A 144,179-nucleotide genomic window follows, 5' to 3' on the forward strand; every position below is an offset into this window, starting at 1 on the left:
AGAAGATTAAGAGTATTAATTTCCAATGTACTGCGTGTCTACTCTATGACACTAAGTCTGTCGTAGAGTATTCACATTCTCCTGCTCAGTTTTGCTTCTACAACTGATTTTCTTCAAAATGCCACCAAATAAGCACTGAAAAGTAACTCCAGTAGAATATTTTGATGTGCAGTAATCAGCCGTGACTGTGCAACATCATTGATAAAGTTACCGTACACTGAGGCTTGTCTTGCTCAACACTGAGGCTCTTTGAATGAGCAAACGCCAGCTACATGAAATTCACTGACCATGGGGTAAACAGGATGAAAAAAATTCAATTTGTCAGGGCCTGCCCTTTTCAGTGCACACAATGCACAGCTTAGGCCAGCGAGTGTGAAGGATGAGTGGAACAAGGATCAGAAGATATTTTGTAACTACTTCCACTTGTACTATAGCGTACTATAGTGTAGAAGAGCAACATTTTTCAGTTTAAATTGCCAGTATGGCTTAACCAGATAAACAATAGTAACATGTGAAAAAGAGCAATGCCTCTTTCATATCTCTTTCAAACAGCTGATTCTGTCTGAAGGGAACAAAAATAACCTGTTTTTTATTTGTTAGTTTTTTTCTGAGCAAAAATCAAAGTGATAAAACACAAATTCTACTCAACTTTCCCAGATGCACAGCAAGATACTTCAAGAGGTTGAAGGGTCAGGTACATGTTCTAAAAGTGTTGCAAAAACTAGTAAGTTATTATAGTTTGTCCCGCTGATTTGGACAGTGCAACAACATGGTCAACAGCTGTATCAGCAGCTATGGCTGTGATACGTAAAAAGACATGTGCTAGTCCTCAGTATGACATACATGAGGATATTATTATATCTGATGTCCAACCATCTTGAATAAATATCAACAAATCTGCTCAGAAATTAAAGAAAATTGCAAGAAGGAACTGCTAGTGAAATACTTTTAACATTTAAATGATGCCAAATTGCTAAAATGTAAATAAATGCAAGCAAAAAACAAACAAACAAAAATAAGAGTTCAAGATGTAGCCCACACACAACTCACTGACTCTATGGCAACATTTCCAACTGCTTAAGTATCATGGGAACTGTAGTTCCAAATTTACAGCATGATTAACCCCCAAATAATAAACTAATAAAACTTTCTTATTTCTTTCTTTCTTTATTTCATTTATTATTGTTATTATTTTTTCTTTATTATTTTTATCATTTCACTACTAACACTTTATTATCCTTGGGCACTGTTGTATGATCACTGTCTCTGCTGCTGTATTCAATGTATTCGTGGTTCTTGTTTATGTATGTATGTATGTTTAATGTATAATTTATGTATGCACTGACGCACCTCATGCCCAAGACAAATTTCCCCGATGGGACATTAACGTATGTCTTATCTTATCTTATCTTACAATAAAATATAATAGTAGGAATGACAAAGCCCATTAGTATTAACTTGACATTACTAAAGCAATGTCTCATCAGCATGGTTCTTATATCCATGGAACACTAACACTATCCTGCTTTAATGTAATGATCAAGAAACCAAAATCTGGATATATTCAATTAAATTCCTTTCCTGGATTCATCAGACTTATAATTGGTTCTTTGAAGCTATCTCTGTGCCTCACTGTTTCTCACACATACACATACGCACAAAACACAGCAAAAAGACTAAACATTTAAGTCTGCCATACTTGTGCATTCTTTGTGAATTTTTAATCAGAGGGTTGCTCAGTCACAGAGTGCATTTGTGTGGCACAATTTCCCTTTCATCCAAAACGCCACATGAAAAACACCATGACAAGAGAACTAATGAGGTAAACATTTAACGAACAGGGTCACAGAAATGCCTTCATGCACTGTTGAATATGCATAAATCCTGTGAATTAGTGACACAGTTTTCAAGTGAAATGCATTTTTCCCCTTTCCCGTTTTTCTTTCTGCGCCTGTTAATCTGCAGTGGCACTTCCCATCACAGACACCTTCCTCTTTACCAGTTACTGTGAAGATTCAGATCAGATGTGAGCTCCACTTCTTTATGCATGTTTGATGAGTCTTTTTATGCTACTTCTGGGATACAAGCATGAATGTGGGAGATCTTGTCTGGAAAAAAGGTACAAAAGATGGGAGGTGTCCAAGTTTGTAATGAGGCTAGCAAGGCTCTCCTGGCTCACGAGCAAACTAGGGCATCTGTAATGAGCGTGCAGAGAGAGACAGGGGGGTGGGGGCAGAAAAAAGGGAGAGAATCATGCTGCAAACCTGAATTGAGCCACAAGCTGTAACATCAGCTGCCCAGTGGACATTAGGAGGAAGGAAATGTCAGGCGTAGCTCCCACTCATCAAGAGATACTGAATGAATCTGAATGAATAGGTACCACTCTCTGCAATCCTAAGCAGAGTGGTTTCCCAGAAAATCAGCTAGCTTTATTTTTAACAGGGCATAAAGATTTTTTAATGGATTGTGCAAGGCACAGTGCTTCTCAGTGGAACAAAGCACAGATGCTCTCATAAACTGGTGAAAAGAAACATTGGTCAAAATATTAGTAGATATCCTATTTAGGAAATCAGTGATTTGTTAAACACAGTTTTGCACTGGCATGCACAGTATACATACAGTAGGTCATGATAATCAACGGTTATAGTTATTGCTAAATGTGTAAATATTTTAAAAAAAAAAAAAAAAAATCAGCTTATTGAAGATATATCAGTATCATTGTTTATGTTAGCCGATAAATGACAAGCAGTTGAATTACAGAAATTGCATATTTTATTGGTTGTGTAAAGAAAATCAGTATCAATATATTATTATCAGATGTTTTTATCTCAAATTTCAATATCGACATCAGTCTAAAAAACTCTGTATTTGGTCGGGTTGTAATAATAATAATAATAGAAATAGTAATAGTAATAGTAATAGTAATAGTAATAATAATAATGATAATGGTAATCATAATAATAATGATAATACTAATAATAACTATTATTATTGTTATTATTATTATTATTATTATTATTATTATTATTATTATTATTATTATTAGTAGTAGTAGTAGTAGTAGTAGTAGTAGTAGTAGTAGTAGTATCATACTACATGGGTGATGTTCATTAATTGCAGACATTATCTGATAACTGCAGTCATTTGCAACTGAATGTCACTGTGCTGCCAAAGTGAAATTATCTTGTGAATCCAATGAAATATTTTCTAAAATATATGTGAGCCTAGTTAGCAATTACCTGAAATATAGAGTGAATATTAATTTTATTAATGAACATGATCCATCAAAGGTTCAAAAATACGTTTGTTTTCAGAGTTTGGGATATACTGTATGTCTATTTGTCACATCCCAGTGTTCTAGTCACACCGTGTGCAACACATACAGAACCATGTGAGAATTTAAGCAGTTCCATAATCATCATTAATCACTCTCTTCATAGGCCCATAGGTATTGTAAACATAAAATAGATGCTGCTCCAGCAGTTAACTTGCCTCTGAGCAGTTTTATCAGTCACCTGCCAAGGCCATCACATAAAATAAATCACTTTACAATGTAAAAGCAGAGAGGGGCAGGCAGAGGTTAGCTAACTTATAGCTCAAGTTGATGTTATGCTCAGAGACTTAGATAGTATGTTTTATTGAGCCTGCAGTGTCATGGGAGGATGCTTTATATGAAAATGAAAATGCTTAGCATACCGAGTGTACTGCAGAGTTGGTCTTTGCCCCTTTGAGGTTGAGTCTCAAAGGTTGCAAAATCCATGTTTTACATTCATGGAAGGAGTTTGATGCAGGAAATAAATAATCAACCTTGTAATATTTATATTTGTGCACCTAATAGTGTTAGAATTATAATGGCCTATGATGGCATGGCCAAATATCCTTTTTTAATCACCTTTTGTTATTCAATATAATTCTTGATGTATGAGTTCATATCTTTAAATTTGACCATTTAAAATGTCATCCTAGTTTGTTTTTTAAAATTTTGATTTCATACTGACTGTTTCACCTCAGGAAAACTCAGGTCCTTCATCCCAGGCTGCTGCGAAAGCCTGTCAGCCCCCTAGACCCTGGGCTGAGTGCATTATCACTGCCCCTGGCCTAGGATGAGGAGAGGTATTGATCTTATCCTCAGACGAAAGCCTTGCGTGCACCTCTGCAGGGCTTAGAGTTGGCTGAGGCAGGATGTACAGTAATGAGAGCGATAGAAGACAGAATTGGGTACCAGCTTATTCCTAACAAGGATGGAGACCTTTACACTAAAGAAAAGAAAGAAGCTAGCTGGGTCCCTCACTTCAAGAGTTTAGATCTTCACCACCCCATGCACTGTACTCTTGATGGCCATGATTGGAATTTAGGACTCCTGTGGGACGTTATCTCAGCACACATTTCCTGAAAAGTAAATTAGGTTTACTCCCAGTTTGAAGTCAGAGAAGGAAGGGAGGTGGTCAATTAATTGCATTTCCCAGAGAAAGTGGTTAAGAGAGGATAGGATACTTCTGACTGGGAAGAAAGATCCTGAGTCGCTTGAGTGCTACGGTTGGTGGCCTTTGTGGGAACAGAAGTTGTTTTTATGACAAAGAGAGGACTTTGTGTGTGCAAGCCTTTGAAGAGATGAATATGTCGGGTGAAGTCTTTAACCTCACATTGACCAACACCACCGTACTGATTATGTTTGTTGATTCTTTGCTTCTTTGAGTGCTGTAGGTTTTTGTTTGTGTTACCCAGAGCTTACATCATATTGTACAGTGGAGGAAGCTGCAATGGGAGTTGAAAGAGAAGTTTGATTCATGCCCAAAAACAGATTAATTTTTTAAAAGTTGTTTTTAAAAAATCTGTTTTACTTACTTGTCATCTCAGTCTGTGCCAGTCAAAATGAAACACCAGAAAAAATTGTATGAAGTCCATTTTTCCATTCCAGCAAAAGAGCTAATTCAAGGAAAATTGAAAGCATGCCACAGCTGATTTATGGGGCAGTATATTCTCCCACAGATCACGTTATACACAACTGGACAATGTTACACAGTTAATATGACAGCTACTCCCATTTTGGACTCTCTGAATATCCGTTCTCTCAAAGGTCAGCACTGCAGAGATGGTTTGCAACTGATAAGTTGCTGAAATTCACAGTTCACCAAAATTGATCTCAGCACTAAAGCTCCATGCAGATGGACTTAACTGACTTCAATCTGATATTTTGCTATGATACTATAAATGCTGGTCGGGTCAGGCCCTTAGACTTTTTTTAAAGTCAGGAAAAACACTGGTAGACCATCTTTAAATAGTAATATCAGCCCATTCAACCTCACTGCCACTATCAGAAGAAATCTGTTAAACTCAGTTAGGGGGAACGTTAAAAGGATTGCCCTCAGCAGTTGACTGGCTATCTGAGCATATAAGATTCCTCTCATCTTCAAATGTCCCTGCAATGAAGACCTAGATCTCTTCTCTCTGGACATGGTCCTCCCAAAAGCTTTCAGAGACGGAGGCATGCTCTCCGTTATCAATAACCTCTTCATCTGTTTGAAGTGCTTTTCAAATCTCTCTTTACTGTGTCTCTTCTCACTTTCACATTTTAATTCCAGTCTACATTCCATTATTTTTTTTTTCTTTTCTCTTTAGTGCACATCTTTATAGAGGTGATTGGGAACAGTAGGCTGTGTACGTGTTTGGCTTACTAGGACCGTCTGTCTTTTTACTCTTCCATGGATGTTTAGCATTTTTAGCCCTCAATAAACATCTCTCTCTCTTCTTCCCCACCCCTGAGGCCAAAGCAAGCTTATTCCCTGTAGCTATTACATCCAATTAGGAGGAGTGAGAGTTTCACCCCTCCTCTCTTTCTACACTAACAATGTGGAATACAGTGGAACGAGTCAGGGTTTTCTCTTTTATTCTTTGATGTGAACAAATTACACTTCAGATACACACTTGGCAAGGAAACAAAGATCCAGTTTACGCTTTCAAGTCCTGATTCTTTGTCATTTGGTGGACAACGAGATACACAATGGAAAAAGACATCACTTGCTGTGGATTGATGTCTTGTTTTATTTCAGCAATTCTCTCTTTAGTTAAGAAAATACTTTTTTTAAGATTGGATTTGAATATTGACAGTATAAATATACATGTGTAAGGGCATTTTAATAACACTATAATCATCATAATGCTAAGCTGTGTCTCAGAAACACGTGGTTTTCCAGCTTTTCTGGTCAGCTGTTCTGATAGTCTTAAAGTCAGTTGTGCTGATTTACAGTGCTGTGGTTCACTTTGCTTCGTCTTCTCTCTGCAGAACATATGTATGAGCCAAATCGCTGCTCTCTTCAGAGGTCCTTTAGTTGAATTTAAAGCAGGGTTGCATATGCAAAGAGCATTTAAGATGACCTTTAAACACCTCTTTCTTTTGGTGAATACATGGATTACAAAATACCTGAAGTTAAACGCTCCTGTTTTATCTACAAAACAACTTCAGGTGCTTTTGAGAAATGCATAAAAGCTACCTGACCCATATCAGCCAGTGTTGATGAAATTGAATTGAATGTCATTTTCCCACTAGTATTGTGCATCATTCTGTAGGTGTCAAGTAGTGAAGTGAGAACTAAATCCTCTAAAACAGATGGCAGCTCTGGTAGGTGTTTGTTTAAGTGTATCTAAAGCCCATGACAGCAGCTTTCTATGCCAAAATGTATAAAGCTGGAGCATGTTTGACTGTTTGGTATTCTTGTAATATCATATGTGTTTACAGGTGATAAAGTGTCCCTGTTTTTGTTGTTTTTCCCCCTTTAAAGAACAAGAAGTAAATAAGTAAAACAAAAATCCTCTAGGCCAGCTCAAACCGTACGGAGCTTTCTTCTCAAAGACAATACGACTTAACCTCTAGAGCTCCATCTTAGAAAACTGAAGTAAACAGGGTTCTGTAATCCAAAGGGGACAGAAAATTACCAGACACACATTTTGGAAAGAGCTTTCTGGAGCACTCAGGGAGCTTATTTGCTTTTGTTTAATGGGCATACACTTGTAAGTACAATTAACTTGCATACTTACCTACATGAGGGTGAGAGAAATGATGAAATCCTTTTAATTTTGTTGTGAACTGTTCCTTTAAGTCCCTATGTAAAATTTACAGTTGTAGATAACTGTATTTTCTTCCTTGAATTTCTTCTTCCCTCCCTCTGTCCACTATTATTCTTTTTTCTGGCATTGTTGTGATTATAACATTCTAACATTTTCAAGGCCACAAAAAGTGAAACCAGAAATAAAAAGAATAATATGATAATGTTGTTACATTTCACAGTCTTTTGTACAGTAGACACAATAATGGTCTTTGTACTGTTTATATACACAAGGAAACACAACACATTCACAGCAGGGAGTTGTAGCAACTTCTTTGTCCCCCTAAATCACAAAGAGGTGATCTGTATGTGACTTGACAGATTCAAACCCTCACCACCCTATCCGTATGAGTTAAGTGTCAGGTTTAAGACCTTTATATGACATCTATTATAAACTGGAGATGTCTGGGTTTCAAGAATATTTTTGCTGCACTGTAGGACACAGACCAACAAATAAGATACACACACACACACACACAAACACACACAAACACACACACACACACACACACACACACACACACACACACACACACACACACACACACACACACACACACACACACACACACACACACAAACTGTCTTAGAAACAACTCCCTGCTGAAAACAAAAGGAACACTAGCTAAACTGCCATGCATGTCAGCCCCCTTTGCCAAAGCATCTGGCCATCGCTCATTAAACAGCGCAACAACCGTTATTCAGTTAGGAATTATTTCTGGAAGAATAGCAATAATTATCTGTAAATGACTAGTTTTGTTATCAGACCGTATTCATGCAACATGCTCGAGTTGCTCCAATTACTAGCATCAGGGAATTCATTTTATCGACATTTGTCAGTAAAATTGTCAATTCTGTCCACTTCTGTATTCTTGAGGTACAGTAGCATCCTATAGGGTACATATGATCAATACTGACAATAACACTATATAGATTATTATACACTATTTATTATTTTCTGACACTTGGTTTTGCACACTGACACTTAAGAGCAGGCTCTAAAAACATATTGATTGTGTGTCGAAAACCCAGTGTGAATCAGGCCTCGGATATGTCTGCACTATGTATTGACCATATTACAAAAACACTTCCCTCAAGTCAGTCTGAGCCAATGAGTTTTGCTTTACTGTATCTTATGCTTGGAATAGCAATCTAATGGTTTGTTTGACTAAACATGCAGTCAAAAACAATATACAGTCTGTCATATTATAGATTTTAAACAGTTTTATGATTGTCTTCATTTTTCTCAGGCATGCTTGTCAAAAGTAAATGACTCTGAAATCACTGCTTTGTTTTTGGTTAGATCCAAACAATATATACACAAGAAAGGGGACAATAGTTAGTATAAAACACTATAGCATTTCGCCAAATATCCCATTTGTGAAACGAGCGGAAAGCCTGTTAACAGCACAGATAGCTGTTACATGTATATAGTTTCAGATGTTACAGTTGGAAAATGCAATTTGCAAAAGAGAGAGGACTCATTCATCATTCTTGTTTGCATTATTTACCACATGCTTAGGAGAAAATAAACGTTTTTTGCTGTTCATAACATTATATAAACTACAATGATTTGTGATTATTTACTATTCCCTCCAGTATAAGGTGCAATTTATTAAGTTGATTCTTCTACTGCCAATTTTTAAATTTAATAAAGTAATATTAGGATTGTGAAACACATATCATCTGTTACTACTTTAAAAGGAAGTGCATATCTCCCCATCATAAATTGTTTTGGCAGTGCTTCCACAACTGCACTGGGAAATACAGCTCCAAAGCAAAAATGCTATACATTGTAAACCATACCACAGCTATAGTATCTGTCAGAGAAAAATGCAATAAGATTTATTTCAATCTGTTTTTTCATAATGTTTTATGCACAGTATATCCACTTTCATGGAGTATTACTTACTTAAAAGAGGTTGAAATGGCGTGTGAAGCATCCCCAGGAGCCAGATGACTTGCAAGGAAAAATCTCTCATCTCAGTCTGGAGTGTGGTGTATTTTTCCCCTTCCTAAACCACATGTCAGAGAGCCACTTGCTAATGGAGGACTTTACCCTATACTCCTGCCGCTCCGCTGACAAAAAAGTAAAACAAGGACGGATGGGTTATTTACTTACAAGGAGTGAGTGTTTACCACTCCACATGATACAAAGAAGTATGCTACTGCACTTCCTTATCATTAGTTGGAAGAATATCAACAATGCCTCCCTAATTATTGCTGGTATTGTGTGTATGTGTGTGTGTGAGTCATCTCACAGTTATCCACCCACTCCATAGATGATTTAATGTTAATAAGCACAGTTATGATGGAACAAACACTTCTAAGGGTGATGTTATGTGGGAGATGGATGTGCAATGAGCATCTGCTAGGGGTTGGAAAGTGAGAGTATTGTGTGTGTGTGTGTGTGTGTGTGTGTGTGTGTGGGTGGGTAGGTAGAAGGAAAGGTGATATCTGTCGTGGTAATGTAGCACATGTACACAGATTGCCATATGTGCCATAGTGCGGCTGACTAAATCCTCATTTGCTTTTTTAATTTCCCTAAGAAAAAGCGAAATGAGATGAGATGAATTCTGACAGTGTTTATTATTCTTGAAAAATGTTGTGAAAAAGTGTTCACACATGTAGTGGACTCCTCCAAATATTCCAATCATAAAATATGTGAGTGAAATTAAAATATAAGTAGTTTAAATGCTTATTTGGTAAATTATATCACTGCTTTTTATGATAGCTCTTACCTAGATTTACCTTTCCAGCTTGTGTGTGACAGTTCATGTCATTGTTACACTGTCGCTGCTTGGAAAGTTGGTCATGGTCATTGATGCTGCTCGATTATGGCTGATAAAAACGGAACATTTTAAACTTGCAACTCAATATGTGGAGTAATTAAACACAGTCTTGTGGCAAATCAAACCAGTGTCTGTGTTCATTTGATGGATTCTGTCTTCTTCAAACTACTGTACCCTGATTAAAAACAGAGATCTTGCTCTTATCTCCTACTCACTGCCAAATGCTGAGAAGAATCATGAAAACTGTGACAAAAAAAAGTTTTAGTGCTTGAGATTCACAACAACAGACACTTGACAGACACAAACAGGATTTGTCAGCCCCAGCGAGTTTTGTCTGGGCTGCCAGCATTAGCAGTGACAGCCGACTGTCACTCTTTATGCTACACCGCTAAATGGGAATACAATCCATTACCAGGATCGTTTTTGACTTTGTCATGGGCCAACAGAGACAAGTCGTTGTAGCTCAATTTTAATGCTGTCCAGACATTGTTGTATCCAAAATAATCAATAAAGGTTGGGAATACAATACAATACAAAAAAGTTTCCTGCAACTAACATTGACAATTCTTGGTCATAATATATTGTCAGTATTTTAAAGATCCTCTCCAGACATGTTTTACAACTTTAAAAAGTTATCTAGTTCACGGCTTTAAAAAGTTATCTAGTTAGAAATTCTTAAAATTGCATCCAATTCTTCCCCTTCATTATAAATTCCAGGACCCAAACATATGCAAATATTTTTAATTTTGAAAGTTTAACTGCTCGACAAAAGATGTGTCCTACATCACTGTAAAGTCCATGTGTTTGTGCATGGGAGGCTTCAATTTTCCACATTGCACTTGTGTAACTTGTATAGTGGACAACGATTGGCTCCAAACTAGTTGTTATGATACAAATCATGCTTTTCGGTGAGCACAGAGAAACTTTCCCTTCAAGCAGATGAATATGAAAACAGCCTGGTAGTGTCAAACACTGCACAAACATCATACTGCACTGTGAAGCTCAAACATTCAACCGTTGTAAATACATAAGAAAATCACATTTTGAATGATAGGGGACATTAAATGGCATTGTATTCAGATGTTCTGTGTAAAAAATATCCACAATTATCCACATAATCTACAATTATCTATTTGTCTAAAATGAATGACTGGTCATCAAAAAGCTTGGTCTTGTAACTAAACATTCAAATAAGTTTTCTCCTCAGACCTCCTGGTATAAAATCATCTAGCAGGTCAATGCCATCAAACACTGTTATATAACAGACAGACGCTGGCTCCCACAGCTGTGTAATGGACTGCTATCATAATTACAATTACTGCAATCATTGCTGGTACCTCTGACCCACACAAATGTTGATACATCAAAACAATACTTCTTCTTGATTATGAAAGCCTTACAGGGTTACAGGGTTAAATGCTATTGCAAAGGAAGCAGCACTGAAAAGGTACAAAAAATATTCCATGTGACCTCGTCCCACTCAAAACCATCCAAATGTATTCACATTACACCTGATGGACAATTATGTCTTAAAGTATTGATATTTTTCTATTTAATGAAACAATTAGAACAGCATGTCAATCCCACATCTACACATATTTTTATAAAACCTTTACAGTGCTGATTTCTTCTCTTCTAGTAGCCCACGCTACAGTCGCATTTGTATATCAGGCACTAAACAAGTATCGTTTAAAACCTTTGACTTCTCAACATGTGATGTTGAAAGAAAAGTAGACATGTTGTCTGTATTGCACTTGTAATGCACTTAAATTATTTGCTAAGACACAGCTGTGAAAAATGTACATAGTGTTTGTTTAAATTGGAATTGGCCACATAAAAGAGAAGAAATTGAACACGACCACAGACCAAATGAAACACTTTTGTTTCACACAACTTCTATCATGAGAAAAATATGCAAGTTTATCTGAAGATAATACGACGGCTTAAGACATCCAAATGAGTCAAATCAAGAGAATGTCTTCCAAAAGTAATTTTAGTACAAATTGACCGGTTTTCCAACTATTTCTCTCAAGAAGAAAACACTGCCAGACATCTGTCTGGGGGAACACAAAAAACTATAATTAAACTAAGTGGAGACCTTTCTGTTATCAGACAGCTAACCCTGCATTCTTTACCTCGCACTTACTGCTTTCAAAAGTAATCGTAAGATGATGACTGGATTTTGAGATCAGTCTCAGCTACTGATGTTTTTTTTTTTTAAATATTGAGACACGTTTCTAAATGAGGCTCAATGTCACTCTTAGAGAAGGAAAAGCAAATTATTCAAAACTACTAATCAGTATTTTTGTTTTTAAATGGTCCTATAGACATTATAGTTGCTGATTTGATATAATATGTGGCTGGATGTGAGTGTGTGCATGTTCAATTCAGTTCCTTGAATTGAATGTAATTTTTGTTAAAGGGCAACACACCTTGTAAAAGTTATTTGTGGGCAACTTTTCTGTATGAATGAAATAATAGATTACATGAACACCATTAACACAGCCCCAAACCAAACCTGTCACATTACCTGCAGTATGTCTATATTTGTGAGCACCTTAATACATGTCTTTTAATATATGCATACGTATACTCCTCCCTCACTGAGTGTACTGTGTGTGTGTGTGTGTGTGTGTGTGTGTGTGTGTGTGTGTGTGTGTGTGTGTGTGTGTGTGTGTGTGTGTGTGTGTGTGTGTGTGTGTGTGTGTGTGTGGTTGTGTGTGTGTATGTGTGTGCGCGCTGTGGGTGTGTTTTGTACTTATACGTCTTGTTCACCGGCCCCTTTATCTCCACCGAACACCTTGAGGTCATATCAGCCCTGTGCTGGAAAGGCTGGCTGGTTCCCATTTAGATTATGGATGGTTATTACTGCCTCCTGGCTGTCAGTCAGATTAAACCAATATGTCCCAGGATGGAGGCTTATCATGCTACAGAGAGCACCTTCTCCTGGGAAGGAGGAGGGGCCATTTAAATAAGTCATCTCTAGAACCTTCCATGTTTTACAAATGTAGTAGTGCAGTCTCAAGGTGTCCCCACTTGTCAAGTATTTATTGTACAAATGGAACAATATGTTAGGTAATGTCCTTATCTGTCTGTCTCTTGATCACTGTATCTGCCTTTCCATCTCAATAACATGAAGACCATAAGAATTACTTTGCTGTACACTCCCTGCACCTGGTGTTAAATACTGTAAGAAAAACACAAGAAAACATGCACACAAGCCTCTAATAGTCCTCCCATGTAACACATTTAATGGCTTCCAGACTAATTTGTAGCTTGTTGGTTAGACAGCAGAATAGCTGTGTCGCTAAATAATGAAGAAGATTAACTTAAGTTGTTTGATGTTTATATTTGTTCACAGCTCAGGGATTATGATGAAGGCCAGTGCTTACTACACAAATATGTGCATGGGGGTTTAGCTTTCACCACTTTTTGATGATACACATAAGATTTAACTCACTGCTTGCTGTTTGTGCTTTTTTATCACAGCATTCATTGAGATACAATTTGAAGCAAGCACATTGGAGCAGTGCATTGCGCCTGTTTCATTATAGATCTGAGAAAAAATATATTTTCTAGAAGCCCTATTTATTGCTGAGTGTACAATTACTGGCACAGTGCCTTTTTACTACTTTCCTAGTTTTCGAGCATTTTTTGTAATTGTAATTTTTATTTGGCTTTGCAACCCACTATTCAAAGAACATCCACCTGAATATTTTTAGAAGTGGCTTTAACAACAAGATGAGAGTTAATCATTAAAATCATACTTCAAAGCCACTTACTGATAAACCAATTAGCGCCCACCCTGTGTCCTCTCTGCCAGGCATGGGTGTTAATAAAAGAAGATCTAACTTAATTTAAAAAATTGTTTTAAGGGACACACTTTACACCATGAAAAAACAACTTTTAACTTCAACTAAACGGGTAATGACAAAATTGGTCAAATCTTTAAGAAAAATGACCCAAACAGTAAGACAACTTCAAAAACTATTCTTGCATCCTCTGTGGCTAAAGTCTGGTTAAGATTAAGCAACTAAAACTAGTTGAATAAAATAAAGGCTGGATCGTTGTCATGGCCAAGAAGAAGCCAGTGTGGACTGTTGATATGAGACTATTTTCTCCAGTGTCAATGCCACATGTTTTATTGAACCCAACTTCCTTTGTAAGTGCTTTTGTAATAGTTTAACATCACTCTACTCACTCTGAAAGGTAGGTAAGTATTCTCACAACCAGAAAAGGTCACTTGTTTGTAAAGTATTGGCTACTCTAAGTGTATAGGATGAACATCTGTTGTTTTTGTGAGTGAGAGCACGCTAGGACCTACAACTTGCAGACTACATATTGCATTCATATGTGAAATAAAGTGCGGTGACTAACTGAGTAGTTACAAAATTCCTGTTGCACTATTTCAGTGAAGGCAAACACACTTCACATCTTCTAGTCTATTTAAATAGATCTATTTAAATTTGCTGTTGTTAGACAATGGCAGTTAAATAGTGATGTTCACTTCCATGGGAAATAAGTCATGTGATGTAACTTTTATGGATTGTTTTGACTCATTTGAGGAACATCTGCAATTATAAACATACATTAGGCCCAGTATATTGTACAACTAACACTCAGTATTGTATGTACTCTTATTATTCACCACTTCAACACTTAGATAAACAAAAAAACAAAAAAAAGAAACATTCCTTTTTATCTCTATCTCCTCATTGTGTGTATTTATGTGTGGGTGTGAATAGTTGTTTGCGCTCAGAGGCATATGTTCTTGTCTTCTTTGTACGTGTGTAACTGTGTGTATTCACTACAGTATATACAGTATGTGTCTGTGGGCTTTCATGTGTGTGTCTTGACCCCTATGGTAAGAGAGGAGAGGAAACGGCAGAAAGAAAACCGCACTCAGCGAAGCGTGGAATGTGCTTGGTTTGGGGATTACATTGGCCCATGTGCATGGGAAAATATAAAGGGGAGCGTCTGCAGCCAGACAGATGAGAGGTCTGGAAAGTGCTTGGCTTCGGCTCCTAGTGACTTCAATTCAAGCTTTCACTCGCATTTAAAGCACCGTTAAAGGCTGCGGTTCGCTCTTTAATTCTGTCTTTTATTCAGTCTAAGTGAAGAACACCCCCCACCCCCCACACCTCTTCAGTTTTCTGCTGCTGTGAAAAGACTTCTGTCTGCCGTCTGAGATGAAATCATATGTTCCAGGGGTGTCCTAAATTTGACAGAAACAGTCAGCTCAGCTTGTCTTGCTAGACATTTACTAGATACACTGAATACAGACCCCCCAGAAATAAGTTACCACATTAAATTAGATTGGCATTATAAAAGTTTTTAAAACCCACTTAGAGCACTTTATTTTCACATCTAGAAACACCACATGGGAATGCAGGCTGACAAAGCACCAATGTTTGATTTGTAAAGAGGAAAAAGGTCTACTTTTTCTGTGTTATGAATGGAAATGAGATGTGATTCATTTCTTAATATTGGTTTGGATGCATTTGCAGCTGCATGAAATGCTGGCATCCATAACTGTCTCTCTGTCTGTCTCATGATCTATGTGGCCTTAACCCTCTCCATATGTTAATAACTCATTAGAATTCAGCACTGTGGATGAAAACATGGACATGGCATTGAATCATACTTTAATTAAGCTAGCGTACTCATTGGTAGGCAGCATCATTAGCTATTGAGAAATAAAAGACATGCATATTTAATCTGGTCTTTAGAGCACCATATCTGTGTATATCAAAGCCTTGTTTGCCCATCTATCCATCCATCCATCCATTAATCCATCAATCAATGCATACATACACACACAGGGTTTCACTGATATTATAGTGAAATTATTTATTTAGATTTTTTAGATTTCATGAGGGAATTTGTTCATCTAGTAAAACACCCCCACAACAGTAATGGCAGTCTAATTTGTCATCTCATGCATCTGATGCCCTTGGTCTTCTGCCTCTGCAACCGTGTCCAGATTTCTGGCACATTTTTTGGAGCAATTTTACATATGATGATGGAGACAGAGGGTTGTGGTAATGACAGTAGACTGGCCAAATCTCAGCCACGGAGCTGGACTGGAGCTTAGGAGCCAGGGATGCAGCAAGGAAGTATGTATGCCACAGGGGCTAATCCTACATTGGTCCAGAATGATAAACACGTATTAGTCAAAGGCCACCGACCAGGACGTGGCATAGTTTCTGCGTATGAATGGAGGATGGGCTCTGACACAGTGCCAGGTTACATTTCACAGCATCAGCGTGTGGTAGAGTCTTGTACCCTACAGGTAGCAGGTGGGTCTGCCTTTATGCTCCCTTGAATTTTAATGGGAAATGTTACTACCCATATGGTAGTGCATAGCGCAATTAATAATATTGTTGAATCAGGTGTGTTACATGCAGCTGCAGCATTGAATCTTGTGCCATAGTTGTGATAAAGCTAATATGAATTTCCTTTTCTTCCCCTCCTCCCTCTTTTTCTCTTCTTTGTCTCCACAGCGGCAGATGGTGAAGAACCGACTTCAGCAGGTGGGAATTTTTTATGCTTGCTAACATGAATTCCTTTCATTTGTTCGAATGTGTGCACGGTTGTGTGTGTATGTGTGATAGAGAGATAGAGAGAGAGAGAGAGAGAGAGAGAGAGAGAGAGAGAGAGAGAGAGAGAGAGAGAGTGAGAGAGAGAGAGAGAGAGAGAGAGAGAGAGAGAGAGAGAGAGAGAGAGAGAGAGAGAGCGAGAAAATCTTGGCCAAGCCCTTTCCTTCCTTCATTACCAGTGACACTAGTTTCTGTATCGACTCACTGATCATGCCTGGTCATCAGCATGATTATATCATTTTGTAGTATCCTGTTCATAGGAAAGTCCTATTGAAACCCCTTCTAATAGTGTGACTCATGAGAAATGTCCCCTTTCTGTCTGGCACAGAGTTTTGAGTCCAGTTAAGTCCAGTGATTGCTTTGCTTCATTACTTTTCACTGTGAGTGAAATGTTCTGAACACCTGAGGATTTTGCTTCATTTTCAGGGCTGTTTGTGAAAATTATTCTTGGTGTGCTTTAACGTTAACTTTATAATCCATTAACTTGAGTGTACAGCAATCTCAGTATCTCATATCCTTACTGTCATTTATCAAGAGCACAATGCCTCGCAGCATTAAATGCAACCCATTAGCATCAATTTGAATTTACAGTGTATCCGCTCCCTAAGGAGTCTATCAAGTGTCTTTCTAGCTGCTCTTAGTGGCGACGAGTAAATGGTACCATAGTTAAAGCTGGAGTGTGGAACTTCTACATATAGATGAACATCTGTTATACTCAAGACCTTGCCAAATGAGTTCACACAACACTGATTATGCCTATCACCGCCAGATAAATCTCTTTGTATTTCGCAGTATATGGAGTTTTTAAATCTTGTGTCTGGCATGATATTCCCACGCTAGTGCTTCAGTAGTGATGTGTTTTATGTCAACCAAGAAAGATTGTTTTCCCCTCAGATTTGCTGGTGAAATTACGTCATGTTTGGCATCCCGACCCATCCCGACATATCATGTCGGGTGCTCAGCTCTTGGCAAGACATAGTGGCATACTGGATGTACATGGCTTAAAATTGTTGTAATTTTAGCTGTAGGACTATTGATAGTTTTAGACAAATATTCGGAACGCCTATTCGGAAATGCTTTGAAGTTTTCGGAAGTACGAGGAGCCACTGGCTGGGTGAAATCAGCTGGTGGAGATACATCATAAAACACACATCGACAGTGTTTATGTAATTACTCTCAATGCCAGAAGGGGAAGTCAAAAGTTCTGCACTGCAGGTTTAAGTGAAGATGTGTGACTTACATTATTATACAGAAATGTTCTTGTTCCTTAGAGACCATATTTGGCATTCAGAAGTACTGCTTCTCATTATTGAAATAACTCATGTAACAGGAGTTTTATTACAAAAGCAAGACCACAGAGGACAACAGTAAACAAGAACCTGATTTATCTTCATCAGTGATGCAATTAAAATGTCACTTCAAATCCTGGAGAAGTACCGTAACTGACTTTCTAGTGCATCCTCAGCATCTAATTGTCTTTGTCTGTGCCTCTGTCATTAATATTAATCTCTGCGGGTTTGTTTGAGATCAAATGGGTTAAAACAAGAACGATTTATTTAGATAAGAAATCAAAGTTTGTTGTTGCAGTGCTGTCATGTTATCTCAAAGTCATATGAAAAAATAGAAAGGCATGTGTGAGCCTGCATGCGCACATAAACACACAATAAACAGAACACCAATGCTAACTTTTTCAATTAAAGTTTAATTTCACACAATAAGTTAAATTGAAATTTTAAATTTAAATGTCAGCATTAAAATGTCAACTTTTTTTCTAGCATACACATTAGAGTTTGATTATCTGGTGGCATAAATGTCACAAAATAGACAGACTACAGAGCTGAAATTCACATGACAATGTGGATGTGGAGATCAGTCACAATTGGAAAGTATGTAATCTTTGCTCTCACCATAAGAAATATATGAAATAATAACAACTGTTATTTATAATGTTTATACTGTATTAACTTAGCATAAATACACGGTTGCCCATAAAGTTGGAATAATTTTGTTGTCAGACACATTCCTCTTTTTATTTTCTATTTGTACACATCAGTAATCACCTTTGACCAGGTGCAATGAGATTGATCAATACAATTTTGAGAATATATACACTTTATCTATCAAGAATAAATCCAATTTTCACAATCATTTCATGGAAAGAGGTAAAAAATATTTTATTCCAACTTTATGGGCGACCGTGTATAAATAGCATAAAAATGTTTGCAAGAATAACAGCAATAAAACTCCTTGTTCCGAAGCTTCACACATTTCAGATAACAGGGAGAATGAGAGAAAATGGCACAAGAAATAATTATCGGATAACGACCCGAATTAGGTGTGACTTGCGACCACTGACCTGGAACTGGACTCAGTAAGAAAATAGGACAGGCTGATGTGGAAAGCCAAATTAATCATGACAGCTTTGAAGAATTTAGCATATCAGCTGTCTTTTTCATAGTCTTCACATCTTCAATCTACATATTCACACCCTTTGTCTTGGCTCATATACTGTAAAATGGGCTATTCTTCAACACATTTGCCACATATTTATTTTTAGTTCCTGTGTGCATTATACTCTGTCTATGATTGTATTCTTGCATAGTCTATGAGCATTAGCCCACCATCTAAACTGCAGGCGGTCTATACCATTTAAAATGAAAGTCTGAGGTTGAGGGAGGAAAATCTGCTTAGTGTGCTAAACATGACAGAATATTGGATTTCATTGTGTTGTCTGTCACAATCGAATAATAAAATGAAAAGATTGGCTACATTTTATCTGCTGGAGCTAAGGTGGGATCCGTTCTTTACCTCTAGGAAAATATATTCACATTGTGAGATATGGAAAATTCCTGATTACAATAAAACACAAATGACATGGGGAATTTACTGTAACTTTACATTTTTGCTCCCATAAAAATAGTAATAGTTCAGCTGAGAGTAACACTGACAAACATTAATTGGCTTAACTACCTCACCTTTTATATTGTTTAATGACGTGGTGTGAGGCTTTAATGTCACGTATTATATTACCACCAATGTAATTATTTTAATTCATTCTTAAATGTGATCTTGAATGTCAACGTATTCAATCAGCATCTTTTCTTAATGTTGTCTGATCAAGGTCAGAAAAATCTGCTCAGTGAAAGTAGAAAACATTTTCAGCTTATATAGCATATATATATATATATATATATATATATATATATATATATATAGTAAATAGGAAGTGATTTTAATGGGCACTAGTCTTTCATTACGCACCAAGAACCTTTAATGCTTAAAAAGCCACATTGAGAAGAAAATGTTCCCCTTCAAAATCAACTCTGAGAAATTTGTCCTCTCAGACTGTCACATGCTCAAAGCTCTACAGGGGCTTTCAGCTGCAGTGGATGTGCTCATCATATGCATAAGAGTGTCTTATTTTATGCTAAGCTGGAAGAGGCTTATTTCACTTAATCAAGACTGGGGGTGAGTCTGTGTCCGTTGGGAAAAGCAAGGTTTTGTTTGCTTATGGCTTCAGATACTTTGGTGTCGCTTTACAGATTGTGTACACATGGCGAAACACCTTCTGAGTTTTCGCCTATTAATTCTCAAATGACCACCTCTCAAGTATGCATTTAGCATATTTTCCACATGATTTTATCTTGTGATTAGTATGATTATCAAGTGGGGTTTTTTCCATATTATGTACATTTACATGTTTTTATGTCTTTTTTATGTGAAGCACTTGGTACACATAATATCTACGGTTGTAAAAAAACCTGTAAAACACAAATTAAGTTGTTTTTATTATTACATAGAAAATGTATTTTAAAGAAAAAATAGTTGTGCTGTCATCTACTTGCCATTGTTCATTTTAATATGTGTTAGTTTGATGTGTTCTTATGGTGGTTGTGTATTCCAGTACACTAAATGTTTTGCTTCACGCACATATCACACATGCTAACTTGCACTTAGACTTAATGTCTTGTTTCTGGTAACGTTCTCAGTTTACATTGAATGAAAGGGAAAATAAACATCTCAACTGCGTAATTGTCTTCTTGAAGTAGCATAGAATAAAGGGTTACTTTATTGTGGCATTTCTTTGTGAGTTAAATGTTTCATAGACTAAGAGTCTTGTGTAAATGTCTACCCTAACAACAGCCATTCAGATCCACAGTGTTTCTACTATTGGTAAAGCAACCCTAACATTATGCTTAGAGTTGCCTCACAGGTATGTAATGTGCAGCATGACAGCATGAAGAGGCTCTATGAAGGGCACATACCTGCTCACTAGTATTATTGCAAAAGGTCGGGGATAGGGTAAGCTGGGGAGGAGCGGGGGTGGGGGGAGGGCCCTCTCTGGGATGAACTTCACCGCAATGCTGCAGGTGCCCCAACAAATCCTATAAAAGCACAAGCCCTGTGGTCTCAAAATACTAGCGGATGCCACTGAGACTGCAAGCAGCAGCATAATTGGGCCTTAAGGTTAAGTGGATAACTAAGATGTGGTCTCAAAGCAGAACACAGAACAATAGATCTCCTTTGAACAGGTTGGAGCTGCTCTGTGTCTGATTGTTTGAAATCCTATTGCGTCTTCAAGTTAATTGCTTTTAGTATATACAATATGACATTGCTCACTAACATTACAATCATGGAAATGCCTTCTTTAGAGACCTCTGGGAGACAGGGACACCACTCTGACATTTCCATGACATTTAGTCTCTGACAAGACAACCTCCATTTCTGCCTGTCTCTGGATCCTTCAAGAATGAATCAGCATGACCTCTCAATTTGGTTATTTATTTGACATATTCCAAACCATTTTGTTTCTGCACGATTCTTACTGGTTTCAACTCTTAAGTGCATGTGTCTGACACTGTCAAATGCTGATAGACTGAAATGGCAGAATGGCAAGAGCACAGGAGAATAGGAGGCCATGGTCTCACTAAAAGCTTGAACATACGGAGCTTCATGCTGAGAGCACTGATGTAATATCGGTGGTACGGTGCCAACTTCCATCAGGCGAGGTGAAGGTTGGGTGCAGTGACCATGAGCATTTGAACCACTGAAGCCATCACATAAAACGGGGCTAGGTTAAAATAGATTTGACACAATTAGGCCATGTCAGATTTCTCTGTGATGTGCCTGGGTGCACATTCAAAGCTTGAGGAGCTTCAATGTAAATTTCACACTCTTGTGGCACGTGAAATATGTTCTTTTAAAATGTTATAAAAGTGTGACAAGGTTGTCGACAGGCTGGCTTGTCTGTATTAACTCAGCACTATGTGCGAGGCAGAAATTGCAAGTGAAATTCACCTAGGATAGCTTTTCCTGCAGGGGCAGGGATAGTGTTGTTCGGTGCAGCCGTCAAGGGAAGATCGAGTTGCGTGCAGATGCTTGTTTGTTGTTAGTAAAGAGTATTAAATTAAAGGCACTCTGTATTTGATCATCTGGCTTCATAAGCTGACCCACTTCACCGGGATAAGTAGAAATCTTTAGACAGACATCTAGTCAGTCAATAATGCTTTGTCTGACCTCCTCATGACCCCACCCAATAATGTAAAGGATATTGAGAGCAAGTAAACACCGGGGATAGTAGTAGCAAGACTTAATTCTTTTTTTTCTCCTTCTTTCAATTGTCATTCACAGCTGTTACATATCGTTCCCATTGTTTTTACAGAGGAATGTTTTCTCTGAGACTCCCTAATAGAAAAACTGAGTGAACAAGAGGCTTGGTACTTAATTATATTCCTCTTATGAAGTCAAGTGAGTATTAATACCTCAAGCTTTCCAGCTTCAGTGGTGCATTGTATTTTGTTTTGTAAACTATATCATTCATAAGGGGCTAATTTATAAAGTGCAGTATAATGAAATTAGTAATGCTCATAGAACAAGTCGGAACAGGTTAATGTTTGCGACAGCTGTCGGCTCAGATATAGGAGCACATGTGCAGCTTTAACCCTGAAAATGTCAGGCCTTTTGTGATTGATCCGCAAAGAAACAAAGGATGCATACTGTGTTTAACCATTGGTCAGGTTTTCACAGCTGATTGATTGGACTCTCTTTGCAGCCAGAAACGAAATCACAGCGCCCGTGCCGGGCACAACATGGCCTCACATCAATCACAGAGTGAGCGTTGGCTTGTACGGAGAAGCAGCTGACATTCATGCAAGAAAGCTGCCAATGTTTCCTCCAGATCATGCATCTCCCCGACACGTCTCACACAACTTACCTGCAGAGTGTAGAGGGCATCGACTGAGAGACCAGTGAGGTCTTCTCAGATGACGCACAATATCCACTTCCTTTGCTTTTCTTGGAAAAAGCTGCTTGTTTTCTTTTTAAAGTGTTGTGATGTGCAGTACAATACCTGCTGGTTCCATCATGCATGTCATTTGTTTTTGCATTCATACTTTACTGAAAATGGTCTGTTGGTGCAGTGAATTAATCAGATCATAATAGAGCTCTTTATTTCCCAAAATGGCAATACATGAATGGGAAATACAGCACTGCTAATATTTGAAAGCCTAATATATTTATTTTCAGTCTAGCAACCGCAGATTTACTTTGTTTGTTTGTTTGTTTACTTGTTTTTCCAGTAGGTTTTGAAAAAGGGTCTTGTAAATCTCAATCCACTGAGGACATGATAGCAACTATAGCATAGACTAAGAATTGGTGGCCCTTTGTTAGACACTAAACAGTCAACATTGCATCCAGAGTTTTGCGTTGGACAAAGGGATGAAAATTGCATGTTTGATCTCATGCAATTTCGTTTAAAGGCTTGTGGTCAGAGATTCAAAATATGGGAGGAGTGAAAGGAAATGTATACGAATATCCTCAGCGCCTGATTCGTCATTATTGATTGGCTGCTGCGTCTGAAATTTTGCCTCTGGGAAAAGCAGGTGTAAATTTGGACAGACAAATAGGGAAAAAAGAAACATAAATAAAGACAAAAGAGTAGCAATGCAACAACTTGCTGTGTCTCTCGCAATCTTACCTTTCTGAAACAGCTTATGTTTGACAGCAGGTCCGGTCTAGACTGGCTTAGTAAATATCCCCCATGGTGTTTTCCTATTGGCAAATTGGCATCCTCAGGCTGTGGATTAATTTCTATGAGTGCCACATGTCCCTGTGGGATCCAATCATGTGGCACATGATCACTCGCAATATTGTTGTTGTTACAGCCAATCAGGTTTTTTTTGTTGTTGCTTTTTTTTTTTCCCAACAAACTGGATGTAAAAATATGCAGCATTTCCCTCATTTTTAGTTTTGAATTGTCACCCAACTCTACAAATCACTGTATCAGCAAATCACACTGTTTAAAATATTGCTCTGTAGCATATTTCCTTTTATATCTAAAAAAAAATAACACATTTCTGACTAAAATGTAGCTGTCTCACAGAGCACACTCTTTCAGTATCTCTCTCACACATTAATTTTGACTCTCTCTCCTCCTTCCTCCCTTTGCCTACTTCCCTGGTTTTTTGCTCCTTTATCCACTCTCCATTAAGGAGGCTGTCAGTATGCCTTGGTTCGACTATAGATCGCCACGTCAAAACAGCCCTGAAAGCGCCCTCAGAGAGCGAGGCCTCTGTGAAGCTATTATACATTCCTCTGTTCAACTGATTAGCCACCGCTCTCATTATTACTGATACAGGTCCTGCCTTTGAAATGGTATGACTTCGATAGGATTACCTCGTTTGTAATTCATGTCCAGAGGCCTACTAATTCCAATGAGAGAACAATAATAAGCTTGCTTGTGGTATTTGTTTATTTATTTTCTTCACTGACTTTATTTTAAGCCTATATATTTTCTGGGTTTAGCTAGTCTTAAATAGTCGAACAGATGATGTAGTGTACAAGTCAAGGCCGCACCCGTTTACTTGACATTGTCAAGTTTTTTGCTCATGGCTGCTCATTTGTCAGATTGACTTAAGAGGGCATGTTAGTCTCACCCTTGAGACTTCTTCCTCTTGCTTATCACTTAAAATGAAATAAGAGCTTTCAAAGCACAGTTTACCTGTCAACAGTAAGATATTACTGTAAAAAGACTGGAATAGAAATTCTATCAAGAGACTGGAAGTTTCAAACACTCACAGAAAAGCAAATTAGTTTTACCTCTTCTGTTTCTTCTGTCAACCGACTTTTAAAAACTTTGGACTGACTGTACGTTATCACATAAACCACTACACTTTCTTTTGTTTGTTCAACATGCCCTTAGCTTTACCCATGCTTGCATTAATATCCAATGGGGGAGCTTTCCAAACTTTTTCCATCCAATCTCCTTCAACAAAGTTTTGACAGCCTCTGCACAGTTGTACAACCTGATGTATAAAAGATGAGACAGCTAGGCAGGTCCTTGAGTTATGAAACCAATAACCCTGCGTCAAGGCCTCATCATTTACATTTGGCCCCAACGCTGCAGGTTAGCCCTAGAGGGAGGTTTTTGATGGCACTAATATGGCACCAAGCTGTGGGCACTGCCAGCTAAGTAATGTATTGCTATGAGACAAAAAAAAGAGAGAGTGGTGAGACTCCTACTTTACTTTGTGATCAATAAATCATAAACAAAAAATACCAAGCCACACTGCTTTGCAAAAATTAAAAAAGCCTTTAATAAAGGAGCTCAGTGCCTACATGTTTCAACCATGGATGTATAACGAGATACAGTGTTGGGGGTAAGACACCATTCATTTGTATGAAAGTTGCTCAGTAGTGCATTACGCCAAAAAATCCACTTCCTGCTGTAAAGACAAATTACCTAGATGAAAATACACTGTGCAAGCTTTATGGCCCAATGCACCCATAGAGCATGTTCACTAGGGACTTCTGCTTGGTGAGACAGCTAACCTCTTACCAGCCCTAGACTTAATAAATGTGATCCAATTCTGATATTGAAACTAATCATTTTGCCGAGGTTGAGACACAGCTGATTTTCAGACATCTCTTTGAAAATGTAAGACTATGAAAAAAAAGTACTTTTGGGCCCAATACATTGTAATTACATGGTTTGGCCACTATGTCAAATTGGCTTAAAAGCCCAGCGCTGTTACTGTCAGTCATCTTTAGTGTCCTGTATCTTTGGCTGAACCGGCCACAGACCAGCCAAATAGCCCCGAATGTCCGCCACTGGGTCACTGATTGAGTGATGAAGCTACACTATTGGTTGAACAGCCCAGTGTTGGAGTTTCTCCATTGGCCATTGCCCTTTTAAAATAATCGGTACAAACTGTTTTTATTAAGTCCTCAGGACGCTTTTACAATGGCGCCTCAAGCGCAGCTCACTCTCAGTGAAACTGAAAGTCCCAAAATAAGTTATAAGATAACACATTTACCCACTTAAGCATCTCACATGGAAGATAGATACAAAGAGATGCAAAAGATCAATTTTGCCAGCCTGCATGGCAGTTAGCAGCTAGTTAGCATGGCCAACATCATTAGCATCACTGTGCCATTCTGTGTTTAGTCCATAGACTGTATAAAAATAAGGTTTAGCCAGTTTGTCCTGGTTTAACAGCACTGTGCTGGGCAGGTGGCAGGTCTGTTAAATGTGTTTGTGTTCTCTGAAAGATGTCACGGCCCTGATTAAGTCACACAGCTGACATACACTTATCCAAGCATGCTAATCCTACGTAAACATATACTGTAGATGAGACAGTATGTTTACAGACATCTGCAGAAACAGAAACAGCAGGAGTAATCAGGTCATTTGAATAGTTATTATTAAAATTAAAATAATTCTCCTTCAAATCAGACATCCAAAGATAAGTAGAAAGTATCCCCCGCGCCCTTTGTCTCGCTAACATAGCTTAAACATGTCGTGTCATATGCTACTTCAGTACTTCAGAAAATGTTAGATCAACATTTAATATTCAGGAACATTTTTGACATTACCACAGACTATCCCTGTCACAAATTGGGCACAATTTCACGTATTCACTGGTCCAACCATACACTAGGTTTTGACCAGGTATTGTTTGGTTATGACTTATTGATACATTTAATTCAATTAAATTGTATTCATATACCACCAAATCACAACAAAAGTTATATCAAGCCATTTTTCACACAGAGCAGGTCTACACCGTACTCTTTAATCACAAAGCAAAGTACAAGTCTAACCTCTCTCTTTGTTTCATGATATGTCCTTGAATCCAAAGAGCACCTGTTTTTTGATACCTGCATTTATGAAGTAGCACTCTTCAGCCAATCTACTGGCATTTACTCTTTGTATAACATATTGCTGTGTCATATGCATTTGGCCATTATAAGTTTGAAAGCAATGATTATCATCATTGGCCCCAAAGAGATAACATTAAGAGGGGAATGTATTAAACACATATACACACACATACATACACACACAGAACGCGCTCCAACTGAGTTATTAATCATTACCAGCATTACTTTTTCTTTCTTTCTTTGTTTTTCTTTTATTGATTAAATTATTTTCTTTTGTTTTCTAAATCCCCAAAGCATGAATTCACTAGCGGCTACAAAGCTTCCCAGTGTTCTCTACACCCAAACATTGAAGAGGAAACAATGGTGATGATGAATGGGCCGCTGCATACAAAGCAAGATTGCATAATATGCTTAGTGTATATGAATATGAATCCCCATGCAAATTAGTGTTTGGCACATGGGGGCCATTTCTGCACCGAACTGCACTGACCCGTGGACAGTGCACGGCATACATTGAGAACCCTTTGATTTTAGGTAGGAATGCTTAACTCTTGTAATCTATTTTGTGTGAAAGAACAACATGTGGAAACTTTTACAAGTGGGCCAGCATTCAAAATGACTGGAGGCTCTGAATACAAATAAAAGCAAAACGATTTTTTTAAAATGCAAGAAAAAAGAAAAATCTGTCAATATTATTTGAAGGCAAGTTCGGTTAGCAAAGGAAGCCTGGGTGCAATAGTTATATTTTCCATACTAAGCTATTTTATCAAGTTTTCTAATTAAATGTAAAGTAACTAAATGTAATGGAAACTTACTACAACTACTCCTGTTGAGTTCACGTTGTGTACTAAGAGCACAGAGAGAGGTCTTCTTACACTTCTCTGCATGCTATGGTTTAATTTCCGTTACACACTAGCTACTGATAATCAACCTCTCTAAATGTGTCTTATCCTACACACAAGAATACACTCACTGTAACCAAACTGAGATACATTTTTAAATGTAGAAACAAACATTATTTTTGAATGTTTATTTCTTTAGTCTGACATAAAGTTACCAACCAAAAAGGGTCAAACATTGATGTGAGAGCTCTCAGTAGCATCCAGGGCCTTTTGTAACACTGTCTTGGATTGTCCTGTTACTGTATATTAAACCTTATGTTATTCAAAGAAGAAGTAGCAGCATCAATGGCAGAAGGTCAGTTATTAATTATCCAGTGAGCCTGTGCCTCATACCCAGTGGAGCAGGAATCCATGCAATCACTCAAGCAAAAGCTATTTCAGAGAAAAGAATGTTTTTCAGCGTAGAAAATAAATACAGTGCACTATTTATAATTGGCCTTCTCAGGAGATGCAAAGACCAAAAATAAATTGTGCATTATGGTGTCTACTTCTCTATTTATTTAAAAATAAACAGTTGTTTCTATTGTAACAAATAACTTACTTAATTGCCTACTGTGTTTTGGATTCATTGATATCATCAATGTTTCTGTCTCTTACTTAGGATATTCCACTTAGTATTCTGCCAACAAAATGTGGTTGAGCAACTCTCCTCTGCAATCTCTGCTCTCGTATGCGTGTGCATGTGTTGGCATGCATACTTTTCTGTATATATAGCTGATACAGCTCTAGCTTGAAGCTAGTCCTTGCTCTCCATTTAGCACTGCGAGGATGAAGTCTTGCCTTCCTGTAGGGGACATATTCAATGATTTTTAGATGGTGCCTTGGGCTGCCCTCCAGACCAAAGAGACCAGCAGCAGACACTGAAAGCCACTCGCTCTCCTGTCATCCTCAGTTTTCTGCCTGTCAAACAGTTTTACTTACACACTGTCTTACAAGATCTAACTCAGTGTAATTTATTCATTCAAACTTTTTTTTTCCCCAAGTGCACAGCCAATGTACAAATTTGTTTTTTGTCTTGTTTTTTTTTTTTTTTTGCGTGCTACACCAGAGTGAATTTATTACCTTGAACATTGTGTGCTTTAAATGAGAAAGTAAAAGTTGTTGGCCAGTTTTTATAAGTGACATGAAACACTGTTTTGTTTTGTTTTTTTCCTTCCTTTTCCATACAGGACCATGCCATCCAAATCCTTGCCACAACAGAGGGACATGTGAGATCAGTGAGACCTACAGGGGCGACACCTTCATTGGCTACGTCTGCAAGTGTCCACCTGGCTTCAGTGGAGTTCACTGCCAACACAGTAAGTCAGACCACTTTTGTTGTTGTCTAAAACCTTGAAAAAGTGAAATAAACTCTCTCAACAGTGAATATTAAATAATAGAGATCATACTATTTATCCTTCTTCACATTCCCATGATGAATGATTTGTCTGTTTGATATGGAGGTTTTCCAACACAAAAAAAGACCTTGAGCGGTGAATAAATGTTGAACAGCTGACAGGAAGTAAATCATTTTTGAAAGGATGAGTTCAGCAAAATGGTCGGGGTTTGGTAGTGAAAAGAACTGCTGAACTTGCTTCCTTTTGTTGAGCATGCTTTTAATAAAGGTTAGTGTCAGAAGGTTTTTGCTGCCTATGAGATAATACTTGAGGTTAGGCCAGGAGCATTGTCCTCAGCCTCTTTAAACTGACTTTCTGAACTCTGAAGCCTCTAATGTCCTGAAAGTTGGCACAGGGATAATCACTATCATAGATGTAGGGTACAAGAATGGGGGTTTGGCCAACATCCTTGCAATTTTGGTAATCAGAAGAGCAGAAATAGTTTACATTATCATTGGAAATCACCCATTATTCCAATGCATTTTGCTAAAACTTGCATTTTAAATTTAAATGGGATGAAAGTAACTGGCAGGTGTGTCAAAATGAAAGGGTTTTATTATTAATCTCAAAGAGGGTATCTACAGTATGTACTTCCATCTAATGTTGCTATTTCTGCTAGTGTTTGCATTATACCACGATCAGACTACACAAATTCAGCCCAATTTTGTCATTGCCGACAATTTTCCAGCATCAGGCCCAATTGTTACTTGTTGTCTAGCATGGCAGAACTTTCTGTAATTTCCTTGACATCTCCTATGATGTGTTCCTTGATGTTGACCAACAGGATGAAATAGTGCACAGTAAGTAAGTAAACACAGATGCAGGAAGCCAAAGCTGTCCATCGGCTGTCCAGCAGTATTGTCTCAGACATTTCAGATTATTTCAGTTATCTATGTCACTATATAGTTTTTCAGTTATAACCGAAATCTAGAAAACGGCCACTGATGACTGACAGCAGGTTTTCCTGCCTGAATCCGTCTGTGGAGGAGGTGGAGATGGGCTGTTGTGCTCCCTGCTGTTAGTATACTTGGAGCCAGGAACAATTGTAAAAAAAATACACACATCCCACAAAAGTGGCAACTGCTTGCTACAAAATTACAAAATAAGAGGCCTTAGTAGTATATTAATGATATATTGTATGATTTTTTTATGGATTACAGACACAAAAACACAAATTTAAACTATAATATGTTGAAGTGAAAACATGCATTTCCATCATAGCCTCAAGATGTTAAAATACATATAACAATGACATATATAAATGATAGAAACAACAAGGAGCAACTGGAGTGAGGTTTTTTGGGTTTGGTTTTTTTTGTGGGTTTTCTTTTAAATTTTAGAACAATCAAGTCATTTTTTCTCTAAAGCAGTCTGTTTCACTTTAAAGTATTCTCAGCAGTATTTACTGTCTCAGCAGTTTTGAAATCAATTTCACAGCAAATATTAGAGAGTGTCAAGTCTTGCTTGTGTCAATAGAACTTGCAGCGCCTCTTACTAAACAGTCTGTTATTTACTGTCAGGAAGAGAAACTTAGATAATGTGTCAATTTATCTGAAATAGAAAGACTGTAATATAACAGACAGAATCATCAACAGCCAGCGAGAAGGAGTACAAATACACAAGTAAAGCATATAATTTATACATTCCTATCTTGCCTTGTGCATTTGTAAAAGATCCCAGGATTTGGAAATAGCTTGTAGCTTTGTCTGTAAGTGCTAAATATTTCTAAATCCTGCAGTGTGATATACAGGCCAAGTCCTGTGGCTGCCCTGCCTGTATGTGCTTGGCTGAGCATTGCATTAGCCTGCACAACACAGTTGTCCTTCATCCCAGGTGTGCTTGTCAGTAATGGAAAATGATATTAATATTATGGTGCAAACTGTGTGATGAAATGGATCCTTATTGGTTTGAAAGAAACAGATTGATATATAAATATATGAGAAAGAGATAGATAGAGAGAGAGAGAGAGAGAGAGAGAGAGAGAGAGAGAGAGAGAGAGAGAGAGAGAGAGAGAGAGAGAGAGAGAGAGAGAGAGAGAGAGAGAGAAAGGAATAGATGTGTTAAACAATACTCACAGAAACCTTTTTTCTACCTCAGTTCTACCACACCTACAGTACACCAAGGTTAAATATGACAACAGTTTAGGAGTAATATGTGCTATTATTTTGAGACATTACTGCCATTGTTTTTTTTTTGTATTTGTCTCAGGCCAGAATTGTGAGCAATTGGCTAGCATCCATGTCATAATTCAGTTATTGTTTCCTATTAAGTCCTTAGAGTGGTGGAGAAACTGATTTGATATGGGCTGAATGCACTAATGTCTGCCAATTTTCCTCACGGCCATTACAGTTGAAAGCAAGCGAGTGGATGAGAGAGAGAGAAAAAATAGAGAGGGAGAATTCTGTATCTGAAGGCATTAATAATCAAATCTAGTGCCTGGATAATTACTGCAATTAAATGATAAAGGCTCATAAATAATTGTTCCTTTTTAGAATGACAGCTGAACTGACTTTGTTATGGTATGGTGTTGGCTTTTAATTGATGACATGCTTAATAGAAAGCATAAAAGTGGGAAAGAAATATTAGATACAAGGTGACAAGACACAAGACAAAAACAATGGCTTTCAGTCATGGATAATAAGTGTTGAATGAATAGCTCCTATTATAATAATTAGATTATGATTTGATTATTTTGACTGCTGATGACAATTCTGAACTAACTTAACTAACATCTACTCAATCTGTCAATATGGATAATAAGTCTTTTTGTAAGCTCCCAGCTGTTGAAACAGAATGGATGACTGCTGCTTGGAATAATTTCTATTCATTGTAAAATAAACCAACACTAAGAAAACAAATTCCCTGACTGTTTTTTAAGTTGGATTCAAACTGGAAATTGTATCATAATGTATAATTACTGTTAGTATGTTTTTCATCTCTGTCTTCCACATTTGGTACACGGTATGGTCAGTGGTTCATGTTCTGGTGTCAGACATGTTCTGGCGCCCGACTTTCTAAGATTACTGGAAAATACCGACACATTGGATAAGAATACTTGGCAGGGCCCCATATGCATAGATCATATTCTGTCTATGTTACTTCTTGGGAAATACCTGACATGCCAGCAAGACTATATATGCTATTCGCTCTCGGTCACTGAGTATCATCACAATTGTATCTATCCTGCATGCTGTCTGATGATCTGGACTCGTATTAAAACGTGCATTAAGAAAGAACTCTTGATTCTTTGATCTTTGTATCTTCAAGATCATCACAGAAACACCTACCGACAATGTTACAATTTAACTTAATTTCAGGAGAGAAACATGCCATAAAGCAAAGTTTAAGTTCAATGGGACATAGGTGCCAACAGGCAGTGCACAGAGGCAATGCATAAAGTGCATGAAAGTTGATTTTTGTTTTTTGCGTTTTTTCCCCAGTCTTATCAGGTGCATAGGTGTTCACGAATTCTCCTTTTTAAGAATATGTTAGTCTACTGTTTAGCTGTAATCTGACAAGGTCTGTGATGCGGTCGCCATTCTGTAAACACTGAGGGACTTCTATGCACTAACCTGTATGTGCAACCTGACCAGCCAAAACAAAGAGCTCAACATGCACAGAGGGGGTATGACTCATTCTATGCTCAGGTCACCATTACTCCACTATATCTTTACATAGCATATAGCTGTTTGCTGACATCTAGTGAGGCTTTAAAGATTGAAAGGGAATCTGTGGATCGAATGGAGTTTGGTAATCATTCCAACACTCAGGCACTACTGAAGAGAAGAGTCTGGCTAGCAATTTAAGGCCCTGTAGTAAATTGTAGTGGTTCTACCTTCATGTAACATCTAATCAAATGTTTTAACCTCGATGTTTGATGTTTTGTTTACTCTGTACTATACAGACACATAACATACAGCATGTGTAGGCCAGCCCTGGCTTTTCTTCTGTTGCTCTTACTGTCTCCTTACTCTGTCAGAGCCAAATCCAATTTCACACCTTGTAACGTTATCCTAAATACATGCACTACATATCGTGCTTGTTAGAGCTGTTTTATGATGCTTTGCCAGGATTGGTGTTGCATATGGACAAGTAGGATAAGTACAAGTTATTTCAGACTTCTTTGATGGGGAGCTATTGTGTATTGTGCACAGCCGCCTTTACCTCACAAAAGATGTTGAGATTTCAGCATTCAGGAAATATGTCAGACAATCACAGCTGAAAGTGATGGCAGTGTGCAGTCACAGCAGGCCCACATTAAATCCAAAATGTTACATGTTTTAATTTCACTGAGGACTTTATATGCAATTTTATATGCATACGCAACTTTATATGCAAGTAAATCTCATAGTATCTTGTTTGCATCTTGTATCCAGTTTATAAAATCTCATGGATTAAATATTAAATTTGTGTCTTGTAGATTTGTGTTAGTAATGTGCTTGTGCTTCACTAACTCTTTTACTCAGTTAGATACTGTTTTATACCTGTTTTAAATCAGTCCAATTCCCAACACCATCTGAGAAATCCAGGTTTAACTTCGCTTTAATGTCACTACTTTTATTATGAGAGCCCTTATTGTCGCAAAGTCATTCATCTTTCAAATAGAGTAGTATCACTTCCCTGTGGTGAAAAACAGAACAAGTGCCACATTATTGGGAAAGGAGCCAAACACTGTAATGAACTATCACAGTGTGAAGATAGGGACTGATTGCCTCAGTCTCATCACAAGGTTCCAGAGCATCTTTAGGGTGCGTGTTCTCAGTTTATCAAGGGCATAAGGAGTATAAACTATTTGTATATTTATTGGGGAAGTGTTTTATTTCTCTACACAGAAATTTGCAGTAATCTCTCACCACATACAGTCTTGTGTAATCAGGTTGACACAAAAAGCTAAAATCCTATCTTGGAAAGTAGGCATATTAGATGAAGACATAACCCTGTTCTCTCTTTGCATATAGAAGCTTGATCACAAGTTTGTCTGGTTGCTTGTTTACTCTTTTTCAAAGATGTTGGTTTTGTCTGGTTCCTTTTAGTTCTCACTCAGTGATGTTGAATGTGGAGCTCAGTGAAAATCACACTGAAATGTAAAGCTCACTGGGGAACTGTTTCCAGATAGTGTGAGCCAATGTGTTAAAGCTTGTTATTTATGCACATACACAGACACTTAAAAAAGAATGAAAGAATGAATAAGTTAATTTGGTCAAATTGTCTCTTAGATGGTGCTAACTCTGTGACTCACTTTCTTTCCATTCATGATGTGGACATTCTTTGAACAGATTCCATCTTGCTCTGTGATCAATACATGTCTTTGCCTTTCTGAAATACACCAGCAGCGTAGGATTGACTGAGGTTAAATGTAGGATGTGTGAGGATTTTTTTTTTCCAGAGTGGCCCTGTATTTGATCATGTATCGACAGTTGCTATCATGCTGTATTAGCCCCGCTTCCTCCGCAGCCTCTTGCCACAGGATAATCAGCCAGTGTTTATGGCTTCGGCCAAATGTAAAGCCGCTAGGAGCCATTACTGTTAGTCAATTCACCTGGGGCAGATCACAGACTGCCTTTCATCAGCACAAGAGAGAGAAACTCCAGGATAGGAGAGACTCCATAATGGCTCACTTTGTGCTTACTCTTACTCTGGTACCACATTTAAGACTGCATTAGTGACCTGTTCACTGTATTTTGCAGCTGCTAAGGAAGTGTCCAGTGGTGCCATTTCCTCTTCCTGTTTATCCCCTCTGACCACTCACTTTTATAGAGAGTTTGACTTATTTTCTACCCTCATCTGTTTGTTCAGCTAACTTTACTGCTTTAGAGTAAGATAATAGCATAGCAAAGCTCAAGGCAGCATGAATGTGTATTAAAAAGACAGTTATGTACATCTTAACCCTTAAACATTTTACAACAATAGACTATTTGTCAGCCAGAAGGCAGAAGGCAGCAGCAGACAGTTTCTCCCGGCCCGCAGTCAGCCCTCTTCACTTTACCAGCACTCCTTCAAGTGTTTACATACCTGCACCTCTTAAGCAAAAAGTGACTTGCCCTTCTCAAATCTGCCACTGGAGGTGACTTTGTAGCAGTGAATCTACACTTGTGATGGCAGATGGGAGGGGGCTCTTGTCGGCTTATCTTCTGCTCATCCCATGCAGGCCACTGAGGGGGGACAGTGGTTGAGGCAGGGAAAGATTTGCATGCTTGTGGTTTTCTGCTCCTTCTCGCTCGGCGGCTGTTAATCTACTTCTGACTGTGAAGCTCCACCATGGAAGTCACTTACAGCAAAGATCACAGAGAAGAAGGAAGATTTCCCTCTTAAAATGTTAATCACATCTCACCTTTCTTTAAAACTGTAGAGGGTAGTTTTCTGGAAAAGTCGGGTTGTTTTTGGGTTGTAAATAATTTTTTTTTTTTTTAAAACAAAGCTTCTAAAATAAATTGTCTGATCTAGCTTTAAGTAGAGTCAGTATGTGCTTTAAACAGTGATACTGTATGTAGCAGTAAACTTTTAATTAAAGTTGAAATGATTCATACTGTGACAAGATCAGTTCTCACAGACCTATTAATATGTTTGGAATTTACACCCCATCAACAGTTTTAGCACCATCACTCCTGGAGACAGCATACAGGAAGCCAAACTTGTGAACTGAGTGTTTGTTTGCTCTTCTGTTCTTAGTGAATGTTGTTTTGCAGCAGAAAATAGGCCCATAATTTCAGCAAATGATTTTGCAAATTGCCACTGTGTCCACAAAATCAGCTTCCTGTTCATCTCAGAGGTGCACCTCCACAAAGTGCTTGTTGTTATTTTTTTTATTGCTCCGGGGGAAAGTTGTTCATGTACAGAAATCTACTAACTGTCTTAGATCGTGTGAGCAGTATATAGCTGAATTTTGTTTTAGGGCGGATTTCCACTTTTGAGTTTCAAAAAATGAAGTTCTGGGGGCAGGCTTAGCTAAATGGATTAAGATTGATTTAAGTACAAGTAAAAGTTAGTGGAAAAGTTTGTTAAAGAAAAACTTTTTTTTTCCCACGGTAAACAGGCGGAAGGAGTACTTTGTTTGAAAGTTAACCAATTTTGAAAATAAACAGAGGCATAGGTTTAGTCATAGTGCCTGAGGTCTGTTCTTGTAGGTATACATCTCTCTCTTCTTAAGAGCCTCTGGGTTACAAGAGTTGGGAAGTATTACTGAAATTATGCTAATCTTCACACCAGTTTTATTTTTATATGCATAAATTAGCATGGTTAACTTTTTAGCACCAGTTAGTTTTTTCAGAATAACTTATACTTATTGCAAAACGTAGGATTTTAAGCTCTTCTTTGTCACTAAAAAAACTTGCACACACAACTGGCGAGTGTGTTTTTTTAATTTAAATGAACTGTCTTTAGTAGCAGCTTGCCAATACAGCAGCATTTCATAGTTTTTATTTAGGTCATTCATTCAAGACTCCCATATGTATTTACTTCAGTTTCCTATTTTGTAAAATTCATCAAAAAATGTTTATCTTGCGAGTGCAGATTCGCTCTTGCTAGTTTCCCAAGGTCATCATTGTATCACAGAGCTAAAAATGGGCCTCACTACTTTAAGTACCCACGGAACTATTGTGAAGGCAGGCAGCCTGGAGACTATCCCCACTGCTCCATTACTGTGATGTAGAGCTGTGTGGAGGACATGGCCATTTCCTGACAACCTCTCAACATCTCATTCACAATCCCACAGCCCACCCATTGCTGCTCACTCTGTGGCCAGAGAGCTGCATTTACATGAACAGATGTAGAGGATCCTGGGGGAGGGTCCATAGTCCAAACATCCAAAGAAGCAACCACAATCATGCAGCCAAACCGACAGACGCCATTGATCAACAACTCATGGCTGCGTGTGTCTACTCTGCACCCTCTCTGTCTCACAGGAGGTTCTGCAGATCAAAATGGGAAGACGGATGTGCTTGTGGGCTGGCCGTCCTGTTGTTTTAGCTCAATGCACAGTTTGTCTTTCTTCCTTCAAAGCACCACACATTTCTGTCACTGTAAAGTACCTTTTTATGTGCCGGTTCAGTCATAATCTGGTCAGGCAATACAGCGTTTAGATGATTTCTTTTTTCCCCTCTCATATTTCTGTGCAGAAATAGAGATTGGTGTCTAAAACAGCTTTAAAACTACTCGTGGGATCTTCAGAAACAAAGCATCAGCCTCCACTTCTCTTTTACATCACATGACTCTAGCAGTTCTTTCTTTTAGGTTTCATTTCAAGTTCTATCTCGTATTTGGGTGGGGAAAGACTAAATAATGGAAGGAAAACAAGAAAAAGAAAAAGTGGAAAAAAAAGAAATCAGTTGCTTTTGTTATCATACTGTCAGTGAATAGTTTGACCTTTTACTACTTCATTATTATGATAATATTTTGCCTAAATAATTATTGTAGGCAGATATAGATAAAATCATATATCACAATATTTTATACCAAATACCTCAGTATCGATAGTGAAACAATATTGTAAGGGTGAGTATTGGTGCTTTCACAAAATATTTGCACAATGCAATTTTTGATAAATAATCATCAGTAATTTGGATATAATGACAAAGTAGGTAAAGGCAAGTAACAGAACAACTACAACAGTCTGGTAAGTTCAGAAAATTACATAATTTTATTGTAATGCAGCCTTTAAAACCAGGAAAAGACAACACTTCTGCCGTATCACGATATTACGATATCCAAATTCTAAGACGAGATGTAGTCTCATATCACGATACTGATATAATATCGATATATTGCCTAGCCCTAATTTATTGATTATTTTCTTTTGTTAATATGTGGTGGTGAGTAAACTAAAGTCTGTGATAATTAATCTAAGACAAACCACTGGAACTAAGTTAAATAGATGTAAACGCAGGAAAGGATGTATGTCCATCTATTGTATGTGTATGAATGCAGTACTCTTTTTTTTTTTTTTTTTAGCACTGACTCTTTAGACACACAGTATAACGACCAAAACACCAGGCATGGACGCGGTACAGCACATCTGTCACAGCATCGCCACAGCTGAGCACGTTCATTATAATCAACTGAGACTGCTACACTGACCACAGAAGCTGCACAGGTATCACGCTGTTCATCTCTATTTTTACAATGCCCACCTTTTTTTTTTTCTCTAAGCAGTGTTACATGGCTTTTATATGTCCCTTCAACATGTAAAAGCTACATATAACTGCGTAAAAAACCCAACCCCAATTTGTTAAAAAAAATTTAAAAAAATAAAAACCTCATTGTAGCAGTTACAATGAGATACAGCAGTGCAACCTTGTGAGGTTGATTTTTAGCATTGCGCATTAAATGATCAATAAAATCAACGTGTATCCATGATTATGTAGTTAAAACAAGTTAATTAGGTCAGTACCAGTTAATATAGACTGCGCCTCCAAACCCTGAGTATTAATCTGCATTGTCACTTGGCAAAAGACAGTGGAGTATGACTATTCTGGTAAAAAAAAAAAAAACATATTAAAAAATGGTTAAAAAAAACCCCCAAAAACCCAGCTTTGTCCTGCTTGCGTGATGCGTTGCATCTGTGCCTGGAGTGTTTTGGCCTTAAGAGAGAGACAGAGTATAAAGTTGTTTCTCGGGGTGGCAGACTACTACTGGTGAGTTGGCTACTGTTCAGACACCTGTGAAAATTGGCATATTGAAAGCAGATGTCTGCTGTTTGCTGAATTCAGCCAGCACTGGCTTACTTGACATATACTTAATTATTTCCATTGTTGGGCTAGTAAAGGCGTGCCTGGCATATACCTGTGACAAAGGGTTCACACTCTGCAGGTAAGGAGGCTTCACTCGAATCCAGAGTGGGGTTGAGCTCTCGCCCACACTGACTACTGTGTGCTGTTAACAGTTTTCTGTTCCTTTCTAGCTAAGAAAAACTAGTAAAGGTGTGTCTAGCATATTGCCCTGACTTTATGATCAAAGGCCTTATTTCCAACTTTGATTGTGGATGTTATACAGTGTAGGTGTCTCCGTGCCACTGTGAAGGTGTTAGGGCACCTTTTACTTGTGGCATCCATCCACATTCATGTCACTGCTTTTAACCCTTTGTTGGAGCACTGGTGGTGGCCCCATCTTATTTGAAACTCTTACTTCTCTCATTGTAAATTGTTGAAGGGCAACACTGCTTCTGTCTCCTTGCAGTGTGTCTCAAAGGGCCGCTGTATATATGGAATATGAAGGTGGGAGGAAAGATTGCCTCGATACAATAGCAGTGACTCTGAGGGACTGGAATGTGACCCTGTACCAGGTACACAGTGAAAGAGTTGGCCTTCAAGCAATTTTTTTCCCTTTATATCTTTTATATTTTGTCTTTAAAGGAAGCAGAGATAGTGATACTCAAATAAGTTCGACATTTGTCATTATTAGACTAAATCTGCCATAAGAATGAGTCTTGTTTGAATCAGAATAAAGACAGCATACAGACAGTTACTGGACACTAGCTGTTGAAACAACATGCCTATTTAAAACAAAGTCTGAGTATGATAATACAGATCGCAGCGTGATAGTAATATGTCTTGACAGCTATGTTTTTTGTTTGCTTTTGTAGGCTGTCTGTGTGTATGTGTGCCTCTTTGTATGTACAGCTGTGTGTATACATGTGTCCACAAAGTGAAGGAGACCTGGTCAAAAGATCAATGTTGTACTTCAATGGTCTATTTTCTCAGGTATCCTGCTCCCTCTTTCTCCTTCCCAGGAGAAGCTGACCCTATCTCGTCTCTGTCAGAGGGCATTTTGGATAACAGGCTGAGGAAACAAGCTAGAATCAAGGTGTTTAGGGCCATTTCTTTATGTGCCACTGACATTGATATTTTACTTAGCCTTTTAGACTGAACCTTTTCCTTTGTGGATGAAAACAGCAAACAGTCCTTTATGCTTTGGTGCAATGTGTATTTGACACAATTTTTTACACCACGGTCCATCTGTGCTTGGCCCTTCTTTAATCACCGCCGGCCTCATGCAAGTTCTCACATCCTCTTCTGTCAGTACTCAAGCCTATCACTGATTATTTTAAGTGATCTGTCACCTTGTCCATATGCTTTCAGTAACCACTCAGTTCTGAAAATCCTGCTAAGTAAAACATTGCTGTACAAAACTTACTTTGAGTAAGATGACCTTTCTTCTTTGGGAAGGTGATGATTTGCTAGCAAAATTACAGGCAAGTTTTGTTGTTGTTGTTGTTTCCCCCCCCCCCCCCCCCCCCCCCCCCATATAATCACGCAGAATGCCTTCAGGAGGTTGAAGCTGTTTAAAATGGTCAGACAGGGAGCTGGAAGTGCAGTCTTGTCAGCAAAATATACTCTTCCAGGGAAAAGCTAGTGCTTTTGAAAGAACGTGGAATGTGTTGAACGGCTTCAAGAGGATTTTGTTAAAGCCTTGATTTCTTCAATCATGTTTGTTGAGATTAAAAGAGAAGATGACAAGAAACAAGAGTTTTAGAAATGTGTAATTTGTGACAAAAAAAAAAGAAGAAAAACAGCAAGAAAATAATGAGATGAGAATAGGCAAGACGGAACCTGGATGTATTTGTTTAACTTGTTTTTTCCCCCTCTGTTGTTCCTAGTCCCTGAGCACGGATTCACCTGCTTTATCCTTCTTGTGGAGAAGCTGTTAAAAAAAAAAAGAAAAAAAAAAAGAGCTGTTACCAGGGCCTAATTGTGTAAAGCCCCCTCGGTCGCTTGAGCTGCGCTGTCACCTCCTAGTCTCTGCAGTATGGATGGACCTGTTGGCAGCTGGCTAAAGCATGAACAGAGATGCATTTCCAAATCCCATGTGGTGGAAAAGACTTATACTCAGTCCTGCCCAGGGCTTTTGGCTGGCACTGGCAGCCAAAACAGAACACTAATAAATGTTCAGCTTGACTACACAGAGGTGCATTAATTTAGGATGGTCAGTGTGTGGCTAAATTAGTATCAGTGTTGTGTGCTGCAGACCGAGTTCTTTCTGCGTGACTGAAAAAAGGGATCCAGGGTGACAGTGGTGAGAATGTTCAGTTTGCTTTAGCATGCTAGGGAGTATCTTATTGTTGCACCTCTGATTTAATGATAAATATGACTCAGTGTGGAGGAAATTATATAGATAATGTGAATGGGCGTTAAGGGGATTATATTACTTTTTCACTAAAGCATTATGGAATCTCCTCTTGTGTTCATTAGACACATAAAAGGATAGTTCAGAGAGAGGGCCAGCAAGGAAATGAATTAATAAAATCAGTATTACATTTCTCGACTGAAACCACCGCAGCATCTTAATATGGCAGCACCATCGATATTAAACTCTGCATAAGTCATTCAGTATCTGACCCTTATCAAAACAGTTTTCCTTAAACGGATGTAACTTTTTCTTCAGATCTGTCTGAGAGTTTTCTCACCTTTAACGCAACTATATTTTTGCAGCCTTTTATTTGATTGTGAAGACCACTTTTTAAAACAACAGGAGGATTGATAACTGATGTTTAATGAAACTGTTTGCGGGCCAGTGGTGTCACCTGCTTTCTCAAGAATTAGATTCAATACATATCTAAGTATCAGTAGTTGGTTATCATGCTTAAATGTTTGTATAACCCTGTTGACATTTATCCAAAAATGCAGCCAAAGTTATCAGTTATTGCATGTGTTAAATGTGATACCTGTATATTCAAATAATTAAGATCATATGTATCCCCACCCCCAAATTAAACCCTTACATGCTCTTCCCTCATCACCTCCCTCCACTTTCTATCATCTTCATCTTATACCAGCTATGAATCTCATTAACAGTCTAGAAAGTGTACCTTGGTCATGTTAAAGAGCTTGTGGATCATACTCCGTTGTTCTGGGATAGATCAGTATTCCACTCACACACCTGCTGTGGAGGCTCCATCTGTAAGCTTAAAATGACACTTAAGGCTTTCCTCCGTGAGTCATTCTGCCTCCGAGCCGAGGGCTCTTCACATTCCGCACATCCGACTTCGGCACAGCCCCCTATTCTGCATGTCTTCGAAATGATGAGTGTTTTGCTTCTCAGATACTCAAACCTCTCTGCAATGCATCCTAAGATACCTTTTCAAGGGCTGCTGGAGTGCTGCTGTGAATAACTTCTCGGTGGGCTAATCCGACTTCAAAAAGTATGTCCTTGGAATACGCTATTCTTAATCCTGCATTCACAGCTTCATGCATCATCATATCCCCAGAAACATACAGCAAGTACTGTGGAGAAACTAAACTGCATATGGAAGACGGTTTTAGGATTTCTGTACAGAGAGATCAATAAAATCAATACTCATGCTAAGCCTAGAAGCGTATGACACATAACACTGTGAAAACACATTTCAAGGATAAACCAGGTGATGTTAAATGCCTCTTTCAATTGGTTTTGTGACTTCATCAGACCCTGGAAAGGACTCCTGTCTTATGTGGTGATTGTCAGTGTATGTGGTGACTTCAGTGGCATGGGTAAGGCGAGGATAGATTGACAGGATAGATTGACAGTAGAGACAGGCACTTCCTTGTTCCATCTTCTATCACTGACTTAACTGTGGGAGACAGGGCTTGTCTTGGCCTTGTGTAGCACGGACAAGACACATTTAAATGCACCGGGACCTGTCAAACACAACATCCAAGGCTGATCACCCGTACACAAAGATGCAGCTTTGAGGACGTCAGCACTTCTTGGAAGTACTGTAGAGCTACCTAGACTTGAATTAATATAGGCAAACAATAATTAATTCAACATGGAACAGGTTACAGTAAATATAATATGTACAGTTTGTGTGTATAAATCTGTATTGCATCTACACTACAAGTTAAATCTTGTGTGAGCATTAAATCGTGAAAAAATGACACACAGACAGATGAGATAAGATAACGTGATGAAATGAAGGTGGACAAACAGTGTGTGTATCTGACTTTTACTGGTAATAATAAATCCCTCGCTCTGAACATACAACCAACTGAGGTGTCCTGTCTCTCCCGCTGAGACGTGAACAGATGGCTCTTTTATCTCCGCCTCTTTCGAGTGGGTGCCGTGTTACATCAGAACTGCCAAAAAAGAGTAATGTGGGGGGGGGGGGGGGGGTAATATATTTTATATTATATTATATCAATAGTATATTGCATCAAATGATAAATGAGCACACTAATCATAGAGGGAATGGAAAGCAGGACAGCATGAAATATACTGTTGTTTTCATAACTGCAACTCGATCATTTGTTGTATGTAAAACATATGTTTATACTGTACTGTACCCTGGGTGATACTCATACATTCACATGCATATAACATGGAATTTGCAGCAGAGCAATATGTACTGTGTCATTTCTATACTATTTTTGAGCATGGAAAAAATTCTATCTCATGTAATGCTCTGCTCCCTTAGATATATCTGGGTGGTCATGGGAAGATGACATGTACTGTTTATATAGTATGTATGAGCCTACAATAGAGCTATTGTTGTATATTATGTCCTATAGGTGGATCCCATATAAATAATAATCTTCAAAAACTGAAATTCCCATAAGTTTTATTTTCTCATAACGTCTTGAATAAAGTGCTGTTGCAGAACTTATACATTAATGATTTACATTCTTCCTACTCAGCCTTGCCTCCAAGTAATGTTAATCATCGGCTGTGTGTTTTTCATTTTTATCCCTGATGAATTCATTCTATGATCCCAATGATTGCTATCTTTTTTTTCAGTATCAAATCCAACATCTGCAGGACCACCATGAATCACAGGGCATCAGCGGCCACAGCCGCTCCTAGGGGAAACCGTAACTGCTTTAAAAAAAAAAAAAAAAAAGGATGATTACTTCCAAGCAAGTACGAGTTTCCAAGGTCAGAGGTTAATTGTGTGGCAGGCATAAACAACCATTTGCCTGCTTCATTGCTGTCGATCACTGAGCAGAGAGGTCAAACTGCTTTTTTGTTGTTTTTTTTAAACTTAGATAGAGAGGTCAAGAGGATCAACTTGCTTCCTGGGTCGGCTGGCTTTGTGACAGAAAAACAGATAAGCTTTCCACAGGGAAACTGTTCCTTTGGGTTAAACTGAGTCCAGATGTGAAGATGAAACAGGATGAGACATCTTCTCATGAAAAAGAAGCCTTGACTAGCATCTACTTGTGTGGCTTATGCTGTATTGGCAGAGGAAATATGAATGCTTTACGCAGTTTTACCCAACATCTGACTGTAATTTAATGAAGGAAGTGGGTAACATGTAGGGGCAATACTGCTGGGACATCACCTTTCATTCTGGTAATTAAGTTTGCAGGCTTTGTGTGTGTTAGAGGATTACAAGCTATTAGCAAGCATTAATTTCAATAATTTGTGTGATTTATGTTGTTGTTTGGACCAGTAGAGGCTTTCTGATGATACTGAATATATATTTACTGTATATATAACTCCAACTGAATGCAAAATGCTTTCATCTTTATATTCTTGTGAATAGCGCAGTAAATCACCTTTAGATTAGGTGTCTTCCTCTGAGGAAAATAGTCACTTTAAAGCCTGTATCCAATTCAAAAGCTTGTCATGTATTCTTTTTTTTAATATGTTTATCTGCCTAAAGCAATATTCATCACATTCAAGTAATTGGTATGATGGTGTCATTGACAGGCAACCAAATAGAGGCCTGTCACAGACAAAAAAGAGCCATGAGCCATGGACCACAGCAAACATGAGCTTTCCAGCTGCAATGTCATCTCTATAACTGTGGTGTGGTCTTGCACCATATGTCTTTTAACAAGCAAACGAACAAACATCCACTGGGAACACGTGCACAGCAAATGCCATTTTGCAGGCTATATAAATGCTGTTGCAGTTTAAACAGTGTGAAACTTATTAAAAAATGTAAACATCTGCCATTTTAGATGCTAAATTGTACAGTATTGTCCCCTTTCTCTACTATCATGGCTAAAATTGTAAATGTCCTTGGTTTAAAAGCTGCAGTTATCAAAAGTCAGGTGACTGTCTCTCTCATTGCCCCTGCTGGAGCAGTTGTCAGTCAAACACTAGGTAGATGCTTAGAGGCTAAATAGGCATTTAATGAGTCTCCAACAACGTTGTTTTCATCTTGTTAATATAATTTAAAAAATCAACTGTCCTTCAACATGTTTTCTAACAGTAAAGATTATCTGCTTTCAGTTCTCTCACAATCAATGACACATCTTTGTCTAAGACGCAATAGTTCTGCAGTGAAATGGGAAGCTGACTTTCTCAGGCTGTGTGTTCTTGTGGCTGTAGCAGGTGCAGGCGCTGTAGAGGTCAGTGCAGCCCAGTGGAGAGAGCACAGGTGACCTCCCACTGCAGGGCTGTTCCTGCTCCCAGGACACACCATAGCCAATTTAGCACACACACAGCCAGTGTTAGCTCCTGACACGTAGCACTATTCATTGCTCTCATCATTGTCCGACTGAGACACTTTTCAGAGAGCAATAGAGGAGCAAAGCCAGGGAGCGAGACGTTCCACTAAACCGATGAGAGGTTTGTGAGCGTTGGACAGAGACTCCAAAATGTATTTTAGGGAGGAGAGTCTTACAATAAGGATACTTTGTACAGGGGAAAACAATGATGATGATGACACAATAATTAGTCCATAGTATTTCATTAGGAATATGTTTAACAGACACAACACCACTCTCATGTCTGTTAAGGCTAAAGCAATCAGTCTGTTAGCTTAGCGTAGCATAAAGAATGTAAACAGCTCGTCTGTTTCTGTCCAGTGGTAACAAAATCATCCTACAGTACAAGTACCTCCGAAGCTCAGTTATTAATATGTTAATAATTAAACTGGTTAATTTATTTAGCAGAAAAGTTGAACCACAAAATACAGCCTTGGGAGAAACAGCATTGTTTTGGCACGCTCTCAACAACTGAGCGGAACATTATAAGCTTCCCTAAAGTTCTGTTATTGGAGAGCCAGTGTGTTGAACTGCATTAACTTGTACGGCTAGTGGTTTTACTGTGTCCATCCACCGTAGAAATCTGTACTCAAATTGTCTTGTTAAACCATTAACACCAAGATAGCCCCATCTCTGTTAAAGTTTACTGAAGGCATCAGTGGCAAAATGTTCTTTTATCATGTTTAATGATTTAATGATATGTTTAAATGCAGAATAGTAGACCCAGACTACTGTTAGTGAGGGGAAATCTTTGGATACGAGCCTGTTAGTGTGGCTGTGTTGAAGAAGTCGTGTAAACAGTTTATTTACCTGACCATTGGGCTAAGCTCTTCCCTCTCCTTCACTCTCAATCTGTAGAAATTATTTATCTCACTCTCTCTCTCCCTCATCCTCTGCACGCTCCTCCTCTCTCCTCTAGTTTTTTTACTGGGTAGATTAACTGCATTCCCTGAGGTAATCCCTTTTCTCCCACCTGATTTAACGGCAATACACAGCTTTTAAGTCTCACTTTCCTGGCGCTGATCTCCCAGGGGCTGATGGCCTCTCAAAAAAGAAGCAAATCGTAAGATGGGCTAGCTGTGTTTTCCCCTGTCTGTAGTGTGTTGTGCTCCAGGCTATTTGAGTGGCTTGCCCATTTGGCTCACCTTTGTATTTGAACCCAATGGTGGCAACAATGCAGGATCTGAACTTTAAGTATTACAACAGCATCACTTATATAAGTAGCGTGATTGCAGTGGCGAAATAATGGACAGATTGTGTGGTCCGCAGAATGAGGTTTTTTGTTTTTTTTTTCAGCTACATGCCCTAAATGCCCTAATATGTATTTTAGAGAGTGTACAGCTCACTTTCAACATATTACACTCAAGAGCTGCCCAGTCAAAATCTAAAGCAATATTGGTGTCATTTATGTTAAGATATTCACATTAAGGCTGCAGCATTTACAAAAACAGATGGACTTACGTTTCAGTTAATGCATCAAATCCATTATTTCTCAGTGTTTACAAGTGGCTATAAAATCCCATCTCCATTTGAGTGCTCCACCAAGGCTATTAGTAAAGTCCAAATACTCCCTGTACAAATTACACTGTTGTGAAATGCATGAATGATGTTTGATATGGGTGTGCTGTACACTTTATTAACTGATTAATAAATATATTGTTTGTTGTTGTTTTTTAATTGTTGTCATACTTGCTAACAATTACTGCTTCTTGAGGATTTAAAAACTGCTGCATGGTTTAATGAGGACTGGCCACTGTTATAAGGCAGGCGCTATTTGACATTTCTTCAGGTTAATCGTTCTTAACAGGATCGTAAGCCCCCTCAAACTGGAATTAATTAAACACATAATCCCCCTTGATTTCAGTAACCTCCCATAATCAAGATGTTTCCCTCTGACAAGTGCTTGTTTGTTCATCTCTGTACGGATAATGCGCTGTCAGTAGGAGGCAAGATTGTTGTATTAGTCATGCTGGTTGTTTTTGGGTTTGTAATTACATCAGATTGTCCTGTACCAGCTCATTAAAGCGCAGTTTCAGGCAAGGCTGGAGCATGAGAGAGAACACAGGTAAATATGCGGAAACGGCTGGGTTAAGTTTGATTCCGAATCACATTTGAAATATTACTGGAATAAGATATGAAGAAGTACAATAACAACTGATTACTCTATGCTTTGTATCTGATTATAAAGCAGTTACAAGGTTGCAGTACACCAAAATAGCCAAATCCACCCCATTAATGATAGACATTGAGTACTTGTGTGATTGTCTCTTGTGTGTACCAATCAGCCATGATTTAGATTATGACAAATACCTGACCTTGGAGCATTTTTTATCCACATTAAAACAGTTTAAGTTTCTCTTCACGTATCAAAGTTATGTAATAACTGTAATTTTTTTTTGGGTTAGATCATTTAATCTTTTTCCGTCCCTTTCAAAGCCCCTATCCATATTTGGTATACATTGTGTCTCTCCAGACAGCTCATCAAGGTGGAGCTTCCACCATGCAGCACGTAAACTCAACTACATGGTCCCGATTGGATGTTAGACAATTTTGATCCAGCCATGATGTAATTTTAGGGTGACAGGGGGTGACTTTGTAATAAAGTGCTTCAAAAATATCTTGGGAAACACAGACTGAAAGACAGCCTCACATAAACACACTCAAACCCCATGTGCCATATCCTTGAATAAGTGGGCAAATATGTTTAATTTCTCTCTGTTCTAATTTATACATACAATAATAATCAAAGATGAGTGGTCCCTGCAGTTTGTGCTTGATCATCCTACTTTGTGTCCAGCGTAGATGTATGTTGAAGCAGTTTGTCTTTCAAGTCTAGTGTTTTTATTGCCAGCTGTGAAAATCAGCTCTTTTGTTGTGTTCTGTAAACCACGAGACAACATGCTGTCTAATAAAACTATTTTCTTCAGTCCTTCCCAACATTGTTGCCAGTGCTAAAATATACAAGTTGACTTCTTTCACATTCCTTCATTCCTTCATGTATAGTATTTATTGACTGTATTTCACTAAAGAGGCTGTACAGCAGAGGAGTCACTAACAGCAGGAATTATCTATCATCAACTGCATCTGAAGCAGGATGTACCCACAGCAGGCCTGTGTGCTCCTAATGGAAAAAACAGGCTGTATACAATATACATGCATGATAAACACACGCACCCAGGCTGACACACAAGCAATTTATCTCCTTGCGTCTAACAGATAAATTTGATGTAAATAGATGTGTGTTTCAAGTTCTCCATGCATGGCTCTTTATCGTCTTATAGTAAAGATGTTACGGCTCAATTTCATCAAACGTCTTCTGAACCAAATACAGTTGTCTTCTGGGTAACTGATGGACTTTTAGGTGAATCATAAACAATTTCTCATCTCTCTCCCTTTCTTTTATTTTACTTAATGTATTTATTTATTTATTTATTTGTTGTTGTTTTTTTAAGTAATCTGCTCTGATTCAGATTAAAGGTGGCACCACTTCTAGTTACAGCACCTCAGTGACCATTAAGTGTGAAGACCATGACTGCATTTCTCTGGAGGAAAAAACATCCACAGCAAAACAGATTGCAAATTTGCCCAAGTGACTAATAGATATATTATAGATAAAATCTCAGAGAGATGAAGCTCCGTAACTTTACTTTAATCATGTTTCAGTTTCTTAAGCTTTCCAAATCTCAAGCATAGTTACATATTCATGGGGCCAAACTGTACCTATGAGTCAGTGACGACTCAGGGTACGTTTTGGAGGATTAAAATATGTGTCGCTGCCATAGGCAAATTTGGAAATCATTAGAAATCTGTTCAAAATTGTTCAAAAGTTCATACCCTTTCCTCCCTCCCCTTCTAAACAACCTCAATAATTTCCTTTGCTTTAAATGTACTTTATATGGGGGCGTACAGGTGGTCGAGTGTTTAGAGCGCATGCCATGTACGCAGCCGACCCCGGTTCGAAACCCAGCCCGAGGTCCTTTGCTGCATGTCACAGCCCCCTCTCTCTCCCATGTTTCCTGTCTGTCTACTGCTAAAATAAAGGCGTCTATGCTGAAAAAAATCTTTAAGAAAAAAAATACTTTATATGGAACAGATTGTAAATTGGTGTTATGGGTTGGGGTTGGGGGTCTTTAACCTTCTGTAATTGCTTTGATGAATAAATCAGAGAGGAGCTTTTTGAGAGTATTTAAAATATGGTTGTTCAGTAGATGATAAATTCTGTGACAGTTTCTCATATTTAGGGCCTAAACGGCGACTGCAAGTCGCCTGGCGAAAGCCCTATTGAAATTGTAATGTTTATTATTATTATTATTATTATTATTATTACTATTATTATTATTATTCTTCCGACATTTTGTGCCCCAATTTCGCCCCTTTCCCAAATGCGAATATGCTTATACTTTTGCACGGCCGTCCGGCCTCATCCGAAATTCGATATTTTTGGGTGGTCGCACATGGTCGACGCAGAATGGCGGAATAGCGCCCCCTACAAAGTCCAAAAATGCCCTTAGGGAATTTTGCTAACTTTGTCCTATGCTCACAAAATTCGGTACACATATGTATTATACCCACATATGCAAAAAAGCCTCTTGACCTCATGACCTCAACCCAACAGGAAGTCAGCCATTTTGGTTTTGATTTTTCCCGCCTAAAATTAACTCCTCCCACAGCGTTCGCCCGATCAAGTTCAAATTAGGTACGCAACATCTCCAGACCTAGCTGAGCTTAAGTTGTGCTCTGCGCATCCGTAGGTCAAAGGGCGTGTCTGCCAGGGCTCAACTAACTTTGCCGTGCTCGCCATGTACATACGAGTGGCTCTCATGCCCACATACTTCATCCAATCAGCTTCAAACTTGCTGGACATGATGATGGCTCCGCCCTGAACGTCCCGATATATTAACTTCCCACGTAACTCATAGCGCCCCCCGGTGGTAACAGGAAGTTAACTAAGATTCATTAAAATTACATACTTTGCCCCATCAACTTCATTCAGAACCAGTTGGTGAAGCTACATTATGAAGACTGTGAAGCTACGAGTAATGGCGTCCGTGTGGCGACGCGGCGACCATCAATTCCTCGCCATGAAAATACGTTTGGCTTTTTGATGGCTTTATTGAACTCGTATCATAATGAAAATTGGTACACAGGTCCAGGGTGCCGACCTCAACGTCTCAATTCGCTCATAGGCGATCTCACTCGTGTCGCCCCCTAGTGGAAACAGGAAGTGCCATATTTTACATCATCATTGTGCGATTTCCACAAAACTTGACATGTGTAATCACTGTCCCACCCTGAACGCAACCGCTTGTGTTTTGTTACACTCTACTGCCCCCTGGTGGATGAACCATCAACCTCTCATAACTCCTTCATGCTTTGTTCAATTCACTCCAAACTTCACATGACTGATGAGTGGCCGCCCTGAACACACCAGACCACACCAGACCATATGTGTAACTACCTGTGACTGCCCCCTACTGGATGAACGAAACATTGCATTTTTGGCCTCCTTCCAGGTTTTTTCTCACTTTCTGCTTCACGCCACAGCCCCGCCATGCCTCAGGCCCCGCGGTGGCATGGGTGAGCGAGGGCCCGCCATCGCCGCTTGCGGCTTTAATGGTTTTTGTTTCTTATTGTTGGGTTTCTGTAATATTGAAATGAGGGGATTAACAATATTTACCAAACCTAATACTGATTATCATTAGTGGTTCAAATTGCAATTGCTAATAGCTTTAAAAAAATAAGTCTGATGTCAGTCAGTTTAATACTAGAAGCACCACAGGGTAAAATTAACCCAAGGTGGTTTTTCAAATCGTCCAATTGTCAAAGTCCACCAGTCTTTGTCTTTTCCTAAAATAATTTTGTGTAGCGCCCCCTGTTGTTAAAAAATAGTGACAATGAATCCTGATTAAAAACACAAAATGCATTAATCTCCCCAAGGGTTATGTTTAAAAATTCAAAGTTAGCTAGGTCAACTATGTCAGTTCATAATTAATTTATAAAAGAGCAGAGGAGAATGAACCTCCACGGTAAAGGCACGATGGAAACAAAATAAAACCTTCACTAAGTGCCTGATGTGCAGGAAAGCTGCAACCCTAACCCTAACCCGTTTTGCCATGTTATTGTTGATTTTTTTTAGCATTTTTAGTCTAATTTTCCATTTGCCTTACTCTGTTTTCATGAACACTAAGAGAAGAGAAATGTACATATTTGCGTTTTGATATCAATCTTTAAAAAGCTTTAGCAATCACATCAAGGTTCTCTGTGATGTTCTCTTATTCATACATTATTGAAATGCCTAAACTAATAGTTGATTCGGGGAAATTGTGTGCTTGACTTCATTATTTCAATAATATTGCAAAACTGAATCACTCATAAGTGCAATGGTTTTATTATTATTATAGATCATTATTGTTTATTTAGGGTATTTAGGCTAGTTTGGTCATTAAATATCTTGTGTCTTATGTAATGAATGTCTTTTTACACCAATATCTCAAGACCCAAAAATGCAAATATTTCCTTCTAATACCCATTTTTGGTGTTATTTTAGACAGTTATGTACTGACAGCCATGCAAAGCGACGAGTGTTCTTAAATATACTTAAATTATAACACAACCAGACCAAAACACAGGTGATGATTAAACAAATTCATTTCCTGACTTTAGATATTCCTATTAGAAATCGTACATTTGACCTGTTGGCAGTTTTAGGTATACAGTAACCCCTGGCAGTTCTAGTATTAACATAGGTTTAAGATTTGCTCATATCTAGAAACCAATGTAGCACAAAATAGAGTCTCCTCAGCTTCTGAGCTTGAAAAATAATTGAAGAGAGGATGCGCTTGAAGTTTAATGTGTTATTCACACACAAGGAAATATGTTATGAAATATTTAAATATCCAAATTTTCAAATTAAAAGATCAGCGATTCAATTAAATTGGCCTCACAAATGTATGAATAATGAATGTGGAAATACTGTATTCTCTTCTCAACTAATTTGACTAGATTATTGCTGTAGAAAGTAAAAAAAACAAAACAAAACGTGTACAATCTGGTTTAGCACCTAAAAAGGGCAGCATGACATTAGTAGATGACTCAGCAAGTATCTTTAATATTGCAGGTTTAACTCCTAATCATCAATAACACAAACACATATAAATATTTGCTTGTACTTATTATACTCAACAGGAGTATTCACATATGTGTATATTATTACTTTCCTCAGCTTTGCAGAACTTACTAAGAATGGCTAGTAGACCTAAACAATGTATGATAATTATTTAAACTGCAAAGAAAATATACTTTGTTCATTGTTCTTAACATTTCAAAACGTTGGCCAGTGTGGTGGCATTAATGGTCTCCTGGGGAAGTATTTGATTTATTAGTTTGAAGAAACCAGTGTCTTTGTGAGAGTTTCTGTGGGCAGACAAAATCAAGTAGCACACACATTCAATATATGCTGCCTTCCGATGCATTCTAATGAGAATGAGGTGATTCTAATTGCCTACATGTCTGCTTCAAATAAATGAATGCACCTTTTCTTGTTTCTCGGCTTTCCCAGATATTAACGAATGCGAAAGAGACCCCTGCAAGAATGGAGGCATTTGCACAGATCTGGTTGCCAACTACTCCTGCGAATGCCCAGGGGAGTACATGGGGAGAAACTGTCAATACAGTAAGTGCTCATACTTCTTTTTTATGTTTGTCTTTTAACTCTTTTAAGACTACATGTACCCATTGATTTTTTTTAAAGCACACCTGATGCTGCAGGTAATTGTACAGCTGGTAGTATTAGTCAAGCAAACCAATTGATCACGGGCAGTTTGTTGGTAATTCCCATGTAGAATATATAACCATGTGTCATTGGATAATATACAAAACTCTGAAGTTATACACGTTTATAATCATTTTATTAAATCTTGAAGGTATTTGCTGACAATAATTTCAGTTATTGTCCCACAGAAAAGTGTACATTACAGCCTGTTTTCGTGTTGTTACTGAAGGACTCATTATTTGGGTGTGAGGGTGAGCAGTCAAGTATTTACATTAGTTGATGATGGATATGTATAGAAGCCACATGTACAGATGTAGTTGAGACGTTTATATTTCAAGTACAGAATGGGAAAAAGGAGTGAAATCCTACTTCTGTTTGTTGACATAGTCTCCTGAACCACCAGAAGTCAGCCTGGATGCAGCTAACCAATCAGAACAGAGCTGCTCATGGGAAGGGGGACCTGAACCCTCATCCTACCAATGTATTTAATATACCGTGCAGGGACTACAGACTGGGGTCCTTGAGGACCCCAAGAATAAACTACTGTAAGAAACAACCTTTATAGTAAAATGTTATATGTATTTCTTCTCAAAACATTACTAATTACGTAATTAATTTAATCTGAAAAATAACTTAAAAAATAATTTTAATAAAATAATAGCTTTTATTAAAACTGCATATATTGAATTGAGTGTATTTGATTGGGGTCCCTCAGGACACAAATACATTGGTATTTTTAAAAAGCATTAATTTATCAGAAACAGAAAACAATTATATAAAATAATTAGGAACAAATTGATAGAGTAATGACAAATTGCCATGATAGAATCAAGCACCTATCAGGTATGATAAAAAATAAACCTCTGGGGTCTGCAGTTACCCAAGTCACTAGGATTAATATTAAAGAGACAAGGGCTGAAACAGTCTGTTTCAGACAGAGGTTGACCTGAGAGACTGCATAAAGGACCAGTATAAGATAAATAAGGAGACACACACACACACACACACACACACACACACTTCTGATTATATTATTATATTTTAAAATACATACGGAATATATGAGTTCATCTTCTGTGATACCGTGAACAAGACTGATTCCAGTGAAAGTCCACACATTCACTAACATTATTCCTATGTATTTGTAAATATATGGGGATATAATTTATTTTTTAGAAGACTGGAGTCCAAAGCCACCCATGAGTGAACCTCACATCCCACACAACATTCATGTTTTCTGAATTTTAAGACATATTCCATCCTGAAATCCATCCATTGAGATCTGTTGCAACTTTGAATAATTGATGTTTAAATCCTGTAGCTACAACCTGAATATGTGATTTGTGTTTCATTTATTTAAATTTCATTAACATCATAAAAAATTAATCACATTTTCTCCTTATACTAGTTTAATAGAAAACATGCTAAAATGTTGCATATTTAGACAAACACAATAAAGCCTACAGCATACGAATAATATATATGGAAACATTTGACTGCTGAGGAGTCACAGCCACTTTGTGCTTGCTAGCCCTCTTTTTTCACTGCCCAGTGGCTGTATAGCGAGAGAGAGAGAGAGAGAGCTTCTGTCTTATCAGAAGTGGCTTTCTTTTTTTCAAAATGCCAGAGAGCTCAAAGGGGCTTCATGTGTTTATTATGCTTTTGTAAGGATTTTGTCTGCTCAGTCTAGGAACATATTAGGATTAATGTATCAGTGGACTCAGCCCTGAGCCACCCCTGCACTACTACTCACAAATTAATCCATCAGATTTTCTGTTTTAGGTGTAGCAGTCGTTCAGAAACAGACAAGTATACTGCAGTCTGGCAGTCTGAACAAGTCTAGAAGGAGAAAAATTTGGAAAGGTTAGAGCTCTCTTAAATGGATGACACTGTGAACCGAAAAGCAGTGGCTATAGTTGCTTTTGTAAACTGGAAAGATAAAAAAGGGCAGAAAGACATTTTTGAATCGTGTGGAGTCCAGAGGTACAGCCTGACTCATGAAAAAAAAACATGCAGAAAAAGATTTAGAATTGAAGTAGTCTTGCTGATTGAACATCTGCTGAGCTCCATTATTTGTTTAATGGTGTTAATATACATTTTCCCATATAAATTCAATATTTGTACAGCATGTTACACAACCATTAATTCAGCTCATAATTTTTGCAGCGCAGTTTACAAGTATTAGTTTTGAATTGGCTCTGTACTCCAACACATTAGATTTGAAATGAAACAATGAGTATGAGGTTAAAGTGCTGACACTGTGCTGTACATTTTTTAAATCCCTATTTATACGCATTCCCTAAAGGTAAAAAGGGCCATTAGTCCTACACCGTTTACCCAATAACAATATAAACAACCCTGGACACCCCTTAAGCTTTGTTGTGCTGGAGTAGAGCCAAACTACTGTCCTAATACTTTTGAATGGCACTGTATCTGTAGGCTCTACTAGAGGTGCACCGATCCAACTCTTTCAGTCCTGAGTACTGATTCATGTGTAACTTGAGGTGGACATGAGTAAAAATGTTCCATGTAAGTTCAAAGTCAGGACTACAGCCTGCTCTGAGCTGAGCTAAAACGGCCTGTTTCAAATCATGCAAAGATATTCCAGTACAGTACTAAAATATAAATATAGACCTAGAAATGTGCGTGATATGTGCCCTTTAAGTAACAAAAATGTCATGGTTCATGTAAACAGTATTATTAGCAGTTAAAATTCCCAAACCCATAGCTCAATCTGACAGGATATTATTTGGTTACTGTCACCAGGCTTCCCAGTGACAATTTACTAGAAGTATTGATCTTGAATGCTTAAAGTTGTTGACTATGTTGCAGCCTTGTCATAATAATAACAGTCAATAGAGCATACACAGGAAAAGGTGGAATGCACTTTTATGCAAGGACTCATCATCTCCTCTGACTTGTTCCTTCAACCCACATTGTGCGTGGGCCAGTCCTGCGCACATGTTGGATGCTGCAGATTATTCAGCTGTACATGTTCTGGCCGCACTGTGCCAGAAAGCAATGTTAGAATATTATGTGAAAGCAGCAGTGAGCTTTTTGCCATTTCCCATCTGTTCAGTGATCCTACTGTTTTTATTGAAATAATTACAATTACAGTGAAAAGAAGAATCATATGCGTCACTTGCTGGCATGAATCATATTATTGTAAAATACTCATGAAGGAATAAAATTTAGTTAAAATAACATTTGCCACAAGCAGCCTCAGTCTTCCTACGTAAACACATTTTGGATTGCTATAGCTCTGATCGTCCAGAGACATTAACACGTTCAGACACTAATGCAGGTTAAATGGTTGGTTAAAGATCCAGTATTGAGGAAAGACAATGGCTGTTAAGTGCCTCATTTCCCAAAAGTATCTTGAAGCTAAGTTAATTGTAGAGCATCAGCAGAAGAAAAATCAATTCAGTAGTCCAAGTTTACCTTTAACTTACCTTCAACCTGTTACATCAAATAAAACCCTGTGACTCTGAATAAAATAAAGATGCAACAAACAAAGATGCCACATTTTATAAGGCAGATGAGTAAAGTACAGTTATGTTTTTTATTAAAATATATATTGCTGTCTTGCAGAGTGCAGTTTTAAATACAGTAATACATACAGGTGCATTTCATCAAGTCTCAGTTGTCACCTGTTGAAGCTCTATTGTATGGCTGATGTATGGCTAGTGTGTTTATTATTCTTTTCCTCATCCCTTCATCCGACGCATGCTCATTAGTATTGGTGTTCTGGCATTAATTTCAGTGGGGCTCTAATTTGTTTAGGCTGTAGGTAGGGCTTGTGGGAGATGGATTCAGCTGTCACATCATGGTAGTCGTGGTGTTAGTGATGTGTGCTGTCTCAGGGCTGATATATGCTCAAGGGCCAGCAGGCCAAGGCCCGGGGGCTGGCTGCCTCTGCTGCTCTGACGGACGACTGGCAGGCAGCTCGTTAAGAGTGGCCCATCATTGCCGCAAGGTGAGAGGGACTGCGGCGTTGCAACAGTGTCTTACCATGACATCCACATAGAATATCTTACAAGAGAGCTGCTCAAGAGGTACAATATAGAGGGAAATATGATACTGTGTTGTTACAACATTGCACCACAGCCTTAATGTTATAGATTCCATTTCCAAGTTAAATCGGTTATATGTCTTTTGGTGTTTGTGCCAGAATAGCATTTTGTAAATCCACACAGTCCCTGCATCTGAAATCAAGAGTGTTGTGCTGCTGTTCACTATTCATTTACTGATTTGCACTCTTTACATTGTTACATTTGGCCAGGTGAACATCAATCTCAGCTGAATTAACCCTCCTAAGATCAACATGTGCAGACACACCTGCTCACACAACACAAATTCTAGTCATCAGATAATTTATATAAAAGAAATATGATGGTCAGGTTGAAACGTGCTTCACAGTGGCACTCCTTCAACTTACTGTTGCACCTAGAGACTGTATTTTTAAGTGGAATTAATTGCTGAGCCTGCAAACATACTTTTAAATAAATATTGCTTATTTAGTTTCATAGTTAAAAAATATTTTAAGACAAAATTAATGAGGCATCCATGTGTATGTCTTTTTTTGTGGGAATTTGAGCTTTGAGACATCTTGCTCACAGACCTAAAAAAGAAAAATAGAGGCATTAAAACATACTGCACACCCTTGGATGAAGAAGTTTGTGTCACGTTTTTAAAAAAAGTCAGAATATGAAACAAGTCAATTAACTAACAAGTATTTATCTTATAATTTAACGCTGCAAATGGAACTGGACCCATATATTTGTAACAAAATGGTTTTGTAAAGTCCTAGTCTAGACTCTAAAATAGGTTGCCATCTTTCCAAGCCTTGGGTTTAAACTGCTGTCTCAACTGTCTCAAAATTCAAAACTGTTTTATCCTCGGTGAGACTTGTTAAGAGGACCGAACGAAGATCATCACTCAAATATCAGAAAATCAGATGCCTCTGTGAGCTGCAGCAGTAGAATACCACATCCACCTACACCATCCTCTCCTCAGTCTGGAAGCAGTGAGTCACTCACAAGAAAGGACTAGTGAAGCGAGAGTGATTTACCATAGTGGAATTCATAAACACATCTCTTTCAGTGAACACACACATACACACAGATAATCTTTGCTCTCTTCCAGCCTCTATTCGATCCCCCTGGACTGTCCTCAGACATTACTCACTGTCTCCCTGGCTCCCCGTTGCCTAGAACCCCGCTGTTTTAGCAGCTGGATAAGTCGTGCTAGGGTTGTTTTCATTGTTCCATTCTTCTCTGACTCTTTGCTTCCTTCTGCCGTGAAAGTCTTCACACAGCTCTCAGCGCTGCCAGTTATATTGTCTGCTGGTACAGTGTGTGTGTGTGTGTGTATATGTGTCTTTTTCTACCTGTGTGTCAGTGCTGGCAATGAAATACTTTGGTGTTTTGCTTAAATGGTGTAGATGAGATCACAGCCTTCTGGTGACCATTGCTCCAGGCCTACCCTGAAGGCTGGTTTACATGGACACTTATAGTTCAACTGGCATGAGTAAGCAGCGCCTCTGGCTGAACTTTTGGCTCAATATGTCCTCGTTCTTTTGGGACGCTTCCAAGTTTCCTCAGCTTCCCCAACACTTGTGGTTTTAAGACTCTTAAACATTGCTGTTTAATCATCTGTGACTAAACTAAAAAGAGACATCACATGGGCATTGTAAATTATATTATCTTTTTATTATTTTATCCTTGCTGTCATTTGAAATAAACAAATAAATTCCCCCCATATCATTTACATCCTAAATTAGATTCAACTTATTTAAAGTAAAAAATGCACACTCTACTCCTCTAACTATTGCTGTTACAGAGTAAGAAAGACAGTGTGATATAAATTCAATCTTGCTACACACTTGAGGTTCAACCTCATGACTTTCAACTTTGAGAGAGGATTAATTGTCAGACTGTTTTCAGGTGTTTTCAGGTTTTGCCATTAACATTCAGTAAACTCCTCATAATGCTATCCTCTGTTATCCTTTAGAATCATGGGAGTATGAGCTGTTATTCACCATATTTTGTGATGGATGTTTATCTTTTTTCAGTCGGACCATAAATTACTGAAATACTGTCAAGCTGCTTTTTTGTGTTCAGTGAACACTATAGTCTAAACGGCAGTAGCTACAGAGCTATGCAGTATTTATATAACTGCAAATCATGCTCAATTAGGAAAGATATTTAAAAAAAAAAAAAAAAAAATGCTCAGTTATAATTCCTACCATTTATGTCAACTATATGCTTGGCTTAAAGACTAATTAAAACGTGAGCATCTGTCACAGCTATTGCAGCAAATCTTCAATACATCTGTGATGATGTTTACATTTAGGAGACAATGTGAGCTAGAAGAAATGTAATTATGCGGAGGTATGTGCCTCCAGACTGATGAGCACTATTCAAAACAGCGTTGTCACTTTTCAGCTGTTTTGTTTCCATTAAGCAATTTTAAATGGATATGTTACACATTACAACTTAAGGGTTGAATCATATCCATTGGGGAAAGTTTTCACAACTCTGCAATACAATTTACTCAGGCTGAAGGATTCTGTAGACCTGCAGTCACATCCGATTCATGTGTGATGGCAATATGCCACAGCTGTTTGGATCAACAATTCAACTCCAGTTGAACTATTTTGCTTGTTTTCCTCAATTATAATGCTTTCCACAGCCTGAGTTATCTTATAATTGTAGCAGTAAACTATACAATTTGCATACATATCACATTCTAATTGAATCTGTCCTGAGCTGATGGAATCTCACAAAATTTGAGGGGTTTTGATAGAAAACCAGATGTTTTGTGTATAAATGAGCAATTATAAAAATCACCTCAGGAAAAAAGTGCCAATGTTCTATTTTATATTTTTAGACGTATAGACAGCAATAAAATTGTATATTGCGGTATGTGCTGTTTTATGTATTATACATTCCCACTTTCCATCTGTGTCTGCACACGTTTTCTATTATTTTTATTATTAAATGATTTCTCAATGAGTCTGTTTTAAACATGGAAATACAGACACACTTGTTTTCCAACATAATAAGTCCTCTACAGGTTAAACATTGCCAGAATCCTTTTCACCACAGGTCTGTCTATTGAAACACTTTTGATGTGCCTGGACATGGCAATTAGGATTAAGAGAGGGATGCAAGCTACTTAAAGAAGAAATGACAGTACTTTGACCTGAAAAGATATTGCTGTCATGCTTCTCTGCTTTATTGTTGCAGCCTGTAGGATATTTAAAGATGCTACAAAGCTTGTTGACTTTAAGGATGGTGCTGTCTAGAAGTGGCTTCAGCTCCTTGGAAGTCAAGCCTGAGGGCTCTGTTACAGATGGAAGAGATGAAGGACCAACTTGTTAATCCATTAGATGTGGGCAGCATGAAGGCAGACAAGAGTCATCTCACTGACTGTTGTAACTCAAAAGGATTTTACCATAATGGAAACATTAGACTTGAAGCAAAACTGATAGTGAGAGAGACAGGAGTGAGGGTGCACAAGTTTATAATGATCTATAACAGAAGGTCTTCATAGGGGGTTGTAACAAGATACAACAGCAGAGATTCAAGAAGTTGCAGTTTTATTGACCATGTCTGATCTAATGCAGCACAAGATGAAGAAACTGAGGTTTTTATCTCTGGGGCTGAGATAAACATTGACTATGTTTCAAGATTTGGAGGACAAAATCATTGACATTACAAAATGTGCTATTTAAAAAAAAAAAAAATGATATGCATTCCAACGACTGAGTTGCACATATTTTTTAGTGCTGGAAATATGTGAAGGCTCATTTGTCTCTTTCTTCCTCTCTTCACCCAGAATGCTCTGGACCATTGGGCATGGAGGGTGGTATAATCTCCAACCAACAGATAACAGCCTCTTCCACCCACCGCGCTTTGTTCGGCTTGCAGAAGTGGTACCCGTACTTTGCACGCCTCAACAAGAAGGGTCTGGTCAATGCCTGGACCGCTGCCGAAAATGACAGATGGCCATGGATACAGGTAAAGTGCAGTCACGGGACAGGCGACACACAAAGCCAGGCTTGGCACAATCTTAATCACAGATAGACCTTCATGTGTTGATTTGTGTTACAGTAGGCTCTCTACTGTAGACTAAAACTGAGCTGTAATTTATGATTAGTATAAATAGTTGACTGTGAAAATGCAACAGTTTCAACTTTAGAGTTAATTACAGATACTGTAAAACTGATGGCTCACTTACTGGTAATAAAAAGCAATTAAAAGTGTAAGCTGGGGGTTGAACAGATGCAGGTGTAGTCAAGCGTGAGGAACAATGTTAAAGGGCATAAATATGTTCAGCCAGTAGTTATTGCTTCTCACTTGGTGGTAATGATTTGCTAACAGTTACTCGACTGTGCCAGGTGCCAACTATTTCAGCTTTATTTATTTTAGGTTAATATGCCTATATTGTAACTGCACTGACAGTTAGAGCTGTGTTTTGTGTCATAATTTCAGTTTGGCATTAGAGTTCCAGAGCAAAATCTACAATGGTGAATGTGGTGCATTGATTTTTTCTCTTTGTTCCCAAATGGAATCTGGTCTACAAATCACTGTGCTGTCAGGAGTGATCTGATATATAATCTTACACAGCAGTCAACTCTATCATTAACAGTAATTTTTCTCTCATCTGTAAAAAAGATTGACTTCTGCATAACAATTCATCGCCTCTTTTTGTCCTTATAAATACCCCAGATTGTTTCTAAAACCGTCATCTACATAAAATGAAAAGAAATGAGATGCTTACAGAAGAAAAAACCCTTGTTTTACTACAGCTTTGTTAAAGTTAACCTTCATGCTGTATCGTTAGTCCGTGCTTATTGTCAACGAGCCATAGGCAGATTGATAGAATAGATTGGTGATCTTGAATTATTTCTGCACATCACATCCTGAGCATCTGTTTGCCAGTCCTGTCCTGCAGCGATCCCATTAATTGTATTCATTTAAGACTGTTTCAATCCTGAATAGTCATTCCACATGTTGAGAATTACATCATTTTAAACCAAGGACTGTATGTGCAGTGAGGTCTCATTGCACAAGGCAATGATTAAAGTGATTCTGTTGAGTCTTCTGCACCTCCCTCACCTGCAATTTATGATCCCCAGGCCTTCGGTGCCAGTCAAAAGTTCGAACACACTTTCCTATTCCCTTGAATGAGAAAGTGTGTCCAAACTTTTAACCGGTACTGTATATCTAAATCATTTTCTGGATTTACGTTGAGCAAATAGTCATACATCATGCCAATCGTATATTAAACAACTGTCAGATGATGTATAACTATGATATATACTGTGTATTTTTTTCTTGACTCAAGTTCTAGAATATAATAGATAGAAAAACAAATATACAGATAGTGTAATGCAAATGAATTATTAACAATTTAATTAATCAAATATGATAATAAACAATGGTTTCTCAGCTTTTTTTTCTTCCTTTTTTTTCTTTACATTTTCTTACTCTTGAGTCCCTTCTGACAGAAATGCTGACAACAACCTTTGAAGTGGGCTGTTACCAGATAAATGAAGCACAGACACTGAACCGTGAACAAAATGTAATAGAAAAACATGCTACACCGTGACAGCATGATGGAGAAACAGAAATTGTAACCAACAACAAGAGAATGGTAAGACAGGGCAAAAAAATGAAAAAAATGGATTTGTAAAAGGCGAGCGAAAGTGAGAGAGACAGTCAAAGAAACAGAAAACACGAGTGAGTGAGAGAAGGAGCCTGGCAAATGCAGTGGGTGAGGAGAACGGGACATAAAACATTCAGTCGGTTTGTTTGACTTTAATGATGCCATGTGGGATGTTGCGCGGGATGCTTTAGGCATTGTGTGTTTCTACAGAGGGCCTGGATAATTGGGACGTGAGTACAGAGGTGTACAGTCATGTCAGTGTTATGGGATTATGCTAAAGAGTCTGCGGTGTGTGCTTTTGTAGTGTGGAGTGATGCGGTGGGACGGTTTGCATGTGTGCCATGTGAAGCAAGTTATACTGTACTCAGAGGTGACAACCTTATCAATCTGGCTATTTGTAAGATTTTCTTTGGTGCAGTATGCATCTTGCAGGCAGTTTAAGCATGTTTCCCCCCTAAACCTCAGCAAATGTATCCAACATACTTTGAATAATACATTACAGAGCTGCAAGCATGCATCTAATGTATATGTATTTGTTTATGTTCATGTCAGTTCTTGTGCTTGTGAGTTGTGCATGTGTGAGCTGGCTACTGTTCACACATCTATGTTGCATGAGAATATAATTTTTTTTCACAGCCTTGCCACGACAGGCTCACACATTAAATTGCATTTGAACACTCTAGGGAAATATACTGCAGGTCTGACCAATATTAGCAAACATATAGCTCCAGCCAGCTGTGTTTGAGGAATGAAACAATCCAAATCACTGGTGAAGGCTGAAGGTGTCTATATAAAGTTTAATTTGAGTTAAACAGTTCATGACATAGTTAATTTTCAGATGCAGAACTTCATCACATTGTCTTGCATGTGCTGATACATTCAGTACCAGTCAAAGGTTTGAACACATCTCCCCATCGCCTTGAATGAGAAAGTGGTGCTGTTTAAATAAAACCTGCCTGGGTTCTAATTCAGTGTCTGTCTTCAGAGATTTTCCCTTTTCATTCCAGTATAACCAACTCTAGAGTCTGTTATTTAGTTCAGATACAGTATGACCCTGACAAATGCTTCTCCATCACAGTTTATCTCAGAATCACAGCATGACTGCAATTTGTGATAATTGAATAAAGCTTTTGGATAAATACACCACAGAACAAAATGTGTTTTCTGCATTTTTGGAGTGCTACCATATTTTTTACCTAAACCTATTCTTGGATAAAAAATGCGTCAGTGGTTCTCAGGTTTAAACTTAATTCAGCACCTTTAGCGGTAAAAACCATGTCTACTGTGAGTAATTCATCAGTCTCTTACACAATGTCTACACCAGCTGTGTAGCATGTTAGTAGCAGCAGCAGCTTCAGTCCTGTGTCAGCGTCTACACAGGATGTGTTGAGGCACAGTATTGAGTGTAGGTCAGCTGTATTTGGCAGAACTCAAAGCCCAACACACAATCACTGTAGTTGCATGCAACAGAAGCATAAAAATAAGCTTGGTTAGATGTGTATAGAATGAGTGAAACATGAACTGTCACGCAGCCTGTGTGAACACATGTACTGGTAAAAATACATGCGGACGAAAAGCCTTAACAGTACAGTGGTAGCCATCTCTTTCCAGGCAGAACTGTTACAAATCAGTCACAGGCTGCCTATTTCTGGTCCTGCCACAATATCTCAGTGGTGTTTACATCTTAAATTTTTGTTCATGCCGTTTCACATCCTTAAAGCTTTTGTGTCACAACCAACTGAGGAGCACAGCAATCCCTTTGGCCAAATACAATGATAACATGCTTGCATTTCACTGGCTATTACTGCGGGGTTGTGACACTGCCAGGATCATTTTTACACACTGAGCTCTTGGAGAAATATTGGCTGGGTGGCCACTCTTTCAAAAGAACCTCTATTATCCAGACTTGTTGCCAGGTACCATATAGAGTGAAGAGGCATGCAGCCAGAAGGAATTAAAACACACAAAGCTGTAAGGTGTGCTTCCTGTTTGCATGTGTGTAATAGCATGAGAATTTAAAGAGAGTGGCAAGGTTATTTCAAATGTGTGTATAAGAATGTGAGTGTGTGCATGTGCTCACATACATTTTTGTTACAAAACAGTGCCACAGGGCTCTTTGTTTCAAGGACACAGGACAGTGTAATTGTTACAATACCACTGCAAGTCTTTCACCTGTTTTGATTTCAGTGTGCATCTATAGATACAGTCACTCCTTTCAAGACCAGAAAATCTAGTTGCCTCTCGATGGCCTGGATGATTGAAAATATTCAGGAGCTGAAACAAAAATGCCACAAGGTGGAACGTATGTAGAAATCTAAACTCACAGTTAGGGATGCACCGTAATGAAAATTCTTGGCCGAAACCGAAAACCGAAAATGAGGAAACCAAGGCCGAAAACCGAAAACCGAAAGAAATTGTTATGCCAATTATTAGTACCATTGCATTTATGGCTATGACTGTGTACCAACCTCACTAAAATCAAGGCATTGCAATTCAAAGAATAAATCAATTACAAAAGTATGAAAATATTTATTTAGCAATGACATTACAACAATGCACAATATCAAATTAAGTTAAAAATAACACTTAGTGTTACACTTGGTGGAGGGAATCGGTCTAATAAGCAGCAACACAGAGCTATAAGCACGCTTTACTCTCACACGCGCTGCATTTATAGTCACACAAACACACACACCTGTGCTGTGCGCTTCTCCGTCTCCAAGCGGGTTCTCCGCATCCATCGCGGCCCGGATCATTTCTTGTGCGCGCTGCTTTAATCCCACATCCAAGTAATGATCTTTATAACGCGGATCAAGTACAGTCGCGATGAAGTGCAGAGGATCCAAATAGATCTCAGTGAAACGTGTGCTGGCAGACTGTAAGAGTGTATTACACTTTAGTGCTGCAATTAAAGGAATAACGTCTGCTACAGATGCATCAGAGGAGCTGATCTCTTTAGTTAGCTGTTTCGGCCATGTTGTTTCGGTGATAAAAGTAAAATTTCGGTGGCCGAATATTCGGTGCATCCCTACTCACAGTTCATGTGGAACATCTTAGGTTTTGTCTTATTCATTTTAATGCAGAGGTTAAAAATTCTAGCTCTGCCTACTATGCTACTCTTATTGAAAACAATCAGTCAAACCCAAGATTACTGTTCAGCACTGTGAGCAGTGTCATTGATCCTCCCTCGGGCCAGATACTAGATGCCACCCCTGAGACATGCAACACATTTCTTTCCTTCTTTACCCAGAAGGTCTCAGTTATTAGTAGTATCTCGCCCGCTGTTTCTCCAATTATGGTTAAAAAGCCCTGCACAGTTTCTCTCTGCTCATTCAATACAGTTCTTCCAACTTCACTGACTGATATGATAATGAAAATGTAACCCTCAACTTGTCCTAGATATTATTCATGTAAAAACTCTAAAGGTCATTTTTATTACAGTTTCCCCGTCTACTCTGCACATTTTAAACTGCTCTTTGTTGAAAGATTCTGTTCCTGAATTTGTTAAAACTGCTCTTGTTCAACCACTTTTAAAAAGCTGTCTCTTGATCCTTCAGATTTTTACAATTTTAGGCATATTTCTAATCTCAAGATTTTAGCTAAGGCTTCACAAAAGTTTATATCAAAAATATGTTTGAGAAACTCCAATCTGGTGTTAGAAAAAACATAGCACTGAAGCCACTTTTCTCAAAGTTATTAATGACTTATTGTTGGCAGCAGATGCTCCTTGTTCTCTTGAAGCACATTATTTGATACCAGTGACCATGATATCATGGACCATCTTGAAAACTGATTTGATACCAGTGGCACTGCCATGGTTCAGGTCCTACCTAAAAGACAGATGTGTCTATATTGCTATCACTGATTCTAGGTCAGCTACAAAGTGTTTTCTCTGTGGGGTGCCCCGGAAACCAGTGCTAGGTCCAATCTTTTTGTTTTACATTTACACAATACACATTCACACACTCCCTTATATTCAGACATATCAGCTTCCATTTTTACGCAGACAGTCCTTAGATCCATTATTTTTATAATTTCAAGGATTAAACCAGTTTTTTCCTCCAAAATTCTGAAAACTGTCATTCAGGCTTTTATAACCAGTCGATTGGGCTATTGTTAACGCCCTGCTCTCTGACATCTGCAAAAAATCCTTCACCCGTCTCTGCTGCCAGGACCTTAACTCGGTCTAGGAAACATTATCACATTTGACTGATCCTGGCTTCCCTTCACTGGTTACCTGTTGCTCTTAGAATAGATTTTAAGTTTTTATTGATTACTTACATAGCCCTGAGAGGCATTGCCCCAAGCTATCTATCAGATCTCTTATTGCCCTGTGTACCTTTCCTCTCCCTGAGATCATTGGATACGTCGCTTCTTGTTGTTCCAAGGTCCAGATTGATATATAAATGGGATAGAACCTTTGCAGTCAGGGTTTATAGACTTTTATATGACCTGCTTGAGAAGATCAGGGCTGCTAACTCTGTCTCGTCTTTTAAATCACTGTTAAAAACCCACTCGTTTAAAATTGCTCCTTGGTGATATTATATTTTATGACATTTTAGCTCATTTACAGTATTTGTGTTTCTATAATGTACTTAGTTTTTTTATGGCTTTTAGTTTGTTTTAAATGTTTTTTTTTTGTAAAACACTTTGTAACTGCTTTAAAAAAGTGCTATATAGATAACATTTATTATGAATTATTATTATCATCATTAGAGTGTAATCAACATGTGGTATCTCTTCACTTTCTATGTGCTTGACCTTTGTGTGTGTGTGTGTGTGTGTGTGTGTGTGTGTGTGTGTGTGTGTGTGTGTGTGTGTGTGTGTGTGTGTGTGTGCGTGTGTGTGTGTGTGTGTGTGTGTGTGTGTGTGTGTGTGTGTGTTATTTGTCCTCAAAGTACTCTTTGGGCTCATTTTATTGATGCCACATGTCTTGCTTGTTGATATGATTGTACTGGGTAATAATGAATGGTCACAACAATATGAGCAGAAGCCAGGGAGTGGGCTCTCATTGCAAATTAATAAGCTCATGCTTGATGCTTGTTTTGGTTTTAGTAATGATTCATAATTCAAATTAACTTCTGACATGAATTACTGTTGTGATACCATGCTCTAAAATTAAAACTCTAAATAGCAAACATTGTGGTAACATTGTTGAGACCATGCGCATGTTAACGCATATATCAAGTGTCTTTGCTCATAATATAACTGGGCCTATGTTGTTGCAAAGACCAGTGGGAAGTAGGACCATGGCGTAAAGTAAGATTACTGTAGAAACCAGGTCAGAACAAATCAGTGATGAGTGGTAAATTAAAGCCACAGGACATAGTCAGTTCCAGGATGTTGCCGAAAACAACATGCGGAACATTTTCTTGCAGTAGTCAATGTTTTTCAGAGAGAAAACAGGTTAAATCACACCACCAAAACAATTGATAATTTCTTTGTGCTGCAAATAGAGATAGCGAACAGAAAGAAATTGATGTGGAAGTTCTTTCTCTCCTTCAGAGGCTCATGCATTTTACCTAGAGCACTGAGACACACGAGATCCTGTGTGTTTCGGGAGAAAGGAAAGGGTCAAATGGGGAAAAGGGTAAGAGTTCATTCTAAACTTTATTTTCTGCAATTTTTATTCACAATCTCTTTTGCACAAGGTTTGCAAAACCAAACTTTGAGAACATGGAGTTCTGCTAAGGATACACATTTCTGATACTTTATTATAACAATAGAAACATTTTAGATGTTTTGTGATGTTTGATCTAGTGCTGCACCAAAATACAAACAGAATCATGGTAATAGCTCTTTGTACAAAAAAAACGTGGACTTGTTTCTCAGGAGTGTCATTTTTATATCTGACATATATGATGAGTGTGTGGACAAAGGTCTGTACATGGAGGATATTTGCAAACGATGCCTCACTCAAACAAATAAATGTATCACCATTAGCGTTGAAGTGACAGAGGTTTGTTTCTGAGTGGTCATTAAAAATGTGAAGGATCACCCCAATTACCCCAGCAGTGGCCTTTCAGTGACAGGGCTTCTAATTAGTGAGAAAAGTATCTGTCTCTATGGAGAAAACTGAGAAGAACGAAGAAATGCTGTGAATGAGAAAGAGTGGGTCATTGCAGCTCTGAGCCTCTAAGATGGGTCCTTATGTATAATTAACTTGATACATTGGTTTAAGTATGTAGAAAAAATATGTGTAATTGAGTCTTGTCTCTACAAATGGAAATTAGCGAGGAAATCCACACTCCAGCAGAATTATTACACATTACTCCATTGGTTTTTGACACTTCAAACAAGGCTGGTGAACATAAACAGTTATTTTCTTGTGCTCTATCCTTGAGAGCCAATACTTTAATCTGTAATGTCCTCAGGAGATATAGCTTTTAGTTGTTTTTTTTTCATTAACAAAAGGAGAATATAACTTATTGAGCTCTGGCTATCTGTATATTTTACTTGTAAATTGCCTTATTTCACAGTAATGCTAACATTTCTGCACCGGAAAATGAGCTCAAGCCCCCCAGAATACCATCCTGAGCACGGTCACATTGTCGATGTAGACTCCTATTTCTTTTGGATGAGCTTTAAAAGTGTTCATGTTTTTAAATAGGACACTGACTTTTTTCAGCTTCACAATTATACACTGAAATTCAGACTTGTTTGTTTGCAATCAATCAGTAATTGATTTTTTTGTCTAGAGACTACATGATCTTTTAAATGAGACTGTGAGGATAAATTCTACCATGTGCAAAGCTGTTCATGTTCATAGGAGTAATACAATTTTTTTTTAATGTAATCTGCTTTTCTTTTTGAGGTTTACCATTCAAGGTTAATGAAAGTCTAAAAAGAACAGATAGATGTGTTTTTACATTTTTTCAAAGGGTGAAATACATTTGCCAAAGAGTCTTAGTGGCTTGCTGAGAACATTGTGCCAAAATGATCAATGAATAATTCTCATCAACGCTTATTTGCTTTATCACATTTGTCACAGACTACCACAGGTGTGAAACAATATTATAATATTGAAATTGTCTTGTGTAATCCTGCCCTACTTTTTGTGTTAGTATTAATATTCACTGTAGAAATAGGATGTGTGTGTGTGTGTGTGTGTGAGTCAGTGAGTGCAGTACATGGGTGTATGTGTGACTAAGCCATCACAGTGCCATCACTTAGTCACCACAGACTTCCTCATGTTTTCTCAGTGAAGTAAGCTGTCATCAGCTGTTACCAAAAAATTACAAATGAGTCTGAAGAGACTAATTTTTTTAGACAAGTTCACCAGAATTACAGGGTGAGCAAGGGATTTTTGTAGTCAAGCCAGCAATAATGGTTTTAAGTCAGACTGTTGTTAGACATTACTCATAGGTCTCTGAAGCTCTCTGCCATCCTGACAGTAATTGGAGATATGTGGTGCAATTTTTGGTAAAGAGCCTGGATGGAGCTATGAAAGAACCAATGGCCGCTACTTAAGTGTGATATGCTGTCAATCAAACGAGAATGCTGCAAAATGAATTGAAGTGTATGACTCTTCAACTTTTAACCATTTTTTACTGCCACCAAGATATCCAATAGAAGATGTGGAACTGATTAATGAAACTGTTTTGACCAGTCACTGAGACCTTATTGAGAGAAGTGACACAGAGAATTGCTGGTGAAATTTTGGCCACACAATATGGGGCCCACTTCTTAGATGACATACAGCAAAAAAAAATGGGAGCAAACTTTAATATTAAACCTGCACTTTTCATTTTGAAGGATCATATTCATTAATTATCAAGTTTACTATTGTAACATAAGCATTATAGATTTAGTAATTGAGAATGCTGGCAGCATGTAAAAACAAAAACCTAAATTAAACATAAACATCAAAACCCATCCACTAATTACAATATCTGTAACTCTGCCAAACATATTGCTGCTAATTTGTAAGAGAAACATTTGTTTAAAATGTGCATTTCACTGCTGAAATGTACTGAAGTACTCTATTAAAGTGGCCTGTCAGTGAAAAACATGCCAAAGCCAATCTTAAACTGGTGTGAAACGTGTCCGTTGTGCTTAGATAATAATGATCTTGCTTTGTGTGTGCTGAGCAGGATCTATGGACGCATTCATCACTTTCCTCTTTCTGAGCTCTCGCTTTGCCTCCTGGCTCTCCAAGCCGCTTTACATTGGCACCATATTGACAGTCTGCACAGGGTTGACAGACTGGATCTGGAGCGTGAGGATTGATTAAATGTTCCATTTGATCACAGACTTTCTGAATAAGATGGATGGCCCTGACAAAAAAGATACAAGGGAGTGAATTGATTCCCATGCCCACACTGCCCATGCACACATACATAGTCTCTGAGAAGCCTGTAATTTCTTGATTTTTAAATTTTTTTTCCACAGATTAACCTGCAGAGGAGAATGAGGGTCACAGGCCTAATTACCCAGGGTGCAAAGCGTATTGGCAGCCCGGAGTACGTGAAGTCTTACAAAGTAGCCTACAGTGATGACGGGAAGACCTGGAGAACATACAAAGTCAAGGGCAAAGATGAGGATATGGTGAGACGCATACGTCGGCACACGTACACAGACGTACACGCCCCATGTCATTTTCCCATTATTTTTTCCTTTACTTTCTAAGTCTGCAATAAACAGACAAAGCTACACACACACGTGCACACACAGCAACTAGAGGCACTCAGTCAAGGGCAGGGTGGAGGACATGATGAGATGGCTTTTTAATTAGCTAGCACACACCGGGCCCATCTTACTGCCCCTTACCCCCCTTCACTTTTATGACTTCTAGATTGAATTTTTATACTATTTGGGGATGAAGAGCCACCAAATAGGCCACGTGGTGTTCTATCATTCCTGACAGCAAACCACGGCTGTCCTCTATTTGGCTGAGCGTCAAATGACCCCGACCTCCAAACTGCTTCTCAAATGTATTACACGGAACAATGAGCCTGGACTTGAATATCCTATGATCTCAGTTTTGTTTTCTTGTCCGTCTTGTATTTCTCTTTTTTGGCATGTCTCAAATGAGCATCTGAGTGTGCATTTGAGTGTGTTTGAAGTAGTTACACGCCTTCACCCCTGACCTAATATAAGTTGGTAATAAAATGTTTTTATCATTGACCTGTTACCTTTCAGTGACAGATTACATTTCCGGGCGCGCAGGAAAAGACACAGCTCTATTTCTCCATTGCTTTCTCTGTTGCCCTCTCTCTGCACCTCACACATACAGTACATCAGTCACTCAAATCGGAGAGTTTCTGTCAGACTGTCTCAGGTCATTTGGATAAAACACCCCGGAAGGTATAACAATATAATTGGACCACTAATTTAAAACACACCACTGTTCTTATAAATTACAGGCTCAAATGGTGCGAGAAATTGTCTATTTTTTCCCTGTAATTCTAGCTCATTGACCTTGAATGACAGCAATTTGTTGAGTGCGGAGTAGACACTAGAGACAGCGCTGCAGACTGACTGCTACATTATGGTAAAACTGATCTGCTGCACCATCCTCCACAACCCCATCTGCTGTTATTTCATCCCCTGCAACAGATTTTCAGAGGAAATGTCGATAACAACGCTCCATCAGCCAACTCCTTCACCCCTCCTATTGAAGCCCAGTACGTGCGCATTTATCCCCAAGTCTGCAGGAGGCACTGTACCTTACGCATGGAGCTGCTTGGATGTGAGCTAACAGGTGAGTGAGCTAAGCTTGCCATCCAACTGTACACACAAATTATTCATAAAATGATCTGAAAATCCATTGCAGAATGCCTCCTGCACAGTTGTTTTATGCTCTGCTTGCTGCTATGTGGTAACAACACTTAGAAATAGACTTATTTTGTTGGGATTGTACAGTCAGACTAATAAGAAACTAATCTGCTTGTTTTTGTTGTTTTCTAGGCTGCTCTGAACCACTGGGAATGAAGTCAGGACATGTCCAGGACTATCAGGTCACAGCTTCCAGCATCTTCAGGACGCTCAACATGGACATGTTCACATGGGAGCCAGGAAAGGCCCGTTTGGACAAGCAGGGCAAGGTCAATGCTTGGACAGCTGGACACAGTGACCAATCACAGTGGCTACAGGTAAGAAATGATCTGAGTTAAATCTGTTATGTACTGTAATTATTAGATCAACATCTTAGCGGGGAAATTAACAACATATGGCGGGTTTCTTGTAAATAGCTGGCTTTCACTCTGCTGAAGGATTAGCCCTTACCTCCCTGGCATAGGAATCTATGGTGTGTAAATGGTAATGCAAGCCAATGGAATCAATTATATTTTATACAGAAAGACTTCATTTATGTGTAGTGTCAGCTGTGAATGAAATTATATCTCAAAATCCTACCTCTGTTCTCTGTTCTGCTCTGTGCTCTCAGTATTATTCTTAGAAACAGTCAGTAATCTGTAGTCATTTCTTTTTCTTTCTTTTTTTCATGGAAGTGGGTTTGAATCCAACACCCACACGGGCTCTGTTGAACGAGTTTTAGCCCTTATATATTTGGCTGTGGCCCAGGATTTCTATCTGTTTGAAACCAGCCAATCCATTTGTTTTCATTACACTAACTGATGGCTGAAAATGTCTTCTGAAAGGGACGAGACACGTCTCTGAGTGAGCGTTTACACCCTAGTCTTTCTGCTTAACAATATGTGAAATTGATGTAGGCCCAAGGAGTTTAAGATACATATCAATCAGGCTCAGTCATACCCAGTATGCCCTCACATATGGCCTCATGTATTCGATTTTTTGGTGTGTTTTTTAACATAAAGGGGAGTAAATACTCACTGCTTTTAGAGCAAGAAACCACATCTTACTTCACGCTGTAAAACAGATAACATAGAAGGAATTGTGATGCGGATCATCTTCTCAGGGAATTGAAGATCAGAATGATTTCTTTGATTTCTCAGCCTCTCTGCTGCACTCACTCCACGCATACCACCTCCCAAGCGGTGACACAGTAGTCACACTGACTTGTCTGGCCATTATTATATTGGCTGGGTCTTGAGTCAGATATGTATTTTATTACACTGAAAGCTTTTTTCACCAGGGATGAAGGTATGCAGGGCTGTGCGTTGGAGGAGACAGGTACTTAGGCAGGCTGCCCCATCCAGGCCAGGGAGCTCGGCTAAGCAAAATTGATTGCTGTGGGTAAAGGAAAACTTGTGGTCTCATATTACATGCTGTGCCGGCAGGAAAGGGGAGATGCTATACAAATTGCTATTTTTTTAACACTTCCACAATCAGTGTTGTCTGTATGCTTGTTGCCATGGCAAATAATTGATTTTCTGTGACGTTACTGAACGACTTTAAACCTTACTGATTAATGGAATTAATCAGCCTTAATGACAAATTAAGTATTCCTATTAATCAAGACAACTGCTCTGCCGGGCAGTGGAAGCAGTGGGAATCTCTTTACAGACACCAAATATCAAACTGGATTTCTTGATGCATGGGATTTTACTAAAATAGCTAACAGTGGAGTCATCGACTGAAACAGATTTTTTTCTCACAGCCTGCTCTGAATACTCATCTGTTGTTGTTTTTCTCGATATATATTATTATCTTGTCATTTTATTATTTCTAAACAATTCCATATTTCTGAACACAATACATGATGCCTAGCATCCAAGTCTGTTTGACAAGACATTGACAGTTAATTATTTTTCATTGTTTGATATTATGGATTGAATTAGCACATTGCTCCACTGAGTTATGTCCATCAGAGCAATGGATGGCTCAAATATTTGATGAGTTGTTTGCATGTAATGATTTGGTTAACATGATGAGACCATTCCATCAGACAACTGACACTTGGTGCAGACAAAACACAAGAAAATCTTGAGCAAACACCAAGAACTGAGCCTGTTTGGGGACTGTCCAAGCTAAAGTTATTCTGGCCTGGCAGGAGATAAAACGACACAGAGGGAGACTGAATGAGAATCTTTCGAGATGTTTTCAAGAGCGGAGCTGAAGCTGTCACACTGAGCTGCCAAGTGTTCCAGCTGACATCGGCTGATTAGTTGATTTTGCACATTTACATGTCCACATAGCAGAGTGAGTTCGCCAGAGAAACAGTAGCTACTTTATAATTTCAAAGTGTCACTGTTTATATACCTCATTTCAGTACTGTGGAGAGTTTTTGGGTGTATGATAGTAAACATTCCTCACACTATTGTTATTTATGTCAGCTTTTTTTATTATTATTATTATTATTTGATTTAGTCTTGTCCTTAGGCCTGTGTCAAATGTCAAAAGTCAGTTTTGTTAAGTCAAGTTTTTTGTTGACTAACGGTCTAGGCATGTTGTTCTCATCTTAGTTAAAGAAAACCATAACTATTTTTTTATAGTTTTTAGCCATTTTATTGACAATTTATTCTAGCCAAAACCAACCTTTTTTTGTCATTTTAGTTACCATCAATATGTTAACCTAACTCAATTTATTTGTGGTGAGCCTTAATGTGTCTCTTCAAGTTAGTGGTATTCTTACCAGTTGTTTTATGGCCACACTTTTCCCCCCCTGATAAAACAATGCATTCAATTTTTTTTCTCAGCCTAATTGTGACAAAATTGAACCAACTGCCTGTTTCTTTCTCATGAGCCCTGTTGTTGTCATTATTAATGTTAACTTGCTCTCTGTAAAATAGTTGATGTATTCCTCACTGTGCTCATTGTGTGGGTGTAGTCGTGATATGGCACGTGCAGCACAGGAAGCGCAACTGCTGCACATGTCGTCCAATTAACAGGATACTTGGATTGTAATTTAGAAATAAACAATATTTTGCCTCTTCTTATTTGTCAGTGAAAATAAAGAGAGATAGAGAGATTTTTTTTTGTCTCATGTTGATATAGTCACAGTTAGTGTTCAATGACGTTGGCGCTGTCTCATCAGCGTCTCGCCTTACTCATGGAAAAAAAGGTTGTTGACTAACATATTTAGTCATAGTTTTTATTAACGAAATTAACACTGCCTCAGACAGAGAAATCTGGGTGGCATGCAGTGATTGTGTCTCTCCTAATCTCATCTTAATTGTACTGCAGTCTCCAAAGGATTCACTTTTCTGAATCACAATGCAGGATTCTGAATCACAACTCATCCTGTGGGTAGCACTGGACGGGATCCAGGTGATGTATAAATCGACTGGAAGTGAAGAATTGAAAACTTGAAATATGTATTGTGCTGTCTGTCCACAGTGAACAAGCACTCCATTCAAACATACCTGGACCCATTCACATCTTCGGCCTCTGCTGTGGTATTATTTATATACAGAGTAACATCACTGACAGGCCAGGGTTGTTAACATGAGAAACGGCAAAGGTAGTACATGATTTGCATTTCATTTAAATATGACATGAAACTTGAAATTATACCACAAAACTAAGTTTGTATAAGTTTAACAGCGATCCACTTTGTAATAAATTCTGACATTGATCTGAGTCCAAAAATACTGTTTATCAACACCAACTATTTAAGGTACACTGTGAATGCTGAGACACTGTTCACACTTCAGAGACTGCAGAGACATTTTGTGTCGAGAATACATGCCTGATTGAATTTTAAAAGAATGTTTACAATGTTTGTGTTTCTATAAAGACAAACTTCTCACTTTCAAGAAAAAGCAAATAAAAAAGATTACTAACAGAGCAGGTGATGTAGTTAGTGGTGGTATTATATTGCACTTCCAGTCTATTTGCAGCTAAACATACAGGTGTACATCTTTATTTATCCAAACATTGACATACTCTTTGACATGAAAAGATATAATTCCATACGGCGCTAGATGTTGGCTGGTTGACAGTGTTTATTATTTAAAATAGGTTGAAAAAGATCCCAGATCAAAGATCAAATTGCCTCCACCTGAATAAACATTATGCGTGTCTTCTCACAGTCTTACCAAAGACTTTGGTTTGCTGCCATCTCTTAGCTTTGTACACAACTGTAGCTAACCCTTTAGCTTAGCTATAGTGCAGTTTCCAATGTTTCCTAAGCTACTGCACACTCTTAACTACAGAAGATATATTCTCAATCCCTTAAGACTTTACAGACTTTAAGACTTTACATTATATTCACTTAAATTTAGAGCATATACTGTGCATTAGTGGTAGACTGGTTCACAAGTGAAACAAAGAGAAAGGTCTTAATATTATCGGATATGTTCCACATACTGTAGCTGCATTTTATGTCACCGTCACATTATTTTTAGCCCCCCTTTTGGCTCTCACAAGCTCTGCAACTGCACCTGTGCGATATAATTCAGTACAATAAAACAAAGCCTACCTGCCTTCGACATCATTATAATGTATTTTATGTACATCTGTACAGTAGATGAAGACGAGGTTTAGGGTTTTTTATCTCTATATTTCTAAATTTAAATGTAATGTACCAAATGTATGTCTTGTGTAGAAATGGCCTTGAGCAGACACTGATAGCGCTGAATGAAACACTTCATTTTTGTAACTTGTTAAATAAATGTTCAGCCCTGCAAAGGTTACAAAACAAGCTATGAAGTAAATATGTTCTGGTGGTTCATTTGGTATTCCCTGTCTCAAAGGTTTTCACACCCAATTGTCTCCTTGAGGTGATAAATATGTGTGCCGTGTGGCTGTGGCAAGCTGATAATCACCTCCACCTCTGATGATGCAGAGTGAGCTCCAACTTTAGTGTGAAAAACTTTGAAGGAGCTACAGGAGCCCCTGTGCTAACGGTACGCCTGTGTTCATGTTAAATTCAGCATGCAGTCACACATCAGCTAATGCAGTAATACGAGCAGTAACATGTCATCCTTCTTTGCTGACAAGTCATTGATGTTCCATCACAGATAAGTACAGCAACAATTTACTTAAAGCTTTACTTGTGTTACCAGCATCTATAAATACAAAGACAGTGTTAGTTAATGATGACTCAAAAAGACACAAAATAGAATTTACACCCAAAAACAAAACATTCAGCTGCAGGGACTTGAGCGTATGTAGACTAACATATGCAGAGCAGTGCATACATATCAATTACGCAAATTACATCTGTGAGAGTGGAGGTTTGCATAGGCAGCTGCTGAGGTGCACAGTGTCAGTAAAGCACTACATGCACATGGGGTAAAAGTGTTTCTCTGCTGGAACACATAGGACCAATAAGAAAGCACAGTGGGAGACTATAAACCAAGAACAGGAAGACAAAGACAAGTAAAGAGAGAGTAGAGAGAAATTACCTGTCACAGTCACAGCTGTTATTACTCTAGTGCTAGTTAAGGTGCATAATTTGCTGATTGCACGTATCTTAGTTTCTGTTAACTGGTGTAAGCATTCTTAAAGCTGTAGTTTCTGATCATTGAGGAAATAGTCATACCCTCACTCTTAATGACTTCAATGTGGTAAAAGTCGATTACAAAAACAGTATATTGTTGTTCAGGTAAATAGGTTGTAAGAACAATGAATGGCGATGTCACAAATATGCAATTTTTGATTAAGCTGTGTTGGAGGTTGGCAATCCTGAAAAAAACATTGCAGCTGTAGGAGAGAATTGGGTTTCAGCCATTTGTTTCTCAACTTTTCCCAACTGGCAGAATCCATCTGTGCATGGCCAACAGAGATGATGAAGTCCCGCAAAAGAGGGAGTCAAGACACGTTCACGCTTTTTGGCTAAGACAAGAAACCACCTCTGCACCCCTGAAAGACCTTGTAGACACGTTGAACATGGTCTGAAGGGACCAGCAGAAAATTACACCCAAAGACAAAAACACAAAGCATTTGAGCTTTTGAGTCATGTAGAGGATTGTTGAACGCAGCAAGAAGGCTTGAATGATACCACGAAGTATGATAGCGTCTGCGTGGCCGTCTTCCATTTATTCACATTATGAATGAATATGAAATGATAGGTGTGCTCAGGACAAGCTTTGTGATGGCTTCCTGCAGGAGCTCAAGGAAAACATTGACGTCCATGGTGGTTAGAGTATTATAATTTATAACCACTGCAGTGCTAGCTGGCAAATACAAAGGAGTATTTTTCGACAACTATCATTTTGGGCCTTGTAGAAGAGCACAGTCTAGGAGAGATAATTCCTCACATTAGATCACCAGCAGGCTGATAGAGTATAGTCTTGTCATGTTCAGACTGGGCACAACAGCTGGAAGTAACCCAACACTTCATGTGAAATGATCAATCTTGTACTGCCCACCCGCACTGGGTCACCTTCTTCCTCTCACCCTCTCCTTATCTTGAGAGTGAAAACTCCCTTTTTGTGTCATTAATCATCATCATAACAATCCAGTATATGGTCACTGATGAGTTAATAAGTGGCACTGAGAGCCAAGACATGTATGGACATCTATGAGTCCCTCTGTGCATCAGACAGGGTCTGAAGGGTCCAGGAGAGGGATTTTGAAGACAGCTAAATCTTAAATGAAATTCCGAAAAAGCTATTATACAGTAACAGATTTCCCTCACACTCCCTCAGATTTTAAACAGTAATTAATAATAATAAAGATTAATTAAAATAAGTCTAATGTTTTGTAGCCAAGTACACAGCTTGCAGCAATTTGGTTTATTTAGTTCAGAAATAGTAGTTATTTAAATAATCCTGACTGTAAATGAGTGTTCTTAAATGGTAATAATGTGAGTTTTGGAGTAAAAAATGTCAACTTGTAATAGAAATAATTATTTATAACAAACAGTGAATCATTTTCATAAATGTAAATTAGCTTGCTGAGTGGTTTTAATTGCATTAAACATGTTCATCAACCTGGAAGCATTTTGAAATTATTCATTTAAATGTGTAATTCGGAATGTGCATCAATTAATATATTATCAATCTTAAATGTACCAGATGTTTGCTAATGGCCTCTAAAACATCATAGCACCTTGATACTCAGAGCACTGTCCCGTGTGGAGTACAGGCTAAAATGTACAATAAGTGGACGTAATGCAAGATTGATTCCCTCTCAGTGGCTGTGAGCGCGCATTTGTTGTAATCAAACCGGGTATTATCATTACACCAATTTTGTCGAGCGCAGCTTCCTAATCAAATCGCTACCTCAAATACAGCACTGCTGACAACAAACTCTATTTCTTTTAATCAATAGAATTAGCCGGATGTTTGTTTCATCAAACCACAGCGGAGAATGCCTTTAATTTGTCCCATTGAAACTCTCATCTCTTCTTGAGTGTTTATGCAGCAAAGATGAAGCGTGTCCTTTCTAAAAACAGAAAAGCTGCCTCCGAGAGAGTAAAGGCATTGTAGCATGAAAGGATTTAAAAGGGATTTTGATCATGTGGAATAGCAACAATCATGTCTTTATTTCAAGAAACAAGACTACAACTTTGTTGAAATTATTTGCACAGGAAATAGACAGTAAGAATTTGTAGGGGTCTTTCAAGGGTGAGCTGTCTTCTATGTCCTTCGAGTTTGATCCCCCCCGGTGGAAAACACACTCCTTACAACTATGAATTGTTAGCTATCAAATCCAGCATTTCTATTACTGGCATGTATCGATCTGGATAAAACCAGATAAAGGCACTTGTCCCTGCTGATCTGACTATTCAAAGTTCTTATCGCATTAAATACATCTGTCATTCTACCAGCTGCTCTGCATTTTATCATCATTTGTCCCACTACTCTGCACACAAAACTGAATCAATAGGAACGGCACCTGCAGCCAAGTTTCAGTGCTGAACTAATTAAAGAAACAGAACGCTAGAAGGACAATGTTTCCAGGTGGTTTCTGTCGCAATCAGTGAGAATCACAAAACCGTCTAGCCACAGCTGCGAGGCCAAAAAAAGTGTTAAGTATGAAATATATACAAACACTTGAGCATACCTTCTAATCTGTCTTGCTGCGTCTCCATGTTAGTGGATGTAAATTTCATCTTGATTCAATGTTCACAGGAATTAACATGAGAATATTCAACACAAGTTTTAACCTTGGTGGGATATACAGTGTTTCCAACTGAGCCAAACAACTATTAATATTTTTAAGTTAGATTCCTACATCCATTATCTGATATCTTCTTTTTTTGTTTGTTTCACAATTTGTTGACAAGATCTGAGCTATGGCACTGCTCACTGATACACAGCTTGGAAGTCGGGATAACAGATGTAACCATGACTGCAAATTGCTCAGCCAGCACTTGTTATGGCAGATGTGCCAGCTCATTTTCAGAGAAGCAAGACCAAATCTGCACCAAGTTACCATGTACAGCGTGTGCATCATTAGACATGGCGACATTTTGAATACGGAGGATCATATTAAGGGGATAGTTGTGGGTCATTATCAGACTTCTATGGAGAGGCGTGTCAGATGAGACCCGTCTGATATCAGTTCTCTGACTGCTGGCAACCCAGTTAGAGACTTCTTTATATTACAAAATGTAGTCCAATTTGAATAGACATAAATACAATACGTTGGTTCAGAACTGTTGCCTGGAGCTTTTGCTAATTCAGTCATCTTGACAATATTATCCAAGAATTCAAGAAGAATCTTAGAAAGAATCCACACTAATTTGAAAACATGTCTGATGCAAATTTCATTAAGGCATTATCGTCAGAGCCTCATTTTAATCCTGTCCAACATGGCTCTTTCTTCGCTCTATTTTATTCAATTTCCCTGCAGCTAGGATGCTGATTCAATTAGCTTCTAAATGAAGTTACGGAAGGGATGGTAAATCCATCTGCTTCCCTGATTCAATTGGCTGGTTTTTAGTGTACCCTCCTTTCAACTACGTATATCCTTAAATGCACAGGTCTGCTTGGAACTAATGTAATGTTACTCTTTTGTTTTCACTATCCAAGGAAGCCATCTTATCCTTCAACACCACGTACTGATGCTCATCTCCCTTTCCCTTAAGCTCACTCTGTCCCTCTCACTCCCTCTTAACTAACATAGGATGCATTTATCCGTTTTATCTTGGGATGATTGATTCATGAGTCTGCAGCAGCACCAGCTGTAATCGTAGGATCTGCAGGAATTGTCAGAAGTGAAGGCGCCAACTTAAATCAGTGCAGCAGAGACTGGGCCTATGTGTATCTTGCATGTGTATCTTGGTTGTTTCAGTGTGTCTCTTAGCCATCTCTTGACAAGCGCGGTATCCTCCACTCACATCCATACATTTAAATCAGACATCTTTATGTTATGTACCCAGGAGCATGCATGCTACATACTAGTATTATGATTAATTCAGAATAGTCCAAAGTTGAGCCAGGGCTCTGCAGAAAACTGGGCATTGATTCATTTCAGGGTAAATATCACATGTCCATAAATGTTATGTATTTAGTAATTTCACAGTCACCTTTTTTATTTCTTGTGCAGTGCAGCATGGTTATAGCGTTTTGTGTGCGTGCATGTGTGTGTGTGTGTGTGTGTGTGTGTGTGTGTGTAGGTGTGTGAGAGTGCACATGTGAGAATTTGTCATGAATATTTTATATACCATGTGAGATGCAGGAGAGTAGGGAGGTTTGATGAGCTGTAAGTGCAGCAGGCAAAGTCAAAAACGATTTTATTTTTAACTCACCTATTTTGTAGGACCTGTAAAAACCTGTATAGCCATTGTTAGAATATGAACTCCATACTTTAAATCATTTTACACATGCTTAATATTCCAACAGAGCTTTTATTCCTCTATCACATGAACTACAGATTTAATTCCAGGCAAGATCACACAGGGATACTGACTACTTCAGATTTGATCAGTGAATAAAGTGTCCATCACATGTCTAGTCACAGTGAACATTAAATAGAGTGTGAAATCCCCCAAGTCCTGTACTAGTGCAGCATCAAGTCCATTTTTTGTGCACCTGGATCTGAGTCGCTCACTTCACTCATACTGACACGGGATGAAACTCTCAGGGTGTACAGATGCTGCTCTCCTTGCTGTAATAGCTCTAAATGATCCAGACCACCATGGTTGATTTCCTTCCTGTTCCTTTCGCCATGGCCAATTCCCTTCATCTGTTCCTGCAGCCATTTAGAGTTAACTTGACAAGCTGAACTGAGGATCCATCTGTTTTATGGCTGTATGCTCTGAGTGGTCTCTTAGAATTTTAGGTAGTAATGTTTGTGCCTTCATGCACCGGCTTTGATGAAAGTCAGCCTTTTGTCTTGTTTTTTGGGGGGTTAGGGGGTCAAATAGGAATTTAATATTAGTTTAATGGTCTAAATGTACACTTCCTTTTTTTAAGGCACTCAAATTATTTGTGTTCAATTATAGATGGAGAAAAACAGTTTGACAAAATAAAAAGCTGACCAGGCATGCAGTGTTGAAAGTAGTTGGTCACTTTTTATATACAGACTTTATTAAAATGTTAGCATAATAACAATACAACCTCACCAATACTTTTAGTTTTGAGAAGCTCACAGGATATTTACATGTTTTTTGATAAACAAGACTAAGGGGAAATATTTACTAAGGATTTGCAGCTAGGTTTAGACTAACACCCAGATTAAGTTGTTCCTTATTTATTTTCTTGCTGGATGAATATTATTATTATTATTATGAGTACTATGAGTATTATATACTATATTCTTCTTTTCAACCAATATTTAAAATTCCGCAGCAGAGAAGACTTTCTTTTGTGTGCTTTTGCTTTGCTGCAAGGTGAGTCAAATTTGACCTGAAGATGGCGCCAGATAAAAAGTCATTACAATTAGGAGAGGATAAGACTTATTCTCTCTGCATCATAAATGTTTGGACAAAATGTCACTTCGTCCAATTGCCGTGGGCAGATGAACTAACTAACTGATTGACGTCCTATTTGCTAATCCGGTTAAAAATCTGAGCTGTGAGCATCCGTTGAGTAGATTTATGCTGGTCTTTGCTTACTGTAGGGATATATATATGCAGGTGTCATTCGGAGATGGGAAAATTTGAGATATTTCTTGACAGAATAACAAAGAATTTAAATTCAATTACATGCAACATTGCTTCATGCGAGTGTGCTGGCATGAGGAGAAAGTGAATGTAGTAAGGATAGAGTGAAGAGGAGGGGGAAGGAAGGGAGAGGATGTTTAGTGCATAGTGATGTCCGTGCCATGTAAAACGGTTTGGCTTACAAATGTGTGTGCTAGCCGCCATTGTGACTCCACCTTAATGTACTGCCAAATCAAGTAATTTTGCCCTGTAATGAATACATCTTTTCCCATGTCAGGACAGCTCATTCCATATGGAGTTGCTGCTTTTAGTCACATTCCACATTTAGCATTTTAAAAAAACGCTGCATACGGGTCACATTTCAAAAAGGAGATGGTGTGTCTGAAGACTTCAGGCTGGTAATGAATGTGGTCTGTGCCACACTGACCAGGCTGAGTCAGTATGATACTGCCATGAGGGGACTTTTTCTTTGTGTTGTTACCTCTACTATCCTCAATACTCAGCAACCACCCATTTCAGATATCATCTCTCAATTGAATGGGTATGATCAATTGTTATCAGCCTTATAAATATGGATTAGATGGGGCCTGCTACACCCACTAGTAGGTGCATATCAACCCACACATTATGTTACACTACAAAATAATTGTGTTTTATGATGATGAAAAGATCATGATTTGGGTTAAAATGGTCACTTGAAACATTGTTAAATGTGGCAACTGATGGTTATGAATGCAGTAAAATGCTGAGAGAATGTCCCAACAGAGGTCTTTAATTGTTGTCATCTACTGCTTGCATTTGGCAGGTTGCCCCAGCTAACTATCTAACCATCCACCCCAGGGTTTCCCACAGCACTTTACAGTTAAGGCGGCCGCCTTAGCAACACACGCCTGCCGCCTTAACTACCGTCTTAAAAAAATAAAAAATAAAAAACAAAAATAAATATATATATATGATCAGGGCCTGAATTTCAGCGCGGGATTGCAGGTATTGCGCACAATTTAATTGATTCCCGCAAATCCAACACTTATATTCCCGCACACATTTACAGCGATGTATATTAATGTTCAACCAACGTCTGCAGCGGTGTTTACTGCAGGACGACTGGCCGGAACCGCTATGTCCGACTGTCTGACTTCGACCCTGAACACACCTGTAGCTCTCGCTGTACCTCCCGCTAGCATAACACAGACACGCTAACAGTGATATTAAATTTAAGGAAACAAACACAGACCGCTGGTTAAAACATAAATCTACATCATCTGAGGCAGAACCTGCTCAGAAAAACTAATGAAAACAGCGCCATGTGATGTCATCATTAACAACGTTAATCCTCAGACAGGTAACTGTGACGTTACTATAGCAACACGTTTCAGGCTTTCTCATTCAGCAGTCCTGAAGAGAGAGAGTGAGGCAGATTCAACAAAAACGTGATGCTACTGAAGCTGAATATCACTACTTAACTGTATAATACTATATAACTTGTAATTACTATAAAATATAGTTCAGAGAATAAGTTAACTATATAAAATAGACTCACTGGCCTAACCTGTGCAATCTAATTTAATCCAATACAGCAGCTCTGCTATAAATTCTACATTTATGAAGCTTATACTACATTTTTTAACAAGAAGGTGAAAATTCTGCTTTATGTTCATTATTGAGTGATTGTGGTGTATTAGGATGCATTATATTGAATGGTGTTCTTAATATTTTGTCCATTCCATCAACATACATGAGGAGGGCAAAATATTAGGAACACCTTTCAATATACCCTGCACCCAATGTCTCCTCTTAACAAGGGAAAAGTCATCTTATCAAGTCATCTAATATAGATGCCATATGAACTACATCACATCCCCAAGTCATAATTACTACAGCCACTAGATGGGGGGGTGTAACTCAAAAGGTGACCTCCATCCTTCCAATCCATATCTATAAGGAAGATAACCACTGATCAAGTCCATTCAATCAAGTGATAACATTCAAAGCAGGTAAGGGAACTGAGTCACAATTCAGACTGCTGAATGCCTTCCTTTTACTGTGTGAGTAGTCAGACATTTATACCTTCTGACAGCTTGCCACCCCTTGTGGCAACACCGGTCACTAAAGGTGTCAAAAAAGGAAATTTAGTCTGTGTCTGCAGCATGTGTGTGTCCCATATGGGCCACAGTGAAATTGAAAAAAGGATTTAACATTAATTTCAAGCACAGATTTTGACTGTAGATTTCTGTGTGTTACTTAATCACATGTTGACTTAAAGCCCTATACAAGTGAAGTCACATTTAGGTCATATTTAGTAAGATTATAAAGTAATGATTGAGCTGCAATGATTACTTGATTAATTGATCTACATAAAATTAATATAGTTATTTTTTTGAAGAAATATGCCAAAATCATCTTGTTCCTGCTCCTTTAATGTGAATATTTTCTTGTTCCTTTGTCTAGTAGACAATTACAGTAAGGGACTGTAATATTTAGTCAAGCTCTCATCAAGCCTGAAAATATACATTTCCAAACAGGGTATGTCGTCATTCCATGTAATTAACTTGTAACCCAAGGCGCGCACAAAAATCTTACACATCATTGATTTTCATCATCTTCATATTCATCATCATTATCATAATCATTGTTGTCGTCGTCATCATCATCTTATTTATTTAGAACCTCAGAAAATGCACTGAGGGAGAATCCTCTCTTCCAATAGTGTCCAGATACAGACATACAATAAATGCAGACAACTATAATCAAATAGCCAGTATACATACCTTTGAACTAAATATCCAAAAAATACACCCTTCCCTTCATGCTCCTTCAGAAGCTCCGCCACCCAAATTCATGGACACGCATTGCCAAGGCAATCTTCAAAAGAGAAACATTGTGGAATTTAGAGAGATGCATAAGCTGTAGAGTCACTTCTGTTACTCACACATTATCACTAGCAGACAAAAGATTTTATCTCATGTGAGCACAACAGTCCATCCACACTCTCCACCTCTCTGAGGCCTTCACACTTTTTCTCAAACCACCTGCGTTCAGCATCTCTGTCCACAGAAGCAGCTGCCTGTCAGCTGCAGTTCCTGGGAAGCTGAGAGAACAGCGTCCAGCCAAACTGCCTTCGCCAGGCTGATAACGGCAGAAATTTACTGAACCAAAATAGTTTGTATGTCAGCTCCACAAGAATAAATCAGCAGTATTGATATTCATTGCTTCATGTACATGGTTATTAAGCTCAAAACACATATACAGTTAGATATTTGTGTGATTTAAACAGCTGCCTGCTCAAATTACACTTCATTAAACATGACAGAAACAGACTGGGAAAAACACTTGGGGTCTCTGTGTGGATTAATACATTCAATAAAGTGGAAGCGTATCTGTTCCATGAGAAAACACTTACTATGTGAGTTGGCCACAGACTCTCTTTCTCCAGTTTGCCAGCCCTCCACCACTTTTATACAGGTACTTGAGACAGGAATATGAATGCCCTCTGCTACTGACTGGCTGGAGTAGTGTTGTGTGGCCCACTCTGAACCACTGTGTTTACAGCACTTAGGGCCAGTGCTTTGCCAGTATAAACATTGGATATTTTTTCAGCGCACAGAACAGATAGATAGTGGACCGTGGGGAGATATTCACTAAATTTGACAAACATGTATTGGATTAGAATCACTGACCTTACCTTTAAGTGATCATGTTTGTTATGATTTATGTATATTTGGATGTAAAAAAAAAAACGAAACCACTCCTAGTCTTAAAAACCTGTGCATTATTTAAATTAGCACCTGAAGTGACAAGTGAAGTGAAGTGAAGCTCCAGAAGTAGTCGGCTTTAGAGTGGAAAGAGCTGAAAGCGCTGGCTTCAGGTGATTTTGAGGATGAATATTAAGAGTGATGAGGTTCTTGGGACATGATTGTTTGACAGCAAATTCCATATAGGGTATCTATAAGTGATTATCACAGGGACCTTGAAAATGTTTGTGCCTGTAGGATTCCATATGCTAAATTAGCAGATAGTATCTAAACTCCAGCTGTGTTCAGATAGAGACCATCTGGGCCAAAAAGTTCCCCTTGTTCCCAGAAGACGTTAAAATTATCGATAAAATTCACACTGAGAGCATCACAAGCAGAGGACAGCCAGGTGTTCATGCTAATCAGCCTGTTCAAACACCCAATTCCACGACCATATGTGGGGATTGGTCCGGAAATATAGATTTTACCTTTAAATGATTTGAGGATGTTTAACAGGTGGGCGAAATGATGCTTTAACAGTTCGGACTGCTGCTTGGGAATGTAATTTGTGCAGACATGAATGATACTATTATTTATTTCAGGGTGGGATATTATTATTACTGGCACTTTGTCCGCAAAGTCAAGCATTTTGGCACTGGGGAAACAAAGAGTATGAGCCTTTCTAACGCTCATGTTTCTGATAATGAAGTCTCAGATTATTAGTGTTATCAGAGGCTTATGGGGACATTGTGGAGGGGTGGCACTTGCAGTAGACTGCTGATCAACAGTGGCACCCCTGTGATCTGCAGTATCCAGGTGAGCCACTGCTGGATGCTCTACCCAACTCCACGAGGAAGCTGCACCAGCAGAGCTTCTGGCACAGTGATTGTTATGTACTGCAACATCCAGGAGTTACACTCCTCACCAGATGGATGGCCTGAGAGCAGTCCAGCCTTAGGTGCGGAGACAACGGAGAGGAGCCCATTGCCAGTCTGGGGAACCAATGCACAGAATGCATCTGCCTGGGTGCAGAAGACTGACAGGCCAATGGAGGGAACTCCTTTAAATCCACTCATTTAATTTCGAAGTGTATCTCCTTATCCATCTCTCCTGGAGCTGAAGAGTCAGGGTAGCGGGACAGGCTGGTCCTTTCCCAGACAATGCAGCCAGAGGAGCAGATGGTGTCTAGTCTGAAAAACTTTACATTTGATTGTTAATATAATGAAAAATAGTCTTTATCCGTGGGAAGCTTGGAGTTATTTGTCGGTTTTCATGTTGCAGTTCCTTGGGTGCTTACCCATGCTGCCTCATGCTTCAATATGCCTGAAGGAAGAAAGATGCGCTTTCTCAAAATATTTAAATTTGGCCATGAGCAGGCTTTTAGCTGTCTAGAAAACTTTTTTTTAATTTTGACCTGCAGCTATTTATAATCAGCTCCCCAGATTTGACAGTTTAGTCATTAGGGCTTCTCTGTCCACCAGGATGAGTTTACGAACAAGTACAGGCCACATTACTCATTTGTATTTGCCACAGTAATAAACCAAACAAACAAAATAAGTGAATGCAAGTTACAGTCTAATTTGTTTGGGCTGATGTGATTGCAATGAGCAGGGCTTTAAGTATGCTTTAACACATTTTTACTGTATGGCTGTTCATTTCTCCATGCATATTGAGATGGGATGTACTTTCACACAGAAAAAGTTATATTTCACATAACAATCTTTCAACACTCCATTAAGGGTTCTATGAAGCTAGTTCACCTGACACAAACAGGCTTTTTTGCATTCAGGGGAGAAGTGATGTACTCAGTCAGCCATTCCTGTGTCTTCCTTCATCCTCATCCTTAGTGTTTGTCATTTTAAGGCTTTTTTTTTTGTTTTGTTTTGTTTTTGTTTTTGTTTTGTTTTTTTTTGGGGGGGGGGTCCAAGTGTAGCAAGTATTGCTACACTTTGGACAAAAAGGTATGAGTAAGCAAGACTAAAGACAATAAAATAGCTCTTGTATCAACTCTGAGCTAGAAGCATGGTAGATGGTTCCTCCTACTGCTTCTGTGCTGATGAAAGGCTGATAGGCGAACTTCCTGGAAAATGTGAAGCAAGACGAAGCAGACTCAGTTATCCCCGGGTCGCCAGAATGACAGCAAGATGAGAACTGTTGCATTAGGTTCAGTGAAACAGCTTTGGTTCACTGCTTCTCAGGAGGATGAATCCAGTCTCATACTAGCTAAGGCCACGCAGTGGACACACTCAGTAGGGAGGTGTTCAAGTCTTGGTGCAGTGACAGGCTGCAGAGTTGGATGCATGGAGCTCTAAACTAATCAGAAAAGTCCAGGGAAAAGTCTTTAAAAAGTTTTACAACACGATAAAAATAGAAGATTACAAATATAATGGATTATTCAAATGAAACTGATGTGGCCTGGCTTGTGGCTTAGGCAGTTTTTCTTCTTGGTTGAGAATTCTTTCTGGAGATTGTATCTCTCAGGGAAAAATGAAAAAAAACAAGACCCGAAATGCAACACAGGCCATCACTGCTGCCAAGGCCAAGTCAGAGAAAGAGTTATACACTTATAATAGCCTAGGGTTAATGTTGTGAAAGAAAAAAGATCATTGGCAGTTTTTTGGGGAATCCCTTATTTATGTTACTAATTAATTTCTTTGTGTCTGGGGGAAAATGACCATCAAATAAAAAGGTAATAATTCTATTCTTCTATTCCTATTGAATTTTTGAAGACTATACACACTTGTATTCACTCATTTCTTGTCGTCAATGCAATCAACATATCATGAAACAGTGAGAAAATGCTTAGAAATTGTATTGATTAACCAATTAAAATACAGTATAAAATTATTAGACCTGCATTTTCCAATTTGTAATCAAATCTATTATGAAAGCATTATTCTAACAATCGAACCATAGCTAAATAATGCACATAACACTGGTTAAATCATGTTCACTCATGAAAGAATATGTGTGACTTAAATTAACAAATATTGAAGCAGAGTTTAAATTTCCATAATATTAAACTAGTTAAATTGTTCTAAAACACAGTCAGTTAACATGGGTTAGACAAGTCAAGATACATATATATGTATACATTTAGTAGCATTTTATGACCAATTCAATTCCCTCTTATTGTGCATTAAAAAAAGAAAGAGAGGGAGCGACTCAAAGGAATGTGGCTTCTCCTAAACTTTAAGACTTGACAGATAGTGAGCTAGAAGAAGAAGGGAGTATAATTCATTCAAGTTGGTGAAGACTGTATCTGAAGAGAAAACTAAAGTCTGTGGTGGAAGAAGTTGCCGGTTTTTAGGTTTTTCTGTCTCCTTAACATCATTATGTCTTTAGGTCAGACATCATTGGGTCTGTGTGTGCGTGTGTGTGTGTGTGTGTGTGTGTGTGTGTGTGTGTGTGTGTGTGTGTGTGCGTATGTGTGTGCGTGCGTATGTGTGTGTGTGTGTGTATGTGTGTGTGTGCGCTGCTCCTGCACCTATACAAACAGACTGTTAGACCAAAAAAATAAAAACACTTAATGTTTCTGAAAGTATTCGACTTTTCTTTTATTCCTGGGTACATTCTCGTACAGGGTTATGGGCCTTTTCTGGAAAAAAGGGTTGCTGCAGCATATAAAATAGTATGCTTGGCATGTGTAATATAATACGATGTTCAAATGCCAGGCAAATCTGGCATCTCATGTAAAGGTTCATGCAAACAGGACCCAGAATCAGTCAGGTCATTTCTCACAGAGGGCCTGTGAAACAGCTCAAACGTTTTCCCTATCACAAGAGAGATAGTATGCAAACATTCACAGGGTCTAGTGCATGTATTCTGTAATGCCACTGTAGAAATACATCTCACAAAAATACACAAGAAAAAAATGACAGTACAGTACATGGCTATTTTTGAATCATGTCACTTCAGAGTCACATAAATATCCTGTAATAGACCTAGTCCCATTTTAGTTGTTGTAGTTGAATATATGTGCAGCGATGTCTGTGTAGTCACTGTAGTATGAGCATTTATTACCAAGTTATCTGTTGTAGCATGGTTCTGGTCTTTCCAGAAGACTTTTCCAGAGCTTTTGCCGTTTAAAATGTCACATTTACCATTACGATGACAGTGTGTTTATGGTATTATTACATGATGTTTACATTGTAAAGCTTTTTACAGCTTTCTAGTGCATTTCAGCACATTATGAAAGAAATAGATCTACTATATAGGTTTTTTAAGACTTCATGTGGAGAGAAATGCAGTAGAACAGGGTATTTTTCAAGCTCTCGCCACTGTTTTAAGCTTTAACAATAGCTGCCCTGTTGTGGGGTTGATGGGCCATAGCACTGTCCTCATGTCTCTGTAAGTTTTGTGCACGCAATTCAAAGTTCTGCACTGTGACCTAAGAGAATAAACAAGTATGCATCATACATGTACGTACACACACACACACACACACACATTTCCTACAGGCTGTGAAGATTTAACAAGTCTTCAGCACATACAGTTAAATTAGCACAGCTGGAGGGAGAATGTCAGCGGGATGCTATGTATGCATGAGATGTATTCATAAAATAGTAAACTGGGCCTCATTCAGCTCCTTATATCCCCTCCTCTCACTGCATTAATCTCTTTATCCTGCATTGGAAAAGCCACTTCAAACAGGGGCATATGATTTAAACCACAACACTCGCCTTAATGAGTCCGGGAGATGAGAGTTTGTCTGGCAGAAGTGCACAAATGTTACTCCTGCACGAGATGCCATCCAATAGAAGTACAAATAACTAAGTTGACCCTGCCCTCCTTTTGAATGTGCAGCTTTATTTTTGAGAAAACTGAGAGATTAGAGTAAAGGTACATGAATCTTATTTTTTAATCTCAGTCACAGCAAGCAAAATCCTGAAATTGATTCTCGCCACAAGCATTCAGGAATCGCTACAAAGACTTCACACGCTCCGAGTCAGTCTGGGTTAACAGCTCATGGAGGAGGAAATGGGGTTGAGAGTGTGATGGAGGAAGGAGCAGAGGGTGGGGGCTGGAGGAGCAGGCTTGCTTTAACAAGCTTATCTCACTCCCTGATTTAGTTTGGGCCATCAAAGTGTTGAGTGCCGCCGTCGCTAGGGGCAGTCGTATTTTTTGACCGCTACCTGTGACAGCAATTACAGGCTCTCCTTTCAAGTGTGACTTTGTTTTGGTGGCGGACTTTACTGTTTGGGTAGAAGAAGATTACCTCAATGTTCTGCAGCTGGAGCATAATCAATGCCTCACAATGCGAGGTGTTGTGCCCCTCTAAATCAACCAAGCAGCCCCTGCCACTGTTTCTTTCTGCCCCCTTTATCCAGCGGGATGTTGTGACATTATTGTCAGTACAAAAGCACTGTTGTTTAAAGGCATTCATATACATCACAGGGAAATATTCCACACTGCTGCCACTGTACAGCCGCTTTCAAAAACAGAAATGAACACTTTACACAAAAAAGGGAAGCAGAGCCTGCTTTTATTTCAATAACAAACTTCATGAATACTATAGTGTATTCACAACAAATGAAGCATGAATACATACTGTGCAGCATCTGCATAATTGCATACCTGTAACCACAGCATTGTTAAGAGTTATATTTTGTCTGCCGCTTTGCAGCACACAAACTTCAATGCTTTTTGCCCTTCTTTCATTAGCTGAACATTTAACAAACAGATAAGTTAGCTTTGTATTCCTAAGGCATGGCTTTGTCTACATGTGTGTCAGGACCCAGGTCTATGCCAGCTTGTCTGCATGTAAGAAGGCCCCTCTAATACCCAGGGAGCAGTCCTCAACCTTAAAGTAGTTGCGAGGAAAGAGGAGCTCTGGAGCAGTGTTGAAAACTTATGAGAGATGAAAACTGTATGAGTGATCTCATTCACACCACGGACCAGAAAAAAAAGATTGTTTCAGGGTTTGTAACATATTGCAGGTAATAAAAGTGTGGCGTGATGTGCTGAGATGCACTGTGGTGTTTGGCAGTGTGTTGAGACCGGGAGGTGGAATGAAACTGAGCCATACCTCATGTATTATATCTTCTATCTTTTGTTTGCTTGTTTGTGTAATCAACGCAGGGCCCTATTTTATTTGTCAGATCAGTGTGACACAGTATATTTACACTAGGCACAGCTAGAATAAGGCTAGGAGAATCATTAAGGATCCCAACCACCTGGATAACGGCCTTTTCTCCCTGCTGCAGTCAGGAAGAAGGTCCCAGATACCCCTCCTCCCTCAAACACATATATTTGTCATTATTCCTATTCTATTTAAACTCTTTTTAAAGTACAAACTGAAGGAATTACATTTCACACATATGACAAAAAACCTGACTATGACCAGGCCAATTAGTGTGATGTATGATGCATCATTGTTGTGTATATTCAGCACAGGAAATAAATCTGCATGCAAACATTTCTCTCTCTCTCGCTCGATGCCTCTAAATTTCTCCACTATCTTCCCATGTGACAGAAAAATGCAGAGTCGCACCCTGTTTTTCATTCTATACTGACTGCATATCAGTGCTATGTAGACATAGATTAGTGGTGAGTGAGACAGTTTTACATGGACATTTAGGCTATTAGCATTTTAAGGATTGAAAATGCACCAGGCAATGTGTATCAATCATTTAAATCTGTTTATATTAGTATTAAACAACATGCTCTTTTAGAGAAAGTGACTCACATGGGAAATGATTGAAGTTTCACATCTTTATTTTGTCATATATAGAAGTATTAAAAGGTGTATTGTTGGACACAAAACAACAATAAAGCTGTTGTTCAGTGTGCCACAGAAAACTTGCAGCTTTATTCTTATAAAAGATCAGTAGGAGTGACTTATTTTATAATTGTACCCCTGATCTCCCAATACATAATATAAATATGTATGTAAGGTTTTTTGGTTTTTTTTTTACTGCACAAGTTTGCTCATCATAGTAGGCAAAGACTTAATCTTATCTTCTACTGAAATAGTTTTATTTACATTCATACGTTGTTCATTTGACATAATCAACACAGTGGAAATATGAGTGGACATAATTTCAGATTATGTTTTCTTCAGAGCACAGTGTTCCAGGTAAATGTGTTGGTCCTATTTAACATAATATTGTCATGCATTTGGGAATTCAGCTTAACTAATCCCTGTGTACTTTTTTATAAACAATGAACCAAAATTGAATCCTAAAATGTCAATAAAGGTAACCGTTGATGTGTTTACTGCCTCGCACCCTTGCGCTGTAAATTATTTTCAACAAATGACAAATGACAAACCTATTAAAAATTAACCCAAATGGAGCAGCCTGGGCCTCAGAAGCTGCTGCTGCATTTCTGTTTTGCTGAGAAGAGATTGTGGACTTAGCCTTGTTGTTCAATATTCTGTGAATAATTGAAACTGACTTCTTGCGCCTCGTGTCTTTGTACAATTAACTCTCTAATCTGACATCAAAAGGAGTAAAAAAATGCTTACAAGATTGTGAAATTGTGCATCTCTTATATAGCTAAGTTTCTAGAGCAATTAAATTTTTTCTCTCTTTGTCTTCCTTTCTCTCTTGTGGCCTGTTCCTCTCTCAGGTCGACTTGCTTGTGCCAACCAAGGTCACAGGTATCATCACTCAGGGAGCTAAAGACTTTGGCCATGTGCAGTTTGTTGGCTCGTACAAACTGGCATACAGTAATGACGGAGAGCGGTGGAATATATATCAAGATGAGAAACAAGGGAAGGACAAGGTAAGCAGCTCTCACACCCCTTAACATCTCTGAACAAACACATGTGGAACAGGTTCAAGCTGTTATCTGCCAAATTTCAAACTAACAAGAAAGCACATCTAGAAAAAACGATCTCTATTGTCATGTTCACAAAGCTATTACATTGAAAAGTCCAGTTGAATCATAAATGCATGCTTGTGGATACGGTGAGTACCAATGTTTTGAATTATATATCACACCGTGATGGAAAGCATTCTGGGTAGAGAGAAGCAACATTAACGGAGAAATGCACAAGAAAAACAGAACAGTCGGACAAAAACAGACAGAAAAATAGAAAGCAAATGTCAAAAGGACAGTGAAGCTGTTCATTCTGGACCCTCTCTGTTTTGCCTTTCCACTTGCCTTCAGCATCTGCTTATCTGTGGCTCAAACAGAGCTTGCCCGGTCTTTCCTATTGCCTCTCTCTGCTTCGGGATCAGATAAGACTGTGCTGTCAACCAGGCTTGGCCAGTTCTATGCTGAAAATCTTGTTTACGGCCTTTCAACGGACTACACATGTCCATTCCAATCGCCCACGACAACAGAGACAGTCCAGGGCTGCAGCAGCCTCTCTGCTGATATCAGTAGAGCTGCAGGCGCAGGGCTGCAGATGAAGCCGAAGCCCCTTGTCTTTCAGATACTGGTGGCAAGTGAGGTAGTGTTTACTTTTCTCTCTTGCAGTGTTATTGAAAGATAAGCAACACTTCGTCTGCTTATTTGGATATTGGTGATTCCTATAACTTTGGAAAACTCAAGAAGCCAAGATCTAGCAGAATTATGTATGTATGTGTGCATGGGTATGGGTGTATGTATCTATGTGTATATATTTTATCTATTCCTTTTATTTAAGTATGAGATGTGTGTGTGAGTGATGACCGAAGATGGAGCTGTTTTAAATTTTCGTTGTATTCACCTCAATGCAATGACAATAAAGAAGATTCAATACATGCAAATTATAACATAAGCAAATAGCGGTCAGTGGTTGAAATCAGTCTGCGTTACAGTATGGTGCAGTGAAACAATATAGTATTTACTGTATAATCTGTTGCGGTGTTAATTTATGACTTGATTACAACTGTAAAAGAAGTGTAGAGGAATTTTAAGGTGCCATAAAAAAAAGTTTTAGGTTTGAATAATCATTAACAAATTCGACAGTTTGAATGTGTGAAAATTGGTCACCCGCAATAAAAGATAGCTGTGCATAATTTTTTGTAAAAAGTGGAAAAGTAAAAGTAAAATAATTGGAATCTGAGTATGTGTAAGATATAAAGATGCAGAGAGAATGTATTCATGCTTGACAAAAGACGTTTTTGTGTGTGTGTGTGTGTGTGTGTGTGTGTGTGTGTGTGTGTGTGTGTGTGTGTGTGTGTGTGTGTGTGTGTGTGTGTGTGTGTGTGTGTGTGTGTGTGTGTGGCTAACCAACCACTCAGAAATTAAAGCAGAAAGAAAGTAGCAAATTGTAAAAGTTCAAATCACTTACTGTAGGAGAACATTTGATTGATTAAATTGGATTGATTTAGATTGTGCTGTATCTTGGCACAAATTAATTTAGGCTTTTAATTCAAAATTCATCCTCACAAGTGAAACTAATAACCCACTTTTTCAATAAATGAAAAATGTTTAGTATTAAATTTGACTACGTACTCGATTTCATGGTTACACTGCGCTCTCTGCCCAGCAGTCAGTGTACATAAAAGTGTCAGTTATGTCTGGCTTTCTCATAAAACAGACTCCAGTTTGTAGAGGGGTTTGTGGTAACTTCCACTGCCATTTCAGAATACAATTTTCATAAAGAAGGCCTTTTATTGCATTTGGCTCAATGTGATAGCTCTAAAGCTGAAATATGACAGCACCTTGTTAAGGCAAATAACACCCTTCAATAGCCAGATATCAATGTGTGCCCCTATCCTTATCCTTAGCCAATGCCTGGGAATATTTTACCATATCTCCAGTTCAAATTCCTTGCTTGAGGAATTTACACCAACGATGATCTGTGGACACGGGCCACTGCACTCTCAGCATGATTTTCACTCAAGCAATTTCAATGCTGAGCACTGGATGACTTCCAGAGAGATAGCAAATGGTTCCAATGATATCTCAGCAACCTACTATTATTATTATTATTATTATTATGTTTTATTTTAAAATCTAATTTTCAGAAGCAACTCAATGGAGCACTGCAATTTTGTCCAGCTACCCATGGATTTTAAAATCTCTTTAAACTAGATGCAAGCTTTTTTTTTTTTTTTTTTTTATCACTGTCAATAGCTTTCCCTGTGTTGTTAATTCAGAGCAAAACCATGGATAGGCAGTCAATCCGTGTGTGTGTGTGTGTGTGTGCGCGCTCTGTATTAGAGGGCAGGCGTGTTTAGCGAGGCTTCTGAGAATGTCAATCAGTTTGTCCCTAGACGGAGCCAAGGGGCTGTTCAGATGTATGATACTTCAAGGTGTTTTCCCCCTTCAGTCAGCTGAAGCAGTCATTAATGCTAGAGGACACATTTGGCTGTTGGACCCCCGAGGTTCCTCCTGCCACACCACAATGCTTCACTTGGCAGGGATATACTGTGTGTGTGTGTGTGTGTGTGTGTGTTTGGGTGTTTGGTTCGGGCACAGTGGTAGAGGCTTGTAAGTATTCTTCTCAGCTCTTCCCTCCAGCTCCTGTGTGGCAGAGGCTGCAGGCAGTTAAGATCTAGATTGAGAGAGGAGGCTCTGTCAGAATACATATGTCGTCAAAGGGGGGGCACAGTGGCACACACCACCATATCCCTTTGCGAAACCCAAAGCGTGCCTTGTTTGCCTTTTCTTAACACAAATCCCACATACCTGTGTACCACACTTGTAAATGAGACAAGTAACAATAAAGCCCATTGTATAAACATAATTCAGCCAAGATACATTCCATAATTAAAGATACTGGCTCCGCTGCATTCCCACTTGCACACTATTTCCACACCTGGGTCACTACTTCGCCTAGTCCTGCGCCGCTGCACTTTCCTGGGTGTCAATATTTACACAGTCAGTTGATGGGGGCAATCAAGCACAAAAGTAATTGATTTATGTGTAATAGTGTTTCACTCAGGTGACACAGGGTTAATTAGCCATTTGAACATTCAATCCCCTCCAGGTCAGAGAGTAACAGAACATTAGATAGCTGTGAATACAACCATCTGTAGATTAGCCACTAACAAAGGCATATTTTATTTTTCGACAGTTTGGGATAATATTGTTTTCAAAGGATTATCTAGATAATATATCGCCAGCCACTTAGAAAAAAAGGCTAGTTGTACATTTCTTTTTGATAGAATGTAAGTGCCACTTCTCAGCCGGCAGGCCTCTCTTGACCTTTCACTGAAGACGCAGCTGAGATTTTACCATGGCGGGCTCAGGCAACATGAGGGCAAGGAGCAAAGAGATCTGAGTGACCTGCTCTCTTAACCTGTGCAGTGGGTTTAAATAATGGAGTTTGGGCAGTGTTGTATCTCCAGGGGAACACAAGGCCTCTTCTAGTAATGTGTACCCGTCACTCTACTAGCTTGCACAATCAATAGTTGGGAGCAGAGTTGTGACTGCTGGGTCAGTCTGGAGACGAACAGAGAAATATATCCTTGTGCCCCAACTGTTGGATAATATAATTATACTTGGGGGTGATTGACTGAGACGTACCACTCGCTACTTCCCACATTCTTGACTAGAAACCAAAATCTTAAGGGAAATAAAAACACAGAGGATGCGTGTTTGTAAGTGACCAGAGAATTTATTTTCCCAGTGCTGCTGCCACTCAGACTGGCTACAAGTCCGCTAGGCTAAATGTTTTTTTCTCTCTCTTTTCTTCACTATCAACAGTACTGCCAGATTTTGTCAACAGAATTCAATATAGACTAACAGTTTACACTGAAACACAATTACATTTTGATAGTTTTTCAGTGGCCAGTGGTTGTCCATTAACACAAATACAACCTCCTGCACTGGCTTTACCATTATTCTCCTAATGCTACTGCTATCATTCCGGCTGGCCACAGGTTGAGCTCCAGCTGCAGCAGCCGCCTCATTTATACACTGCTGTACCTGGGTTTTATTTTCTAAATGTTGTATCTGAATCTTCCCACATCCCACAAAATCTATTCCTTATTTTATTTGCTCAATAAAACATAGTTACACCCATTCAGTTCCAGTGCAGTAAGATCACCATTTACAGCAGCCATTGTGTCATGGTTACTTTTCAACTAGCATGCATGTGAATCCCTTGTCCACACTACAGTAATAATGCATGTAATGCAGTAATAATAAAAATGAAACTGATTCCCAGGAACTACATCATTTTAGCACATGTAGTAAAAAAACAGAAATAAAATAGTCCATATTGGATCCACAGCAAGAGTTTAGATGTTCTTAATTCATGGTAACTTTGAAAGTAAACTAGAATTTGAGTTAAAAATATCATTGGAAAGTCACATTATAACAAGATGTAGAGTCTGTAGTGCAAATTACTTTGAATTAGTATTAAAATAAAGTACAGCTGAGGATAATGGGAGTGTCCTGAGTTTTGCAGGTATTTGGGCATAAACTATTGATGAACAGGTGATCAAAATAGATTATGTCGAGGTATACCACACAGCAAAACTTTAACTTGCTGGTAGAATGAGAAGAAAAGTCAGTCACCACAGTCCAGGGTTTCCCACAGCACTTTACAGTTAAGGCGGCTGCCTTAGCAACACACGCCTGCCGCCTTAACTACCGTCTTAAAAAAATAAAAAATAAAAAACAAAAATAAATATATATATATGATCAGGGCCTGAATTTCAGCGCGGGATTGCAGGTATTGCGCACAATTTAATTGATTCCCGCAAATCCAACACTTATATTCCCGCACACATTTACAGCGATGTATATTAATGTTCAACCAACGTCTGCAGCGGTGTTTACTGCAGGACGACTGGCCGGAACCGCTATGTCCGACTGTCTGACTTCGACCCTGAACACACCTGTAGCTCTCGCTGTACCTCCCGCTAGCATAACACAGACACGCTAACAGTGATATTAAGTTTAAGGAAACAAACACAGACCGGTGGTTAAAACATAAATCTACATCATCTGAGGCAGAACCTGCTCAGAAAAACTAATGAAAACAGCGCCATGTGATGTCATCATTAACAACGTTAATCCTCAGACAGGTAACTGTGACGTTACTATAGCAACACGTTTCAGGCTTTCTCATTCAGCAGTCCTGAAGAGAGAGAGTGAGGCAGATTCAACAAAAACGTGATGCTACTGAAGCTGAATATCACTACTTAACTGTATAATACTATATAACTTGTAATTACTATAAAATATAGTTCAGAGAATAAATTAACTATATAAAATAGACTCACTGGCCTAACCTGTGCAATCTAATTTAATCCAATACAGCAGCTCTGCTATAAATTCTACATTTATGAAGTTTATACTACATTTTTTAACAAGAAGGTGAAAATTCTGCTTTATGTTCATTATTGAGTGATGGTGGTGTATTAGGATGCATTATATTGAATGGTGTTCTTAATATTTTGTCCATTCCATCAACATACAAGAGGAGGGCAAAATATTAGGAACACCTTTCAATATACATACAAAGTTGTTTGCCAATATGCTGTTTTTGAGGATATTTTCATCACATTGCTCATCCCTTTTCTATTTTTTCTTTCTGACATTGTTTGTCCTTTTATTGTGATTCCTCACATGTCCTGTTCCAGACACTTTATTTTACTGACATTGCCTCTGACACTCTGCAGGTCCCCAGACAGTGGAGGAGAGATTCTTGTCATATTTCAATCAGCTGCTGCTTTTATGGCCCTCCTGGCCTGTCTTTTATAGTGTGCTATCATGCACCCTTCTTGTCACAATTCAGTTGTGGCAACTCTCCTGGAAGTGACACATCTCTCGCTTCCCAAAGTCAAACGCTGCATCTCTAAAATACAATAAAAAGGTAGAAAGAGGAGGTCAGTACCCAGTGGTTTTAGAAACTGGTAGAATTTTAGGTTCTATGTTGACTGACTTCCTTTACTCAAGGTTTCTTATGATGCCAATGAATGTGAGTGGTATGCACAAAATTGTTGCAAAATTGGGAGAGCAGACTCGCTGCTTTATTGGCTGTCACCACCACTTCACCACTGTGATACTCAAGGCCATACTGGTGTAATACCTTCTGCAGATGTTTCTAAATTTAGAAATCGTAATTTAGAAATGGGTAAAGATTAATGTTTTTTAATAGTGAGTAAAGGAAACAACACACAACACAGCAGGAGAAAAGTGAGACTGGCTGATACCATAAACTCTAAACTGAAGTTGTACAAATATTAAGTCAAGTTGTTGATTTAACAATTCACAATACAGAGAGCAATAACTGACATTATCACCTTCAGATTCAACTGAAACTCAGTAGGCTATGGTCTATTTATTACACATTCATGCTAAAATGATCTCTTCACATTATACAGGGAAGTGATTTTCAAGTACTGAGCAACATTAAACACTCATTAGTTTCTTAATAACTTTAATTGTGGTTATAATTTTATAGGAAGAAAACATGACATATAGAGAAATAGGAGAAAAGGGTTGAGATGACAGAGGGCAGAGAGCCATGTGATGTTGTGCTGTTTGCTTGTCTGCACGTGCAGACCCTGTCTGACTTCAGCCTAAGCTCCAATAGCTACACTAGAGATGAGAAAGACAGGGGAGAGAATGGGGTTCACTGCAGGAGGAAAATGATGAAAAAGAATGTAGGATGAAAAGGTGGCCTGCACTCGTTTATATTAGACATGTGAAATAAGGAAAGCGATGAAAGAGTGCAGCTGAACTCAAAGGGGTCTGAACTCAGTCATTTTGAAGGTGGTCAGACGTGTGGGCTGTTGCACCTGTAACCAAACAGTCATCTCACACCTTCCTGGAGTACATCATATTCAATGTAGCAAAGTGAGAAGTTAATCCACTAGAGGGCAGCAAAAATGAGACTTTCAGAGGGTGTTAAGTTACTCTTCGAATACAACAATATTATTTGTGCAAACTGACTTATGCCTGTTTCCATTTTAAAGTTGGATTCAGCAGTATGGTAAACAAAGTCTTTATAGGATATTCTAGCTGTCTCTGGACAGGTTTGAAAAATACTTAATTTCATTGCCTGGGTCATTTGGAAATCAGTATGCCTGTAAATGTTATGTAATCCCATTTGTATAACCAATTATGTTGACACACAAAATACAATTCAGACCAATTCCTATTGTCAATCCGATCATCTTGTTTTCTAATCAGCATTTTCTTTGTTTATGTGATTAATTTTTTCCAGTTGGCAGGATGTATACCCTATCTTGGCATCAAACACCAGCCACTGTATACTCAAAATATGGCAAAAAAGTGAATTTGTCTCTCTGTCACTAAACATGAATAGTCTAATCTTAAAAGCTCTTCTCCTTTTCTATTTTAGGATATATACATATACACACACACACACACACACAAATCCTCAACTTAACCTTTATGTGTTTTGGGTGCAAGTGCACGTGTCACAATGAAATCTGCAAGATCATGTTTTGATTGCATAAACGCCTATGAATATTTGAAAAAGAATTAGTTGAAGCTTTACTATAGAAAAGGTCAGGCCTCGTCTCATGCACCTGTTTGGATGTGGCACGCTGATTTTCCATTCCGCACAACAGTGAATCCCATTACATCCAAATTACACAGGCACAATCATGTCTGTTTAATTGAAATGATCATATCCTTCAATGGAGCAGTCCCTGTAGATACATTTCTTCCTAATATACTTAATTTTACTGTCTATTAACCACACACAAACGCAGATCTTGCAGTAAGAGCTTGCATCCCAGTATGGCACTTATGTTTGTTTGTATGTAGTAATCAGTTAACTCTTGCAACACTGTTTAAAGACTTTAAATATCTTGTAGCTACAGTTGAATTCATACAAAAGGAGAGCATACAATGACATGTGTCTATTGACCAGAGTAATGTTTAGCTTGAAGTCAAATAAATTGGGTTTTCAACAGGATGTCCTAGTGGCTACATGACAAGCCAATACTAGAAAGGTTTGACATCAACATTTCTGGCAGCAACCAAAGCCTTTTCTTTATTGTCAAGGTGAAAAACCAAGAAAATGTACAACACAACTGAAAGAAAACAGGAGCAACAAGCATTAGGACATGTATCTGAAAATGCCTGTCACTAATTGTGAAGGTGGGATTTCCAGCTGTGCCATTCTAACAATGCACCATTTTACATGGGGGTAACTGTTGATGTGCTCACATGTGTGTCATATAAAAAAAAATAACAAGAAAAGGTTTGCGTTGAGACAATGCGCTGGTATTGGCATAGTTTGAATTGACGTCTTGATTGGATTGCACTTTATTCGGTACCTGTTCAGGCATGAGGCCTCCGATGTAATAGGCTGGAAAAGTGAGACAATGTTCTCCACCTTTTTAATAGACAGCCGTGAGACAATGACGTGTTTGATTTTTCGCCGAATATATTTTTCTGCAAAATGTTGAATTCAAAAGCACACTGTGGTGTCTGCAGGTCTTGAATTTGATTGTCATTCTTCAAGTCTTAAAAGCCACATAATAGTCCTGCAGCGAAAAAAAATCTTTTTTTTATTTGGTGGTTTGTTTTTGAAGAGAAAACACCATCAAGCAGACAAAATCTTCACTACAGTTCCCGTTTTTTATGTATAGAATCCTTATCATGAAGTTGCAAGAATAATAATGCTCTTTGGTGCTGTTTTCTTAGGTATTCCAAGGCAACTTTGACAACGACACGCACAGAAAGAACGTGATAGATCCACCTATCTACGCTCGGCTCATTCGGATCCTTCCCTGGTCATGGTATGGCAGGATCACTTTGCGTGCAGAAATACTTGGATGCACAGAGGAAGAATGAAACCCTTTCCTCCATCTTTCTGCTCTGCTCTGCCCCCTGCCCCCTCCCCCCTGTCCCTTGGCATACTGGAGGATCTCTCCCAGTATTTCAAAAATAAACTGTGCAACCTGTAAAAAGAAATTGATTTCCAATGGATTTTTCAAGAATAAGTGTTTGGTTGTGGTGGGTTGCTGTTTGTTCTTTTGTACAATGATTTAAAACCTGCCCTTGTTCCACTTTTGTCTTTTCATTTACTCTTTAAAAGCGATACGTGTCTTTTTATTCTCCTCGAGATTTACCATCCTGTTTGGAATGAACTTCTGTAATATATATGGGAGGGGTGGGATTGGGGAGATTGGAAAGGGGGGTGTCACTGTGGTTTTAACTTGTTGCCATGGAAGCTATTGTACAGTGTCACTTTTTAACAAAGATGTGAATTCTGTCTGCCGTGCTTCATTGGACATGATTAACCAATTTCATTCCATAACTAAACTGTCTAAAATACTATGTAGAAATCTGATGTTATCACACTATCGAATATATTTTTACTTTGACAACTACACTTCCTGAAGCCATGCTTTTACCCTGACGGACACTGGCATTACTACATCAATCAAAACACTATTAATGCTCTTGTATTATATGTAAAAGACTAAAGAAACTGCATGGTGCGTGAATTATAAATGTATATTATGACAAATCATTTAAAACCTGCTGCCCTGAGAGCAATGGCTTTGATTTAGGGACCTATTTTTATGTGCATTTTTAAATAGTTCTGAAACATTACAACACACTGCAAAAGCTTACTGATGATGACTGATATGTGAGACAATAAACAAACACTGCAGTTAAAAGTGATACTGCAGCTCTGACACTGAGGCTCATACAGGCTGTCTCTAGTTGAAATGTCTTATTGCTCTCATAAGAAGTTTCCATTTTCTTTTAATTCGTATCTATTTGATTTTCTGTATACTTTTTCTAAGATTGTTTGGATTATTGTTTGTGCTTGTTCATTTTTTTAAATATATTTATTTAGATTTATCTGTCTCAGCTGTCAGACTCATAAAATCTGTGTTAAATGTCCTCTTATTGTCTTGGAGATCTAAGTTGAATCAATTAAAAAGCTCAGGATAGATTTCATTGATAACAACCCACACGTGTAATTTTTGGCTACCTATTTAAGATATCTGTATCATTATTATAACAAAATGTCAAATGAGTCAGAGCAGTTATTTAATTCATTGGCATTCATGCATAATTGGAATATTAAAAGCAGTCTTCAATTTTCTGTGAATCCTTTGATATGATATGATAAACGCTAATTAATTTCTTTATTTTCAAAAGAGAGTAAATGCCCAAGATAAATTATATATTAATATATGTTATCTCAAATCTGCAGTGATCATGAAACTCAGTAAAAGTACAGCACTCCAAATTAAACATGGACAGTGTCTTTATTTCAGGGGGATTAATCTTTATTATTATACTGGATAGCAATGAAACATTTAAGATGTATATGTTTTCTGATGACGCGACAGCAGTGCTCTGCATGTTCAAGTGATTTCAGGGTGCTCAAAGTATTTAGATACATTAATGTTACAGGGGATAAATATATGCCGGTGTGCCAAGCAGAAAACGGAAAACAAGCTGGGTTTTGCAATTGGCTGCAGTAAATGAATACCAATGCTCGGTTGGTTAGAAAATGGAAGTAAACATATAGCTGAGGTATTGCAGCAGTGTCAAACCTTGCAGTCCGTTCAACACGGATTGAAAATAGGATCGGATTACTCTTGTAATTTCCACTCTTGACTAATTTTCCCAAAGCTCTCATGTGCTACAATAAGTGCTGAATAGAAGTGTGTCTACTTTTAGGCTCCATATGTCAATTAAGACTTGTTAGCTTTCAGTCACCGAACTAACCAATCTTTCAGTATTGTAGAAATGCAATACATTTGTTCTGCGATTACAGCACAGCCTGAGAGAGGAAAAAGTGTTATGCTTCAGCCTTTCCAAATAATATCAGTTCCCTGAATATATAGAAAATACAAGAGTGCCACTGTTATTTCATTCACTTTATTTTTCATGAATAAAACTTCTTTGGAAACAAACTTTATGGATTTAATTTTACACCTAAAATAACAAAAAGCACAGCAAAAAAAATGGAGAAAAAAAAAGAAGAGAAATTGGTCACCACCCAATGTTTTGGAGCTTACTTTATATTGCTGTATGCCAGGACATTTGAAGCTGTCCTACCTTTACCATGGATGTTGTTGTAGTTGACAAGTAACTGTATGAAGTCTGAAAACAAAACAAAACCATTTCAATCGTTATCTGGATAACAAATAGCCAAATGTATTCTGGCGTTCTACAATATGATATAGTATGATTAAATATACTATAATGGCCCTGATGTGTCTAAAGATAGGAAGATCTTGGAAACTTTGCTTGTATTATGTTGCCAAACTCCAAATCTGTACTTCAATGTAAATTCCACAAAGAGACTTTGCTATAGATTATAAATATGTGAAAATTGTTATTGATGTGAATCAGTAACTGTCATTCTTTAGGTTCATAGACACAGAATATGCATAAACTAATTATTCCTCACAGATTAATTGTATTGAACATTTTCCATTTGACTTCAATTGTTTATTGCCAAATACCTTCATCATGGCCAGCGTCTGCTCTGATTGATCTTTGTAGTTGGCTGCCTGTGAGCACTGCTGCAGAGCTTTAAGGAAAGTTTGCATGATGTGAGTTTGAACTGTACAGTATAACAAAGATGTCCACAGGCACATTATGTTTTTGCATATCATAAAGATCTAATACCCTTTAGTTTGTACTTACCTTTGATTGTCTTGTGCATTGTAAAACTTAATTTCACGGGTTAAAAAGGGGGAGCAAAGTAGGAACTCATCCTGTCTTTGAATTTCTGTGTCCGCTGTTCACATTTTACATGCTCAGTCTGAGTGTCAATCACTATCTAGAAAAAGTACCTATTATAATGCTGGTTAGGTTTAAGCCGGCAGAGGAGAGCGAGAAACTGTGTACAGGCAAAAAAGATGATGCTTCAAACAAAAAGCTCTTTCAGTTTGACAAATAAAAACATATCTGTGAAAAGGATGTGACTGCAGTGTTTTCTTTAAGTGTCTGATCACTCATTCTCTTAATCCCTTCAAATGATGAATCGTTATACAGGAGTCTTTGTGTTTATCCCTTTTGATAAGTTGGTTTACTGAGGTCCCTGCCTCCACAACTGTCACTCATCTTGATGAGATGAGAAGTCCACCTACGGTAGCCTGAAGCTGACATATCAGGCATTCATAGTGTGACTGCAAGTGTTGAAGTTAGTTACAGTAGTTTCTATGACAAGCTCTGCTCCCTCTGCCATGCATCCATGCATAAAATAATAGGCCTCTCTGACTTGCTGATCATCTACATAGATTATCTACAGATGAGTCATTAAAGGAATAGTTCAACATTTGGGGGAATATGCTTATGTGCTTTGTTGCAAAGCGTTCGATGAGAAGATTGATACCACTAAGATCTGTTTCAAAATACCTGGAGCCAGCAGCCAGTTAGATTAGCTCAGCATAGAAACCAGAATCAGAATCAGCTTTAGTGGCTGGGAATTTGACCCGTTTCCAGTGGTGCTCAATGTACTCATACAATGTGCGAAAATATACACTAACCTTGTGTCCAAAGGTATAAATATCTGTGAACACGTCATTTATCTTGGCCTTGAAGAAATACAGCAACCAAAGTGTAAAATGAACAATTTGTGGTTTTGAGGGGGCTATGTGTTGGCTGGGACCAGTTGCCAGGCAACCAGCAGAGACTCCAATAAGTTACTGGTCACTATAAACTCACCAGCTGCTTGTGTCAGCTTCTTATTGCAAACTTTCTCAAATTTACTTCATCTGCAGACGGCAGAGGCGGAGAAAATGGTCCGACTAAAATCTTCGAAATTGTGGGAGCACTTTATGCTACATGAAAACTAAAAAGTGTGTGCGAGATGTTGCGGACATGCGCACACACACACCAAAGGGACGATCGGCTTTCTATTGCTCATTTCAGACATCCCAACTGTCCCGGAAGTTCCGGGACTCTCCCACATATTGGTAGAGGCTCCCTGACGCCCGCAAATGAGATCCAATCTCCCAGAATCTGGGGTGAGCAAGCAAGAGTGCGAACTAGAGTGACTGTGCGTGTGTGTGTGCGCGTGTGTGTGTTTGTGTGACTACGCGTGTGAGAGCAAAGCGTCCTTATAGCTCTGTGTTGCCGCTCATTAGACCGATCTCATGCACCCCCCACACCCTCCCGGAACAGACCTCCCTGAAAAGACTTTTTGCAGGTTGGGATGTCTGTCATTTGCACGCCACTGCTATGATATAATGTCACCCTGTGGGTCATTTAACTTTGTTGCAGTGGGCGCCCTCGTTATAGTGTGTGAACTATCCGATGCTACCTGCAGAGAAGATCTCACAGAAGTAGGAGATGGGAGAGCAGGGGGGAATCTAGGGCACATAATTATGTATGGTAGCCTTCTGATGCAAAAAGTAAAACTGGTCACTACCAAATAAACCACCGATTCATACTGTAAATATATAGTTTTAAAGAAGTTTTATAGAAATTAAATTATTTTATCCGATTCATTGATTAATCAAAAAAATAATCAACCGACTGATCGATTATTAAAATAATCGTTAGTTGCAGCCCTAGTAGTTTGATCTCTTAGATTTATTGTTCACGATGTCCAAAAAGCAAGTTAAATCAAATATTCTATAACTATTCTACATACAAATAAGTAGCTTTATATTTTTATTTGAATTCGATCTTCTTTGTAAAGCAGTCTGCTGGCTTTGCCCTGCTTGGCCCTGTACTCCAACAAGCTTGGCTCAGTGTCAACATGATTTTACCACATTAAGTTTCTTTCATCAATTTTCTTTGTCCTGCCATGGCCAGTCTCTGTGTCTCTCAGGTGAGTTCTCTCAGTTGTCACAGGGGATCAAAGTGTGAGTTGCAGGACAGTCACAGTGGTGGCACCTGAAATGTCCAGTAATGATTCTGTTATCAAAGTGTTGGTGCAGTTAGAGATAATTGCCTCATAACTCAGGTGAGTGAGGCTTCTCTGCAATTAAAAGCTGATCAGAAGACAATCAGTTTAGTCTGGTTGTCCTTTCCACTAAAGCTTGATCAGTAAAGATTACATTCAAAGAGAGCTTGACCTCTTTTTTGGTGGTCTTTGAGGAAGATTGTTCTCTCTTTAAATGAATGTCTCCTATGTGGTATTTTACCAGCTTTGAGGCAATACACAACACAAAGTTTTTCCTTATAGATTTCCTGTCTAGCAAAGGCCTTTTGAATTAAAGTGATCTACTCATGCTGTCTAATGAAATAAGTTGGGGAACTTATGGCGCCATTTCATAAGCAAGGTGCTGTTATTACTGCCAACTGCAATGTTGTCAAAGTATAAAAATGAAATTTGATGTTTGTTTAATCATTGCATTTATCTTGATTCAAGAAGCTGCTGTTTTCATTTGAGAAGTGCTTTGTGTCATAAAGCAGCATCACATTGTTTGCCATTTTAACATTTCTGCAAAGACGTTTCTGTTTTTCTTGACCTTTATATTCCCTTTCCAATTTCACTTCTTCTATCTTTTGTCATGCAAGGAGCATAATTCTATTACCACGATCAAAAGACAAGCCAAATTTATTCTGATGATCCACTGATTAAATTGAGCTTTGCAAACTGATTCAAAGAGTCACCAGATTAAAGCTTCTCTGCACTGTGTAAACCTGAGGTGGAAGGAGGTTACGACACGTTCATTTACAAAAAGACCTCTAAGAAATTATATTTTTTACTAATTAATGTATGTTATTTCCTTAAAACTCCACAAAGACACTAAGACACAGAATGTATGTGAAGAGTGAGTCAGTTTCAGTAAATGTTTTTTGTGCTAATTTATTGGCGCTGATGAATACATAATCATGATACTGCTGACCAGGCAGATCAATGAAATAAATTATAAGCATTATTAAAAGTGTAGTGGTTCTAATTTGACTTGCACCAAACTCCATTAAAAGAAATTCTGTTAAAATGGTGCGTAGTGGCATCATCAAACTTAATAACATATAATATGTACAAGGTCTTTCCGGAATCCATTTCAAACACTTTTCTTTTCCCTCTGAATCCTTAAAAGTTTCAAGTGTGACGCTGCAGAGCCCAAGAGCCCTCGCATTTGTTGATACTAAAGATATTAAGAGTAGCATATAATGATTCAAAAAAGGCCAGAGTGAAAGAATAAGTAAGAGGAATAAAATGCTCACAGAAGAACGTAATCTGGATTCTCCCTGAGTGCCCGTCTATGGTAACCTATGAGCAGAGCTATTTGTAGAAACATGAAGCGATTAGAGGTCTTGTTCCCATCAGGAGTGTGTCCACCCTTATGCTGTAAAACATTACATTATCAAGTGAGCTGAAATGACAGGGCTTGGATCACATTAAATGCACTCCTGCTGTTCCCATGTGTAACTGAGTGACAGGGCCGTAACAGGATTGGCCAAAGAGACCAAAGGAAAAAGTGTAGCAGGAGCTGGAGGAGGGTGGAGAAAAAGCTCAAATGTAGAAATTCTTTTGAAAAACATTCACATTTTAAATTAAAAACAGAAGATGAATACTTTCTATAAGTCAGACTACAAAAGTAAAACATATCTTAACTGTATCTTAATTTAGTAGTGAGATGGCCATTTTAGCACCATTCAGTTTTACGACATATATCCTATATTATGTATCAGTTGATTGGTGTGCTGGTCTGACTGCACATACACTAGTCCTGCACCGCGATAGAATGGGTTATTGAAAAATCCTATATATGTTGTGTCATCTGTGTCAATGCATGTTGTGATAATTTATGCATCACCATTTAATGCCACTAAGACAAAATCCTGTAAATTCTGTTAAAAGGATAAATAAGATCATTCTGATCCATGATGGATAACATTACGCTTATTGAAGGTTAGACTGATGGTGTATTGACATGAATACACTTTATGTTTGTGCCATACTTGCTCACATACAGCACAGCTCACTTGGTCAGGGTAGCTGACTTAGCACGTTTTACTGCAGGACCAAGATTGTGATCAACCAATGACCAATGCTCCTGTGCTTCTTCAAAATTCCTTTGTGCTTCTTCAGAGTTGAGCTATGTTTTCTAAATCTAGCTGTCACATCATCCCACAACTTTTTGATGATCAGTTCTGGATTTTGGTCCACAAACTCTGCAGCCCGTTTTCCAGTTGGTATGTGGTCAAATGGTCCACTACAGGGAGCTTACTGATTAATTAAATGAAGCAAGTGTCATGCTGGAGGAACATCCTATTATTTTTCATAATTTTTCATAATTATTCAGAATCAACCCAAAAGTTGTTCTTATGAATATCTTACTGCTGATTTATAGAGTGTTAGAGGTGATTTGTTAACCATTAACAAAACAATTAGTCACAACCCAAACCATTTATAAAGGAAAGCTTATTAAAGAGAGGTACCATCATAAATTATCACATGAGGAATGTAAACAACTGAATCACTTTGGTTAAAAAACAGTCTTCATGGTAAAGGAGACTAACAACTAGTGTTTAAGTAAGATGCGTTATACACCTCTCCTTTCTGACTCTTTCTTAAATGATGTATTATTCACAAAAACAACAGGGCTGTGTTCTTTAGTAAGGATAAAGGGAAATCTCATTTGTTTGATTTGATATGTCTTTTCTGCCAGTTGAATGAGCTCTCTTACTACAGATGGCAAACTAATGGTTTCCTCACCATGGGACAAATCTTAACCGTAAGGTCCATTCAGTAATGATCTTAAATGGTTTTGACGTGTTGTTTTTTGGGGGGTTTTGGAAAAAAAACGCTGTGACAACAAATTCGGTCATGCCTCAGTCTGAGCATTTTATAACTAGAACATTACAGCTCCAACCAGTGTTTGAGCTATATTTAGTGTCACGTATCATATCTCTCTTGTTATTTTGTTTGTCTAGTCTTTGGGGAGTTTTTTTTTGGCAGAACTGGGCCATTCTTCTGTGCACTGTTCACCCCTCTAATGAAAATGATGCAAATGTTATTTTGGTTTCAGTTATTGTACCCGTGGAACATTCAAGTGGGACAGAATTAACCACAAGAAAAGATTCAGAAAGCATCGAGCTAACTCTCGTCATTTGTTATTGAGGTCGTCTTGAATGCCCTATTACATATGTGTTCTGCTGCAGAAATGTGCGCCACAGGAACTGCACATGAACAAATGAACACATGAACAAAAACCTAGCCCGGTCACAGTAAACATCACAAGGGCATCTTGGATAGAATCTGTACTCTGTAAGTCAGGCCAGTTTATGCATTATTTTATACAACCTTTCCATGGAGGTACATATCTGTAAGCCAATTTAGACTACATGGTTCCCCTGATGTCTCCTAGATAAGTCATTATTTCACAGAATATATCACACAATATGTGGTATCTGCTCCCAAGAAAAACCTTCTGAAAGGTCAAGGACTGACTAGCCAAGCTGTTCGGCATTGGATATCTGTATTAAACTACAGTTTAACAAATCTTGTCTAATTATATTAAAACGCAGTCTGAGTAAAACACACACTTTAAACTAGATTCTTGATATACACTATATTGCCAAAAGTATTCACTCACCCATCCAAATAATTGAAATCAAGTGTTCCAATCACGTCCATGGCCACAGGTGTACAGGGCTCTAAACTAACTTTTTTTCTTAGGTGCACCAGCACAAAAGTTAGGTGCACCCACATTTTCAACCATATCGCATTCAACACCGCAGTTTTACAGGTTCATGTTTTTTAAATAGCTGTCCATATAGGCAATATTGACTTGTCAATGATTAACTAACAATCTGGTCAACATAAAGTTCTTTATTTGAACAATTCCACAAGAAAGGTAACTTCACTGAAAAGTGTTGGTGCTTAAAGTGCTTCACTGACCTGAAATTTAAACTTACAACATCTCAAGATAAATGAAATAGTCATTATTATGAGATAGTTTCTTATTATTTTGAGATAGTTTCTCATTATTTTGAAAATACTAAGTCATATTGAGATATTTTCACATTATAATGACTCACAGGATCTTTTTTTTTTTCATCACAGTGGCGGAAATGGGCTTCCATACGGAGTCGATCGTATGTGGCTCATTATCTGATGCCGTGTCCTGACTAGGGCTTGACATAACCTGGGAGGTTGATGGCTCCGTGTCAGAGCATTCGTTATGATTTTCGGACGGATCAGGCCTTAACATAACATTCTTCACGAAAAAGTTGTCAATCCTTCTTTTCATCTTGTCATCCGCGGCTACATGCACTTTACATCCACTCTCTCTGTCTGACTGCAGCACACTCATTACACACAGGAATATCTGGACCACGGCCAATCAGAGGGGGGTCCCGCCCTTCACTATCTCTGATTGGTTTAGACCATGATATGGGCCTAATGTGTGTCTGTTGTTGAAGGTTGAACCACAGGGAGACTTTCAGAGTCGCATAGATTTTTTTTTTTTTTCGGACAGCTGGTCGCACCGGTGCAACCTCAGATTATTTTTAGTCGCACTTTAGAGCCCTGGGGCCTCTTGTACAAAGGGTGCGTACGCACAAAAACGTGGCGTACGTTCTTTTTCACATTCTGATCGTGCAGAGAGGAGAATCTCAGGTGCAGTGCAATTTAAATATGATTTGCGTATTTAAATGGAGGCGTGGACAGGGAGGGGCGTGCGCTTAATTCCACGTTGATTGGGATGTACAAAGGAAATGTGCTTGCATTCATGCGTACGCACAGATTCATACATCTGGATTTTTTTGTGCGTACGACGTTTTCTAGATTTGAGCGTACGCCATGTTTCAGTAGGAAATCCATGCACGTCTTTGTACATGAGGCCCCTGGTGTATAAAATCAAGCACCAAGGCACGCAGACTGTTTCTGTTTCTCTCTCAGGAGCTCAGTGAATTCCAGCGTGGTTCTGTGATAGGATGCCACCTGTGCAACAAGTCCAGTCGTGAAATTTCCTCGCTCCTAAATATTCCACAGTCAACTGTCAGAAGTATTATAACAAAGTGGAAGCGATTGGGAATGACAGCAACTCAGCCACGTGGTAGGACACGTAAAATGACGGAGCGGGGTCAGCGGATGCTGAGGCGCATAGTGCGCAGAGGTCGCCAACTTTCTTCAGAGTCAATCGCTACAGACCTCCAAACTTCATGTGGCCTTCAGGCTAGCTCAAGAACAGTGCGTAGAGAGCTTCATGAAATGGGTTTCCATGGCCGAGCAGCTGCATCCAAGCCACACATCACCAAGTGCAATGCAAAGCGTCGGATGCAGTGGTGTAAAGCATGCTGCCGCTGGATTCTAGAGCAGTGGAGACGCGTTCTCTGGAGTGACGAATCCCACTTCACCATCTGGCTATCTGATGAACGAGTCTGGGTTTGGCGGTTGCCAGGAGAACGGTATTTGTCTGACTGCATTGTGCCAAGTGTAAAGTTTGGTGGAGGGGGGATTATGGTGTGGGGTTGTTTTTCAGGAGCTGGGCTTGGCCCCTTACTTCCAGTGAAAGGAACTCTGAATGCTTCAGCATTCCAAGAGATTTTGGACAATTCCATGCTCCCAACTTTGTGGGAACAGTTTGGTGATGTCCCCTTCCTGTTCCAACATGACTGTGCACCAGTGCACAATGCAAGGTCCATAAAGACATGGATGAGAGAGTTTGGTGTGGATGAACTTGACTGGCCTGCACAGAGTCCTGACCTCAACCCGATAGAACACCTTTGGGATGAATTAGAGCGGAGACTGAGAGCCAGGCCTTCTCGTCCAACATCAGTGTGTGACCTCACAAATGTGCTTCTGGAAGAATGGTCAAAATTTCCCATAAACACACTCCTAAACCTTGTGGAAAGCCTTCCCAGAAGAGTTGGAGCTGCTATAGCTGCAAAGGGTGGACCGACGTCATATTAAACCCTATGGATTAAGAATGGGATGTCACTTAAGTTCATATGCGAGTCAAGGCAGGTGAGCCAATACTTTTGGCAATATAGTGTATTTGCATGACTTCATCTACATAGTGAACAAGGATATTACTAGTGACCTGTCTAATTCAAATTAAAGCTGCACTAATGAATATCACAATGGATGGTGTAATATCAAAAAGGTCATTCATAGTAGAAAACCCACGGAGAAATCACCAGACTCTGTACTTTCTCCTCCTCAGACTGTTTTAGTGTCTTTCACATTTACTGTCTTGGTGAACTCTCAGAGCTCTCAACTATTTTTTCAGCTGCGACGGGCAAGCTGGTGAACGTAGGGGAGCATTTAGCAGCTAAAGAGCACAAATATTTCTTCCAAGTGTTGATTGGGACAAAAGCAGAGCTAAGGAAAGAGTGGATACTTGATCTTCTTCTATGAATGCTAATGCTCCTCCATGTCAGCTAGACTGTTTGCTAATAATCAATTTTATTATTTCATATTATTTTTAGATGTAGGACTGATGGTGGTGGTAATACTACTATTAGCAGTAGTATTAGTAGTACTGTCAGGAGTTATGAATGAATACACACTTACATCGATATGGACACATGATGAAATAACATCATCACAGCAGGAAACAAAGGGTGTTTTTGTTTCTGGATTTGGACCAGTCCAAGTTATTATTAATAAATCGTAGCTATGAAATGATTTAAATGTTACATTTAATTCCTCTGTATGTATTCAAATGCTGAGCCTTATGCATCTCTAGTTATGCAGCCACAGAATGCGCACGGTTAATGAGAAAAAGTATTACACAATACAGTAGAGGATCCCAGTGATTGAAGAGAAATATAATGAAAGAAGTAGATGAGAGAATTGAATAAGAGACTGAAATTACTTTTTAACTGTTTAAACTTGAACAGCAGCTTCCGTATTCTCCTACATTTTCACTTAATGGGACTTTCAAAAGATAAGGAAAATGTAATATTGCATTGCACTGGCTTTAAAAACTGCAATGTCTTAAGCTCTTTGGTAGGTACTAGTTTCACATACCTCTGAGTACTAGGGATGTCCCGATCCGATATTTGGATCGGATCGGCCGCCGATATTAGCAAAAAATGCATATCAATATCGGATCGGCCTGCACGGGAAAATCCCGATCCGGACTCCCGATCCAGTTTGTTTTCAAAACTCTGGTGTTTTCCAGCGCACCGCTGTAGGTAATCCATTCCAGTTTTTTTCAGCTTTCGCCCCTAAATCCGGTCCGCGTTTTTCAGCACACCTAGCGACCTGTCCAGCATCCCACTATTTATTTTCTACTCAGCTTTTTTGTGTGTTTTGCTTTTTTAATACAGTTTACAATATTGTTTGCACTGATGGCTTTTTAAGCCTTGGTTTACACTCTTGTTGTTCAAGAGCAGAGCACTGATGCCAATTCAGTTTGTGTGGTTAATTGACTATTTATTATTTTGTCTATTTTGTGTTTATTTAACCCTGTTAAGAATAAACAGGTCAGCTTCTCATTACCAACCATTGTGGATTATTCAAACTAACCTAATTAAGTTGGCTAGTTGTTCTTAAGAGAAAAACCCTTTTCAACATGAGTATAACAACAAAATAAGTAAATATCTTTAATCTTTAATACATGCTTGGATCGGCCGGTATCGGTATCGGCCTATGCTAAAAGCTACAATATCGGTATCGGATCGGAAGTGCAAAAAGCTGGATCGGGACATCCCTACTGAGTACATTCACTTTACTTTGTAAAGTTGAGAACTCTGCATTAAGAAAACCTTTGTGGTACTAACTGCATTACAACCAGCACACATTGGAAAAGAGATATTACAGGTCAGAAACCAACGTGACAAACGAAGGTTTGTGACGGAGATGACGGGAGAGTAACAGAGGTGAAGAAAAGGAAGAGGAAGAAGCAGTTTCTCTTTCATGACAGAATGAGATAGATGAGAGATGTCTGGGGATGTGGTCCTTGTCCCTCAGTGATGTGACTGTCTGATGAAGTTGACAAGAACTTTGCTGCAGAATCTATGAAAGATACATGAGCTGATCTCTGGTGGACCTGCGGTCCATGTCAAGAGGAATGTGAGAGTCAGGGCCTGCGACAGTCATCTCTTTAACCACTTGCACAAAACCTGAGCAGAAATATGGTCTAAACTACTCGGTACTGTAGGCTTAAGGCTTTGTGAACTCAGGGCAAATCGTCCGTGGAGTTCCAGGCAAAGTGCAGGTTTAGCATTTCAAACTGTTCTGTCAACATACTATATTTCACTTTTTACAGCCAAATCCAAATGAAATAATAAACTAATTTAATTGAAATGGTGCAGTGTGTGATATGTTGTCACAACATTGAAGATAATCATGGTGGGCATGTGATGGTTGCCGTATTATTCTTTCTCATAGCCACTGGTTGTTTTTATAAAAGCTAATTTCACCAGAGGGAATATTGAGGGCGTGATATTGAGAAATGGTTTGATGTGATATCTGAAAAATCAAATTAATTCATTTCTCACACCTCAACATTTTTCTGTCGCTCTAAAGAGAAAAGTACTTTCAAGGCCACGCACGCACGCACGCACGCACGCACGCACACACACACCTTGCTTTGCCATCACCGACTTTTGAATGGAGTTTGGTACTTTTGAATAGTGATAGTGTTTAGTTTTGGAATAAATTATGACAGCCGTTATCTTTTGCTGATCCTGTGGGCTTGTGAAACATGTTTAAATTACTTCTTTGACTGGTAGTATAAATATGCATGCCTCTGTAGACCCTCTGTGGACCCAATTAGAATCAAATAATACAAACAAAATCCCTCAAGGTAGTAATAGTGCGGTCTGGGTATTTGTGTCTGTGCTTTAGCCTGAAGCATTTTCACTGCAAACATTCTACAACAATCCTTTAGCCTTGCATCATTCAGATTTGGAACTGATCTCAATTGTATTTTATTTTTAAACATTTTCAGGACTCAGAGACAAAAAACAACAACATTAGGTATAGTATGTTCTTATGTGCCTGTTTTGTGATATATTGTCTTACTGACTCAACCAAACGCTATTAAGGTTAAAAGTCACAGTCGAAATAGAAATAAAGAAAAAAGTACAGAAACCATTCAATGTGAAATAAACTAAAATAAACTAAAACTGTGGTCAAAGACTCAATAGATGAGTATATATATCAATATAAGGACAATTATAAAAGGTACAGTTGTACTGGAGCTGATTATACAAACCCTATTTCACTATTAATACAAGTGGTGTACTTCTTTTGATTTTTCTTCTTAGTTTTTTTAAACGTTTATTATGGAAAGTGACCAGGTTGAGTCTACATAATTTTGTTTTTTGTACCAATAAGTGAAACCATGCTCTACACTACTGTTTCCCTATTTGTAAAAAAAAACTCTTGACTATCTGCTGTCAAAACACATTTCAATGCTTGATTCTACGTATTGCTCCAATTTGTCAATGGACTGCATGAAGCCAGATGTAATTAACATGTTTTAATGGGACGATTTCCACAGAACAACATTTTGCAGTGACTAGTGATCCTTTTACCGGACAGCTGGCAGAATCCAAAGTATGCATATTGTGGATATTCACGTGTATGCAGTTGTGTGTGTGTGTGTGTGTGTGTGTGTGTGTGTGTGTGTGTGTGTGTGTGTGTGTGTGTGTGTGTGTGTGTGTGTGTGTGTGTGTGTGGAGTGATTAGAGCCAGTGTACTGAGCGTTACAATAGCTGGGCAACCGTGCAAACTGCTGGAGGCAAGCACTGAAATCTGACTGAGGAAGCACTTTCTCGTTAATGTTGCCATGTTGAGCCGGTCCTCCATCGTCAGAAGTGAATGCGTGCCCTTTGGTAGGATATCTGAAGGGTGACGTTTTTATCTAGAGGGTAAACATACTATCTCATTCATGATCAGAAGCTCAAGGACATTTTAACTAGACAGAGATTGAATCCCGGGGTCACTGTGATGGATGCAGTGGCTTCTTTACTGATAACACAGAGTTGTACAACCTGCAATGTATTTAAATGACCTCATTCAGTGAGACATTTATGCGTTTTCAGTATTTGTCTTTTGTTATGTTATTACTACATTTTTAAGCAACTGGAATGGCAAGACATTAAGAGATTTTAAAATGATGGATTAATTAATTTACAACACAGGGATGAAAAGATATTTTTTAGTTTTGTATTAATATTTATGTTTTTGAAATGTTGCATCTCTAACAAGAAAGATTATTGGTGAGAAAACTGATACACAATATAAAGTGGAACTGTAATAATTGGCTTCACAACCTCTGAATGAAGGTGAAGTTCAATTTTGAAAACTGTGCCCTTGATCTGTATAATTTTAATTTCTTTTTTTTTTTTTACCGTTTTGATGTTGTGGTAGCCTACATTTAATGACTCATCCAGTCAAGACAGCATTATATCTTTAAATGGGGCAAAAAAAATGCATCGTATGTGGGTTTTTTTGCTGAATTATGTAGCATTTTACCTCATGTTTCTTATACACTTATCATATCCCAAAAGATAATCAAAACCTGTCAACGAACGGAAAAATAAGCTGGCACTATTTGCATATTCATATTCCTACCAGCTTCATATAAAAATAAAAAAACACACACACATCCTCTTTGGGAGTCATATGAGTAAACAAACATTTAAATCCTTGCAGAAATATAAAATCCTTTCCATTTGCATAAGCTTTTTTATTTACATTTTGAGATGGCAGAGATCATACCAAATTGGCATGAAAGCCCAATGAGCCATTTGGGTGCAGCGTTACACATCAGAGAGCCTTTCAAACCAACCGCCCTCTCATCTCTGCCAATGAATGCTGCATGTCATTAAAACTTAATGCCAAAACACAGGAAGCAACTCAGTAATTTTATCAAAAGTGAAAAAATTGTGACTTGAAATCCACATCAGGAAGGAAAAAAAGACATGAGGAGGAAATGAAAAGGAATAACCAGTGATTTCATCTCTGCAGTTATACATGAAATATATTCAGGGCTGAAATTGAGTCCAGAGAAATTAAATGCAGCTACAATATACAAGCAGGAAATACCACCCTCATCCCAAAAGGAAATGTAAAGCTGATTGCTGTTTAATGGTTGTAAACAGCAGGTAGGCTGTAATATTCACAGGGGTGGCAAATATGATGCTGATAACATCAGAAAAGTGTTTTTCTTTTAGACAGTCAGACGCCCACAAGCCTCAGACAAAGCAGTATGTTATAATCTCTGATACTTCCTGAAATGTGGCAGATACAATACAAGGTTAATCTTCTATCCTTCTTTTCACTGTATTGTGTTTTACTTTCGCTGAATCTCTGTGTAAATATTACATGCTGTAGTACCCAATTGTTGGAAGAGTTTAGCCTTTTGGCTGTTTCAGACTTTACATTTATCTGTAACTATTGTTTAAACTTGACAATGAGAGGTACAATTTTGGAGTCAGAGACAGAGAAAGCAGACCTGAATAAAGAGCAATCAGGCCTGACCTGAACCAAACCCAAATAAACCCTTAAAGCTTGAGAGACAGGAAGGATGAAGAAAGAAATATAGAGCAGGATGTGACTGGGAAAAGGAAACAGCTTTGATGCCAGCAATCTCAATCTGGTCAATCAGCAATCAGAGTGTAACGCAACACTAATGAGGGGTTTCAACACAAGATTCAGCACCACTGCCACTGATGCAGATGTGATATGACAGTTAAATCAACTACGAAATGAACATTCACTCGTCCTGTGCGGTGCTCTGACGGAGCGAGCTGCACTGTCACTCAGATTTGAAGGATTATTTGAGAAAAAGAAAATATTGTATTCCAACAGGTGTGATACCAGAATCAGAGGAAGCGGCAGTCCAACAGCTCAGAAGAAGTGATAATAACGTATATCATACAGGCTGAGATATGTGAGAGACTGAGTCTCTCACATTTCGCCTGTACTCAGTCTGTCTGCTAACAGTGATATTTCAATATGTCTCATTATCAGGCAGACTTTTTAAAATTACATGACATTTGTTTTGTTACCAAAACCTTGCAGAGGAAAATGAAACAAACCCCCATCATTGAGCAGTACCTGAAGGTTTACACTTTTATCAGTGTGCCTAGAATTTTAGGCTGCGGTGGAGGACTTGCCGCCATGCTCAGAAGACATTCTTCTTGACGCTTGGTGAACGCTGGGTCTTCCTCTTCTTCTGAATTATAAATGATTAAAATTCGACAACAAAATCTAATTTTACTCAACTTGTTAGAGGCCCTCCACACATCAGAGGGCATATCCTGAACCTTGTTTTTACCCTTGGTTTAGTTGTTGATTCAGCATTTTTTTAAAATTAAATCTTGCACCTAAACCATCTCTCTGTGGCACTGTTTTCTGTTGCCTTTTACAACAGCCCGTTTATTATGTCTAATAGTGATGTTGACTCTCAAATACAATCTTCTCTTCTCCTGAATAAAGACTAGATTGGCTCCTTTGATTAATTCCTCCATTTGGATAAATTACAGCATGCTGTCTTTTAAACTAACCTGTTGTAGAATAGACTATGTGGAAATCCAGCCTCTAGAAGTTCACTATCAGTATTTAAAATAGCTTTTAACTGATTTTAATAACATGGTTAAGGATACGAGAGAAACATACTTTTAAAATACTCAACATAATCCAAAAATCCTGTTTGACACCATCAGTAACATTGTCTCTCCTATATCGCCTGCTGTTTCAATTCCTTCAGTCGATGAGTGCAACAACTTTCTCTTCTTCTTTGTCGATAAGATAAATTACTTACGAGAAAACATCATTCCCTCTTTTTCTCCCTAGCACCTGGAGAGTTTTTCTCTAATCTCACTAAACAAGCTCACAAATCTGGTTTGTACTATGAAACCTCCAGTAGTCTCCTTGACATTGTACCCACTTTTTTGCTAAAAATGTTATTGATTCCACTGGTCCACGTGTAATCAATAACTCACTGATGTCTGGTCATGTTACAGCTTATTTAAAACAAGCTGCTGTTCAACCATTTGTCAAAAAAAACTAATCTGGACTACACGCCTATTTTTAAGTTACCTTTTATCACTAAGGAACCAGATAAATGGTTGCTAAGCAGCTTACAGTGGATTTAGACGAGCACATTTTCAACAACTTTCAGTCTTGTTTCCATCCGTTTCATTCAACAGAAACAGCTCTTCTAAGACTCTCATATGATCTGTTAATGCAGGGCGCTGCACAGGCTCGGACTGGGGAAAAAATTTGATCATGGCAATTTTAATTTGGACCAGCCCCATTTTCCCCAAACATAAGCACTTATGAGCTGCATAAAGCCATATCAGGCTACTTTTAACTTACATAGGGGAGGCAATAGATATGAAGTTGACACCATAACAAAAGGTGAACTTACAGGGTTTCATGAAATAATCAAATGAATAAATCAATAGCCAACAGTCCAGAGGACATGTCGGCACCACAAGAGGCACAATTAGATTGTATTCATGTTACAAATGATTTGGGCAATGCAGCCCACGTAGATATGACAGGAAAAAATAAGGGGAATGCAGTGAGATGCCAGATTCGAAACACTAGCGGGAGAGTTGGTCAGTATGCCTCTTAACCAGCCAGTTATCAGAACGCACAATACTCTAAAATGTAATACTTTGATATTCAATTTATACCACTTAACCATGTCAATGTCAGTTGTCAAACTGCTGCTGCTAAGATGTCACAAAAAAGTGAAAAACAAACAAGTGAATAAAATGTGAAAACAACTTGAAGACTTTTCTTAACTTGATATTTTATTTATAAAGTAGCATCCATGTTATAAGCTTATGTTTGTTCAATTATGTTTAATCCTGTGTTTACGCATTTACGTAACCTCTAGTCAGATGGGCTGTTCCAACATCAAGTGAGCCTGCAGGATCAGCTTTGTATGGCTCTCATCATACCTGTCAGACCGGACTTTACAGTTCATAATTTTAACTCATCAACTTTTTTGTGGTGTTCTGTCCAGGGCCCATTGCTATTTGTATTTGATTAGCATAAAATGTTTTAAAACTCTCTTTTCTACTGAACTGCCTCAACACTATAACATTTTGGATGGCAGATCATTTTCTACTTCTGAATACTGATAAAACACAAGTTCTAATTTCTGCATTTCTGATGACGCCCCGATGGAAAGTCATGGCTTTTTATCTTCCTCTGTCAAACCTAACCCTGTAATTTGGGTATTTCTATGGCTCAAGCTTTGTGTCTTTACCAGCACATAAATTGTTTGGTTCACTCCTGTTTATACCAGCTGAGAAACATTGCTATACTCAGGCCCATTGCTACCATAGCTGTGTTGAAGATTATGATACAGGCCTTCATTTCCTCCCATCTTCATTACTGCAATTACCTTTTCAAATATATTAGAGAGCCATGCCTGAACCACTTAAAAGTGGTCTAAAATGCTGCTGCCAAGGTCCTGGCCAAGTCCTCAAAACATGTCTCATCCAATCCTGATGTCTTTACACTGGCTTCCCATCAAATTCAGAATCCAATTCAACATCCTTGTAATCCTGTTCAGAGCCTTGCATGGTCAGGCACCTGCCTACAAAGAGCTACTGCAGCCATATAATACCAGTGGGAATCTGAAGTCCTTGGATCAGGGTTTGCTGGTTATCCCTTGCACCAGGCTCAAGACAAAGACTTTGCTTTTGAGGTTGTACCTACTAAACTTTGGAACTATCTCACACTGGATTTAAGCTCTTTAAAAATCAGCTAATGACCCATTTGTGTATTTGTTTTGTTTATTTTGTTTTTGGTTTCTTTTTATTGTGAAGCACTTTGTGATATCTGCTCTTGAAAGGTGCTACACAAATGAATCACTGTATGATGATGATGATGATGATGATTATTCATAATAATAATATCATTATTATTATTATTATCATTATTATTGTCATCATTATTATTATTATTATTAGTAGTAGTAGTACTATTTCAGCTAGTTGTGGTAGCAGTATTTCAGCAATAAGTTGTGACAATAAAAACCTATTATGTAATAATTTTGGAATGAAGAGGGTTTTGTTAACCCAGTTACAGATACAGTGTGTCATAAGCATGCAGAGTACATCAGTAACCGGCCTGCTGGCTACAATAATCCACCCTTGTATGTAATATATGCGTTGAAGCATGTGTGTTCCAAATAAAGACCACCTATGTCCCTGTCTATGATTGTATGTTAAAAAAAGGGGGTTCAATAAAAAGCACAAGAATAAGGAAACAACACTAACAGAACCAGCAAAACATTTATTTCCTTCCTCCACAACTAAAGTAGATAGTGTTTTAATAAAGCAGTCTGTTGGGGTGGAACAAGCGAGTCTGCATTGTCTTGAAGCTTGAAAACAGTGTGCGGTAGCTATGAATCCAGTCTGAGAGCCAGCCTAATAACACGGACGGTTAAAATCCACTATTGCTCTCCAAATGGTGGCAGCTGTCCCCTGCAGCTGTCCTCGCTTGTGTTCTCATCTGCTTAGGTCAGGCCACATACCACAACCTCTTTTGGCTGGTTTGGGGCTCAAACATCACCAGGAATCATGCTGCCAGTTGTGCAATATTTTGGCACAGCAAGTGTAGTAAACGTTATCATGTTTATGATATGTTACACAACTAGAACACTCAAGGTTGGGGAATGATCCTGGTTACAGTTCAACAAGCAAACAATCATTGTTGGATTGTGACAAGACAAAAACCTAAGTCTCCTCCACAATCAAACTTCACTGTCAAGTTCAAGTAGATTCACTTTGTATCACACCAGGTGGATTCATCTATACCTTTACTGAGAATGCAGCACAACTCCTAGTCCAAGTGCTGATCATCTCACAACTGGACTACTGCAACTGGCTCCCGGTTGGACTACCAGCATCCACTTATAAACCTCTGTAGATGATTCATAATGCAGTGGCACCTGCATGTCAACCTAAACAAGCTCTCTCCACACGTCACGTCACATCTTTTCATTCATAGTTTCATGATGGTGGAATAAGGTGCCCTATAAAGTCTGCTGGTTCCCTTGGTGCATTCAAGAAACTTCTGAAAACTCAGCTCTTCTGTGAACACCTCAACATTTGAGCAGCTACTTGAGAATTTGTAACACAGCTCTTTCTGAGTCACTGTCCTCTAACACGGAATTGTCTTGCCTTACTTGCAAGTCACTTTGGTTAAAAACGTCTGCTAAATAACAAAAGACAAAATGTGACATGTACTTCCATTTGCACTGAATTGAAATCGTGACCTGCTGAATTGTCCAATATAGACATGATTATTAAAGATGCTGGGCTTGTATTTTTCATCATAATAAATTACACACATTACCACACATATCTAGATGTGCTTAAACTTCCAAGCAAGACATTTATTTCACCAACTCAATGTGATGTGTAAAATGTTCTAATTGAAACCATTAACTACAAAACTTGATTTCAGTGTCTTTCAAGCGTGTTGATTTTCTATTCTTAAAAATGAAGCTAAGAGGTTAGCCTTTAAGTTTATTTCTTGTATGTATTCTCTTCATGTATAAATGTTTGTGGGTGTGTATGTGTGTGTGCGTGCGTGCTTGTGTGTGTAGTCCTCTTATTGTCGTCATCTTCATTTCTCTCTGTCAGAAACAGAAACACATGCAGGCAGCTAAGTGACTTTTAGTGTTTCTGTAAAGTACACTATTGTTTTATTTGTCTCCGCATTAGCGATATTATTTGCCACATGCTAACAAAGTTGCACAATGTCACTCAAGGCAGAAAGTAGAAAATGAGAACATGTCATCATCTGGGGTTTAAATGGATAAAAACAGCATGAAACAACATAGTGGTTGCAGTAAGCTTTTAGAGAGGTCACTGTTCAGGTTGGATGCTGTAAAATTTCTCCTCCTTTACTTTTTCCTCTGTGTTGTATCTTATTTGTTCACATACAGTCTTCTGTCCTCTGATTTTTCCTGTTTGCGGAATGGGAACCTGAGAAAATTTAAATACTATATCAGCGGATCCTAATTATAAATAACCATGTATAAAATTCACAGAAAAAAACAGGCAGCAGTTACATGTATGATGTCCAGATGAAAACGTCTGATTAAAGACCCTTAGCATGCTTTCCAGCCCCACTTAATATGTATCTCCCAGGAAATCTATGTGCATGTCCATACATACATGTCTGCCCTCACACTTATGTTCATGTGTGAACACGTGTCTGTGTGTGTGTTGTGGAAGGAAAAGGTTATGAATCATCAAAGCTAGTGATCATGAAACCTAATTTACTTTTTTAATGAGATATTTGCACAAGGCTACTATTGCTGCAAACCAATCCCAATATTACACAGATGACATGTAATTGACTAATTGTCAAAACGCTATGCAGTCTGTTGCCGTCCCATATATCCCATTATTGAGATAGCTGATGTGAGAGTGGTAGCAGCATGTGGTGCTGTCCGGGAACACGCAAGCTCTATCTTTCTTGCAGGCCTTCATTAAGAGCTGTCTGTGAGGTCTGATAAGACACCACAAATTAATGACATTTTAATTACAGAGCCATTTGGATTCTCTCCTTTTTTTCCTTTTTTTTTTTTTTACAACGAGGACAGTAAAATAACCTTTAGGATGTTTACAGTGGCCCATGCTATCTTTGCAGCCCCTATGTCCTATAAAAGACAACAATGTAGGGTGCAATATCAACATGTCAAGTTAATATAAATCACTGTTAAAATGGGAGAACAAGTTTGATAACAGGATATTATTGTCATCAATATATTTTCCATAGATGACAGTGACCTCATTGTCAGCTCTCTGTAATCAGTCATTATCTTATTTTTTGTTATTTTAAACTTCGGAATTCTTTCACTTCCACACCTCATGCGACTTCACACGATCACACTGTCACTGGCCTTCCTGGCATAACTCTCACTTTTCAGCTAACAAGTCCACAGTTCAAATTTACACCCTTCATTGGCTTTGTATCACAGTATCACGGTATCTCACCACAAATGTAAACAGCAGAAAATGTGTTGTTTTCATGTGTTCCTTTTCTCTTCAGGGATGGATTTGAATGTGTTGATTCCTGTCTTGAGGTGTCATCTCTCTATGTGAAAGGAGGATGTTCAAAATCTAATTTACCATTATGCAATATGTGTGTTGCCTTTCAGTTCCAACTTCTATTATGTCATTTGTAATAACTGTGCCAGTACAAAATGGACTCTTTGGCTGTTTTATCAGATGTAAAGTGGTTCATTGCTGTTTTTCATCCATTTTAACACTGACACTCACAAAGGTGAGTCTCTTTTGTTGCTTAAAAATGCCAAATTGGATAGTTTACAAGAACTTTGAAAGAGAGAGTATAGACAAGATGTTTTTTTTCTGTGGATCTACTGCCAAGCATATTACTAATGAATTATACTGATTCACTGTAAGGAAATTAATTTTTATGAGATTTATAAGATTGTCTTAAAGCTTTTCTTATCTTTAGTGTCAGTGCATAATTTTAATAAACAGTCAGTACAGATAAGGTTAAATACCACAAACTGCTGTCTGGTTTCAAGTCATTTGTCTTAATTAATGAAGTACACTTTAGTTTCTGTAGAACTTAAAATGCAGTAAACGTTTCAAATGATTCAGTGAATCGGTATAGCCAGGCCATTTTATGATGGTAAGCTATTGCTACTTATAGGATTTTTATATAATTCCCTTGTTCTGATGTTTACATATTAAATATTTATGAGCCTTCAGATGGGAAAACTGCATCACCTCTTTTCCATGTATCATCACAACCACTTTACCCTGAATGCATCCAGCTCATCTCCCCTACAGTATCATGGATGGGAAGACAACGCTCAGAAGTGTTGAGAGAGACGTGTATCTGGTGATTGTCCCGCATGTAGCCATAGAGGGCAATGCTGCAAGCATAGCATACGTTTCATTAGGGCACAAAAAAAGAGGATGAGAGAAAAAATTCATTTGCATAAAAATAACATTAGTGAAATAGCAATCAGATGGTGCAGGGCCATGCTGAAAGTGTCATCCTCCTGAGACAGGACTAGGGCTATATCTTTAATTGAAAAGAGAAAGGGGGATAAAACCTTTCATAGATAAGATGCATAAGCGCTTTCATCTTTTTTCACTCAGTGTTCTCATATTGTCTTCCATTCTTGCTGTTGTTTTTCCTCTCCACTCACTTCTTCATTACTTATTTATCTATTGTTTTTGGCGTACCCTGTTCTGGGATTAGTAGGCTGTGAATGGAATGACTATGAGCCGCTATGTAATTATCTGATTTGACCAAAATGCTATGGGCTAGTGTCAACATGTGAGTCATGGCATGCAGGAATTGGTTCTCAGTATAAGATAAGTGTGTCAGGCTGTGTATGGCCTTAGTACAATACAATGTATTAATTTGCTTTATCTGGATGGTTATGGAAGGTGCCAGATGCAAATGATAAGTTAGAAATGATCATATTTCTTTGAACCATGCCAAGGTAAACACAAGGGATGATTATGGAAAACAAGCCTGGGGAATTTCAATGCTGCAACTTGTTTTGGGGTTTTCAGGAGTGTGATAAACAATAAGTGAACATTCCCTTTGTGTGTTTCACTGTGAGTATATGTGAAAAGCCTCACATGCAGGAACGTGTTAATGCGAGAACGCATGCAAGCTCATGTGCACTTGAAGAGCACAATGAGCAATCTGTTACAATTCCAACATGATTAAAGAACCTTTCGAGTTGCAAAATCAATGTCGTATAGTTGCTGATGCCACAGAGGGCACGTATCATTCATCAGGAAAAATGAGAATGGGGCTAACGTGCTAGCAGTGGCCTGCTGCGATATCGCGTCAGGCCACATGGTCCTGTAATGCCGTAATGAGGAGAAATGGCAGAGGCGTGAAGAGAAGCCAAGTGGCGGGGTGAAGGCCACTAATTCCCCTCGTCTGGAACCGGAGATAAGAGACAGATTAAGATTAACAATGTCCAGCCTGTTGAAAGACTAATTATAAGGCACTCTGTGCAGTTGCTAACTTCTGTAGGTAACACCCCCCCCCCCCAAAAAAAAAAAAAAAAAAAAGGAAGCCTGGAGTAGCACTTGTGTTTTGTATGTGCGTATGTGTGCTTGTGTTTCTTACTTCCCCCTCACCCCCTCCCTACCTCTGGTTTTCTATTTGGTCTTCTGAGTCTTAGCTAAGCCTCTTTTTTCATAGGTTTCACATGTCAGCTGTTTCCACCCTGCCAGGCTTCACACACTAACTCAACTCCTCTCATCCCCTATTAGAAACAGTGTATGACTTTTTAGCTGACAGTCCAGTGTCATCATCAGTTCATATCTACACTTATCCAAAGGGGTTTGGATTTAGCTTATCGGTTGTGTCTTATTTATGCAACTTTCTTCATTAGTGTTTTCTATTGAATTTGTGTAATTGGGTGCCTGAAAAGCTATAATAAAAGTAAAGGTTCAGTTCATGCTAGTTCCTGATCATATACCTGATGTTAAGGTTTTCAGCACTCAAAGAGTTAATTGTGGGACCTACTTAAAACATCCAGGACACGTAGACTGAGAAAGGTTGACCAAATCACCTTTATTCCCATAAAGGGAATGACACAGAGCAGTACATACAAATTCCTACAGCCAATTAATCTGCATCGTTAATCTTCTGCTGCTAATTAGAAACATCATCAACACCTGTCCCGACTGAAGATAGTTAACACTCTCTACCTGCAGTATCAATCACAAACACAAAGGAGGACAAATGTGGAGCTGCGAGGAGTTCTCTGTGGGACACTGTGAGATGTAGGCAGCTGACTGTTCGCTATGCCACGCTGCTGCTGCTGCTGCTGACATCAGGTGTGTAATTTTTGAACACTGAAGCTATTTTACTGTAGCTCTTGTTGCCTGGCCTAGAACAGAACAACAGATGGATAGACTTGAGACTTTCCTTTTAAAGATGTTTTCTGCCATTAGGCAATAAAGCGCAGCCTCAGACTGCCTCCTTGAGCCTGAGGGAGAAGGAGCATGATGTTGACTGGTGGGGGTAGGTTGTGGGCTGTTAATAAATGCACAAAAGCTTACAAGTATGTGTGTGTTCTATATATAAATTTGCTGTATATTGTATATATCTGTGTATTTCTCTTATGCTAATGTGTTTGAAACAATATTGACTGCACACTGTTCTTGTCTGTGTTGATATAATAAGGTTGCACAGGCAACAATACAGTATGCCTCTGTACAACTGTATGTGTAACTGTGAATATCTTAGTGTTCTTTTTATATCCAGCCTTCCTTTCCTCTTCATGCATAATGCATATCTGTCACCTGTACTCTGTCTGAGTGACTAACTCTCTCTGTATCAAAGAATTTTCTGACCTGGAGAGGACTCCCCTTCGAAACTGGTTAAGCAGACACACACATGCACAAACATAGACACATGGATGCATGGCACAGAAGTGTGATGACTTCAGGCTAATTATCTTTTCTTCCTCTTTTTTAATTTCTTTTTTGTACAGTTTCAGGTTATTTTCACACTGCTTCTAGGTTTAATGTGCTAGTGGTAGTTCCTGTTACTATTACAGTTTTTCATTTCAGTGGATGATGGACAGTACATCTCAGACTTTGTAAGCCTGCTGGCATTGTCTTACGCACAATAGCTCAGATATAAGTGCACCAAGGTGTAGCCTACTGTGCATGTATGTATTTATGTATTTATTTTCTTAACCTATCAGAAGACTCATAGCGATACAATTTCTGGTTTGTTTCTCAGTTGTTAATTGTAAAAACTTGCTTTCATTTCCTTTTTTTGTCACTGTTTTTATGTATTATATTAAGTGTTTTATTTTACAAAGGTTTTTGATATGTGGATGAAATAATGTTTGATGTGAAAAATGTAATTTAAACATTGGTCTTATTATAAGGAGAAAACCCAGTAATGAGAACATGTAAAAGCTTAAAGGGAGCCCTATTTTTTAAGTGACTAATGGGGACAACAGTTTTTGAAATTGGTCTAGTATTGAGCAAGAGCACTTCAACCAGCAGACATGAAATGGGCTGCAATGTAATCCTTTGGGGTAATAGTGCCCTGTCAGTGTACATCCAATAAAAGTGCTTGTTTTTGCCACTGACAGGCTCAGATTGTTATTATAAGTGTCCGACAACAGTATGGAAAGGACCTTACAGAAAAATAAAATGTCTTTCTTTACCATTCACTTGATCTAGTCTGTTTTTATTGTGTCCAACCATGTATCGTGCAACGAGAAATCTTGTTCTGAAATCTTGTAAGAGTTGAATTGTTGAACAGTGGAAAAAATAAGTGAGAGTTGGGGAGAGGAATACTGGAGGAATTTGTTGTGTTAGAGCATAGAAAGTGTAGCTTAGTTTTATCTAAGATTTTCAAAGTCGTGGCTGAATATTTTGCTGATTTCAACAACTCATCTCTCATGAGATTTCAGAGCGAGACTCTCATTGCATGAGGCTTGGCTAGACACAGTAACAGACAGACTGGATCAAGCGAAAGGTAAAGAAAAATGTTTTATTTCTCTGTAACATTCTTTCTTTAATGTTGTCAGACACTTATAATAACAATCTGAGCTTGTCAGTGGTAAAAACAAGTACTTTTACTAGACAAACACTGACGGGGCTCTATTGCCCCACAGGATTACATTGTGGCCTGTTCTGCAGCTGCCGGCTACAGCACAAGCTCAATACTAGACCAATTTCAAAAATTGTTGTTCCCATTAGTCACTTAGACACAATATGATAGAAAAATAGGGTCCACGTTGAAAAACCCTGAAGTTTCCCTTCAACAAGAAAGAAAGTTAACGAGTCAGAAAAAGTTAATGAGAACATTTAAGGGCAGTGTTGCCACTGTGATATAGCTGACATTAGTTTGAGCATTTGAATGAACTGATCAACTCTTCCTTTTGAGGCTGAAACACACAATTAAATTTGACTCCCGAGACAGTCATTAATATGCAGATGCTACAGGACTATATGTCTCTGCAGCTCTATCGGAGGAAGATTTCTTTCTTCAGCAAAGACACCATTGTCGTGTCATTTCATTATTACAGACTTCTCTGTTGTTATGAAGATACATACTGGTACATATTTCTCTTTATACTGAGTTGATCTATAACAACAAAATAATCCTGTTATATTAAGAGACTAACAATTAACTTGACTCTTTGCAGCTTCTCTGTGTTGTTGTCATATATAGAGAACCTAGTTGCTTTTCCACTATCAACTGTAACTTAATCATACATATACTAAATTATACATTAACATTTCTTTCCTTCAAACTTCAGCCATCATTCATTTGTGTGGTTGCTGCAGCCTTGCAGTCTACGGTGTTCTTGTGTTAAAATAAACATGGATTGCAATTTCCATGAAGGCTTTTGGTAATGCTCAGTTCTTTATGAGTCTGTACAGAAAATGAGTTTGTTTCTGCTAACTACAGTGCAACATAGCAATAACATATGTTATGGTTAGAGAGATAACAGTATTACATCTTCAGTTTTATTGCAGGTTTAGACAGAAACAATGCATGAGAATTTCTTTTACCCATGACACATATGTGTAATTTCCACTGTCAAGCTATTCAGCATGAACTGTAAAACATTATTAATTATGCTATTTAGTGTAGATGCATTGTATTGCCTGGTACACACACTGCTTGAAGTTGTCAGTTCTTTGCTCGCTGGCTGAACTGTTTGTGAGTTCCCTTTTCAGTTTGTGCTGTGAAGCCAAACATACGCATTGCATCCAAGTCAAACAGTGTTGCTCTATGGCACACATGGATCATTGGTAAATTTTCACAGCCTCCAGCCATGAATTCTGTATGTCAACAAATGAGACTCTGAAGACACTGTGTTATCATGGCTCTCAGCATCTGTGACTGTAAAAACTTCAGCCCACTTGTTTCACATTCAACCTTGTTATTTTATGGTTTAGGGGTCTGTAGTGGGGGTTTTCCATAAAGCCATACGTTATGCTCAAGACCTTAAAACATTATTCAGTTTTTGTCTCCATTTGCCAACATCCAAATTATTCTGTAACACACTAGAAAAACTCTTGTAAAGACCAAAGATGAGGCACTTTTTGTCAAAGCACTTTCTATAAACACTTTGGACATCTGTGCTCGAGTCATGGTCGTATAATTTTATATATCCAGCAAGTTGCTCAGGGTGTGTCTGAGTCACAAGAACAAATAGTGGGTAAGTGCGATTTATAAAATTTGGTTGCTTGGTTTCTAACTTTTTTCTCATTATTTATTTGGAGATAGCAGATGTAAGCCAGACTGTGGAGCAGTATGGCTGTCAAGAAGGGAGTCAAAGAGTGCACATGGATGCTATGAAAACACCTGGAGGAGAAAAAGGAAGCAAAAATCAAACACCCAATCTTAACTGCAACTCCAGCTGGTCTCCCAGTCGTATTGAACAGCTCAGTCACTGCTGCTGGTATCGTTGCGTGCAGACACACACCCACTTACTCATCGCAGCCACTTTCCAGCTCAGTGTCTCCCAGTGCATCACACTAAACCCCTCATCATCTAGTGCATTGGTGTGTGGCAGTGATTGGATAATGACTCATATGTAAATACTTGAATATTTAGGCTGAAGTTTTTCCCTCTTATTTTCACAGTACTGCAGAAGTTAGCACACTACCATCTCAGAGACAAAGTTTCCAGGACAATGTAACACAATGCGACCCATTTTTGTGTCTGCTTTTGAATGGAGGCCAGTGATCTAGGATCTGCTGATGGTGCATGTGTATTCATTTCACAAATGGTACACAGTTATAAAGGAGCTATTGTGTTAGGCAGATTTTTCATTGCAACATTTTGAATGCAAATTGAATTAAACCAAAAAAATGCTGGAAGTTACACACAATATAACAAAATAGAGGTAAATTACAGTAGTGGCAGTAAGTGAAAGACAGCTGTATAAAGTCACTTCATAGTTTTCTCTTACAGTTACATTTTCTTTTGAAGTGATGAAATTCTGTCCATGTATGACTCTCGGTGACCTAGAGCAGGTCACAGTATTAATTGCCTTGGCATTCCCAGTGATCCTTTTTCCACCTAAAGGTTCTTTAAGTATGGGCATCACACACCCGACTGGACCAGTCGTGGTCTGGAAATACTGAACCCCTGAATAAAACACCCAGATGGAAGAAAGAACGGAGAGAAATTAGATATCAGGAAACCTAAAGTATGACATTAGATGACCTGTGCAGTGCAAATACTTCACAATTCTGGCCCATGCAGGATATTGGATGGTTTGCCAACTCATGTGTGAAAGTAAAGGAGAACTCAGGGGTGTAGGAGGAAATGCTTGATGATCCACGTCTTGTAGCCCTATAGTTTAACCTGGCAGCAGCACTGAAAAAACATGTATTTATTCCTGGGGTCAAATATCCCTAGCTCAAAATACAAGATTGAAAATCTTTTTTGGAAAGAAGGCAAACTCACCATATAGTGATTTTACAATATGTTCACCACACCTCTTTCTTTTATTATCTATGTCGTGATTTAGAAGAAAACAAAGTTGCATTGGCTCTTTAATCTGGGTGTGTTGCTTTGCAATTCTTTTTCCCATTAACTCTTGTTGATAGGGATTAGGGCCCCTGAACTCAACGTCAATGATGCTAAAAGGCAGACCGGATCCATTCAAAGATTATTAACAAATGGTAATGTGCTGCATGCTTGTCTCAGAACAGCCCTGACCCTGATTTAAAAATAGCTTGTCCACTACAACTGATCCTGATTCTGTGACTCTGACCTGGTGTCTTGCCTTCTGGCCGTGCTGCAGGATGTTCAATAATGCAGGGCCAGGAGGCAGCAGTGAAGGTGGGGGTGAGTTAAGAGTGTTCCTCAATACCACTTCACTCCTTCTTCAGCAAACAGTGCAAGAGGTGAAGGGATCAGGTAGGAAAAAGGAGATCTTAACAAACTCAAGTCAAAAGACAACATCAGCGAAGGGGAAATCTCGATGTCCAAATATGCGGAGGGTATCAAGAAACTGAAAAAATGTTGACTTAAATCACCTGAAGTGTATTCTCTCCCATGAGTATTTACTTTGCAGTCCACTGGAGAGAGTCTGAAAGGGTGCCTCTAAAATCAAACCAACCGTGTACATTTAATATCATGGTTTTAAAAAAAGTAATTTCCTCTTACCAGACCATCTGAGGTTTAGCTGGAGCTGACTGACCTCACAGCTGGACTGAACAGCGGGGGGACTTGGGTGAACAGTGCTAAAACTGAGCATTGCCTGATGCTTTCCAAACTGACCAAAGACCCACTGGGCCTAATCACTACCATTATGTTGGATTTCCACAGAGGAGGATCCACTAATGGAATTTATAATCACCTGGTTAAAATGCTGTTGCAGGATACAACTGCTGTTCTGGATATTGAATCAGCTTGGTGCAGTGGTATGTTCAAAAAAGACGTCATCAACCGTTTTCCTTTGCATGTGTTGTTTTGTTTCTTTTTTCTATGAATAAAATGGCTTTTTTTTGGGAGAAAAGGTGACACACCAGGTCCCTTTCAGCTCAACAAGCCCCTTTCCCCATTGGATCCATCTCATGGGAAGAACATTTCCAGACTGTGAATGTTTGAATCTTTTCGTCTGTCCGGCATTGAAAATTAAATCTCCATTGGAAGAGGATTTTTGCTTTGTAAAACCGAGGACTTTTATCCAAAGCCACTATTCATGCTCCTTTGCCTATTCATCCCACCATTATTATTAAGTCTCTTTCCATTCAACTTATTTTTTCCTTTTCAAATAAACTCATTAACTGTATCTTTTGTCATGTGGTCTCTTGAGAGAGGACATAAAAGCATGGATACAGTTCCAGACAGCCCTGTAGCACACTCAGGACTGCAGAGTGAACAACACAATATTTCACTCCCAAAGTGTGTTACAGATGCTCGCCAATGAATATCCCAAATGATCAAATATAAGAATAAAAAGAAAACTCAACAGCCCACAATTCAGTCATGCTTGTCTAAGAAGACATTAGCACAGACATCATCTACTCTATTCATGACTGTAATGACCCCTAACTTATCAAATCTTTGGCTTTAAAAAAAAAAGAAAAGTGTGTGGATTGGGGTAAAAGGGAAGACATTAATTTATCACAATAAATGTTTCCCTTCATTATATTGACATATTGGTCAAGATAATGCACCTACATACAGTAATGGAAAAATATTCCTGTGTTCATTTTTTTTTTCAGGAAAAAATATTTAAAATATCATATGAAATATTTATCATAAAAAAAGTATCAAAGTGAAAGTGCTCATTATGTAGAATGGCACTCATGAGTATTATGTCACTGTATTATTGGATCACTATTTTTTCATACATTAACATGTAACAAGTAGTACTTGGAGGAAGTAGTTGGTTGAGATAATTACCTACTTTATATACTCTGTATTTTAATCAATGACATGCATCATATTTTAGAGGCTGATCATATGTTTGTTATGTAAAATCATTCTGCAAGTAACTACTGTACCTAAAATAATGTAGTTATTAGAGAAAAGTACAATATTTCTCTCAGAAATGTAGTTGAGTAGAAGTATAGAGTGGCCTTAAAATGAAAAATACTCAAGTACCTTGTAACTCATAAGTACAGTTTTTGAGCAAGTGTACTTTACATTTCCCCACCACTGCCTGCATGTGCCACTGTAAAATGGTGTGTGCATGTAAAATACAGAAAAATAAAAGCGTGCATTCCTGAGTTGCATTGTTCAAAAGACCAATAAAGAAAATCTAAAGATCTGTCAACATGCATATTTAGTGTATGCCATCATACTCTGACTTTCTTGCAGCATTGTAACAACACATATGTATTTATGTAATGAGTCACCCCAGTGTAACATTATGCAATGCACCGCATAGTAAGTGTTTATCAGTACACTTCCGAGGATAAGTATTTGCCCCCCTGTCTCCGCCCAGCCCTCCCTTGTGTTCATGTTTCTTTGATGTACTGTAAATTGCATTCCTGTGAGAACAAGAATGAACTACAGGTATCAAAGGAGCTGGTCATAATACACATATTGTATTTAGTATTATCAAAAAAGGGAATTTCAAACAGACAATGTGATGTTAAAGTATTAAAGGTCAGAAGAGAGCCTGTAGTGCATTTACATTATCAGCATACATACAAGAGTGATTAAATCCACCTATCCCTCTCAACCCACCTCCTCAGAGAAGCTAATTTGTGTGAAGGGGAGAAACAGTGGAGCATGCTGTGTCCAATGGTGCTATCTGCTGTTCAGTGAGTCACACTGCACCTAATTACACACTGCTCTTGGAAGTTAAAACGCTTGTTGGGAGAAGGGGATCAAAACACTCCCAACTAAATGTATTTACATCATCTGTTCACTTCAGTATCAGATAAAGACAGATAGAAAGTACTGCAAAGACTGATTTCTCACCAGTAAAATTTAATACGATGTCCCATCAATTACAAATGCACATATGTAATGTGATTTTAGTCAGAGTGAGCAGCAGAGTTACAGCTAATACTTTTTACAAAGCCCCTTACCCTTGCACAATCAAGTGTTGAATTATGTAATGGCTCATACAGCCTGATATATAGTTTTTCTTATTACTATTTTTTAAACTAACACCATCTGTTATATGTATCCATGGCCCAATTTCCTCACATTCATAACAACTTTAATATATCTGATCTTTTAATGTATTTTCAAACAAACTCAAATACTACAACATCAAGTGATGGAGATGATAATACAATAGATGGTAGATTATATGCAGATGTATGACAGAACACTTTTTTTCAGAAGGATACAGTAAGTTCAGATAATGGCAATCTATTTAAGCATGCACTGATGTCTATTTTATTTTAAAGAAAAAAAGACCTGTTCTGGGACCATTAACCGTACAGACAGCTCCACCTGCTGTTTAGACTTTATTTATTATACACAACAGCTCTGTTAAGTTGAATGTTGAACCACAAATGGAGCAGATATCTCGTCTGTGATGAATCTAAAGAATCTATCTTTCTCCTAGAGCCTTTAAATGCAATATCCTTTTGGTTGGTGATAAGGAGCTGGATGCAATCATCCTGGCATAGAACAGCAGGTTTCTCGCAGCACAGGCTGACAAATATCTTAATCAGTAAAGAGCATCAGCCCCTGATGTATCATAACACATACAGCCCAAAATGCTCTGTTGTTTAACCCTCTCCCTCCCCTACTTGTTCTCTACATGTTCTTCATGTCCTCTTCATCTCTCCCTCTCTATACCTGAATGTGGGGGTGGTCCCACCCCATTACCAGCGATGAAAAGATGAACGATATCCCTATGGTGATATTCATCACAACATTGGCCCTTTAAAGAGGAGAAAAAAAGGAGCACATGGAGGCAGCAGTGATTGATGATGTGCTGAGGTCAATGTGACCAGCCAATCATAGCTCAATAAGGCCTACACTAAGCAGAGATGTATCCAGCCTGTTACTGTGTGGGTGAAAAAGAGAGGTTGTCAGGGTGTAGCAGTTTAATTTGTGTGTGATTTCTTCTCTCCTTGGACCTGCAGCAAGTGAAAATAGTGACACCATCATACCTGAAGATTCTGCAGGCATTTAATGCCCATGGTGGATTGGTGAAAGGGATGAAACACATTTACCTGCGTTCACGCTGCTGTCTGTTTCCTGCTGTTATGTGGCATGTTACCCACAAGATGTCTGTGATTTCCTTTTGCTGTCATTTGCCTGTTCAAATACACCTATCACAGCTAGCAAGACGAGGACGTAACGTTTGCTATGAGGAACAAGTGTCTGCGTCTACTCTGTGACAACCTTCTCCTCAAAGTAATTCTCAACACTTCAGTGGGTGACAAGAATTTCTCTTTCTTAAAAAAAAATTGTCTGGTGGATAAAGATGGTTTACTCATTCTTCCTTTTTCCAAAATCTTTCATATGGTTTTCTTCAACTTAACTTCAAAAGTTGTCTGAGTTGTTTCTCCTTTCATTAATACTGCACAGAGGGATGAAAGGTCCAAAGAAATCTGCTGTCCTTGTATTGTCTGCCTGAGATCTCCCAGTAAGAAGAATGTAGGTACACAGAGAGAGTCAATATTGATCCAAGCTCAAGTCCAGCTTTGTCACTTTCACTGAATGATATTGAGTGTATTTGACCTTTGACCTGGCTTATACTTTGTTTGTATAGTCACAAACTGTGATAACTTTGGAATGTAGGTGTTGTGCCTGCATGACCCTGTACGTGACTGGGCTGGTGTGCAGATGCCATGAATGGATTAATGGAAAGTGATAAAAGAGGATGCAGGAAAGGTAACTGCATTATATTTTACTGCATATATATCTTACCAAGTCAGAAATAAAACCTGTTGCTGGAACAGTCTTGTGTATTTCTTCCAACAAAATAAACATGAAAAAAATGTGTTCGTTGACAGGAAGCTCAGTGAATTTATGAAATCCAGCAGGCATCAAGGGAAAATAGCTCAAAAGATCTCCAATGTTAATATCCTCAACGCATTCTTTTTTGCAAGCTTCAGATGATTCATCTATGTAAATTGATGCTTGTTATTTTTCATCTTTATACAATGTGGATAATTTCACCCTATATAGCTCTTATATCGTGTTGAGTCTGTGAAAATACAAGTCTATTGCAAATATTCCAATAAAAATGTTACAATATTGTAATGCTCCCTCTACTGGCACCAGTGGAGCCCTCTACTGGACTTTATGAGTAAGTCACAGGTCATACAGCAGAAACCCTGCACTCCCCTTTCCCAAGTCATCTTGGATCACTGTTGAATGCAGGCATATAATTACCCAGGCAGGGGTCAGGTGGACCACAGCTGACACTCACAACAACCTTTTCACAAGTCCTAAGTCGCTCTTGCGAGCACAGACCCATCATGTTCAAGAGATAGAACCATATGAACAGACAAGGTGTAGACCAAGACACTGCCATGCATAAGTCCACAACACCCACTCAACAAAGCCATAGATGCTGCTACACCACGTTTGGAATGTGCTTGGACAACGGTGGGGGGAAGGGTCCTTACCAGCCTACTTTTTGGCTTGGGAGATGTACTCACAAAGCCAACTAGCTAGGCGCTTCTTGGATAGGGCTTTAAAGGCCATTCACTCTCCATAGCACACAAACAGCTGTTCAGTGTGCCAAAAGGGGGCCATGAATTCAACATGACATGCGAACACATGTACTGGTCTCAAGAGATGTAGTTTTGCCTCATTAGTGTCCGCATAACTGAATGTTCTCAACCTAAATTAACTAGTTATGTTCTTAAGAACAAAGGAGGGGATCTGAGAGTAGCACTGGTGTAGTTATCATGAAACACCAAACAGCTGGGGTGAACTGACAGGGCGCACAATTCAATCATTCTCTTAGCTGAGTCAGCACATGCAGCAAAGTTGTCTTGAATGACAATGCCTTCAGAGAGGATGCTAACAGGGATCACTAACAGGGCCTTGAGCACCAATGGCAATTTCCACTCTGGGGCGGAGACACGCATCGCCAGCCATTGTCTGTTAGAAACCCCTTGTAAGAAACATTTTGCAAGGAGGTGGGAGAAGACAGTTCTTTCACCAAAGTCGTCATGACAGGAGGAAACAGCTCCTGCATATACTGTAACAGTGGCCCCCTTTCCACCAGTTGTTGTAGAAAGAAGAGGACCTCTCTCACTGTCAGAGGATCAAGCCTCCTTTCCTTGTGTGGCAGCATAGCTGAACTTATGCATTGCACATGATCTCGCACGCACCCCGATGGCCGGTTAGCCTATCCTAGAGCAGAGGCCCGTATTTAAGACGGCCCTCTCTCTCACTCTCCAGCTTCTGTATCACTTCCGGGTAAGAGGTCGGTCTTCCTCTCCGCTACAGTGTGTGTGCTGCGGCACCTGTTGCTCTGTGTTGCTCCTGAGCGCTCCTTTGGCATGGAAATGCTGATGTCCGGATCTGTCGCACTCCTCCTCCTGCCTGTATGAGTGTGTGTGTGAGCCTCCATTTCTGCTAGAGGTGGAACCACAGATCGGACTGCTGCTGCTTTGTCTCGGCTCTTTTTTCCAGCTCGCCTTTCGCTTTGCCTGCTTGCTGTTGCTCTGTCTGCTGCTTTGCTGCTGCTCCGCTGTGTTGCCTGCTAGGGCGACGTTTTGACTGCGGCCTTCTCTCGACGGACAATTAAGCTGCTCGCTCTCCACAATTGGACTCTTGCTGCAGTCTGGTTGCCACAGCAGCTTTGCATGACATAGCCACGCATGCTTGTGATAAGCGACTTCCTTTTTAATGGTTTAGTTGTATGAGTGTGAGGTGTGGGTTGTATGAATTAACTTGGGTTATTTGTATAGGTTTATTTTTATTTTCTTTGGACTTTTGATAGATTCATTTTCTTGTTTTTGTGTTCAATTAGATTGTAAATTGTGTATTTTCTTTGAATTAAGTGTATTGCTTTAATTAGTTTAGTTATATTTGTTCATTTTTGTTTCTCAATTTAATCTGTTCATTAATTGTTTTGTCTTTTGTATGAGTTGCAACCCCCCCCCCATTAATTATTTTACCTTCTTTTCCAGTGTCGGAGGCCGGTGGTGGTGGCGGTGACTGGTGGTGGTGTCCCCCCCCTCGTTTGGTGTGCTGTGCTCCCTGGTGACGGTTACTAGTGTGTCTGGGTGACCCTTTTTCTATTTAGTTATTTTGGGTGAACTACTCCCCGTCCACTAACACTTATCCATCCGCTAAGCCTCTGACATGGACTAGTTTCCCTTCCCTGTTGTGAGTGACGTTGACCATTTTATTGTTTTAAAAAGATTGTGATAAAAATAAACTATTTTTATACCTTGAACCCCGTCTCAGCCAAGTGAATAGAGCGAACCTGTGTCTACTCTCTGGGTGAAATTCCCAGGGTGGCGTTGTCGTGCAACCTATACATTTCTTTATGAAATTTGACACTTGATTGTAATTTACCCTACCCCCACCACACTTGCACTAGCCCTGGAATTCCAACTACTTTGCTTTGTAACAAGCAATGGTGGAACTTGCTCTTGCAGAACTGGCAGTAGCAGCACCACAGCAGCAACACTGTCTGTATGGACATCACATGTGAGCAACATGCAGCAATTCAGTGTCACACACACTGCTGAGGTAGAGATAGGCAGTGTGTCCCAAGTGTTAGGAGTCAAGCCTGGAGGGCTGGCCCAACTTGGGCAGTGAACCAGTAAAGCCCACCTCCTGGGACAAAGGGGGATGGGAGATGTAGCAGGGCTGGGCCACCAACATCTGGGTCTTTTCTGCTAACCACTGTGCTGAGTGGTGGTCCGGGGCTCTGGGGCTATTAGGGTGATTGACAGCCACTCTCGTCCCACTCACTACAGCAAAGGGAAAATGAGACAAAGAGGAAAGGTGTGAAGCAGCCTCCTTGGCCATGGTGCGTGTGCAACACGTCCACAAGGGTGGATTGTCCTGTGTTGTCAGGGAGAACCAGAGTGGACAGAGGGTGTTGTTTTGACAACTCCACTTCTGCTCTCCCAAAACCAGTTCCAAATATGCTGCACAACCTTAGGGTGCAGCACCCACTCATCTGCTAGAGGGCTGCCCCTCAACAGGTTCTCTGTCATTAGGGCTGACTGGATCAGAATCCGCCCTGCCTGTTGATGTAAGCAACAGTGATGCAGTTGTCTGTTCTCACCAACACATGTTTCCCCCTGAAAGTCACACACCATGTATTGCTCTCACCAGACAGGTGCCCCCACATCCCGTCAGGGATGCATCCATGAACACCGCCATGTAGAAGGTCACTTGACCCAGAGGGGTACTCTTCTTCCAGCTGATGGGGAAGCCTAATGGGTTTAGGTTTTTGGTGGGAAGGCTCAGTGAACTTTGCTGGCACATCCAGGGGGGCTGTTGAACATTGGCAACACTGATGTGAGGCCCCCTCACCTTAACATTAATTTTGTCACATCTGACTTTTTCTGTCGGTGTTCCTCACTCCAGCATGACCCGCTCTGCAATTGCGGTGCTGCGTCTCTGTCAAGGTGGTCTTGGGGTTGGCCGAGGCAGCATGGGGTGTGCCCTCCTCATGGGCCTGCAGTCTTAGGAAGGAAACCAGTCCAACCATTGGTGACTTTGTTTTGAGCGACTCTTGGATGCTTCAACAAACTGCCAATGTCCAGGAGAGGAGGCAAAACAAAGGCAGGTTAAGTCAAATGAGCCAAGTCATAAAAACCTTCAGAAAGCCGGCGGACTGATTAGGTAGGGATGGATGTGGCAGAGAGAGCCCTATATGCTCTGCTGCCATGGCCATTTGACAAACTGAAGTTGTCCATTGGTGAAGCCACTTGGTGAAGTCATTGGTGAAGCCGCTTCTAAGCTAAGCTGAGTTGTCCAGCAGTGGCGGAGGTGGAGGTGGAGGGTCAGATGAAGTGGTGAACTTTACCACAGAGATCAATTTTGAGCTCCAGTTTCCTCTTGTCGCAGCACAGTGAGACGTCACAGAGATGGAAATGGTCCCAACGTTGCCAGTGCTGAATTGGAGAAAGTGTCCGGCAGCGCGTGCAAGGTGGTGGCTGCATCATGCTGCTCTCTGTGGGCAGGAACAAGCTTGGAGTGGCAACTCCATCTTTGGAGAAGTAGCATCAGTGAGCAGATTCACTGTTGCTGAAGAGAGGAGGATGGGAAAAATGCAGCAAGGCGTGGCCTTATGCTGTGTTAAACAGACGTAATTGGTAGGCACATCATGATTGGTCTGCTAGTACTTCAGTGGTACGTCTGCTAGTACTTCAGTGGTACGCAATTATGCGTGTGTGATTGGAGAATAGTATACCTCATATAGTCCAGTAGGGGGCAAAGCTTGTGTGAAATACAAAATTCATAATTAAATTAAATAAATAATCTATAATACCGCTATTACATACCTCTATATGACAGATAATTAAATTGATTACTGATCATTAGAAAAGGCTAATTATTATTTTATTTTGGAATGCTTTGTCCTAAAATATGAAAATGAGTTAAGGAATCTTAAAATGAATTAATAAATGAGAATAAAGAAGAATGATCGAGTTCCACTGTCATTATCATCATTTCCAATTGTTACATACCACT

The 144,179-nt window shown here is 38.7% G+C and overlaps 1 protein-coding gene across 1 annotated transcript; it reads left to right on the forward strand.

The window, feature by feature from the left end:
* The first annotated feature begins 16,013 nt into the window (after positions 1-16,013).
* On the forward strand, positions 16,014-104,044 carry LOC133978730 (EGF-like repeat and discoidin I-like domain-containing protein 3). Its single transcript, XM_062417033.1, has 10 exons — positions 16,014-16,194; positions 16,399-16,428; positions 28,727-28,855; positions 52,895-53,008; positions 60,950-61,131; positions 71,174-71,329; positions 72,341-72,485; positions 72,692-72,876; positions 94,949-95,104; positions 103,895-104,044. Exons 1-10 carry the CDS (start codon positions 16,014-16,016, stop codon positions 104,042-104,044), a joined length of 1,428 nt encoding a protein of 475 aa, XP_062273017.1.
* Positions 104,045-144,179: the final 40,135 nt, after the last annotated feature.

This window comes from Scomber scombrus, chromosome 4, assembly GCF_963691925.1.
Source record: "Scomber scombrus chromosome 4, fScoSco1.1, whole genome shotgun sequence".
Lineage (NCBI taxonomy): Eukaryota > Metazoa > Chordata > Actinopteri > Scombriformes > Scombridae > Scomber > Scomber scombrus.

Coding starts and splice junctions, on each gene's coding strand:
- LOC133978730 (XM_062417033.1), top strand. CDS start 16,014: ATGTATGCCACAGGGGCTAATCCTACATTGGTCCAGAATGATAAACAC. Junction 16,429..28,726: donor TGAAGAACCGACTTCAGCAG/GTGGGAATTTTT, acceptor TTTTCCATACAG/GACCATGCCATCCAAATCCT. Junction 53,009..60,949: donor GGGGAGAAACTGTCAATACA/GTAAGTGCTCAT, acceptor CTCTTCACCCAG/AATGCTCTGGACCATTGGGC.